At 32.5% G+C, this 144,179-nt stretch overlaps 4 protein-coding genes, 1 long non-coding RNA gene, 1 other non-coding gene and 1 pseudogene across 6 annotated transcripts; 5 read left to right on the forward strand and 2 right to left on the reverse strand.

The window, feature by feature from the left end:
• Positions 1 to 44,272: 44,272 nt before the first annotated feature.
• Positions 44,273 to 44,390, reverse strand: LOC140050565 (5S ribosomal RNA; annotated as a pseudogene).
• Positions 44,391 to 58,572: 14,182 nt separating this feature from the next.
• Positions 58,573 to 66,894, reverse strand: LOC140049616 (uncharacterized). Its single transcript, XR_011845320.1, has 3 exons — positions 66,784 to 66,894; positions 63,520 to 63,611; positions 58,573 to 58,769 (listed from the first exon to the last, which is right to left on the reverse strand). It is a non-coding gene; the product is annotated as an uncharacterized lncRNA (long non-coding RNA).
• Positions 66,895 to 67,213: 319 nt separating this feature from the next.
• On the forward strand, positions 67,214 to 70,448 carry LOC140049345 (transcription factor Sox-14-like). Its single transcript, XM_072094217.1, has one exon. It carries the CDS (start codon positions 67,327 to 67,329, stop codon positions 68,065 to 68,067), a length of 741 nt encoding a protein of 246 aa, XP_071950318.1. The 5' UTR covers positions 67,214 to 67,326; the 3' UTR covers positions 68,068 to 70,448.
• Positions 70,449 to 81,568: 11,120 nt separating this feature from the next.
• LOC140050551 (U1 spliceosomal RNA) lies at positions 81,569 to 81,734 on the forward strand. Its single transcript, XR_011845405.1, has one exon. It is a non-coding gene; the product is annotated as a U1 spliceosomal RNA (small nuclear RNA).
• Positions 81,735 to 112,603: 30,869 nt separating this feature from the next.
• On the forward strand, positions 112,604 to 116,703 carry LOC140048755 (toll-like receptor 2). The gene is made up of 3 exons (XM_072093532.1): positions 112,604 to 112,718; positions 113,916 to 115,005; positions 115,372 to 116,703. The coding sequence occupies exons 2-3, from the start codon at positions 113,939 to 113,941 to the stop codon at positions 115,913 to 115,915; spliced, it is 1,611 nt and encodes a 536-aa protein (XP_071949633.1). The 5' UTR covers positions 112,604 to 112,718; positions 113,916 to 113,938; the 3' UTR covers positions 115,916 to 116,703.
• A 3,314-nt stretch (positions 116,704 to 120,017) lies between these two features.
• LOC140049790 (toll-like receptor 2) lies at positions 120,018 to 125,227 on the forward strand. The gene is made up of 3 exons (XM_072094738.1): positions 120,018 to 120,026; positions 121,587 to 122,530; positions 122,865 to 125,227. The coding sequence occupies exons 1-3, from the start codon at positions 120,018 to 120,020 to the stop codon at positions 123,406 to 123,408; spliced, it is 1,497 nt and encodes a 498-aa protein (XP_071950839.1). The 3' UTR covers positions 123,409 to 125,227.
• Positions 125,228 to 128,712: 3,485 nt separating this feature from the next.
• LOC140048605 (mannose-P-dolichol utilization defect 1 protein-like) lies at positions 128,713 to 135,062 on the forward strand. Its single transcript, XM_072093356.1, has 5 exons — positions 128,713 to 128,943; positions 130,337 to 130,402; positions 131,331 to 131,463; positions 131,812 to 132,016; positions 132,984 to 135,062. The coding sequence occupies exons 1-5, from the start codon at positions 128,847 to 128,849 to the stop codon at positions 133,224 to 133,226; spliced, it is 744 nt and encodes a 247-aa protein (XP_071949457.1). The 5' UTR covers positions 128,713 to 128,846; the 3' UTR covers positions 133,227 to 135,062.
• The last annotated feature ends 9,117 nt before the right edge of the window (positions 135,063 to 144,179 follow it).

The raw sequence follows: 144,179 nt of genomic DNA on the forward strand, positions 1-144,179 counted from the left end.
TTCCTACTATTTTTTTATCTTTAAATTAAAATAAACAATATGATAGCAAAAATCTTACAACATTATCTTAAAAACATCCATGATAACATAACTGAAATAGAAAAGAATTGTTGTTCTAATGTTGTAATAATGTTAATGTATATAATAATTATGCCTACAGGCCTCAAAATAATTGCTGAACTGAAGGACAACATATTAAATCCTATTATGGTCTGTCTGCAATTATTCACTAATAAGAAATAATATAACAACAGTAAACAGTACTGAAATGTACAAGACAGATTGTCGCAATCAATTTGATCAAATTGTTAATAATTGATTGACATAAATTGCCACAATTTATGTACCACACAAAAGCAAGTTTTGCCATGAGGTAACCAAATGCACAATGAGGGACACAGCCTATGGATATTATTTCAAAGAAATCATCAATCATATCTGCCCACAAATAGCTATCAATGGGTAGATATTTGGAACTTTATTTATACACAAAAGTGTTGATAACCAAAAATTAATATTGTGATCAGATTCTAAAGAGAGAATATCATTTGACTAAGATAATATAGGCTAATGTGCTAGCAATACACTATGAACTGTTCAAAAGATGTGCTATTATACGAGAAGAAGAAAAGAATAGAATACTAACAGTGACCTAAAAATAATTTCTTTTGTACAACATGAAAGGAAATTAGACCAATGGTGTCTTCTATTAAACATATGTGACAGCATATAATAGATTGTTATTCACTTGATCCTAGGTAACGTTACAACAAAAACCGATAGATCAAAAGATTTCTTTTTAAAACGAGGGAATGAGTAGTGGACAGATGAAAAATACGGAAACACTTCTTTTCAAGTTCATTCAAACAAAGAATTTAACATATCCGATCACGGGCGGCAAAAATGGGTAGATTCGGATGTGGCAACGAAGCGAGATAATCCAATGAATAGGAAGTATAAAGTTACATGAAATTACCCAACATGGTGTGAAACCTATGGTACCTGATGAATGGGATGCCTCGGTTGTTCAACTATCAGATGGATGTTTGTTTTTTTAATCAGCTATGTAGAGCTATGGTTTGATGATCCAGATATGAAATTCAAATTCTTTGAATGTAAATTGAAAAAAGTGAAACTTATTGAGAACAGAATATATGAGGACCTATATCTGAACATTATAATCCAATATTGTGAATATTTACAGATCAGAGTTTGTTTATTGTCATGGTTTGTTGTATATTGTATGTTATTTCTTTCAATCAAACAACATTTTATAATTAATATAAATCAATAATAAAATTTCATTCAATCATTCAACAAATTTACAAAAAAAAGTTTCTTTTGGATTTACAGCCTTATTCAGTAGTTACAGTGGTTCATTTCTGATCATGATTTTGTTAAAAATTATTCAAATTTCTTAAGCTCTGTCAATCTATGTATTAAACTAATTTGACAAAACAAAGTGTGATGTGCCCAAATATGGTAGTGATATGACATCATTGTGTCCATATTGGGCACATCACATTTTTGTTGTCAATTAAAGTTTGACAGTGTAGACATTACCTTTATGCACAGTACAGTTTTGTAGTTTTATTTCTGACAAGAAAAATAAAAATCGCATGTATTGTGTATTTATTTTTTATATGGTCAATAAAGTTGTTTTGAAACAACTTATTTTAAATTTGTTTACAATATTAAATAACAGTCTTATCCAGTAGTTTATTTCATTTCTTTTATTCTTTGTCTAAAATGTATAATGGCCAGTATTGTTTTCAAATTTTTTTTCTGACAATAAACAATTTTATTGTGTGCATTTTAAATGATGAATAAAGAGTATTTGAGTTGTCCTTTTTTTTTACCCCGTCTCACAAACAAAATGAACACAGGTACCAACTTGAGGTTCAATTTGAATTTGAGGTTTACCAGATTGATATTCTAATATTATCACTTTTAATATAATTTTTAATCGCTAAATTTAAATACAATATTGATAACATAATGTAAAAAAATAATACAGAAGATTATTTAATTTACTCCTAGGCTTCAAACTCTTGTAAATGTAAATTGTAAAAAAATAAAAAAAGTAATTCAAAAATGAATTATTGGATTGAATTTAAATAAAAATTAATCCTTAATATTATAAAATAGGAAGTTTAGTTGATATATTGATAATCATTATATTGTGCTATTGAGTTTTGTTTAAAGGTATCGTAGAATACATCTTAGACAAGTAGCAATCCAGTAAATCTTGTCATTAGGCTAATAGAAACTTTTAATTGAAGTCGTTTAATGTCTTTTAAAACCACTACAAATGATATTATTACAACAACCCTCTTTAGCTCCATGTAAAGAACTGCTTTATTATTATAAAGAACATTAAATTGATTGCAGAATAGTAAACACAAGAAACTATAAGCTGTATAATCGGTTGCAATGATAGTAAAAAAATGCGAGAAAGCTATGCGAGAGTTTTCGTAAGCCTTGACCCTGCAGCGTAAGCGAATACTGGAGGAATGAAGAGTATATGGAGTAGCGTTAAGGCTTAAATATTCTCAATCATGAGTTTTTCATCCAAGGCTAAGCACCGTTCACGCCACTTGGTACCGACCACAAATCACTCTTACAAAATCCAATCCACTTCCTCGCATGAAATTTAAAAATCTTTTGAAAGCATTGACAAGTGAAAAGCAATCGGATTCGTAAATAATTTTCATTTACTTTAAAGATTACTGCTATGGTAAGCGTTATTGAATAGAAAGTTTTGTGGACAAGTTCTCTCTCGTCTTTATCTTCTTATCCACATAATCTAATACTTTTCTTCGTTATAAGGACATTGAATGATTTTATATGAATTTTTTATGTCCATTAAATCTCAATCTTTTTCAAAGTAGATCCCACTAATTTTGGTTGAAGTAAAGAATTGACATACTCTTAATGTTTTGTAGCAAACTGAATTAATAGACTGCTCAATAGATCATCTCTTGCGTTCAGTATGTCTCTTCAACTATTTTTTGTTTATCCTTTCAAATTGGAATGCTTTAGTTGAAGAAACCAATAAAGAGCCTGTGGATCATGTGACTAGCTTTATGACCAAGTCAAAATCCAGTCTGATGGTAATAAAATAATAAAGTATCATTACAATTTCAAAAAGCAAAATATCTAATCCAATATAAGCAATTAGTATTAAGGCATGTTTTTAAAAGATATATTGGGCCTCTACAAATGACAAATAATAATTCAATAAATTACTTTATTTTTCAATGTAATTATTATTTTGTTAATAACTAGGGGCCAGAGGCCTAAAGTAAATAAAGTCAGGCAATAAGCCTGAATGAATGAATGAATATAATTAACAAATAAATGTTCATTATGTTAACAACACTCATTAGGTATAATTTATCAGCAAATATTCAAGTATGATATTGATTTTATTTACCTTATGATTCATTTCTGTTTGGTTCCTAAAAAGTAAGCCTCATTAGTTGATTATACAAATATTTCATATTACATTTTTATATTTTTAAAATTTTATTTTTATATAACTTTATTTTTTGACTAAATGAATGTGTGTGTTGTAGAGTATTTTACTTTTTTTGGGATATCCTTTTAACTTGAGTCTTACAGTTGTTTTGTATGCTTATATTGTATGTATCTGTGTGACTCTTGTTAATAAAGTAAATCAATCAATCAATAGAAAGTGTGAAGAAAACCCTTTTCATATGATTCCTTTGATCACCTAGAGTATGGGGCTAATATATTCAACATACTGTACTGTGAGGCCTAGAGCTAGATCTGATTCAAACTGCATTTTATTTCTTGTTAATATAGTTAACAATTGGATTACTGATTTATTAACGTATTGATAACATCAAACTCAATGAGAACAGGCCTAGAGGTATTGTAGTGGACAGTTAGTCTGTAATACCTAATAATCAAAGTAAACAACTTCTTATTACTTTAGTGTGAGCAGATATTGTCTCAAAAACAACACAGAATTCAAACTTTATCTGTATTCATTTTTTAAAATCAAATTAACTAAAATGAAATCAACTAAAATTAAATCATGTAGGTCATATATGTATGTCAGCTATATGATGAACAGTGAATGCTACTGTAAAGCTGTGGGTATACACACACTAGAAACAACTCTGTCATGTGTGCTTACGAAATCATATCTGATGTAGTGCTTGTGTGATTACCTATCTTATACTGTGTCGGTTTCCCCCCGATATAACTTTGATGTACCTCTGATAACATTAGGTTTCATATGTACAACCAGTATTTTTGTTGGTATTTGAACGTCAGTTTGCAAAAGATCTCTTAGGTCGACCACTAATCATTCTGCACTTTTTGTTCCACCCAGCCGCTTTAAGACCTATGGTGTTGCAGCTCAAAAACTGTGGAACAATCTTCCTGATTCTATTAAAAATGCACGCTCTATCATAGTTTTCAAAACATTCTTAAAAACCCATCTTTTTTCTTTGAAATTTCTTTCTGTTTTTTTCTCTTAGCGCTTTGGGACAATCTTTTGATTGTATAAGCACTTTATAAATCAAACAACATTACATTACAAAACAATTAAGCATACAAAATGGTGTTAGCTTATTAGCTTGAATTATTGTAAGTAACTCAGAGGATAGAAATCTATTTTCTTAAATCACTAGACATAAAGGCTCATATTATTTTTTTATATCATATCTTTATTCCCTAACATTTTGTTAAGACATAGCCAATACATAGATAAAACAGAGGTGCTATCTGTAACCAAATCAAACATGCATAGAAGATAAAAAAGATATAAAAACATGCAGACTGAAAAAATAAACTAAAATAAAAGAATTTTCTATCAAGTCGTGTGTATGGTTTTGAGTGTTTTAGTCATTAAACAATTCTATATAAAAAAAAATAAAAAAATGTATAGATTACTATCAGCCTTACATTAGCAACATAAAAGTGTTTAATAAGTTTTAAAAGAAATTGAAAACCCTCTATCATAAATTTTCAGGAGGTAGATTACATCCATTATCCCTCATCCTAATTAAAATAACAGAGCCCATAATAATACAATGATAGCATACAATAGATGTGTGTACCACTAAAGGGAAAGGCGGGAAAGGTGTGTGAACAATCACATTTTGTTTTCAAAGAAAAAACAACTAAAAGGCATGTTTGTTTCCTTTTCAAATTAGATTGCAATAACATAAAGGAAAACAGATATAATAAAACAATGCCATGATTCATGACGCTAAAAGATAAACTTTTAATTTCAAAATTAATTCAAAACATGTACAGATATTACAACTCTTTTGACTAGAAATACCAAAGTTAATTTGATGCCCATGGGTAAATCAAGTATCTTGAACAATTTTAAATAAAAATTGACAACATTTTCAAAGTTCATCTGGTTTGAATCACAAATGAATATATACATTTCAAAATATGAAAGGTAATAATAAGTTTAAGATAAAGATGAATTGAAACAAAAGGTAATAATATTTAAAATATATATATCTTAAACAAATTTTTGGATATTTACATAACATATATTTAATTTATTAATATTATTATAATTTCAAATATACAAAATACTGTATTACAATTTTGCTACTCGGAGACTGTGGCAATTAACAAACTCATAGAATAATAAATAAAGACGCATACAACACAAGTTCTGGCGTCAATAGTTTAATTAGTAAATGAACATTCACCCATGTAAAACTGCAAATAAAAGTCATAAGCAAATATAAGTTATCTATATATAAATTTACGTAAGGGCAAAATTCGGTAAAACGCGCCTTACTTTTAGAATTTTTACTCGATGGTATATAAAGTTGGTTCGTACTTTCGGTACTGATTTTAACCACCTGATGTAACCCTGTTTACTAATTAAATTAAGTTAGATAATTAGTTATTGACGATTAAAACGAATTTAGGTTCAACGATTTGCCCCAGATAGGGGTGTTTTCCGATCGTGGTATACACTGTCTAATGGATGTCCATCTTGAAAAATACCCGCCACAAAAATGCGAGGAGGCTTCGCATTTTCCTATCTCCTCCTATGATAATTGTTTTTAATAGCTGAAAACCGGTTGAACAGCTCGAGTACAGTATCATAATGTTGAAGACAGGCCGATTTTCTTAAAAAAATACTATTTTGATAGATTTAATATACGTTTATACAAATGTATTGATTTGCGATGAATGGAACATTCCAATCTCTGTGTCGTTCCACAAGTGTCTATTCCCTCAGGCGTCGTAAAGGAAAGTACTGTATACTCATAACAGAAATTCGATCCATTTTTTTTTTCAATCTGTGCTGCAGAGGTTGGATATAATTTTTTTTAAACGGATAATGAGCTAGCGTTTTCAGTCGCCGTAATTTAATATTTATTACCGATTAAATCGAATTTATGATTTGCCCCGAATAGAGGTGGTTTTCACAAATTGTTTAACATTATATATAAACATACGTCGTAGTGTATCGTTACATGTACTGTACTATTTCAATCGACTACGACGGTGATAGTTTCAACAAAGTATTACATCGCAATGTTTTACTGTGTTTAGTGGTATATTATTTGTAAAACATGTTAATTAATATTTCGTTACAAAATAAAGAATATATTTAAAAATTGTTCCTCTTTGCACCCATCCTCTTCCCCATCTCTCAACCATAATGTTACATACAAAACACAAATTAAGTTTGTTTAAATTTGACTTAAACAATTGGTCTCATTTTGTGACAACTTTCTCTTTCGGAAGTAATTCCCAGTGTGCTAATTTTAGTTGAGTACATAAATCACAGTGTCTATTTAATCGTTCCTGTAAACGACATATATTATTGTCCTGCATTATTGTACATTTGAAATCGCCAGTTTTTTAACGCTGAAATTACTGTGTATTCGAGAACCATCTAGTAGCAATAATTTTTCTATTCTAAGTAAGCACAACAGGGATGCTCAGAGAAAAATAGCCCTATTGCTATAAGTGTCTAATTATTGGGTGGGAGGGAGGGAAAATTGTCTTCAACTTAATGTGATCGTGTTAACAGAGAGGGTGCTTGATTAAAGAGGTCGAAAACCCGCCCTCTCCATTCTTAAAATAGAATTGTGTTCCCAATTTTTAGGAGACTTTATTGACTGCAGATGGAATGTAAGTTTACAAAAATCTATATATAAATTTACCTAAGGGCAAAACTTTGGTAAATCGCACGTTAATTCTAGAATATTTACCCGATGGTATATAAAGTTAGTTCATATTTTCGGTACTGATTTTTACCATCTGATGTAACCCTGTTTACTAATTAAATTAAGTTAGATAATTAGTTATTGACAATCAAAACGAATTTAGGTTCAACGATTTGCCCCAAATAATGGTGGTATACACTGTCTAATGGATGTCCATCTTGAAAAATACCCGCACACGATAATATGATTTGTATTTACCTATATCCTTGTACGATAATTTTTTTTAATAGCTGAAAACCGGTAGAACAGCTCGAGTACAGTATCATAATGTTAAAGACAGGCCTAAAAAAAAATACTATTTTGATAGATTTAATATCGTTTAAACAAATGTATTGATTTGGGATGAATGGAACATTCCAACATCTCAGGGTATGTTCAGATCTATGGAGTTATGCTTTTGTATCGCCTAACTAACACTTTTGTTTCAAACTGAAGTGTCATCTATTTGGGCGAACATCTGTATGCAGGAGTAAATTTGATTGGTTAGAGGTCAAAATCGTTGATGCATGACTTTCGTATCTAAGCGACGTTCGCTAATTTTGTATCTTAAGCTATCGTAACGAACGAAAGAGTAGTGTGGTATGAAGTGGCTTCCACTAATCTTTTCAGACCTATTGAGTTGTACGCCGCATACAATACGAGAGCATAACTCCGAACAACTCTGAACAGTCTCCCTATAATTATTTGGTTTAACATAAGTAGGTAAATTTATGGGTCCCTGGAGGATAAACTTAAAACCTTTAGATATAGTATTGCAACACGTTGACACTGTAAATACGTATTAACCACAAATACTAAATTTGGTGCTAATTATAGTTGAATACATAAATCATTGTCTGTTTATTCTTTTCTGTAAACGACAATGTATTATAGTCCTGCGTTACGTATATTTGAAATCGCCAGTTTTAGTAAATAATTATAATGATAAACATCCCAGGGCTTTTATTTGAATAAATACAATATATTTTAATGTTTAGAAAGCCGTGAAAGGTATACCTGTTAATAATATCAAAGGGCCTGTTTCTGCTGCAACTGCTCAAAATACGGTATAAAATACGGTATTTTTTATACCGTATTTTTTATTACCCCGTTTCTGCTAACAATACTTCTTGGGTGGTTGTGTTAAATTTCATCTTTTTTACCCAAATTTCCATTCATTTATTTGATCGATAATTAAAAGTTGCAATAAAGGAAGTTTTACGTCTCACTTTCAACAGCCTAGCCCTTGTGATAGAGATGTTGTGAGAGTACAGAAAACATCGTAATAGGGACAATTAATTCGTTCCCTCCCCGAGTTATTGTATTTTGCAATGTTGTACTGCTTTCGCAGGCTCTTCAGCTTTGAGTTTACTTGCTTTGGAGACAAGTCTATTCCATACACCTGCTTTATTTTTTTAGAAATGTCTTTATAAATGTTGTTGTCCCTTTTATTACCTTTTAGTTGGCCAGACATTTTAGCTTCCCCCCCACACACATTTATTTAGTAAAACTGTGACGTCTTCGCTCCACATTTTCGCCGAATATATCTATACACGTGTGTAAAGCAGCTGACAGCGACAGAAAATAAAAACACGAATGTTGACCTTTTGTCATGTAAAAAAAAATACGGTATTTTTTATTTGCAGCAGAAACGGGTACAAAAAATACGGTATAAATTTGTAAATACCGTATTTTATCCACAAATTTTGTGGGGAAAATACGGTATACAAAATACGGTATATTTTTTATGAGCGCAGTTTCTGCTGCCAAAAATATACCGTATACTGTATATACGGTATTAAGAAAATACCGTATAATAAACGGTATTTAGTTGGCAGCAGAAACAGGGCCAAAGAAAAATTAATCATCTTATCTCCAAGATGCAATACAATTTCCAATTAATAGATTTCTTTTGAAATTGATAATTCAGAGAAATTTGCGCGCGAGTGGTAACAATTACTAAGACAATTTGTTTATCAATAATCATAGAGGTACACTTCATCTCTGCCTAATTTCATTATTGATTTCAAAAGCTGCGATAATATTATTCTTCAACGCCTTCCAAATAGGATCTTGTTCTCGATTGAATGCATGACCCTGACCTTACGAGAACTGTATTGTGTTTGATGAAGTGAATATGAAGATGATACCAAAAGAAGCAAGTGTCATCTTGCAAAGTTTTGATAAAAATTAGTTATTATAGATGTCTATATTGCTTCAAAATAATTACGATTATTAATAGTTAGTTTTGCCTTTGTTTGATGTCAAAGTTAAAGACCCCTTCCCTGCAATTTTGGACGTTTTTTGGAAAATAATACATATATATAACTTTAAAAACATTAAACCATGTCATTCCTTGTCTTAAATGTACGTTTTATGGTAAATTATGATAAAAAGTGAGAAACAATGCACTACCTAAGTAGCTCGCGGCGATCGACCTCTCGTGGACGGTCTTAGGCCTAGCCTAGCTAGGCTTAGTTTTGTAGGCCTAGCTGGTAAACATCGGTAACGTACGAACATCGTACGCTACCTATATACCTAGCCTGACGTTGTATAGTTGCTGCATTAATTGTCTTTCTATTTTTGCCAGACTCCGTTGATACAAATTGGGGAGATCGATCGAAAAGTGGGCGAATTACAGGTGAAAAACAAAAATATAAATCCGCGCGCAATGCATTTTGGGATTTATAGCGGGCCGCTATAATTATTAGAATCGACTTATTTTTCACATTTTTAACCGTTTAAAGACGAAAAAAGTTATCGCAATAGGATCATATAGTATTATTTTTACATTAAATATAGTTTGTGATCTTAAATTAGATCTAAAAAACGTAGGGAAGGGGGCTTTAATAAAAGGTTATGAAATTTGTCATAGAAAGACTGGTTACAATTTTTATTTTAAATGACTATTTGTATTGTCTATAAAATTTAGACTAATTTTAAGTACGACTGACTGACCATGTACTGTAGTTTTAATAAGAGAAGGTACCGCATAAATTGCTAAATTTTTTCTTATTTTAAATAACTGAATAAGTAAACAGAGAGAAGAATAAAGACAGATAATAGATGATACCAATTTTATACGAAAATAATTAGATTTGAATTTACTGTATAATTGAGAAAAAAAATGACTTGTGGGACAGGGGTGATGCAAATAAACTGTAGCATTGTCAATTTCTCAAAATGTCAATTTTATGAAGGCATTCATGATGTAATTATGTCCATCACATACAGCAATATTAACTGTATAATTTTGAGGAAATGTGTTTTACAATATTTATTATTTCTTCAATGACTTTATTCGTTTGAACTGAATAAAGGTATTTAGTAATTTTTCAAATCAGAAACTTTAATGACAAATCAATTAAATTATACCTGCCTTCGGAATTAGATGTCAATTATATTCAAGCTGGGTCTTAATATTTCTTTTCTGCTTCGGTGATCTTATAAACGCACTGTGATTTTCGCCACATAGATTCATTTGTCTTTTGTTTGGCGTACCGCATGGCAAAGTGTTACCAAGATGCTTAAGTTAATAATCTTGTTTTCTGTAGAAAAATCAATGCCTTTGTCAAAGGTGGTAATTGTAAAGATGAGTACAATGGTAGATTACTTAATGCCTTATTAAGTAAATAGAAATTGAATGCACTAGTATAAAGTAATACAATAGAGAGTGCTGTATAAGTTGAATTGTGTGTGCTCAATTAAGCAATTTCTTTTGATATATTAAGAAAGGGATTAATTATTCATTATCCAACTATTTATCATATACTGTATTTCTTGACAAAGGTTAATTTTAATTCTCTCTTCTATTCATCTATATATAAATTATGGTTAATTCTGACATAGGCGAGCACAATGCAAAAACTTCTCTACAAATCTCCGCCTTGGATACCTACCTTATCTATCCGAGATGTACCGCGAAACGTAGATTTGATAACATTAGTGTGCACGCCGACGCTATTGTTCCATATTTATATCTTAGGAAGATATTATAAAGAGTTTTTTAACAACATTTATGATTTCAACATTGGATTTTCCTCTCAATTTCAATTCTTCCCGGTCAAAGTAATTTCCGGGTTTACAAGGGAGCAGTTAAAATAATAGATTTGACCCTAAAGGTGACTGGAAACAGGCACTTTGCATCAATCAATACAGTGTCCCTTTGGAAGACGAAAAAAAAATTGGCCATTAATCATAGCCATTTCAGTTTTTTGTTTATTTTAAAACATACCACACGTGTGTGAAGGTACAGTAGTTAAATAATAGGAATTATACTGCAAATTAATAAAGATCAAATTAAATATACGCCATAAAGAATCAGAATATATTGTGGGGAATAGTATTATAAAATTACATAGGGAGATTTGATAAGACATTTTTCGAGTGAAATCCCGATAGCTGAGTTTTATTGAGTAAGCTTGCAGGAATAACTGTAGGCTATCTTCCTGTGTCCCGTTAGGACCGAGATGTCTGCCCATGTTGCAAGCCGTAATGTCTTCTTTCTTGGGCCCACTCTGTCACGGCAGTTAGTTTCAAAAGATGATTAAATTAAATAATGTATTAATAATTATTAGGATGGCATTCATTTGAATAAACGCCTCTCCAATAAAACATCACTTTGAATAATAACCCCCCCCCCCCCCCACAACCCAACTATCTAATAAACGTCCATCCACATATTTATAATAACACAATTAAATACTATTTGTAGTAGAATTCACCGCACTGTTATCTGCAATTTACCAAGCATTTGTTATTCTTTTTTACCACTTTTCATATCTATGAGAGGATTTCATTTGATTATAAATGTTACCATATTATTAGAACTAAAAAATTTAACATATATCCCTAGAATAAGCACCTCCCTCAAATGACCTCCGCCTCCCCAAAGGGCCCTACCAAACAATAAAAACTATACTTTAAAATGTTATTAATCATCTAAAACACTGTGAAACAAAGTAGTTAAGTTTTACGAATGTCAAGCATTTTCAATAATGGTAACCGACAGAAAATGTGTATAAGGAGAACATTATCATTCCGAGAACCATCGTCTACACTTCCTAGAGGGGGAGCGAGCGAAGCGAGCTCACCCTCTAGTATTATCAATTTATTTCTTTTTCATTATAAACTTTTTTTGTTCTCATTTTTAATTTATTTACAATCAATAATATTACATAGATACATTGCCTTCTTAATATAATTCAAACTAAACAAAATTTGTTATTTACATTTTCTAATCAATTTTATATTTTTATTGTTTATTTATAAATATAATAACTTAATATTTTGCATTCATATATATTCACAATCCTTTGTAATAGTTTGTTTACATGATGGGATGTGTTTATTTCAATAGGTTTCAGGGGCGCAGCCAGCAAAGAATTAATGGGGGGGTCAACCAATATGCGAGTATTTTGCGAGCGAAGCGAGCAACCATGGGCTGGGGGCCAGGGGGCCGCCAAGGGCCCCCGGTTGGGGTCCAGGGACCCCAACCGGGGTCTAGCGCAATCTAGATCATTTGAATCGGTTTACGCACACACAAATATGACAATGTTAACACTAATAAACTGAAACAAAGAAAACAAAAACAACTCTCATTTTCATTACAGAACATTCCAGGCTGCCACAGACAAACACTTTTTTTCTTGCTTGTTTGTTGATTTGTGTAGAGAGGCTGTAAACTCAGAGGAGGAATTATTTGAATTCCTCCTTTTTCACAAATACAAAAGTTGCATGAAATGAACGCAGAGTTGCAAAAGTTTGAAAAAAGAAATTAGAATGATAGCATGGAGTGATATTATTAAATGAGAACCTTAAGGTTAGAGTTCATACACTGTGCAAGTCCAAGAAGCTATCTTGGCTCCGTGTGTATGTGAGACGCTTATCATACCCAGTACATACAATATTTTGTTTAAAAATATACCTATTTTGTTCGAATGTATAGTATAGGTGATAGCTTATACATAATTGTAATAACTAACTTCTAAATTATTATCATACATTTTACGTTAGTTACTATAACGGCGCTCTAGACATCGCGTGATGCATCTTTAAACATAAGTTTGGAACATTCTTCTCGGCTTGGAGACAGAATTCGCGAATGACATTCTCTGTATTAATGTTCATGTTAAAGTGTATGTTCATGAGGCACAATCCCGAAAGCTGCTCATAAGACATGTGATTTCGCAAACAGGTTTTCGTTCTCCACAAAGTCGAAAAACTCCGCTCAGTAGACGTTACGGGAATTGGCCTACGCGATTAGAAGAAGTGAACGCACATTCGGAAACACATCTGGATCCGCTAATTTTACACAGTCGCTTCTTCCATCACTGAAGCTCGGAATGAAGATGTTCGTGTCTTGGCAGATCATCGCACCAAATTCAAGTTCCTTGAAGACTTCTTCAACATTACACTTCACGATAGACTCGGGTGCTACGCCAAATATTTTAAAGCATGACCTGTTATCGGAAGAAAAACGGGTTTTTAACTCGGTTTGTAAATGATCAAGAAGTTGATTTGGTAATAGTGCTCGGTAGTAATCTTCCACAGTATCTCCAGGATGATTTGATCTGTATTGTTGTCTCATGTTTTTATTTATTTTTTCAAAAAAAAAGGGGGGGTCAGGACCCCCGTGACCCCCCCACTGGCTGCGCCCCTGAGGTTTGTTTAGTGTCAATTAGCAAATATCATAATAATATTGCATGTAGAAATCATATAATTCAGTGTTAACCTGGTTAATGTAAGTTTACATTCTGTATTAATTACAGTTGAACTCCTTTTAAGTTGATACACTTTGGCCTGTGGTCCCTAATAGGGCTGTTTGTTGAAACATATCTTATTTACTTCACAAGAAAGTGTTCACTTAAAAGGGATGTCCCAAAGAACGGTTCTATTGTATAATATGTATTGTTTTTTTTATTCATGTATTGATCATCAAATGAGAATTTATAAAAGTCATTTTTGTATAAAATTTCTAATTTATATTAATTAGAAATACTTTGATTTGATTATTTATGTACTTTTCATTTTCATTACAAGCGCTGAAATCACAATATGGATATATATGTCACAGACGAACACCTGTATTTTAGTTATTATGAAAAATAGCCATAACACATAGGCTAAAGGAAAAAAAGAAAGGTTTAATTGATGGTTAAAACTATCAATATACTGTTAACAATATTTACAACATATAATTGTTTAAATGTCAAATAAAATGTGTTACCAAAGGAAAGGTATTATTACAATTTTTTTTAATATGATCATTTAAAACACCTTTAATTAATTTATGACACTAATTAGACCAATATTCTATTACATCAACTGTTTATTCTCAAAATAAACAGTCATATTTTTATGCCCCGAAGTTCTGACGCAAATCTACAATTGATTTTGATTACTCAATGTCATTGAAAAGAACGTTTATGTTAGTAATTCACAATTGTTTCCTTTTTAATACCACACACTTAGCACCTTTCATCGGAGAAGGGATGAAATTATATCGGTTAAAATGCAATCATTTGTTTAGCAGTTGTCATCAAGCCAGTACTGACAAGGGCAATACCATAAATAACCTACAGCAAATTTTAAACCTTATAAAGAATAAAGATACGGAAATTATTAATTCTTTTTATGATTGATCTTCGTTGATCTACAAGGAAGCTGTAAAGTATCGAGGAAGCTGCGAAAATAACTTGTGTATTCATTAGTTTCCTGAATTGATTATGAAGTTCGTAATTAAGTGAGCTAACCTCTTCAACTTTTCTCGTTTTATTTTCTAAATGTCTTAAATAGGTGAAAGCATTTATTAAACAATGATGCGTAATTTTGTTAAAATTGCATGTTTTGTATGCCTTGGGCATTTTATGCGATTCGCAATCGAACTAAAACATCTGTACGTGCCGCTGGACTGGTTCACTCATAATAGGAGCAATGCAGAATAAAAACATTTTAAAATGAAATAAATCTTGGGGCAAGAAAATTATTGTAATTATAGAGAACTAAAGGAATCACACTCTACTTGTCATAGACTTGTCAATCTCACAAAATCTATTTCTAGCTCATGTAAATGAAAAAAAATAAATCAAGGTAAGGATTCTTCTAAGTCCAAATGATTACAGATTTACAGATACTCTTATTTTGGTATTTAATATGATAATTAATAAATCATAATTCTTTGTTTCTATGTCTTTGTGGAGAGTCTCTCAACTGTTATTTTTGTTATAACATTTATATTACGAATCCTGCCTCATTGATTTACATTTGTTCTGTCTGTTTGTTTGTGTTTTATATATGGTGAAATAAATGATTGCAATGCAAACTAGATTTGAACTCGTCACTACGGACGAGTTAGGTTATCCGCAGCGCAAAAGCCACGTGCACGTCATACGTTAGAATATTGCGCGCAGAAAAACGATTACGCAATTGAAAAAATGTTAGTGCGATCTCTATTTTGCGTCACCTCTAAGTATATACGGTATAACACTATGTACTGTATACATACTACATACAGTGCACAATAGGTGCAAATAAGTGACCAAAGTTATTGACGCTTTTGAACCTGATGACGTCATAACAATTTTAAAAATGGTAAATCATGCGAAAGATAATTGATTGATCTAGACAATATAAAAAAATTGAGTGAAATGGAATACGGATAAGTAGAGATGCGCTCTATTAAATTTGACGAGCTATGACGAAAGAGAAAAAAATCCTATATTTTATATTTGGGTGGCCATACGATGACGTCACAATGTCAAGTTAGCCATATCAATGCATGATTCAAAAAATACAACTCATCTACTTCCAGAATATGTAATTTGAAAAAAGTTCACCACGTAGTTTAGAATTTATGACTGTTTAAAAAAAGGTATAATTTTGACGATTTTTTGAAGTTTTTCATCAAAAACACGCGCAAATTATCCAATTCTACGTGCTCGTGTGACGTGATTTTAAGTCGAAATTGATTGAAAATTTATAAATTTACTAGAAAAGGCTTAAAAAACAAAAATCAAGCAAAAAAAAGATGTTTTTGCGCTACGTGCGCACGCGCGCGTAAAAAATTTGCGCACGCGTGGGAATTTTTGAAATGCTCAAAATGACATGAAACGCGTAGAAAGTTGATTAGAAATTGATTTTTCGCATTTTGAAATTTTAAACGCACGTGCGCGCGTAACTTTCTGTAAAAAATGCCATTTTCTCTCCATAGAAAGTTAGCGCATGATATGACTTAAATTTTTACCAAGTTTCAATACAAAATTACTTTTAGTTTTTATTCTATGATCAATCATTGAAATTCATAAAATCGCACGTAACTTACGCTGCACGACTCTAAAGTCAAAAAACGAAACGTCCTGCACATCTACCGCTACAGGTCAATATTATGACAAAGTTACACAATCTTATGTTGGCCAGAATTACAGATATGCGTGCAACAAAATTCGTGGAAAGAAAGAAGAAAATAGAAAAAACTAGATTTGAACTCGTCACTTTGACGAGTTTGGGTTATCCGCGCAAATGCCCACATGCACATACTTAACCATATGAACCTCGACAATTATTATGCCATCCTATGACATGAAATAAATATGTTTACAGTGCTGAATTGTACCTATTATGTAGCATATATCATATTACAGTATTTTACAGAATAAACTGTATATGTTATATACAGTGTAGCATAGACAAAATTACGAGACCCATCTTTTAAATCCAATTATTAATACGATGACGTCATCAAATTGACATATAAAGATAACATTTTTAGAAGATAATTATCTAAATAATTACATTAAAACAAATTAGAAGAATTTTGGGCACGTAAAAGTGAGATGCGCTCTATTTAATGTGATGAGCAATAACGAAAGAGTAAAAAACCCTATATTTTACATTCGTGTGGCCATACGATGACGTCATAACATCCGAGGGGTAAAGATTCTGCATGAATTCATATCTACAACATATCTACTTACATATAAAATTTAAAAAATTGGGGGTCGTGGATGGTCCTGATGAGCTATAATAGATTCAAAATTGTCATTATTTTGACAATATTTATAACTTTTTCAATTAAAACGCGCGCAAATGGTATAAATCAACGTGTTCGTGTGACGTCATTTTAATTTCAAATTATGTCAATCTTTTTTTAAATGACTAGGAAAGGTTGGAAAATCATAATTCAAGAGAAAAAAACATGATTTTCATGCTCCGTGCGCACCATACGCGTAAATTTTTTTTTGCGCGCGGGAATTTTTGACATGCTCAGCGTAGAAAGTTGATTAGAAATTAATTTTGCGCATTTTGAAACTTAAAATGCGCGTGCGCGCGTAACTTCTTGTGAAACATGCCATTTTTAATCCATAGAAAGTTTGCCCTTGATATGACTTAAATTTTCACCAAGTGTCAATACAAAATGACTTTTGGTTTATAATCTATGACCAATCATTGAAATTCATAAAATCGCGCGTAACTTACGCTACGCGACTCTAACGTCATATAACAAAGTTTCCTGCACATCTACAGCTACAGGTTAATCTTATGACAAAGTTATAAAAAGTTATGTCTACAAATATTTGAGATATAGCTGCAACAAAATTCAGGGAAAGAAAGAAGAACTAGACATGAAACTCGTCACTTTGACGAGTTAGTTATCCGCTCGACAAACGCCACGTGCACGTCATACGTTACAATATTGCGCACAGAAAAATATTAAGGCATTATGACCTGAACTGAAGAATATGATATGTTGTTATTTCTGAATTCTGTTATTTTGTGTCATATAGTATACACAGTACAATCTGTATACATATCACAAACAGTGTAAAATAGGTGAAATTACGGGACCCGTATTTTATTGTAATTTTTAACATCTTGACGGTTTCAAAATGAAATGCAAAAGTAGAAATTTCAGAATGAAATTATCTCAGCAACAACATATTAACGTGTAGAAGAAATTTGAATACGTGAAATATTGATGCGCGCTCTTTTAAATGTAATGAAATATAATGCAACAGATGAAAATACGACTTTTTTTATTTAACTGGCCATATGATGACGTCACGACATTCAATTGGCACAATTTACACATGATTTTGTATCTACAATACAATAGCTTCCTGAAAACGTTTTAATCGTGATTATCACATTTTATTCTTACGAGGTATAACAGATTAAAATTTACTGTAAAGATGAAATTAATGACCAACGTAATTTAAATTTTTAGGCATGATGACGTTAAAAAAATTAAAAAAATTTTAATTCATGCAAAAGATAGTTGATTGACCTAGAATATATTAAAATCGGGGTGAAAATAGACAACGAATAAGTGGAGATGCGCTCTATTAAATGTGATGAGCTATGACGAAAGAGACAAAAATCCTATATTTTATATTCGCGTGGCCATACGATGACGTCACAATGTCCGGTTACCCATATTAATGCATGATCCGATATCTACAACTCATCAACTTCCAGAATATGTAATTAAAAAAAAGTTCTCCATGTAGTTTAGAATCTATGACTGTTTAAAAATAGGCATAATTTTGACAAATTTTTGAACTTTTTCACCAAAAACGCGTGCAAATTATGTAATTCGACGTGCTCGTATGACGTAATTTTAAGTCAAAATTGTTTAAAAGTTGGTAACATTACTAGAAAAGGCTGAAAAAACATAAATCACGCGAAAAAAATATGTTTTTAACGCTACGTGTGCACCGCGTGCGTAAAAATTTTCGCGCGCGTGGGAATTTTTGACATGCTCAAAATGACATGAAACGCATAGAAAGTTGATTAGAAGTTGATTTTTCGCATCCTAAAATTTTAAACGCACGTACGCGCGTAACTTTTTGTGAAACATGCTATTTTTAATCCATAGAAAGTTTGCGCTTGATATGACTTAAATTTTCACAAAGTGTCAAAACAAAATTATGTTTGGTTTTTAGTCTATGATCAATCATTGAAATTCATAAAATCGCGCGTACGTCACGTTGCGCAACTCTGACGTCATTCAAAAATAGGAGGTGCACAAGTTCACGTAAATGTCGATGTGTTGACAAAGTTACGATATGTTCTGTTTACACGTTTTAGAGAAACGCGACGCACAAAAATGACAGAAAGAAAGAAGTATAATACAGAAAAAAAAAAAAAATTTGATGAAACAGGACGATTACAAGGAGTTATCCGCTACTAAGCGGATAACTAATAAAGATGAAAAAAAAAAAAGATATTTACAATAACAAGGGTTATCCGCAACTTACTAGTTGCGGATAACCAAAAAGAGAAAAAAAAGAAAAAAAAAAAAGATCCTGACAATAACAAGGGGTTATCCGCCAAGTGCGGATAACCAATAAAATAAATAGTATAACTAACACTGTTGCTTTTCATAATCTGTGGCTGCAGACACAATAACCTATCATCAAGTTATAAAAGTTCTTATATTTTACTCTTCATAACAGTGTCCTGTTTCAGTTGTATCGGCTGCTTCTCACAAGCTTTGCTTTTTTTAAATTTTGCCCCTCTAAAACCAAATTATTGTAACTTATTATTAATTAAAATATTGAAGAAAAATATAATTGTTATTTTTTATTTGATTGAGAGGTTAAATTTTATTTTAATAGTGTCTTCTATAGTTTGATTTTGTTTAGCATCCTCTCTTTTTCGGCTATGCTTTCATAAATTCCGATATTTAAATTTTTCAATGGGACTCATTTTGCAATTTTTTTCCTCCTGTAGAAATTTTATGTTTGTAATAAATTACCATTCCCTAACATATACAGTAACATCTAAGTATCTACATGAACATTCTAGAATAAGATGTTTTGACTAAGAAACCATGTAAAATTAATATAAAAACAATCAGGAACATTCCAGAAGTGCTATTAATAGAAACTGATCCAATAGAATAAGAAGTATAAGGAATGATGACAATTGTAAGATGGGAGAAAGTTTTTTGATTGAAGCATTTATTTTGAAGAAGGCTGGTTGGATATTAGATTGTAAAAGTTATTGTGAAGCTGTTGTTTAAAGTGCTTACTGGACTGTTGAAAGTTGAAATTAAAGCTTTGTTTTGAGTTTACAACTTTGTGGATTTTGTGTGTATACTTTCACAAGGGAATTCCTGAAGTATTTTTAACCGCTCGGAAACATACGTAAAGAGAGTTCGTGACAATGTTGAAAAATGAACATAGCACATTTTTGCATTGCTCTGAATGAAAGAGTATGGAATACAGAACTTTCAAATACTGTATTACAAAGGAAGCAATGAAAATAAGTACCTGTTACTTTTGTTAGTAAAAAGAAAATATTTCCAATTTTTCAAAACATTCAATGTTCTAAGTAGAACTAACAAGAGATAATTTACAGTAATGATGACAATAATACACACTTAACTAAACAATATACATTCATTGAATCTGATAAGACTTGTAACAAAAGAAACATCTTTACTGGATTAAAGGCATTGTATCTTTGTCACAATTCGGTCAAATTAACAGTTTATCTTCGCAATCAATAAATGCTTCTATTCTGCTTTTGTATTATCTATGATTGTTCTCAAGGCCTACAGGCAGTTTGCATTCTTCTTCTGTTAAATGTCCCCGATACTGCACCTTACATATTACATTGGCTTTCTTTGTTGTACAAACTAACACTTTACAAAATAATGAATTTATTATGTAGTAATTGTGAGCATCTTAATTGATCAATAAAATTGATAACTTCATTTTATTAAATAATATTGGTAGTTTAAATTCAACAAATTCTCTTTTTAAAAAAGGAATGATAATATAAACCATTACATTTCACAACTTACTTTAACTGTTAAATAAATATTATATTATATTGTTTTATTAGTTCTATCAAATACAAAATATATAATTTACCTAAAGATGTATAAGAAAATTGTAAAAAGTACAGTATATATGCAATACTGTATATAGCCCTGTTGAAACTTGTACAAATTTTTATCCCTGCATTGAATGTGGCAATATGGGAATCATGTATATCAACTTCCAGAAAGTTGAGAGATGTGCCGGAAAATGTGCATGAAAAAAATTGTTTTTTAATAATTTGTGAACTGCATTAATAATGGAACAGTACAGACCTACATTTGTGCAAATGTCAAGCAGAGTATGTGTTTACACCCACTATTGAGTTATTAATAATAAAATAAAATATGATAAACATTTCCAAATATCATTATTTTAATGATCATTCAGTCAATTTCATCTAATCATTTGGTAGTAAAAAACCTTATGCAAAATGTCTAATAAAATCATTTGAAAGCAGATTCATTATTATTATTACAATGAAAATATCATTTTGATAATAAAGAATAAATTTTGACATTAGCATTGAGCAGTTCATCTTTCCTATCCATTGTTGAGTCAAGATGAACTAAAAGCATTGTCATAAAGAATACAGATAAAACAAATTACTACACTAATTCCAGAATTCTATATAATACCTCACTTCAAAATATTAACACCACTCCATCGTATTACGACACATCATCGAAAAAATAAAGCATACTCCTAAGTGCTTAGACATCAAATTCTACCTCTTGGAAATTGTTACTAAGCGCCGGCAAAGATTTAAACTGTGACAAATATGCTTTGATTTAAATTAATTGACAATCTTAACTCTCTTGCAATCTTGAAAGTGGTTAAATCTCAGTATAAATGAAAGTAACGTCTTAGCTTTTTATACAGATGAGGAACTTCCTTTTTAGATGATTCAATTGATATACGGTAAGGAAGAAGCTTGACTTTAATATGACTACAATAAGAAGTACTTTAAACAGTTATAGCCACACCAGAATTTCACCAAAAGTTTCAATACAAGCATAAAAACGTATATAGATGTACAGTAAGTAAACTTCTTAGCTTTATAACAGTTATAACGACACCAAAGTTTCACCACAAGTTTCACTGAAAATATACACAAATACATAATGGATGTACATAACTTCTTAACAAAAGATACACCAAATTTTAAAAAGAAAAATATAAAAGACAGTAACTTCCTAGCTTAATTAACATTCGAGTTACGTACTTTCAATTCAAAAAGAGTTTTTAACGTTAATGTAACCACACACCAAAAAAAATAAATAAAACAACTTAAATCTATTATATTTTACATTCTAATATTGAAAACAAAAGAAAACAATAGACGTCCTTCACAATATAAATGTATTAGAATTAAATTGATTCTTAGAAATTAATCAAAGATATCGACTATATTATCTCCTTTGACTGTCCGAGATTTAGATAAAATCTGCTGTGTTATTTAAAGAGTGAATTTCATTCATTATATCAGATTGTTGGTAGGCTTAAAGGATTTATGGGTAGTTATTAGCTGCTTTTTTCTCAAATATATGTTAAGCCAAGTGATTTAAAACATTTTCTTAAATTAATTTGCACAAAGAATATTGAATATGGCAGAGCTGATGTAATCTAGCATTACATTATTAAAAGATGTAGAATCATTTTAGTTTTAATATATAAATTGCAATATCAATTCAAAATGTAATATACTCATTTGTTACATCCCAGATGTGACAGATAATATCAAAAGCTGATCATATGAATTTATACATAAAACATTACATTTAAACATTAGTTACCTAAATATTACACTTAAAAATTTGTTACAAGTTACATGATTCATTCATTGGTCTAATTGGTTGAATTTCATTTTCATCAACAACCCTTAACTTTTATTAAAATGTATTACACAAGAACAAATTTGACTATCTAAATCATTACACATTTATCTTTAAAATAACTTCAAATAAAAATACCCTGAGTTCAATGCAACAGCAAGAAAGACATCAAGTTAAAAAACAAATATTAATATTATCATATTAATATAGAGTAAAGAAAAATTACAATGGACATAATTAATTGTAAACACAGTGACAAAACTTAGGAGAAAAACTAAAATGAATCTCCAAAAAAATATTTGTATTTGGGAAGAAGTGGAAGTCAGTGGTCTCTTCATTAGAATTGAATTTAGTCTTCAAAAATGCAAATTCATGCACAAATTTTTCATCCATCACAAATTGATCTAAAATATGAGGGATCTCTAATCTGAGGGATCTCTAATTTAATGGGATCTATAATTTGAGCCAGGGATCTCTAATTTAAAGGGATCTCTCTAATATGAGGTATCTTTAATTTGAGGGATTTCTAATTCAAAGGGATCTCTAATTTGAAAGAGATCTCTAACATGAGGGTTCTCTAATTTGAGGAATCTCTAATTTGAAGGATCTCTAATTTGAGGGATCTAGTCTAATTTGAGGGATCTCTAATTTGAGGGATCTCTAATTTGAGGGATCTCTAATTTAAAGGGACCTCTAATTTGAGAGATCTCTAATATTAGGGATCTCTAATTTAAAAGGATCTCTAATTTAATGGGATCTATAATTTGAGTGATCTCTAATTTAAAGGGATCTCTCTAATATGAGGGATTTCTAATTTGAGAGATCTCTAATTTAAAGGATCTCTCTAATATGAGGGATCTCTAATTTAAGGAATCTATAATTTGTAGGATCTCAAATTGGAGGGGAGACCTGTATCAATTATATTACTGCTTGTTGATTTTGCTATATTTATAACAAATTATAATCAAATAAAACATTATTTTATTATATTGCTATTATAGAAAATTAAATTCTTTACCATAAGACACATTCCTTGAATAAATTCAAGCATGAAGTCTGTCAATACCAATTGCTTAGCGTATTATTTCACATGTCACAAAAACACTTTATTACCGAATCGATAACGAAAAATGAATTCATATAGATCTAAATACTTATACACATTGTCTTAATCTTTATCTTCACAAAGTAAGCCAAATGCTCTATCTATTGACGGCTAACACGCAATAATGTAGCCAGTGTGTCTCAGGAGAGACCACGCTTTATCAGCCGTGAAAGTAGAGTTGAATTAAACATGTTTGAATCCATAAATTTTCAGATTTGGATAATAAGCGATCAATTGTGAACACCGTAGATACTGATCAGATATCCGGCGGTCTACAATTATATGCTTCTTAAGGTGTTTGATAAATTGTTTAAGGTAATTGATTGATCCCAGTGTCTTTTTATGATAAATGTGAGTTGAAAGAAATTGAAATTGGATACAAAAATATGACAAGCTGTCAATTCAAGAAATATCGATATTTGAAACCTGTTTACAAGGGTTTTTAAAAAAAACCAAAGAAACCATCTTAAAAGCACAGTGCTTTGGATTCATTAACCCAAATTCTACAGTAGAAATTGGAATCTATTAACTGAAAATCACACCTAATTAAATCACTATAGAGAAAACATTTACAGTAGGAATATTGTATGATATTAATTGACATTAACATGGGGATTACAAAGTATCATGGTATTATTATTGTTTATTAAATGTAAGTTGCATTTATTACAAATAAAATATCTGCCAATGTGCAGTATTTTACATATGGTCTCAACATATTAATTAAAGAATTGTAGGTTCAAAAACTCTAATTCATATTTTTCAATAAGGGGATATGAATACACATATATTAAAGAACTAGAGTATAAACTAAGCACCATGGTGAGGCTATTATGCCTACTGTATCTGTTAAGATAAATATATAAAAATTGAAAACATTATAGATAACCATATAAATCAGATAATCACGGTCAGATTTTATAAAAATAAACTCTATTTTAAATGGAATGTTTAGAGTAAATACTACCAATAATACTCAATAATACTACAAATTGATTTTAATTCTTTTAAACGTAGTATTAAGAAATATTATATATATACACAACAGGCACAGAACATTAATTCTAAACTGCCTGGTGATATACTAAAATTTAATTAATTAATGTTGTAGGCATTATTTAACTAAAACAATCCAACAATTTCTTTGTACATGTATTCATATTCTTTAAAGATGTATTTTCTCCCAAAAATCCATAAAAAATGAAGATGAATAAAGAGACTTTGGATATGGTTTTGACTTGCCTAGAAAGAAAAAACAATCAAAAATAGTGATTTCACTTAAAAAAAAAAAATAAAAAAATTTAACTTTAAATTTAACCTAAAACTCCCCATTTGACTATGTTTAGCTTAAATTACAGTTTTTTAGGTAAATAACTTTTTTTTTAAATCATTTTTTTGGTCAAAGTGAATAACTATTATGTGACGACATTAAAATGGCATATTTAACAAACAAATGTTCAAAAATTGTTTTTACAGAGAGACAATATATCTTTTGAGAGATTATTTATTTGCATATCTTAATTTTTTGTTGTATAGCAGCAAACAAAAATGAAAAACATTTCTATGTCGGACTAAAATTTATTTTTATGATCAATATTTATAATACTTTATTAATTAAATTATATTTATTTAGTAATAAAAAGGTAAGATAGATGTTTACTTTCGTGATAATTATAAAATGTGGGCGAAAGAAATTGTCATTGTAACGATTTTTAATTGAATCAAACAGTTGGTACTTTATGATAACACAAGTGCACTGTATCAACAGATGGCTATGTCTAGAATAATAGCAATTATTATTAAAAGCAATCATCAATTTTATCGTAGAATATATTCACTAACAAATACCATAACATTCATTAATCTACCATTTGAAGAAATATCATTTTTAAAATAGTTTAGTTTATAGATTAATCAAACCAAAATATATACAGTGTATACAGCATAATAATATAACACCCAGGCATACTCCTTCCCCTCTTTAACATAATGGCATTATTTGATTGCCACTCACAGCTAAAATTTGTACAGACTAAAGAGATGTTGTGTCCATTAAAACAATAATACTAACTTGTATTTACTATTTCTAATTAATATGTAATTATCCTTACAGGATTGTATATAATATAAAAAAAACATAAATTCACAATTATTATATAAACAGTTCAGAATTTTAAGGGAATTTCAACACAGAAACTGTCTCTAGAGTATGATAAAATAAACCTTGACTCTGTTGATTATCATATCTAATTCCTATTTCTTCATGAGTACCAATGAGAGAACCCCGTCAGGATGTCAAAAACCCTTGCATGGATTTAGAGGCTATCCATGGTACCATACAAATGATTTTGTTTATTCTAATTTGTGTTAGATTTTCATGTATTGTATTGAAATAAATCAAATGAAATCAAAAAGGTTTTTTTTACTTTAATTTAAGCTATTTTTCTTAATTTTTTTAAATTGAAAGAATCATTCAATTTTCAATCAAAATAGCCTGATCCATGTGTAGTATTTTTAGTATTTTTATTGGTACTCACTTTAGAATAAGTGGAACACACCTTTCGGTAGTGCGTCCATACAAATATAAACAATTGTTTATATAAACATAAACATATAAAAGGAAAATGATGACTAACTTATATAATTTACTTACATGGAAAAAAACAAAACCTAATACAATGTACAGTAGTAATTGTACACTTGAATAAATACCGTACTTAAAAAAAATAATTGTATTTCGATGTGTGTGTGTGTAAACAGCAAAGGAATGTTTACATTATCATTTGCATTAAATCATTTTTTATTTGGCCTAAATTTGTTTTAATTTAAACTTTTTTATAAAAGAAAGGAGCATTCACTATAAATCAATCGGATTGGTAGAACAAGAAAAGGACTGTAACCTTCCATACGGCAGATTGTATCTGTAAAACTAAAATAAAAAAGAAAAAGTTTATTCTAAAATCAATAATCACTGCATTGTATAAAAGCGAGTTCAATACATTTATAGCGGATTTTAATATAAAAGAAACAGATGGTAAATAATAAAACAGATACATGTTTGATTTTTAGATAATAACAATTTTCAATAGGGGTGATTGTGATGGTAATATTTTAGCGAACAAGGAATCATAACAGGTTTAGACATTGTGAATTTTTGTATTAAAAAAACTATCGATCTATTCACATGAATGGAGTTTTTGGTTTACACAACCTGGTGTATATATTATGGCCTTTTTTACTTCAAAACCAATATGCACTTGAAAATCTGGCATCATAGGCCAAGTGATAATTAACAGTTATCATCAAACTTTGTTATGAGAAATCAATAAGGGAGGTACTTGGTTTTATTTGATTTTTTTCCACAAAAGTATCATGCGGTTAAAGAGTTTAAATAATGAAAAATGTTGTTATTATCATGGAAATGAAACAAAAGATCATTACAAACAAAATTCATTCATTCAACAACAACAATGTTGGTTTTGAGTGGGAAGTGCAGGAGTCAAGTTTGTTTTTAGCTGTTTTAAATCTGCTTTAATTTATAGACTTTTGATATTTCAGTTATGTAAAAACAAAAATCCTGCATGTTTAATCAACTCCAATAAAACTCTTATATTTCCAGTAGCCTAATCAACTCCAGTACGGCTAAAATAAATTTAGTGAAAATCATTTTTAGATCAGTGGCACAAACTTAATGTGGAGTCAAACACAACAATTAAAACATTACAAACAAAACAAATCATTTTACACTTAGTGGCAACACACGGGTGCAGTAATAATGAAAACTTAAACTACACAAAAATAAAATAAGATGAAACATAGAATATACCATAATATAATGCAGATGGACTCAATAATTATTGGTTAGCTTCAATAAGACATGAAAAATAATGAAAATATTATAAACAGAATGCAAATTACCTATTTTTAAATCGGGTTTATTTTTTTTCCAGATTACTTTTAAAAGTCTTAAATGCAATGCAAAACATTTATACTAAGATCCATGTGAATATCATCCTAAAATCATTGACATTAGCATTCATAATCATTTCCCATGTTGCACACTTCTAAAAAGATCATATTTTAGTTTTACTAAATTCTGTCCCAGTGTTAAGCGTTTGACAATAATACAAAAAAATACAAAAATGTAGTACCGTATTATTTTTTTATCTCACTACTTTGATATAATATTATTTTTTTTTATAGATTTGTTGGAGTGTGAAGTACAGAAATACTTGTTTGTACTGTTGGATTTTAGTATTTTACTTGTTACTTGTACTTTTGGAAGTTGGCTATGCAGGACAAATATTACAAAACTATTAAAAATTCATCAATGATATTTCTGCTCACCAAAACCAAAATAAACTGGTTTTACTAAATTTATAAATAATACCTTAGCGTTAATAATCACAATTAAATGTATTTCTTTTCAGAAAGAGAAATATGTATACTGCCCTCTGTAAGAAATTACTTTTTAAAATGTTGGCGTACAGTTATTGGCATTTTATGGACAATCATAGAGAAATTATGTCTCTATGGAACAATGAATTTATTACTATTACAGGCCTAATAAATAATACATGACCTGTGAATATAAAAGCATAGAGATATTATAGTGATATCAACAATAATTACACAAGAAAATATTAATCTTTAATAGTAGTAGGCTATTATTTATTACTATCTATCCAAACCATTCCTTATCAAATAAATATTGTTGTCTAAGCATATATTTTTAAAGATTTCTTCAATTTAAATTTTTGTTTAGCCTTATCTTTATCATTAAGGTTTTAATGGAGATGGAACCAGATAGGCCCATAAATGTTTGTTAATTTAGTTATAACATTCCAATAGGCTGAGACTGTTTTTTACAATTAGTAGTGAAGATACTGCATGTTCTCTTACACTTGTTTCTCTTCTTACAATCATATGCTAACTTTTTAAAGCAATTGCTTGTAACAGTGTAACATGTGACATCATTATAATTTTCCTAAAAAAATGAACAAATTATGATATTGTACAGAGTATTAGTAGATAAAACTTATTCTGACACCAAATTTTAAAAGGCTTTTTAAACTAGAAGTCTACATATATACAGAGTGGGTCTATATTATAGATGTGTTTAGTCACTACACTACACTTTAAACTAGAAGTCTACATATATACAGAGTGGGTCTATATTATAGCTGTGTTGAGTCACTACACTACACTGAAAAAGAAAGATACTATATCTAAGTTTTCATTGATAGAATTAAATAACAAAATACAAAAAAAATATTGGTTGAACAATTCTGAGTGAAGTATTGTGATAAAATTGTTTTGATGGATAGCATATCTATATATCCAAGACAATCAACTATTGATACCTCCAACAAATTCCTTTATAAAGTATTCTTTTGTCGACTTACTAGTTAAATCTTAACAATCCCATCACTTATTGACGAAAACCGGCAAGATTTATAATATAATAACAAAATATTACAGTCAAATAAAAATACATTATCTCCAAAAGTGAACAATACATTCACACACAAATAGTAATATAAGAGAGTGAATTGGCAGGTTGAGATACAAAGGGTTGAACAAAAGTTGCGTGTTACATGCTTGAATGATGATAAAGGCACTAAGTGAAATGTCTGTTGAACAAAATGTCCTAAAAGGGACTTAATTCAGGGTACACTGGTTTTCAATAGAGTTGTTTACAAGTTTAGTTAAAAACCTAGTCACAATTAGCTGGGAAGGAACAGTTATAAAGGCATGGTGTGTGTAAATCTGTATTTAAACAAAGGTGGTACTATCATATCCAATTCTTCTATTACTGTAAGACATTAGCAGAAGAATGAATAGAAGAGTTTCGATTCAAAATAATTTAAAACATGCTCTGATTGTTATCTTTATACTTGTTTGACACGCTATTAATATAGTACTTTGAACTTTTCAACATTTATTTGATTTTATTATTTAAAAAAAAACTATTAAAATATAATTCAATATTAAAAATAAAAGGAAAAGAAAAGATGCAGTTAGGGTGGTAATGTTACTTATTGCAGACAAATCATAAAAACAGAACCGGTTTCAAGTAGTAGGCAAAGCTGGCTGGCATAGACCTGAATAGGTTAGCATCCCAGTATGAAGCTATTAGCTAGCCTAAGGTACTAACTATTGATTATACAAAACATTTATAGAATAAGCCTCATGCCACTGTGGTCAGACATTTTAATGGAAGTCAAGTTTATATAATTCTACAGTAGGCTACTCTAACGGCCCATTCAAGATAATTATTTACCCGGGTAAGTTGGTTTCATGGGATGGCCACCAACTTAACAGGGTATTTGAATCTACCCTTTTAAAAAACAGCCTTCTGATCTTTCACCAACTATTAGAACCATTTGCACAAACTTAAACTTGCAATTGTTCTCTACATTTATAAAACAGCTGATTATTGTTAATACACGATTATGTTTTTACAAATTATGTGTTTATTCAATTTTATGGTGTCTGCACTAATATACTAAAAAGAACAACAAAACACCATCGTCCAATGCCTATTTTACATACATTTCTTAAATTTTCAATTCGATATACTGTACTAATACGTTTTGAAAGTGGTCTTGGTTACAGGTGCTGTTAAAATTTCATATTCATGGTTATTATAGATTGAACAATTATTTTTGATTTATTACATAATAATAATAATGTTTAGATAAACTAATACATCTTTTGGGCCCAGTTCTTTGTTTCTTCTGTGTGTTGTAACTGGCGGGTCAGAATGCAGGATAATAAAATTACTATTTTTCATCTTTTAAATGAGCTGTCGGTTCCATGCCCAATATTGTAAAAAAATACAGCAAGAACAACAATGATCCAGTAGCCATGTGTAAGGGAGAATTTGATGTGACATATTGCTACTTTTTGATGATGTAAATATCAATGTATAGGTAATGTAAATAAATGAACATCAAACATGGAAATGGATCAATTGGGTTGGGATCATCTGCCATTAACTGATCAATTGGACAACACGAAAAGCAAATCATTCTACTAAACTTTTGTGAGTTATGCTTGGTCAGGCCTGTAACCAATGGTGGGGGGGGGGGGGGGAAATAGCACGATCCTCCCGCTGAACAGAGAGTTCCTCCCACATTTTTTTGCTGGTCATACTAACACTACGATTTTTACTACAGGCCTAGTCAAGCCTTAATAAAAAGAGATTATTCAATTTAAATCGACATTCACAATAGCAAAAGACATATGAATATAATTACAACCAAAATCATTTGTTAATATTAATTATCTTATTAGTTTTACACTTAAAAATACAAATTGGAACTACCAAACACCAAGACATCTAGATCTTTTAAAAAGAAGTTATGGTACACGCAGAAAGGATGGATCCTCTCACACGCGTGTACGGCCGCGCATTCAGTCAGTCTAAAGTGGATGGATTAGATACGCAAGTTTATGACAGGCTCTTTTTAACGATAACAGCAGGGAGTTGCCGTCTCAACTGTGGTTGGTATGTGTGAGTGTGTCGATGTAGGCCTAATTAATATTTTCAATACTTTCATACGGATGTCTGGCGGTGTCACATTCTTCAAAAATGGCATATGACGCTCTATAAAAAAAGTGAAGAGATACACCAGAAGAAGAAGAGCCGGAAATGCGATTTACGGCCATCTAGAGAAAAAAAAATACCCCCGTTCTAGGGTGTGGTTCCACTAAACAATTTAAACAATCCAGCCTGCCATCAAACCTGTACTGGTTATGTCCCTGTTGGTGTGCAACAAAAAATACATAATATCAATCGAAATCACACTAAATCACTATTGGTTTTGATACTACTATTCTGCAATATTTTCTAAAAGTGAATTTTCTTCATCTTTTCAAGCTTCATTTGTATGACGAAAAATTATTTTTATTTGATTTGTTCTGTATTTCTTCTTGTGTTTGCCTTATTTTTCCCTGAATTTAGTCCATTGATTGCCTGGGGCAAGCAACTTGGTTAATTGGCCCTGTAATGATACTCTAGAAATTATGATAAAGACAATCAATAAACAACTTATTTCATGTGATAACTGTAATTACACTTCCATTAATTAAGACTCATCTTTTCAAATAAATCATATGTATTCAGCTGTCAAATAAATTGATGAACCTTAATTGAAATATAGCAATGTCAATGCCATTCTATTAGTTTATGCTTGGCAGGTTATGCAATTGACAAACTCTGCTATGTGAAGTTTATAACTTGATAGATACTTCATAAAAAAGACAATTATGTAAGTTTCATAATAACCCATATGAAGCGACCAATCAGGATTAACTTTGATTTATAACTTTAAAAATGCAAGAAAAAAGGCTCTAAAAGACAAACACGTAAGTCATACTGATGGATTAATTGGTCAATGTATCAATCACTAGTTTTCAATGGATTATGAATCAAAAACAATTATTAAGTTAAAAAAGTAAAGTACTATGATTTCAGCGTTTAGTATTTGGAAATCATTTCTACTGAGTTCAATGGTATTTGATGGGGTATTGGAGTCGGAATTTATTTAAAGGATGTGTTTATTCAAAGGTTGTTTTTTTATGGTGGAAAAGGGATTTGTACACAAATTAAGTTTGGTTAACATTTAGACAACTGTTATTGTAGGATCATGCAGAAAGAGATTGACGTTCTAACACTGATACTAAAGTTTAAAATGTTACATTCATGACTTCAAATAACTTTTGTTAAATAAGTTAAATATTGTACAGATTTGTATTTTGGAAAATATGATTGCAAAAACCATGTACTAAAGTCAGGTTTTTGGTAGATTATGTGTTCCAAAAAGGAAAAACAATTAATTAAGAATGTTTTAACATTTTGGTTGTTAGGCTAGGCGGATAACCTAACTCGACCATAGTAACGAGTTTAAATCTAGTGTTTATTTTGTCTTTTTTGAAGTGAAATTTTTAATTTTGTTAATAAGTTTATAAATGGCCAATTTAACGTTTCATTTTATCCATCTTTATCCTGTTTGGGGGATTTAAGTAAAGTAGTTTCTACATTAATATCGGAATTATGCATGTGCTATGTTAACTAATAATTTTACACAAATTGTCAGAAAATAAATGATGTTTTTATTCAAGTAGTTTTATATATATTTTTAACTAAAGTATTTCTAGAATGAAACAAAAAATCAATTTAAAAATAAAAGAAGAAAAGAGAAACACATTTAAGTATAAAGAAAGTGAATGAGTTTAAGGACCAATTATGCCACTTACAACATAAAATTAGTTGAATTAATCACATTGCGATTACATCTAACAAACTTCAAGCATAATTGTTTCCTTTCTATGACCTCATTATAAAAACAAAATAGGAATTGTTGATGTGGTTTGTCCATTAAAGCATTTGTTTTCTCAATGTAAATGGTATTCACATTGAATAATAATCATGTAAGTACATTGAAAATAGCAATGACGGACATTCAAACTGTGAAACTGCAGAGGTGGCCAAATCCAACGACAGGAAGTCATATCAAAGTATATTCACATCTCTTTATCAAAGGTAGTCTCAGACAAAAGGTGGACAATTGCCGTTGCTTTTGTTAGTTCTACAACGATTTCTTCTCTTAATTATATTGTAGAAGCAGCTTGAGGCACACAAGGCTTTAAGATTTCTCACTTAAGGCGTGTAGTCTCGAGCGTTCTAGCTGTAATCTTCTGCTGTGATTTCACTGATAGTTGTCATAATTATAAAGCACTAATTTAGCTTTTGGAAAGAGACAGATTACATAACAAATTCAAGAAAACATACAAGATATTTGTATTGATATCAAACATATGACGTACATTGATTCATATACAATATTGCAGGCATACACATACAGAGAAAAACATTCACTCTTTTATTTTGTTCAGATATATATTTGTGAGTGAGTGTGGCCGAGCGGTTAAGACAGTGGAACCGAAATCCATAGCCATAACATGGTTCTGGTGGTAGAACAAGTTTTCTCGGATAAGGACTATAAACCGTAGGCCCAGTGTACATTTGGCTCATGTGCCCTTTAAGGAACCTAGTACATCTTTCGAGACGAGTAGGGGGTTACCCCGGTGTACTAGTTCATTCATACACACACACTGTCGTAAACAGACGTATTGGCGCCGTAGTTGGCTGCCGATGTCACAATAGGACACTTAGTGGAGCAGTAGCCTTCAACTATGAAGTTTGCTCCTTAAAATAGAAGAAGACGATATTCAGGTGCCATCTTCCTTGCATCAATAACCAAAATGGCTTCTAAGATCAAAAACTCACAGCTACGGTGGTGGTCGTCTCAGCACAAAACACACAAATTTGGCTTAAATTTTTTCCAAATTGCGGGACACTAATTTACCTCCGCCAAGGAGGTATATGTAATCGATCGCATGTGTTTGTTGGTCTGTCTGTTTATATATTTGTTTGTTAGCAGGATAACTCAAAGTTTATTGCAAAATCTTTACCAAAATGAAAATACAGATAGATATGTGGTCAAGGACCACTCCATTAAATTTTGGAGGCAATCTGGACCAGGGTCCCAATTCTGGAGCAGTTTTTAGTATTGTTTTCAGATCTGCTAGTGTTAACAAATAGGAGACAATTGTCTTATATCTTATATCAATCCCGCATTGTATATCATTTGTTATGTTTATTTAATTGTGAAAATGATAAATTACATAACTTATTTGAAATAGCATAACAATTTTTTCTGAAATAAAATGATTGAATGAAAATATTTTATTTACTTAAATTCCCCTTAAATATCTATTTACAACTGAATTACGTATAGTATTTCTGACATTATTCTCTAATAATAGAGTAATCTTTTAAAATGAGTAATAAAAGAATAAGTAAAGTACATGAACAAAATCAATTTAGCAGTGTTTTCTCACGTTGATTTATGGTTTTATTGGTTCTCTATTGATTGGATCACGTTATTCTTCAACTTCTATTCAAATCAATCTTATGAATGTCATAACACCCTAACTCTATTAATATCGGCATTCTTCGTATTCTTCTCTTAAACTAAAGTTTCTTTTTAAAAGGTTCAACGAAACACCAAAGCTGAAAAACATGTTGTGGACGAATGCCCAGAAACAATGTAGGAAGAGTCAACCAAGTCGGACATGTATTGTTCACCATTTATCCTCGAGGCATTCTCTTTAAATCCCTGTATACCCACAGGTGTGTTAATACGTTTCTCGCACGCAACATGTACTCATCTATTGTCTATCGATTGCTTGAATAACTACCAACGGTTTAAACACCCTTATCATCTTTGTTTTCGCCGTCTACTCTATTGTGTAATTTTGATTTGAAAAACTTCCTCCTCGAAAGCTATCCAAACTTCTATTGTATTCAAACAGTACACCACTATAGACTGTTCAAATATTACACAAAACCCCTCTATATTTTAGAAGTTTACTGAATGGAGTGAAAAGTTTATAAATCACCGCCAACTATACGATCATTGTGAAGTCAACACTGGATTAATACAATCGTTCACAATGCTGCTGTACTATGATGACCACCTGGTTGCTAAGCAACCATACATAAATAGAAGTGAAACAATACAGTATATATTCTTTTAAAGAAATAAAGTTGTTATCCTGTCATTTAAAAATAACAAACATGTAATATTTTGGATCAAAATTACTTTTTCTCTTCTCGATATTTTAAAACATATTATAAGGTAATACAATTTACACTATAATATATATCAAAAGATATACGATAATTTAATTTACTTAATTTTATAATTATGCTTTTAAATTATCTCTTAATCTCAACTTTTAAACTAGAGATGATAGTAAAAATCAATTATACTGTGGTGTAATAGGTGCAAACCACATTATCACTTTAGTGTAAGGATGCAACCGATGTGATGTAGTATAATTGGTGCAACCAATGTGATTTATGTAGTATAATTGGTGCAACCAATGTGATTGATGTAGTATAATTGGTGCAACCAATGTGATTGATGTAGTATAATTGGTGCAACCAATGTGATTGATGTAGTATAATTGGTGCAACCATCGCTTTAGTCTAATTGGTGCAACCGATGTGATTGATGTAGTATAATTGGTGCAACCAATGAGATTGATGTAGTATAATTGGTGCAACCAATGTAATCGATTTAGTGTAATGGATGCAACCGATGTGATTGATGTAGTATAATTGGTGCAACCAACGTAATCGCTTTAGTGTAATGGACATGCAACCGATGTGATTGATGTAGTATAATTGGTGCAACCAATGTAATCGCTTTAGTCTAATTGGTGCAACCGATGTGATTGCTGTAGTGTAATGAGTGCAACTGCTATGGTCGCTGTAGTGTAATGGGTGCAACCGATATGTGATTGCTGTAGTGTAATGGGTGCAACTGCTATGGTCGCTGTAGTGTAATGGGTGCAACCAATGTGATTGCTGTAGTGTAATGGGTGCAACTGCTATGGTCACTGTAGTGTAATGGGTGCAACCAATGTGATTGCTGTAGTGTAATGGGTGCAACCGATGTGATTGCTGTAGTGTAATGGGTGCAACCGATGTGATTGCTGTAGTGTAATGGGTGCCACTGCTGTGGTCACTGTAGTGTAATGGGTGTAACCGATGTGATTGCTGTAGTGTAATGAGTGCAACTGCTATGGTCGCTTTAGTCTAATTGGTGCAACCGATGTGATTGCTGTAGTGTAATGAGTGCAACTGCTATCGTCGCTGTAGTCTAATTGGTGCAACCAATGTGATTGCTGTAGTGTAATGGGTGCAACTGCTATGGTCGCTGTAGTGTAATGGGTGCAACCAATGTGATTGCTGTAGTGTAATGGGTGCAACTGCTATGGTCACTGTAGTGTAATGGGTGCAACCAATGTGATTGCCGTAGTGTAATGGGTGCAACTGCTATGGTCACTGTAGTGTAATGGGTGCAACCGATGTGATTGCTGTAGTGTAATGGGTGCAACCGATGTGATTGCTGTAGTGTAATTGGTGCAACTGCTGTGGTCACTGTAGTGTAATGGGTGTAACCGATGTGATTGCTGTAGTGTAATGGGTGCAACCGATGTGATTGCTGTAGTGTAATGGGTGCAACTGCTATGGTCGCTGTAGTGTAATGGGTGCAACCGATGTGATTGCTGTAGTGTAATGGGTGCAACCGATGTGATTGCTGTAGTGTAATGGGTGCAACTGCTATGGTCACTGTAGTGTAATGGGTGCAACCAATGTGATTGCCGTAGTGTAATGGGTGCAACTGCTATGGTCGCTGTAGTGTAATGGGTGCAACCAATGTGATTGCTGTAGTGTAATGGGTGCAACTGCTATGGTCACTGTAGTGTAATGGGTGCAACCAATGTGATTGCTGTAGTGTAATGGGTGCAACTGTTATGGTCACTGTAGTGTAATGGGTGCAACCAATGTGATTGCCGTAGTGTAATGGGTGCAACTGCTATGGTCACTGTAGTGTAATGGGTGCAACCGATGTGATTGCTGTAGTGTAATGGGTGCAACCGATGTGATTGCTGTAGTGTAATGGGTGCAACTGCTGTGGTCACTGTAGTGTAATGGGGTGCAACCGATATGATTGCTGTAGTGTAATGAGTGCAACCGGTGTGGTCTCTGTTACAGTGTTCCTACCCAAGGGGATGGCCTCATTGATTGTGTAAAAAGGGTATAAGAAAGTACAACCCTTAAAAATGAAATGAATAGTCACTTTCTTTATCAAACAGGATTTCCAGTGAAGTATGAAAAAAAAACGAGACTTTGAATTATTTTAAACAGGAAATGAAAAACAAAACATTCATCTGTTATTAAGTTTGAGAAAAATAGCAAAACAAATAGCAGGAAAGCCAGCCCTTCTGGGAATATAATTAAACAGCAATGATCTAACGCCAATGGGTGTACTTTGAAAATGAACACATTGTACTATATAATCCAACACACAGCAGTAGATAATACACAAAAGTGAAGTCAAATACCTAAAACTTCTGGAAAAGCTTCAGAAAGATGATGTTAAATTAATTAACAAATCATTACTTTACAGGGAGTAATAACTACCAGTCCAAGTGAACTTTGTGCCACATGAAATTGATATTCTGCAGCCTGTTGAATACACAAGTGCATGATCTTAAACTGAAAAAAAAACAACAAATGTTTTGAAAGAATAGTTTGGGTTTAATGGTTAATGAATTAAAGCCTGAAAGCACTGTGAAAACAAGCAGCAAATGAAAAAGAGAGAAAGTCCAAAACAATGTATGGAGATACACCCTCGTCGCTAACCAGGGTTCAAACTGATGAACTTTGGTTAGCACCAATTGATTCTCAGCCTCCTGAGGGTTCAGTGTCTCATATTCTAGTAAACAGGCAATTTATAACTAAAAATTATGACTAATAATTATTCACCAAATGTGTTTCTTTTATAGTCAACTAGATTCCTTACAATTTATTTCTGCCAATCGCTAATAATCCTATGTTGTTTGTTGACTATGGAAAGGGAGTGTCCTGTAGGCTACAGTACATGGCGTTCCTTGGACACTAACTTGAAAATTCTAACATTATAACCATTCAATCAATTTTAGAAACATTTCTCTAATCTAAAAGTGTTAAATTTCACCTTTTTACAGCTAGAAAATGGATTAGTCTTAGCTTGCAAGTGAAGGTAAATTATTAATTAATAATAGTAATTTATATTTATTATTAATTATTATACATACTTACTTCATCCGTGTGCTAAACTGATATCACCATAGGCTGCATTGCTAGTATATTTAATAATCTACAGGTTAAAATAATCTCATAAATGTTGATATGTTTTATGGGTAATATTTAAATCCTTCAACATAAGAAAAGAAAAAAAAAACAAAACAGTGAAATCCTATTTCTGTCAACTAACTATCAAATGCAAATAAGGTATAGGCCTACAGTAAGTCAATAACTGTTGACCACGATGCGATTGCAACTCCCCTTTCCACCATTTCCTAAAAAGTGTATTTTCAAGAAGTCATAAATTTTCTAAAATTTGGGGCTACTACATTCTTTTAGACTTTATCAATAATTCAAAAGGAGAATTATTATACTGTGAATTACTGTAGTTTATCATTATCAACGAAAAAAATAATACTTGCAGGAGTTGACTTAAGGAGAGTAGAAAATAATCATGTGTCCTGTAAACGAAAATATACTTTAATTTTCTTGAGTATAATTAAAAATGGCTATTGTGGCTATTAAGAAAATGTTGGCAACAATAATACAATTGTATACTACAATACAATAAAGTTGTGATATATTAACCATTTATCCTTTTGTATTTAGTGAGTGAGACCCTGTAGGTATATACCACTCATATTCACTTGTTCAGATGTTGAAAGTAAAGTGTCACACACTCAATGTCACAATAACTTGTTGTTTAACTGAATGCAATCTCTCAAAGCAATTGAACAAGAGAAAGAATGAGCCTGAAGTGCAATGACAAATGTAACCTGTAGGCTACTGAAGACAGAAGATATAAAAAAAATAAAAGACCCACCAGAATGTCATAATTGGCATGAAATAGGTCATGTATTTAGAACATTAGTATTTTGAGATTAGGTGAAACTTTATTAATAATTAATTATTTTATAGAATGCTTATTTATGCTTCAGAAGAGGATCTCTTAATGCCTTGCTCCCAATAGTTTAATCATGACCAGTGGCTGCCTTGCTCCAAATGGTTCAATCACGACCAATGGCTGCCTTGTTCCCAATGGTTCAATCATTACCAGTGACTGCCTTGCTCCCAATGGTTCAATCATGACCAGTGGCTGCCTTGCTCCAAATGGTTTAATTATGTCCAGTGACTGCCTTGCTCTCAATGGTTCAATCATGACCAGTGGCTGTCTTGCTCTCAATCCATCATGATCAGTGGCTGCCTTGCTCTCAATGGTTCAATCATGACAAGTGGTTGCCTTGCTCCCAATGGTTCAATCCTGACCAGTGGCTGCATTGCTCCCAAATGGTTCAATCCTAACCAGTGGCTGCCTTGCTCCCAATGGTTCAATCATGACCAGTGGCTGTCTTGCTCCCAATGGTTCAATCATGACCAGTGGCTACCTTGCTCCCAATGGTTCAATCATGACCAGTGACTGCCTTGTTCCAAATGGTTCAATCATGATCAGTGTCTGCCTTACTCTCAATAGTATAATCATGACCAGTGGCTGGGTTATAACTCATAGCATTAAGACTTCTTATAAGCACATGGAGTATCAGTGATAATAGTTATTATTGAGTAGTCCCGGTGAGTAGTACATAGAATTACCATAACGTAATCAATTGCTTAGAAATCTGTCAGGGGCGCAGCCAGTGGGGGGGGGGGGGGGGGGGGGGTACGGGGGTCCTGGGTCACGGGGGTCCTGACCCCCCTTTTTTTTAGAAAAAATTAATAAAAACATGAGACAACAATACAGATCAAATCATCCTAGAGATACTGTGGAAGATTACTACCGAGCAGTATTACCAAATCAACAAACCGAGTTAAAAACCCGTTTTTCTGCCGATAACAGGCCATGCTCTAACATATTTGGCGTAGCACCCAAGTCTATCGAAGTGTAATGTTGAAGAAGTCTTCAAGGAACTTGAATTTGGTACGATGATCTGCCAAGACACGAACATCTTCATTCCGACGGAGCTTCAGTGATGGAAGCGACTGTGTAAAATTAGCGGATCCAGATGTGTTCCCGAATGTGCGTGCACTTCTTCCAATCGCGTAGGCCTATGCCCGTAACGTCTGCTGAAGCTGAGCGGAGTTTTTCGACTTTATGGAGAACGAAAACCTGTTTGCGAAATCACATGTCTTATGAGCAGCTTTCGGGATTGTGCCTCATGAACATACACTTTAACATGAACATTAATACAGAGAATGTCATTCGCGAATTCTGTCTCCAAGCAAGAATGTTCCAAACTTATGTTTAAAGATGCATCACGCGATGTCTAGAGCGCCGTTATAGTAACTAACGTAAAATGTATAATAATAGAAGTTAGTTATTACAATTATGTATAAGCTATCACCTATACTATACATTCGAACAAAATAGGTATATTTTTAAACAAAATATTGTATGTACTGGGTATGATAAGCGTCTCACATACACACGGAGCCAAGATAGCTTCTTGGACTTGCACAGTGTATAAACTCTATAACCTTACGGTTCTCAATAATATCACTCCATGCTATCATTCTAATATCTTTTTTCAAACTTTTGCATCTCTACGTTCATTTCATGCAACTTTTGTATTGGTGAAAAGGGAGGAATTCAAATAATTCCTCCTGAGTTTACAGCCTCTCTACACAAATCAACAAACAAGCAAGAAAAAAAGTGTTTTCTGTGGCAGCCTGGAATATAAAAATGTTGTTTTTTGTTTTCTTTGTTTCAGTTTATTAGTGTTAACATTGTCATATTTGTTTGTGCGTAAACCGATTCAAATGATCTAGATTGCCCTAGACCGCCAAAGCTTCCAGGGAGCCCCCTGGACCCCAACCGGGGGCCCTTGGCGGCCCCCTGGCCCCCAGCCCATGGTTGCTCGCTTCGCTCGCAAAATACTCACATATTCGTTGACCCCCCCTTTAATTCTTTGCTGGCTGCGCCCCTGTCTGTGTATTAAAATGATTATTAAAACCATATTTTTTAATTTCCTGGCAAATTTGTTATATATTTGCTTCCTATTGAAAAGGCAGATTCAATTTCATTAAACCATTTATTTGTTTTCTGAAACCAAAAGATAAAATTCACTTCATACAATTTAACTACTTCCTCTGAGCATAAACAAGCTTCATTAATTTTGTATTATTTATTAGTTTAACTGCATTCTGAAGTATGATTTGTTAAGTATTAATAGATAAATATCTAAAGCTGGGATCAAGTGAGATAAATAAAACACAATAGCTAGAAGATATATATTAAATTTCAAAAGTTGGAAGAGTCATTAAATAGTTTTTGATCATTTGTTATCTATGCTTGCTCCAGCCTGATTGAGTCATCTTCACCACCTGTCATGAAAATAATAGTAACCACAACAATAGGAAGACAATACAGTTTAAAAGAAACCACTGGAAAAAAGAACAACTAAAGATTAAATTCTATTATTCTAGATACCTCTGCATGGGAAATCTGGGATTTAGAATTCAATGGTAATAATCTTTCTATAGAAATTTGATAAAACCTTGAAGATAAAGAAGACCTAATAGATTCTTTGCCATTAGCAGGCAAAACGATTATAATTTTAAAGGGATTATAAGGTTGCTAAATAATACAAATTTGACCATTGGTTGGCTAAATGATATTAGTGGTGTCAAAATGAACATTGTGTTGAGAGATAAAGAAAAAAAAAAGTTTTTATAATTTGAATTTTTAAAGTTTCATCTCACAGACTATAGTACAGTTTCACCACTCCTTTATCAAGGGGACACTCTGGGTGAATGGAAGTTCCTCCCAAACAACATATTTTGGACTTCTGCTATAGTGCTATTCTGTATTCTCGAATGATAATACCATCAAAGCAGCTTTGCATCAGGGAGCTAACATTAAGTTGTGATAAAAATTGTAATTAAAATGGTTTTTTTCCTGCACAGAAAATATAAAAAAATTAATATAAGCAAAAATCCACTGACAGTAGTAATATACTTACTTTATTACTGTTTATCTGATCATTTACATACAGGAAAACAAGTTTACTACAAGTAGTGAAAAAAGTGTGTTAAAACAAGTAAAAACAAAACTGATCAAGAATGAAGAGTTAAAAGGATACAATGTTAAAATGAAAAGTATCGGTAAATAAATGTTGCATTGTAATCAAATTGATTCAATAAAACGCCATAATAGCATTTAGTATCTTGTTTCATCTTGCAATAAAACATGTAAAACACATTGATTTTTCCCATTTTCTCATTTTAATCATCGACCACCGTCTGTATTACGTATGAGAAGCAATGCGAGTGAGAATTTATAATCCACGAAACAGAGAAACTCGACGGGGCAGGCATTCAAACACGAACTTCAAATCCCGCATGAATCTAAAGGTGTCAGAAGTGAGTAGTATATAATCCGATTCAATTCATAAAACGTGAGGTATTTACAAGTGACAATGTAAAAACAAATGGCAATGTAATCTGATTAGTGGATGTAATGACTCCCACCAGGTTTAACTGAAGGGGGTGCAGTAAATAACAGCTAATTATAATAACAAATATTCAAAAACTTGTTGATATTATTAAATTAACAACTTTTATGTGTTTCAACCCTTTTGAGGGATCAAATCAAATTGTCACCAAACATGAAAAATAAAGATGAATATGAAAATTTCGAATTTGCAATTTCAAATTAGTTTTATTAAACAATTTATAATTAGGTTTATACAAAATTTGGCTTTAAAACCTGAATACCTCAATGCTTTAAATTTTGCTTTTATCAAATAATTAATTTTTCACCCCAATTTTATTTTTGTCAAAAAGAACAACTATTATGTTTTTATTTGTTCAAGGGACAATATCTTAAAAGACAAGAAATGTTATTTAGTGTCAGTGTCATAAAGGTCCCATAACTATTTAATACTAAACTAGCTACAATATGTACTATATACTAGTGTACAATTTATATTGTACTGTTCTGTTTATAACTGCAAATTAATAAATTAATTATTATTTTAAGCATATACAATTTTACAAAACATTTATCTACAAATACATAAAGTACTGGTAATAAATTAAATATATAATAATTTTAATAATAAATACACCATGTTTCTTTCCCAGCTTGGCACTTCATATTTAAATAAACAGAATTTACATTTTATGTCACACTAGCAAAGACATGTTGAAAGTGACAATTTCCATTTATGTCAATGATTGATTAAACTTGAAGGAAGAAAAGATTTATATATTAATAATTAAATTTAGGATAAATACAATTGTATTTGTAAATTTATTGAATTGAATTTTATTAATTTTGAATATAAATTAAAATATTTAGTAAGGAAGTTTAATTGAAATACAATATTTTATTTTTATTTTTTTTATATTTTATTCAATCGAAACCAACAGCGATAATTACCGCCACTAACAGGTTTGATACAAACAAAGGCAGGACTGTTTAAAGAATCTTGATTGGTCCTAACATTGATCAAGGGCTTCTCTCGTCCAGTGCCCACCTTCACCAGAGTAAAGACAGATACTAGATGCAGGGGCTGCCATAAGAGTCAGAAATGCTGATTTCAAATGCCTAACGGGACCCCAACTCGGGCCATATACAGCACCCGATATTCCCAGATGGTCTCCCATCCAAGCTCTAACCTGGCCCAACGTCGCTTAACTTTGGTGATCTGACGAGAACCGGTGTTTCAACGTGGTAAAGCCATATTATATATCTGCATGTAAAGAATTGTTATGTCAAATATATTATAAAAATAAATTTAATTTGAACATTCAGAAATTTGATTTAAGCAACATATTATTTGAAAAGCACCGCTGATTTTTATTATCAATTTCTGAAATGTGCAGTATATAAATGAAGTTGATTTTTTATTCACCTTCATAAAGGAAAAAAATACAATATATTATATTGTCACTTTTGGTACAATACAACATACAAAAATGGATAAATAGATACAAATATGTTTAAAATACAGAAATATAAATTCACAATTTTACCAAAATTTCACTAAAATAACAACCACAATTCATAATAAAGTTCTTGGAAAATGTTCCCTTTACTTTCAATTCTTAGAATTTGCATTATTTTCGAGTTCCTTAAATCTTACTTCATTTCTTAATAAAAAAAAAATTAATTTTATTTTAACCTTGAATGGTGTTGTTCACCTTTTGTTTCCATGCCAATAAAATTACAATTCATTTTCAAGAAACCCCAAAGGGGCACTTAAAAACTTATTATACAATTATCTTAAATTGAATTTACATCTTTGTTAATAAATTGCTTAAAACAATTGGTAGAAATAGTTAGATTTGGCAAATATACTTATTAATTTGTTAATCATTATTTAGTACGGAGGGAATGATTATTTTGATTACATGATTGGCTAGTTCTCTAATTAATTAATTTGTCTGTGCATATATATATGATGAAGGCATTAAAGGCCCAGATGGAGGGCTGACAGTGACCTTAAGCTAGCCTAGTAATTCTTCAAGTCTTGCGCCTAGGGTGAAGATGAAATCATGTTGTTGCCGTGGCGCTGTCATGCTGGGAGTCAAGCCCACGAGTCAAGGGAAAACAGATATCATACCATGCAAGTTAAACGCCACCACAACAACGTGCTTTGTCATCAATTTTTCACGCCAAATCTACCCCTACCAGCATTCTGGCTTTCATTTGTATTATTTGAGCCAAATTCCATTTCCTCTCTCGCCACAATAATGATGGTTAAATCATTTTGTATTAATCAGTGGTAATATCCAACTGTGCATTTCTCTTTCAGTATGATATTAACATATTGTATGTTTACCGGTAATTGTGTTTACATGCAGTTTAGTAATAGAAATTAATACCAGTATTGCGCTTATATTGTATTCTGTCGACGATCCGGACAGTAATCCAAGAGGACGGTAATTAACAGTATGATGGTTATTTCGAGACACAAGCAATGGTCAGCCCACTTCTGAAAAAATACAGTCATGATAAGGCGAAAGTTAGCTATTATTGGTAATATAACTTTTGAGTGTGCTATTTATTTAGCACTTTCACCAGCTGTTACAGTTCCATTACATAAACTACCAAAAAAGATGAAAAACGTTACTCACTTCTGTAGAAAAAAAACAAAAACCATTATTATTTCACTTATAAAAACACAAATAAACGGTTTACCAAAAACCCCATGTCTGACAGACAATTTGACTCTTTTTGAAATTAATTAATACTTTATCGTTTTGATTTAGCTTTTCGGTTTTTTTTTGTATCTCCATTGAGATCCAGCCACTGATACCCACCGCTTTGTCATTTTTTTAGTAATTTGCCTTTGGATTTATATATAGGACATCTGCATATCAAGCAGGCGGTCCGAGTTCGAGTCTCTGTTGGGGCGACTTTTTCTTTAATTCTAAACCGCCCGGTGATATACTGAAATTTAATTAATTAATTTGAAATGATAAAGATAACTCGAACCGAGACTCGAACTCGAACCGAGACTCGAACTCGGACCATCTGCTTGATATGCAGTTGCCCTAACCATTAGACCACTGGGGCTTTTATGGTATTGTTCAAACTCGATTGAATAGCGACTCTTTTCATTCTCGGCGTGGTACGGCGGAACAGCACTAGTCCTCAGTTGTACTCACGCGCAACAGAGATCAAATTGATATATATATATAGAGTCGCTATCCAATCGAGTTCGAACAATACCATGAAAGCCCCAGTGGTCTAATGGTTAGGACATCTGCATATCAAGCAGGCGGTTCGAGTTCGAGTCTCGGTTGGTGCGACTTTTTCTCATTATCCCAGATTTCCTCATCTTTATCGTTTCAAATTAATTAATTAAATTTCAGTATATCACCGGGCAGTTTAAATTAATGTTCTTTGCCTGATTTGTTTATATATAAAAGTATCTCTTCGGAGATCCCGCCTCGTGAATAAAAATACTGTAAGATAAGGGCGTATCAATTTGATCTCTGGTGCGCGTGCGTACAACTGAGGACTAGTGCTGTTCCGCCGTACCACGCCGAGAATGTTAAAGAGTCGCTATCCAATCGAGTTCGAACAATACCATGAAAGTGGTCTAATGGTTAGGACATTTGCATATCAAGCAGGCGGTCCGAGTTCGAGTTTCGGTTGGGGGAACTTTTTCTCATTCTCCCAGATTTCCTCATCTTTATCGTTTCAAATTAATTAATTAAATTTCAGTATATCACCGGGCGGTTTAGAATTAATGTTCTTTGCCTGATTTGTTTATATATATATATATATATATGGAATACACTAGCACTAATGAAGAGTGATAAATGTTGTCCAAAAGCTCTGCACATTTTTTGGCTGTTTTACTTTATTGTTTGATTTTAACTTTTTGATCATTTTATTTGTATTTCCAGCAGATCCAGCGACTGATACCTACAGCATTGTCATTTTTTCAGTAATTTGCCTTTTGATATATATTATATATATATAAAAATATCAGGCAGAGAACATTCTAAACTGTCCGGTAATATACTAACATTTAATTAATTATTTGAAACGATAGAGATGAGGAAATCTGTAAGAATGAGATTCAATTGGTATTTTTCAAATGTGACTGGATAGCAACCCTCGACGTGGTATGGCGAGTCCATCAATTGTAAGCACCAGAAAATTGATATATATTACATTTTTCATCCTTGTCGTAAGAGTAGTTGATCAGTCCACATCAATTTTTTACTTTGTTGACTAGTCGATAAGTGATATTTTAAATATTCTAAACAGGATAGATGTATGTTCTTTTGCTGGTTTCTTCCCAAATATTTTTTAGACATTCTTTGTATACGTTAATACTATGTCAATAGGCCTAGATACTGTATTTTCACATGAGTAGGTGTGTACACTGGTTTGTGATGTGTCTATAAATAACAGGTATGTTAGAGTTAATTCAATAGAATACTGAAGAACTTGTTTGAACATGACTATATTGAATCGCTTTGTCCAACAATTGAAAAGAATAAACAAGCAGTAATATGACAACAAAATGAGTATATAGATCAAACAAAAAGCTTTTCTAATGGCTATTTACCTGATTATAAATAATCTTCAACTCTTTGATCAACAAAGCAGTTGACGATAACAATATCTCATGTCTCCAATAAAAACCCACCACTCAAGGGACTTGTAAATGATTCTGATGTAATTTCATTATAGACCTTGTTGAGGTTAATATTATAAGCATCTTCAAATAAGGATAATTTTTAAGAATCTCCATAAAAGCGAAAACAAATTTGTTTAGATTTCTGTGTGAATATGCAAGCTCCATAGACAATATTTAGACATCATCTCCCTTCCCCTTGGAAGTCTGGTAATGTCAAAAAATCTTTATGTGTAGGCCTAATGTGTGTTTTTCATTGTTTGGGTTGCCTATGTATTTATTACTTATTAGTATTATTTCAAAAAACAACAATTTTGTCTAAAATTTTTAAATTAACGGTCTGTGTAGACGTGGGTATTGCCTCACATCACATCTTTCAATCTTTATCTATACAAAATTACAAATAGTTACACAATTCAGTTTTATCTCAGATGAGCAGTATAATCCATTCCGGACAATAAGAAGAATACTAGCAGGGGTCAACGATAACAATACCTTGGTCAATAATTGTATACGATATCTTGTAAAATAAATACCGTGATATCTATTAGCAAGTGTAAGCAGACTGCAGCATGTCACCATCATTCTCCTTGTGGTGTTTCACAAACTTTACGCCGTAACGTTATGGTACGATCATTTTATTATCAAGTATTGGCCAATAACACAATTTCATAATGCAAAAGTAGGGGCCTGCGCATTTATGGACAATTTAGGACTTAGCCTATAAGGCAGATGTCTCTTGTCAATTCTCCACTTGGTACCCACTTTATGGAGCCTATAAGACCCATAGAAATAAGTGAAATTTGTGAAAACTATCGTTTCATTTTGCCTGAACTGTTAAACAAAACCCAATTCAACAGTTATTTTTTTTTTTTTTAAATAGGTAACTTTCGTCACTAGAATTTTAAATTCTCAATATTTATAATTGAAAATGGTAATCTTGTATTCTCGCCATTTGATTGGTTAATTACGCATCACGTGTCATTTATTAGTGCAAAATAATGAATGAAGTGGTGTGTAATTAACCAATCAAATTGGATGATAATTCAAGATGGATTAATTGAATAAAAGTATGTCATAAAACAAATATTAAATGTTCTATGTTCGTTGAATAAAAAAAAAGCATCCTACATCAATTGGATGTAACCACAAGGATTAAAATAATCTGTAAAAAGATATTGACATTGAGATACAATAACAGTGATTTACAAATGTGTAATAACCAATATGATCTGTAATCAAATAAATAATTAAAGAGGAATATTTTAGATTATTATTCTATTCAAATATTAGTTTACTGTTGGTTTTGTTGAATTCAATTATAACTATTGTTCTGGAATGAATCAAATCAAAGAGAAATTCTAATTTAAAATTCTGTGTATTAAAGTGAAATCACTTTATACTGGTATTTATATATTGATGGTGATATTTATGCAATCAATTGATACAAATTTAGTCATGAATATTAGTTTGTATTCATAATGAAGGTCATTCGCTGACGGTATAAATCTGGGGCGCACCTGAGTGAAAAAACTAAGCATAATGCAGGCTTTGTGGCTATCAAACATTTTTAATACAATTATTCTCGAGAAATTAATATTCATGTTGGCCGCAGTTTATTTGCTAAATTTTGTTTATTAATAAGACCAGAGGTTTCTTGAAACAGTGAAACCCATATCAACAAAAGTACACAAGTATTTTTATGCTTTGAGCATAAAGGACTATTATATTATACTTTTTAAGTACAAAATAGGCCTACTGATGAGTAAAACCTTTGTTAAGAAGTTCTAAACAGCGCTAAACATTTAATAATTGATTTAAACATTTTACTGATTTTAGTTTAAAAGTTTAAACAGAAAGAAATTGCCCCAGCTACATCCAGTAACAATTTTTAAAGATAGATATAATATATTCATCAATTGGATATGAGTATTTTTTGTCATCACAGGACTTGCTTAAATCAATCTTTATTAATGAAACTTAAACTTAATCAAACCAAAAGAAATTAATTAAAATAATAGTAAACAAAAACTTGAGGAATATTTTGTTTACATTTTCAGGGTATAATATCACCTGATTCTTCTATCTAACTCTTTTTTACATTACAGATAACTTGATTTATCAATCCTACATTGTGTGGGTGCTTGAAATGTCAATTGCCATTTATTTGGTGCAATCTACATTATTTATCATCTAATTGTGCTGCTCATTGTTCGTAATTTGGTCAGGTAATAGAACATAGGTACGATATCTGTTGACATTATATGATAAGATACATGGATGGAAGCGGAGCAACAAAAGGCTATTTGACATTACATATTGTTCCAGACTGCGTTATCTTCACATTTTGATACTGGTGTTAGGTCCTGAAAGAAAAGCTTTTTAAAGGGTCAAGGGGTTGTTGATTGTAGGTTCAATGTTGCTGATAACGGGTAATACAGATTGCGTTTTTCTAATACATAATTGACCCTATATACATATGGATTAGTAGGGCAATATGTCTATAAGGGCAGCATTTCATTTCCTCCAGAGATTGTGATACAAACATTTTTATAATTGATTGAATTTTATTTATTTTTAAATGTAAAAATACAAATTAATAGTCTATATCGTGCCTGCTTTACCTGGATAAACCGGCAATAGCCCTCTTACTCTGCAGAGAGGATACAATTATGAAAAGAAGAAAATCTGTTGACCACCCTATTGTTTAATGGTATTGTCATCGCCGTCCTCCAAATAGCATAATCATTTCTAATTTTTTAGTATGAATCTTATTTATTTGTCTACAATATATATTAGTGTGTATATTTTGGCGCACAAATAACTAGTTTAAATGTAGTTGAATTGTTTTATAAAAGGCATGTTTCCCCCTTTTTAACAGCAAACAGAAACGACAAAGTGTACTAAAACTACTACAAGTCTCATTTTAGGAAGTGGAGTAAATCATGTGATTGAACCCCGGACCTTGGGATTGGAATGCAAGCATGTTAATCAGCACGTCCACTGCATTTCATTTATTCTAGAACTGTTATGTTTATTTGAGTGTTACATGTTACCGGTTATTTCAAATTTGTCTTGTTTCTGCCTCTAGTAAACAGAGCAATGATAGAAATTACTTCCCGTATAAATTGTAATACATGTTTGAAGTTTTCTTTATCCACATCTGATGTACTGTGTTATCCTTTGGTGCTAAAAAGTGTAAAGGCAAGTGTTAATTGTGTTTTTTTTTATTATCTATGAACAAAGAAAAATGGATAACATTATTTTGTTCAAATAGATATTTCACATGATAAATATTCCTTTTGGGTTTTGTGATATTTTTCTCACGGTTTAGACAATTTTTAGACAAAGTAAAGAGATTTACAAAAGAGTATATACAATAAGAAGTTAGGTTACATAAAAGCAATAATATTGATAGGCATTGTTGCTTAATATCAATATGCCTAATAGTCATAAACTATAATTTAGACATTTACAACCAGATTAAAAAAAAAACAAAATGTATGTGAATTTATATATATTATATTATACAAAAATCAGCAAAGGCTAAATGAATTGCATTCATAGACAAAATTATGTACAACATAGAAAAAGTAACAATGATGTGCCATGGAAAACCAACCTGTAATCTATACATCAATAATATAATATTCAGACTGTTCAATAAAAACTATTGCTAAAAATTTTGACTTGATGTAAATGAATAAAGCTTAAAATAATAGTAAAAGCATCAATACAACTAGATGAATGCTTTGCATTTAAGCATTATTAATTTTAATTTTTCTGGACAACTATTATTACATTCACACTGAAAATAAACAACAAATTAAGTTTAGCGCAATCACATTCATCTAATGTAATTCAATGTCAAATGTCAGACAGATATTTAAGCAGTTTTCTTCTCATCACTGTTGGAAATCAGGTTAGGTAGAGTTCAGGTGTTCTAACCTTATTTGCCTTCCAGACATATTTTCCATCACGATAAAATAATTTACATCATATTGTTAACTGCTTAGATTAAGCTTTTTCATTTTCAGAAGTAATTTTATCCGAGTTTTAACAGTAGCCCAATAACCTAGATATTAATGGGTAAATTCTTGTATAAAATAGTACATGGTCACATGATCTGATCACATGACTAACAATGCATTTATTACTAAATCATTCGCATATAGATTTCCGGCCGTCAATGGGATGGAACGTCCAGCTGAGTTAGATGGCCATCTGGTTATATACAGAATTGGGTTAAATAAATAACCTAGATTCTCAAACACTTGGATAGCTTTTCAACAGTAAGACAAAAACGTGAAAGATAAAAGGAAGAAAAAACAAGGGTGCATCAAAGTAGATAATTTATAAAGGTGGAAGTTCAATAGAAGAATGTGTCCAGAGCAGAGGGGGGTAACTGGCAGGGTTAATTCATCAATAGCTTGTGAATAGCGCAGAAACTAGGGCAGGGAGCGAACAGCATGGAAAATCTTTGCAATACGAAGTAAACAGCTGTGATCTGTGATCTCATTCGTCGAGTGTTTCTTCATTTCTAATTGACTGGCTGTTTCAAAAAACTTTAGATCATTCAGCACATAGCGTGTGTTTAGATATCTTTGTAACTAAATGAAGCTAAACAAAATAAAACTATTGGTACAAACATGAACAAATTTTCAAAAAGATTATTGGATAGGTGGCCTACTTAAAAAGTGACATGCAACATAGGTGAGGTGGCTAGTGTAATTACTCACAATACAGCTACATTTATCTATTGAATCAGATGTGTATTCATATTTAAATCAAGTAACAAAAATAAATGCTTTGATTTTATCTGAAAGCTCGAACTTTAATTTACTTAATTAATTAATAAAGCTCATCATTGATCCTTCATCTCATGGACAACTATCCACTAGGACAATTACATTGCAATTATCCCAGGTATAACTATCTGCTTGGACATTACCCAAGGAAAACTATCCTCTAGGACATAAATTAAGGATAAATGTCCCCTAGGACATTATCCCATGATAACTATCACCTGGACTTTACCCAGGATAACTATCTCATATAGGATAATATCCAAGGATTGCAATGCCCTTAGGGAATTACCCAAGGATACCTGTCCCCTAGAACATTATCCCCTGTCCCAGGATAACTATCGCTAGGACCATGCAATTACCCCAGGTATACCTATCCCCTTAGGACATTACCTAAGGTTAACTATCCCTTAAGACATTACCCAAGTTAACTATCCCCTAGGACATCAATCTGGGATAACTATACTTTAGGACATTACCCAGGATAACCATCCCTTAAGGAAATTAACATAAGATAACTTTCTCCTAGGACATTACCACAGGATAACTATCTCCTTATGACTTTACTCAGGATAACTATCTCCTTAGGACATTATCCCAGGATTACTACCCACTTAGGAAAATACACAAGGATAACTATCCCCTAGAACATTACCCCAGGATTACCAGGCATATCGCCTTAGGACATTACCCAGGGATAACTATCCCCTACGACATTACTCCAGGATTACCAGGCATATCCCTTTGGGACATTTAATTACCCAAGGATAACTATCCCCTACAACACTATCCCTTATCCCAGGATAACTATTGCTAGGTTATTTACCTTGCAATTACCCCAGGTATACCTATCCCCTTACCCAAGGTTAACTATCCCCTAGGACATTACCCAAGGTTAACTATCCCCTAGGACATTACCCAAGGTTAACTATCCCCTAGGACATTACGGAAGGATAACTATCCCCTAGGACATTACGGAAGGATAACTATCCTCTAGGACATTACCCAAGGTTAACTATCCCCTAGGACATTACCCAAGGTTAACTATCCCCTAGGACATTACGGAAGGATAACTATTCCCTACGACTTAACCCAAGGTTAACTATCCCCTAGGACATTACCCAAGGTTAACTATCCTCTAGGACATTACCCAAGGTTAACTATCCCCTAGGACATTACCCAAGGTTAACTATCCCCTAGGACATTACGGAAGGATAACTATTCCCTACGACTTAACCCAAGGTTAACTATCCCCTACGACATTACCCAAGGTTAACTATCCCCTAGGACATTACCCAAGGTTAACTATCCCCTAGGACATTACGGAAGGATAACTATTCCCTACGACTTAACCCAAGGTTAACTATCCCCTAGGACATTACCCAAGGTTAACTATCCCCTAGGACATTACGGAAGGATAACTATTCCCTACGACTTAACCCAAGGTTAACTATCCCCTAGGACATTACCCAAGGTTAACTATCCCCTAGGACATTACACAAGGTTAACTATCCCCTAGGACATTACGCAAGGTTAACTATCCCCTAGGAAATTACCCCAGGTATAACTATCCTCTTAGGACATTACACAAGGTTAACTATCCCCTAGGACATTACACAAGGTTAACTATCCCCTAGGACATTACACAAGGTTAACTATCCCCTAGGACATTACGCAAGGTTAACTATCCCCTAGGACATTACCCCAGGTATAACTATCCTCTTAAGACATTACACAAGGTTAACTATCCCCTAGGACATTACACAAGGTTAACTATCCCCTAGGACATTACGCAAGGTTAACTATCCCCTAGGACATTACGCAAGGTTAACTATCCCCTAGGAAATTACCCCAGGTATAACTATCCTCTTAGGACATTACACAAGGTTAACTATCCCCTAGGACATTACGCAAGGTTAACTATCCCCTAGGACATTACGCAAGGTTAACTATCCCCTAGGACATTAATTACCCCAGGTATAACTATCCTCTTAGGACATTACACAAGGTTAACTATCCCCTAGGACATTACGCAAGGTTAACTATCCCCTAGGACATTACCCCAGGTATAACTATCCCCTAGGACATTCCGCAAGATATAACTATCCCCTTAGGATATTACGCGGGCCCAGGTATAACTATCCACTTAGGACATTAAGCAAGGTTAACTATCCACTTATGACATTACGCAAGGTTAACTATCCCCTAGGACATTACGCAAGGTATAACTATCCCCTTAGGATATTACACAAGGTTGACTATCCTCTAGGACATTACGCATGGTTAACTATTCCGTAGGACATTACGCAAGGTTAACTATCCCCTAGGACATTACGCAAGGTTAACTATCTCCTAGGACATTATGCAAGGTTAACTATCTCATAGGACATTATCCCAGGTATAACTACCCCTTAGGACATTACCCCAGGTATAACTATCCCCTAGGACATTACGGAAGGATAACTATCCCCTAGGACATTACCCAAGGCTAACTATCCTCCTATCCCACCATTCCAGGATAATTATACCATGGCATTTTCCCCAGGATAAACTATCTCTTAGGACTTTTACTCCAGGATAACTATCCTTTAGGACATTTTCCCCAGGATAACCATTCCTTAGGACAATTACCACTGGATAACTATCTTCTAGGACATTTACCCAAAGATTACTATCCCTTGGGACAATTACCCAAGTATTACTATCCCAAAGACAATTAACCAGGATAACTGTACCTGGACAACTGCTTCAGAACAATTACTCCCACCAACAAAAACTGCCAAACTAACTGTTCAAGGATAGTTGTTCTGTATCGTAGCCAGCATGAGGAAGACGAGTTTCAACACCCACCCCAATTCCCCAGCACAGATCGTCATATTTTATATTAATAATTATATTTACTTTGCTTCGTCTGTTTTTTTAACCTCTTGCTACAGCCTTGTTGTTATTGTCTGGTTTTGTTCTTGGGAGTTAAGAGTTAACTGTTCATAGGAAACTGTACAGCTGGTTGTCTTGACAGTAAATCTACATGACATAGGCCTACTATGTAAATGTTTGAAAACCTGGATAGAAAATATTGGGATAGGAGATAGTTAAGAACGAACATTAGAAAAAAAAAATATCTTTCCACAATAAAACGTTTAAATGAAATGATAAGGTAAACTGATAATATAATACTATCAAATCAATATTTTCCTGTACCATGTATTTGTGATATCATTTATTAAACTTACTATGTAAACCTCTTTCTTATTAATATCATAACTCTAACATAAATAAGATAAGTAATAGGAGATAAAACATTTTTACAGTACTCTTTTATAGCCAATTGTCCAACTACTATATGATTGAAATATGTAAGATAAAATCAATTTAACTTGAGTTGCATGGATTAAACCATATTAGATATAAAATAAATAAAACAATAAATTAAAGTAACATCTACTGTATCTAACTTATTATTTAAGTTGGCCTAAAAAACTATAAATCTGTACTTTTGTAATTCCAGTATTTTGTTAATGCTAAACTTTCTATTATAGTGCATCTTATCTTTTTCTCATAGGGACAATTGTTAACAATATTTGATCATTTATGCCTAATTAATATAAATGTACTTGTCAATATTTTTATCTTTAGTAATACAACAATCATTTCACAAATTAGAAATGCTTATCTTGCTATTATGGTCATAGTAATCTTGCAACACTGGCTTATTTATCTATGGCAATGGCTATAATATTATCTCAAAATACTGGTTATTTTTATCTTTGTCAATTCCGGCCGTTAGTTCAGTCTGACCACTTCAAACTTACACTGAACAAAGGTTGTTTAATAAAATCATCACGAGGTATCAAAACAGATTTGTTTTGCATATATCTTAACACACCTGAGTGTATCCTTGGCATTTGATTGGTTAATTTTGTACAAAGAGAGTGCAATGTCGTTATTTGCTAGTACTACAATTTCGTTCGTACGTTTATTTTTGCTACATAGTGAGCAACCATATGAGATGACACTAGACTGTTGTTGATTGATCATGTTCAATGAACCTGTATTGTGCGCCGTCTATAATTGTTCCGTGTCCAAAATTGACCACTAACTGCCTTTTTAAATTGTTTAAATCTCGTTAAAAGTAGTGTTTTATAAAACAAATGTTTCATATTCGTGCAATGGAACAAATAATTTCATTCAGTGAAAGATGATAATTGGTTATCCGCACTTGGCGGATAACCCCTTGTTATTGTCAGGATCTTTTTTTTTTTTTTTTTCGATATTCTTCTTTCTTTCCCCGAATTTTGTTCGCAGCATATCTCTAATTCTGGCCAACATAAGATTGTATAACTTTGTCATAAGATTGACCTATAGCTGTAGATGTGCAGCCAAGCTTTTCGACGATTTTGGAGTTGCGCAGCGTAAGTTACGCGCGATTTAATGAATTTCAATGATTGATCATATATTGAAAACCAAAAGTCATTTTTTATTGAAACTTCGTGAAAGTTTAAGTTATAGCAAGGGCAAACTTTCTATGGATTAAAAATGGCATGGTTCACAGAAAGTTACGCGCGCATGCGCGTTTAAAATTTCGAAATATGAAAATTTAATTTCTAATCAACTTTCTACGCGTTTCAGGTCATTTTAAGCATTTCAAAAATTCCCACGCGTGCGCAATTTTCTTACGCGCGCGTGCGCATGTAGCGCAATAATATAATTTTTTCGTGTAATTTATGTTTTTCCAGTCTTTTCTAGTAATTTTACCAACTTTTAAACAATTTCGACTTAAAATTACGTCATACGAGCACGTGGAATTGGATAATTTGCGTGCGTTTTTGATGAAAAAGTTTGAAAATTTGTCAAAATTATGCCTTTTTTAAACAGTCATAAATTCTAAACTACATGGTAAAATTTATTTTTTATTACATATTTTGGAAGTTGATGAGTTGTAGATATAGAATCATGCATCGATATGGCTAACTGGACATTGACGTCATCGTATGGCCACTCGAATATAAAATAGCAAATTTTTGTCTCTTTCGTTATAGCTCATCACATTTAATAGAGCGCATCTCTACTTATCCTTATTCCATTTTCCCCCATTTTTTATATTGTCTAGGCCAATCAATTATCTTTCGCATGATATATCGTTTATTAAATTGTGATGACGTCATAATGTCAAAAAGCGTCAATAACTTTGGTCACTTATTTTCACCTATTCTGCATTGTATGTAGTACGTATACAGTGTATAGTGTATACCGTATATACTTAGACGTGACGCAAAATAGAGAGCGCACTAACATTTTTTCAATGGCATAATCGTTATACTGTGCGCAATTTTCTAACGTATTACGTGCGCGTGGCCTTTGCGCTGCGGATAACCTAACTCGTCCGTAGTGACGAGTTCAAGTCTAGTTTGTTCTATTTTTACCCAGCTTTACCTCATGAAAATCTGGATAAAATTATTTCTACTATTGCACTCATAACATTAATTAATTGTATATTCTGTTTAGCTCTCTAGATGTATAAATGTTATATGGTGTTGTAAAAAGATGCGAGCATCAATCAAATAACCGTTACTTCGTACACACAGTGATAACCGCTTAAGATGACATTTAATTAATACATGATCAATTCGGTGTTTTTCATTTTTATTAGCTTATTTAATTAATAGTTCCATCTTTCCTGAAAAAGGAGATAATTCAGAAACAATATTTAATCGATTATTTGTTTCTTGGCATTTTAATACATGATCAATTCGGTGTTTTTATTTTTTATTAGCTTATTTAATTACTAGTTCCATCTTTCCTGAAAATGGAGATAATTCAGAAACAATATTTAATCGATTATTTGTTTCGCAGCAGAAACTGGACCTGGCCTTTTATTATTGAGGCCAGGTGAAGTACATTATGATTCTCGTCAACAATTGATGTTGATAAACTTTCATCACAAGAATTTAATTGTATGCAGCTTTGGTTGTGCGGCAACTTAACCAGGTCTAGACAAAGTTAGGCCTACACTTTTAGATTAGTTAGCATTACGAAAGAATATTAAGAAAAAGAAAAATTGTTTATTTTACCATGGCCTATGGTAGACCATCTTTTTTTTCATAGCAGCAATCGGTCAATTGACTTTTATGGTTCCTTGAAAGTCACCAGATGATTTTGCCCTATAAACAACAGAAACAAATAAATAGGAAAGATATGATTTAATTATACTATTATCAATCTAAATTGGGTGTTTGTATTTGAATCATTCTTATCATGTGTATTGTGTAGGCGTTGAATAGAACGCATCTGTCAAATTTGTTTACATTCGGTGTATAATAATAATTATATGAATTTAAAAAGCTCTATACAAATTTTGTGTTTTGTTGTGTTCTATAATAATTGATTACCTGGTGGAATTCACCAGGTAAAAACAGTACGGCTCTATAAGCCATCTCTGTAAAAGTTTAATAAAAAGTAATATTATTGTCGACACTAAATTTCATTGCTCTACATTAAGCAGGTTGTAACTCCCTGCATTAAGTAAAGTCAGCCAACAGAATGTTTCCTTAAACAGCTTCAGAAAAAAAGTTAATATATGCAAGTTTGGGTAAAACCCTTGTCCAGCACTACTTCATCACCCCTGTTTAAATTACAGGACAATTATTTTAATAATAAAGGTATAAAGTCAAGAAACTATAAAAAGTAAAACTAAATTAATCAATTAAAATTATTTGTAATCAGAGGCATTCCAACATCCAGGTCCATAGCCACCATGGTTGGAGAGATTTTACCCTGACAACTTTTTTCAGAAGCCTTTGACAACCCTATAGTCCACACAGACATTTTTCCCTTTTCTAGCGATCACCGCGATTTGGCGATATGCAGTAGAAAAGGAGCTTTTATTAATTATTTGATTTTCATAAACATGCAGTTAACATACAAATATGAGCTGGATAGTAAAGAAATTAACATATAAGAAAATTGTTAGGAGAACAATTTAAAAAGGCCTATTTGTATTTCTTACGGAAAATTTTAGGCATGTCAATTGACTTCCTCCTGATCATTACATAAACCTTGCCATAGAATATAAGTATTGAAAGTAACAGATTAATTGTTAATTTGTAAACAAATGTTCTCCATCTATCTGATGACTTTAAACTTGTTAACTTTGAAAGTGAATGACCTTGAGGTGACCTTCAAGCTTAAGTGTCCAGTAGATGGTCAACTTTACTGTGTATGATTATTAGATATGAGTTAATTTCAAGGCAATCCCTCTAGGTTCTTTATAGAGCTTAAAGCTCAGGTACAGGCATGAATTTTAAATATAATATCTGGTTAATTGTACATAAATCAAATATTTGTAACAGAAATCGAGACGAAAAAACATGAATTTCCCTTAATATGGTCAAATACAAAATTTGGCAAAATTCCTCCATAAAAACCAGGAAGACTTTTTTTCAGTAGTTAGGTAGTTAACCTAATGTAATAACATGTCTGGTGACTCCCTAGATGGTGAAAAAAGATGGTGGATATACGGTGGATAATTTTTGCTATAGCATGAAAATAAAAATCTGAAGTTGAATAAAAATATCAGAAATGTAATATTCAAGTTATATTACCTATATTTAGTCATCTGATAACATTTTTTACCACACTGTTTATTTTCCATAGCTTTTTAAAATGCCTCTCTATTTACAAAATTTGTGTACAAAAGAATAGAGATTTTACTGTGTAATTTGAACTATCCCCCCACTGATAAGAAAGTGCTTATTTTCAAAAAGCTCGTGTAACACAAATAAAATCCCAAAAATTATGAAACATAGGGGAAACTATAGATCGATAATTATTGGAATGTAAGATCAATAGAAATTTTTTGCCCGCACCTGGCCTTAAAAACATAATCTTTATCCTCATAGACATATAATTGACCATTTATAACATACTTCTGGACAGGAGCTATAAATGTGTCAAGAACCTTGTTTTTCACATCTAGTTTTAATTTTTTGTTGAGCCAAAAAACATAGAAAAACTGATGGAATCTGATTTATAACAGTTTATAACAGGATTTGAACATAAAATGATAATTATTCTTCGCAAAAATAATATGAAAAAAACTGCAAAATTAATAACTTCTACTTTGACAGGACATTGGCACCTTTAAATTATTATAATTAAAGTCCCCTTCCCTACGTTTTTGAGATCTAATAAAAGGTCACAAACTACATTTAATGTAAAACTAAATACTATATGGTCCTATTGCGATAACTTTTTAAATTTAAAAATATGAAAAATATAGTTGATTCTAATAATTTTAGCGGCCCGCTATAAATTCCAACATGCATTGCGCGCGGATTGATAAGGAATGACCTGGTTTAATGTTTTTAAAGTAATATATCTGCATTATTTTTACAAATCGTCAACAATGTTAGGGAATGGGTCTTTAACATTATTAATAAGTGACATTAATTCTTTTTTTTGCTGGATTTAAGGGGACTTTTGTGCAATGGTCTTTTGTTCAAACAAATAAATATTAATAATTAACTAGAAATAACATAGAGGTAATTCATAATATAACAATTAAAGAAAATTTTTTAATTAAAAATGAATAGATAAAGTAAAGCTAATTAACTTAAAGAATGTTGATGATAAGGGTTGATTTAGTTTCAAATACAACATGTGTAATTACCATTTCAAGTACACAGCAACTTATGAAAGCGGATTCATAAATTTGATATAAATACAAGCTGTTTTGTTGAAATAATATGACTAAGTACACAAAGACCTATAGAACAATAGCTGGTGTAATTCATAATATAGAATCGAGTACTATTGATTCTGTTATTAATATAAAAATAATTCAATATCAGGGATATTAAAAATTCTTGTGTAACAGGGATACGAAGGAATGATAGTAGCAGTTAGAAGCACAACAACGTTCAGCCACTAACGTTTCACCTGGTTTAATTTGAATCCTCAACAAAAGTGCAACGGAGGAAGATTTTCTAAACAATAGAAATGAGTTTCAAACAATCTTTAACTTTAATGCGTTTTTATTTGAAAGAATAATTTCATTTCAACCTTGTGAGATTGTGTTGTGTGGTCATAAAGTAAGTTAATAGAAGAGTTTGTTTGTTCTGTCTTTATGCTATGAGCGAACGATACAATGCGACAGACAATAATTATCAGTAGGCCGGCAGGTGTCATGCTATTGTGAATACCTATCAATTGCTTTTCATCTTCAACAATAAAGAAAAGATGATTAAATGATAATAAGCTGGTAAATTTCTAAAGAAACTAGATTCAAAAACAGACAAGAGACAATTGCAAAATAAATACACACAGTCATGATTTTTTGATTAATGCGAAGCAAGCTTTACCAGTTGCCAGCATCTGCCTGTGCACCCACGCTCACACTCCTTATTGTTGATAAACCAAGTTCATCACTAGTCCACAATACTCAAAAGATAAAATCTGCATCTGACCGAGTGATTCCGGTCTCATCCTCGAAAAAAAGAACAAAATACAGACGAATAGATCTTGAAGCTCCTACGTCGTATCTGGAGATCAACTCGTAAGCGCGATAACAAAACATGAATGCGCAATACAGGTGATGAGCCAAGACGGATGAAGAAAAGATTATCTACCCCATAATTATCCTACATAAATCTCAACTTGGATTTAATGGGTTTTTATACAAAATGCAAGCATATACTAAAAAGAGCATTCAATATTCTATTGTGTTATATACTTCCATTCAATATTAAATAGATATCATGAAAATGTTACTTGCCTGATGGGGTGTACTAGTTAATAATGTGTAATAAATTGCCATAAATCAAACAAAAAAAACTAAATATTGACAGTACCTAATATTCACAATGATAAATCACTTAAAATCTATAATCCCATGCTTCACTTTAGATAAATATTTTCTAATATCCAGAGTCTTTAATAGCAATGAAAAAGTTTAAATCAATATACAAAGTTAATCATACTACGGTTAGCACGATTTTACTACGTTTGTTTAAATTAGAATTGTGTATTAATACATTTTGTTATATAACTTTTAACTTCAAATTCTGCTGCTAAAAAATGAGCAAATACAGTAATTTATCCTCAAATTCATCATGTAGTATATTTTTTAAATGTTCAATTTAACAGAACTATGGGTTATTTTAGACATACTGAATATCACTGACTATAATAATATCACACTCACTCACTAAAATACCATATTTTTTAAAGCCTCTAGACTATTTTGCCAAACTAATTTGTAAACACAAAACACCATGTTATGATAAACATAGGCCTATTGCAAGAACTGTATATTTACATGAATTATACTTATTACTTTCTAACAAAATTTATTTAAAAATAAATGTTAACCTTATTCTATAATTTTAAAATCATAAACATAACATATATTTAAAACGTAGGTTTGAGTTCAACCAAGACAAATGAAAAAAACCTTGTAAACACAATCAAAGAATATAAATAGGTAAAGAATCAACAGTACGCGCTGTTATATATAGAAGGATAGGAAACGCGGACGTGCTTTCATGGACGCGTAAGAATCCAGCAGCCGAACGACGGCGGGCTCTAGATATGGTTCCCGTCTAATTCCACGTTTGGATGGATCGTGATGATCTGATGTGTTCTCGCGTCTGTGCTCTACTAATTTTGATATTATTAATATTTTGATAATCATTTTGATAAATAATCATCCTTTGCATTTTTATAGATAGTTTTACCTTACCCACGCCTGAAGGTGGCGCATTTCTTCTAGCCAAAAAGAAGTGCGCCACCTTCAGGCGTAGGCAAATAGTAACCCGGATGTGGTTTACGCCGCCAACGGAACTGTTGTATCTTCTCCTTTTATTATCTTTGACACAATGGCCAAAAAGTTGTCATTCTTGTGTTTCACTATACCTTTATTACTGTTGACTTTATACTGCATACACAAAGTACTTCAACTGTGTTGTGATTGGCTGGAACATCCATAGTTACTGAATCTGAACATGCTGAAAAAAAAGGGAAAACAATTATGAAAAACATTAAATTTAATACTATACGTAATAAGGAAATGTAGGTTTTGGCTCCTACAGTACCGCCTTCAATGGTAGCTCCCTTACACAACATAATTAGGGCTTTAAAATCATACAATAAAAAAGAGAGTACATATTTTGCATAGATGACTCCAAATGTAAAAATATTACTTATTAGAGGTAAAAATGGTATATAAAAATAAATTATAAATAAATTATAGTGGAAAAATGTTTAAATTCTCTTTAATTTGCCGCATTAAATGAAGCATTTTAAAAAGTTCTAATGTAACTTGAATTGATAATGAATAAGGTTTTCATGGGTATTTTAAACAGAAAACTTTTTAGTTTTTTACTTAAAATTACATAAATCAGAATCTACATTTGTTTTGATTGTGTATCTTCTGTATTGCTTGGTGTGTATTACTTGATATACTAACAATAAAGTAAAAAGTATCAATACAGATATCTCTATGTCCAGATTTAATTAAAAAGTCATTCCACAATACTCAAGGATTTAAATACAAGATTCAAAATAGGGCAGACCTTATTTAAATTTTAATTTCCTATCATATATCTACTGTTATTGATGCAATCCATTCAATAAACACAGTAAGCAATTACAAGGTATTGTTCCTATACATAGTCTAAAAACTCATTTGTGCTGCCATTGTCTGCAATGAATAGGCCCTATTATTTCTGCCAGCAGATGTGTAAGTAAAGTGTTCTTGATAACAATGGAAGTCTATAGAAAGCTAAGTGGCACTGAAAAGACTTGTAGGCCATGTTGACAGAGCTCTTTTTGTAGTGTATTGATTGAATTTAGCCAAGGTTTATGTTGACTTCTTCTTGTGGCCTACATAGTTTATGTTCACTAGGCATACTAGCATACAAGCCAATAAATTATCCATCTCTCCCTATTGAATCAACTTTATTATATTACAATTTTCTCTAGCCTGCATGGTCTCATGTTTAAAAACTGTGTATTTAATTTTTAAAATAAAATAATAAGTCGATTAAACATGGCTTTCTTTCATTGACATTCTTTGTGAAAAACTAAAAATTATTCAAACCTAGACTTGTAACAAGTCTCTAGTTCTTTTATGCCATACCACAAGTATAAGTTTTGATTTGTTTTCCCAACCAGGTGATTCCAGCTCCACTGTAGTTATGACATGTCATTTGTGCCAAAAAGTTTCAATCAATCACAGTCTAGAATCTAGATTAGCTAGGGAACAATTTACTGGCTAGCTAAATGATTAAATAAGGTAATTTATAGAGTGCATAAATAGTATGAAATTTGTTTGGTTATCCAATCTAATCTAAATTATGATTCTTATCCATTAATGTCACATGAATGTCAATATATTCTAAATATGTTATTGTTGAATTTTGTGTATTGTATCTGTTCTGAGATCCCAAAATTACTGCATTTGCTGGATGGATCACCTTCATTAAATATGGTTAAAAAAAAAAAATTGTTTATTGATGGGGGAAGGGTTAGACTCAATTTTCATAATTTCATTTCATTTCATAATAACATTTATTTCCTTCATAATATACAAAATAAATAATATAATACACAAAATTCATGACGAGAAGAAAGATGCAGGGTCTATGGAGGGCTAGGTTCTGGTGATTCTAGTTTACTTGCATATTTTATGAAAGAATTTGTTGTGAAAAGTTGGCCTTTTTCTCCCATACACATGTATTCTGCACTCAGCAATCACACTTAAATGAGATATTTTCCTTAAGTACAAAATACATAAAGTATATTCATTTAGGTAGAAGATTTTTATTTATTTTAAGGGCAAGTGTTTCCCTTAGCCTAAGTGTGAATGGTGAATACGGCCACTGGATGAGCCAGCCCGAGTCTGGGATATCAATTTGATCTATTGGCCCATCCACAATCTATAAAAATAATTGTAATTGTTTGTAACTACTGTGGAGTAACTTTGCGTCAGGGTGTTGAGTATTGGTCAGATGTTTTGCCCTACTGTGACATAATTTGTACTTATACAGCTTGGTGATCAAGAAGTATGAAACCCAATACTAGTGTCTGGAGGTTGTGGGTTGAGTTCCACTCAGGAATTAAGAATAGTATTCTCAATATACTTAGTATAAAGTACAAATTACGTCAGAGTAGGGCAAGCATCTGACCAATTATAAAAATAATTCAAATATAATGAGCAACTTGCTATATTTTTTAAATTTATCAATAATATTTTAATACAGAATTATGAATAATGACAATATGTGTGCATTTGATTAATTAGATAATTTTTTTTCAAATACTTTTCGCATGTTATTGTAATTCAATGTATATAAAAGTGTTTTGAAATATGGTTTGCATGAATAGAATACTAAACACCGCAACAAAGGAATTTTACTCCAAAAATGTATTGTAATGCAACCAACCATATTGAATGAATAAATCATATTTCAGTGATTTAAGTGATTTTAAGACAATAACAGTGGAAAAAAAATATATATAATTATTTTATTGCTTAATTATATACAGTATACATATTGGATATTTTCATATTTTGAAATGACAGAAGAAACCATATGTTAGTAAGCTTCATTCATATGTGCATACACTTTTTTTAATAAAGTATCTAGTAAATTTAGTTTGGGGACTCTAATTAAATTTCCTTTTTGTATTCTTGTTTTGTTTGTACAAATTAAAATTGTCAAGTCAAGAGAGTACTGTAAGCCCCTCATATGGAAGGGTTAATGAGCTCAAGTACTGTAATCAAGCCTACAACATGAATGGAGATACGAGTGGTAACGGTAAGCAGAAAACCGCACAGCGTCCTACGTAGAATCATGGACTCCATGGTAGAATCTGTATCTATCCTCAGCCGAAACCACCCGTTCGCTCCATGCTTTGTGTAAATGGTCATAAGGAATAACACAGATTCTACCGCTCGTCTGTGTAAACTGGCTTTCATTATTATTTTTTTCCCAGGCAGGCTGTCAAAAATGGCAATGTGAAGGTAGATTAAGTGTGCACTTTCAGACCATCATGAGGTTTATCATGCTTCAGACCTAGCCTAAACCAACAATCAGTTGCTGCAGGGCTACCATACTAATAACATGTAAGTGAACTAGAATGATTGGACAATATGGGCGATTTGTCAATACTTACATGTGATACCAAAACTTTACCACGTGTTTTTACTAAGTTCAACTTGACGAAAACCTTAAAATATACATTTTCAAATTGTGAAACATTCGCGGATTTTGGTCTGACTATCTACCATCTTTGTTTGTTTTAATTAGCCTAGATGTATCGACCAATCAATCGAGCTTATTTTCAACAGGTTGAGCTAATGGGAAATTTTACAAAGGTGTCAGTCAATTAAGCCTATACAATACATAGTCATTACTTAGGTCACTTTAACCAATTAACTATACGTTTACTGCTGGTAGGCGGAGTTTATTTTCTGTTGTTGGTAACGCGATCATTGATTGGTTAAACACGACCTTGAATACTTGAACATTGGCGGGCCACCCCCTGATTTCCATAATATATACATTCCTATCTCAGTTGTACTCTTTGAACTTTACCGATTTCAGTCAGTAAACCAAGGGACAAGGCTGTAAGAGGGTGTACAGTGCAGGGCTCGTAAAGTAACAGAGAATAAAATAAACATTTATTTGGACAAATTGCTTGTTTAACTGTATTAATATGGATATGACAACTAAACCAATGGATCATGTTAAACGACCGATGAACGCGTTCATGGTTTGGTCCAGAGGACAACGACGTAAAATGGCACAGGAAAACCCTAAAATGCATAATTCTGAAATTAGTAAACGACTTGGAGCCGATTGGAAATTACTTACCGAGGAACAAAAGCGACCATTTATTGACGAAGCTAAACGACTTAGAGCCCTGCACATGAAAGAGCATCCTGATTATAAATACAGACCAAGACGGAAGCCTAAATCTTTATTGAAAAAAGACAGGTATGCGTTTCCGATTCCGTGTTTACCAACTTCTAATGCATTAGCCGTTAGCACTAGTGCAGCCGATATATTTACGTCCTCCGAGAAAGCCAGAGCATTTCTGCCGAGTTCTCCCCATGCTTACTCTATGTTAGAAGCAAGTGCCAAATTGGAGGCTGCCCACCATGCATACCGGGCGACGGAACTAAGCAGTTTAGGATACCCGCCATCAGCTATGTACCCATCATTACATAGTGCGTTCGGAAAGTTACCACCCTCACCCGTTGGTCATCCAGCCGCAATTTCCCCATCACATCAACAGTACTTGTTTCCATACCCAGGAAGTTGGCCTTCTCACCACCACCATCAAGATGTACAACGTCCTGTAGCGTACGTATTAGTCAAGCCAGATATTGAACCATATCCAACACATGCATCTATAAGGCCAGCCCTACCTTTGTCCAGAGCAACGGCAATATAACATTGTTTTATTTCTCGCAAAGTGCAAAATAGACTTTATGACGATTCAACATGTTCAACTGGACACTTTACAGAAGGTGCATTGAATGTTGAAGACTTTATTACTATTCTTGTAAATAACGGTGATCTTGTCAAGATTGTACAGAGTAATTAACTATATATATAATGTTCAAAGAAATCTCTGAAATTAACAAAAGTTGTAGTTCGAAATACAACTTTTATTAGTTTTTCATAGTTTATTATTAAGAAGGTTTTGTAAATTAGTACTGTATTGTTGTATAAGAGTTAAACTTTCTTCTTGCTGTTTACATGTTTGTTATTACCCCACCTGCTTTCCTCTCAGGTTAGTTCGTGAAGAATACTATACTTCGCATAGAGTCTATAGCTTTTCTGAAACGGTAGAAAGTAATTTTGTTAAGGGTGCTAAATTAACTGAATATCCAACTGTCTATTATAGGTGATTTTGAAACAAAAACATTCCTTATGTTGTCTAAATAATTAGTAATTCAATATGCCTACATAACGGCTCTGCTGTTTTAATTATTAGTGACAGTACGGTATACAAAAAGCTACTTTTGAATTGTACTACTATAGTTATAACTTTTGTAGGCCCACAATGCTAATGTATTTACTTGGATAATAATTACGCCACTCCTTTTCATCGAAACCACATTTTTGTTCCGGCGGTCCGACGGTTCCTAGCATGACTCCAAACAAACATATAACCACCATATTTGAGGCGAATGAACTTCAGTCTGCCTAGCTAAAATAGCCAAAAGCTAAAACTATAAATGTAAGTGCTTTTTGCAAGGTCGAGAAACATGTTTTTGTTGAAATTCTCACTTGATTTGTCTAAAGTCGCACGCACAAACAGTTTGATATTCAGAACGCTTTAAATTGTTACTTTAGATTTGACATGTTGATAACTCAATTTTCATAAATATTTGTTTATTACATAATATTTTGTTACTACAATATTAAGTTGATGGTCTCCTTTCACATATCTTAGACAACATTCCATATTAATTATTATTGCTAATTAATAAGTTATGTATGATTTTCTATTTTCGTTGACAATCTTTTGAATTATGTTTATAATTTTTTCAAAAGAGCGTTTTGTATCAACAATTATTATATTATTGTTGTATCAAAGCTTAGAATTATTTACAGTATTTTATGTTTGTTTTGTTACTGTTGAAACAATGGATCTTTATCAAGCATTTGTTTGTATCATATAGATTAATTTATATCGACAATCTCGGAAGATAATTATTTTCTTTGAGCCTCAAATTATCCCTTGATTGAATTAGAAATTTAGCATATTTTAAATTTATTTTATAAGCGTTTGAAAGATGGGTTTTAATTGACGCAATTTGACGATTCACATTTAAGTTTTTTTTTTTGTGGATGATGCATATATTTTTGTGAAACATCACATTCCGAAGACTCATTAAAAGTCAAGAAAAAGTTTCTTATGGTAGAATTATGACGATTTGTGACTCATTTGAATAATAGATAGTATTGTAATTGTAGCCACAAATAACGAATGAGTTGTACATACCACTCAAAATCATTTAGATTTATTGAAATACGGATGCTGCAATGAAATTAAACAAAAGCAATATTCTAATTGATCCGTTACCATAGCTTTGACCGGCTTCAAATTGAAGCTTAACGTATTCTATAGATTACACTTTACAGTTGAATATGCTTTAAGTGACAGGTATTGTCGTGATTGTCTGTTTTAAAGACTCTCACAAACAACAAACTTATCTTCAAGTTGTTTCGTTAAGGTTGTTTTTACACGATTTGTGTCAAATCCGACACGCGATTAAGATGGGATATTATTTACGAACACTACTGAAAATTTAGAAATCAATTTGATCTATACGAATGTGAATGACAGTAACATTTTTTATCTAAAATAAATAAATGAATAATAGTATTCAGTGATGTATTGTATTAGTGTATGATTATAAGAGATTTTGATAAATCATAAAACTATACTTCATTTATTGTAGGCAATGTATAATCATTATTTCGTTCAATTATCCATCCATTTCATTTTTAGAAATATTGTTAATGTTTATATAGTTCCTACAACTTAGCACGAAATCTATATTCATAGAAAATAAAATTGTTCCTTTAAACAACTGTGCTTATGTCCCATGAATAATATTACTATTATATTGAATGTTTATATACAGTACACAGTTTTCTACAACTTATGTATCTGGAATATAATTAGACCTATTGGTTTACGCCAACATACAATGTTCTGTTATTATTTGAGAGGTGATGTTTATATAGGCCTACTACGGTGTATTTTTGCAAGTGAAGAATAAAAAGTAATGTAAACGAATTGCAATTAATAGTTGTGTGTCTTTATTGACTTTATAACGTATCGAATCGAATGCAATACTGTATCTTGAATTTCTCAAAACAACCAGGGATTCAGAAGAGTAAACAAACTTATAGTGTCGTTTTATAACTTTTCATAAAAATCACATTTTATTTAATTTTCTATTAAAGTACATCCAATATCTACATCACATAGGCCTAACATGTACCCCAGTTCAAGTGTCAGAAAATAACATACCTGTAAAAAAACTACAGTTTACAAGAAAATTTGTATTTGTATACAACCACGTGACATCGCCGTTAAAATAAATCTATATCGTTATGGGAAAATTATTTTCTGATAATAGAAAATTACAATTGCGCTAATTTTTGTATGGGATTACTGTGTCAACGTCGTTTTTATTTTTAAGGTTGAACAGCTGAATACATCGTGAAACTGCGAGTGCAAACTGTTAGCCTATAAGAAACAAGAACTTGAATAAGTGTAGATCCCAAGTTCGTTCTCCATGGTTTATAAGACTGATTCCTTATTAGGGAATTTTAAACAGATTCGACATTGTATGAAGCAATGAATGATTGGTTTGTGTTCCGTAAACTTGAAAGCATTGTTACTATTGTTATAAGCTCAATAAATACAATACACACTTAACTGAAGTATAAAACGTAAGAACGACAACATAATAACATGTATGGTATTACGTGGCAAAAGAGAAATTGTTCAACTAAAAAACAAACCCTTATTAATTAATGCCATACAATAGTTCTATTCATGCAGATTCCGTGGTAAACCGCAAACATTTTTTATTCAATTGTTGTACTTGGCAGGCAAATCGTCAAACAATACAATTAATACAAATCTAGTATATGTTCGTTCCATACAAATTACAAACTGTTGATTTAGGGTTGAAATGAGAGAGCTAACAATTCAATCTCATCTAAATCACAAAGAAGAATAAAACAGTCAAAAAGCCTTGCCTTGAATCAAGGTAAACATTGTCAGACAATGCCTATTAAAGGACGTGTTGTCAGAGTATACCATCTCTATTATTTTCTATTGTTATTTCGTTTAATATGAACACAGCCGGAGAAGGTCTAATATTGTTATTTAGTGATTGAGATGGTATTATGGACAATGAACCTGTATGCAATTCGATAGTTTTGTGAGCAATAGTAATAATAATTGACAACTCTACACTTTACATTTGTCCAATAATATTCATATTGAAATGAAAACGACTTATTAGTTATAAATAACTAAGACAAGTAGGAATATTATATTATAATAAGAAATTAATAATGTAGGCCTAAAGATTATAAAAAATGTTCTATCTTTATTAATTATATAATAACGTACTTTTCGTAATTTTTATAATTTTAATATGACCAATGAATGCAACCATTCAATAGAGTGATGATTGAGGAATAATGTTAGATAAACCGGGCTATATTTGTGCCAACATTCTTATTGTACTGATATAGACAACCAATGTAATGACGGTGGTGATGCTTTTACATCTCCATCTGGATGGCGAACATGGAAGAGGCGTATCCTCGGACTGCCAGCCCCTCCCCTCCTAAATACAATAACAAAAAACAACCCTTCCGACCTCTCCGAATAATCTTACACTCATATATATTGAATAATAAATATATATTGAATACTAAAAGATTTATGAATTAATTATTAATATTATAATATAATTATTTATTTTATTTCTGTCTTTGATAAAAAACGTAATTGAATTTGATAAACTTGAGTGAAGATCCGACGGTAAAGCAGGATGACGAAAGCCTCCATGATAAACCAACGGACCTATAATGTATAGACCCATGATTAAATATAAATAAACTATACAGAAAACAACCAAATAAACAAACAGATGTTATATTAACAATGATAACAATAAATAATAAATGTTTATCACAATAACAATGGTTAAAAGGCGAACAACCGGGAAATATCTTTAATTAATGATAAGATAACAAGTACAAGAACAATCAATAATGGACCCATGGACCGACAAAGTTGTTAATTTAGTTTCAGGATAATTTTTTATTGAAATACACCCTGTTGTAAAACTTCCCACTGTCCATACTCTCTAATACCGATTTTTCCGATCGTTTCAGCTATATATCACAATACACATTGTTTTAAGGTTCTGTCCTTACTAACGTCGTCATTAATGTATTATAACATCCACACCAATTGCATGAGATCGAAAGGTTGAATAATGACGAACCGCGATCTCGTTATTGTTTTTATTGTGATTTTTTACTATACTATAGGAGGATTGTAGAAAGTTATACAAAACTGTGATTATAATATTACTAATATATTATAAAGCTACACTGGTTTATAGATACACATAATGCAAAATGCGGAACATGTACCGTTATGTTGTGTACTAGGCCTAATATGTAATACTCTTGCTTATTTTTATATAAATTGGGTTTGACACTGTTTACTTGGGCTCAATGAATGTGCGATCATTGTACTTCACAAATCGTGTTTGAAAATCGCACATTTCGTGACCAGACTTTAGGCGTGTGTTGCTCAGGCCATGTACAATTTCATTATATTGCAGTAAATGTGAAATGTGAACATAAACGAGTGAAAAACACGGTAATTATAACTAACGAATGCATTGCTATCACACTCCAGTAACACGATCTACAAATTAGTAAAGTCTCTGTATCTATGTTTATGTCACTCTAGTTCTCAAAATGTTTTGTTGTATGTTTATATACGATGTATTTCTAGAGTGATCTACATCAAATATTTTGTGTTTTTTTATTACAAAGTCTGTCCAACAAGGGGTGTGGGTTTAGTAACTCCGTGAAGCTCGTCAACAACATTATAATAATCAAAGAATGGACATACAATATAAGAACATTAAACAACTATTAGTTGTGGGCCAACCATTGCTGAAGAGAAATTAAGCCAGACTTAGATTAGCCCATATGCCCATTATTAATTTTGAACATTCTCCGTTCTTAGGCCTACATCTAATTCTTAGGGTAGCTGAGAGGAAAAGAGGGTGGGATCGGGTGGAGTAGAAGAAGGATAATGTTTACAGGCCCCGGTATAGGTGCATATTTGTACTACTTCAAAACAAGAAGGAATGCGTAAAAGGAGTAATTTCGAGGGGATAAATTACAGTTAAAACGAAAAGAACAAGAAGAAGAAAACAAAAAAACAAAACACAAACTCACACTGTATAACAAACAAACAATAAGTTTAGGTGTGTGTTATAAGAAAAGTAACTCGGAAATAATGAAATAACTTTTAAAAACCTCGAAATATTTATGTAATTATTATATGTTCTTCCAATAGAATGGTTAGAGTTAGAAAAATAGATAGATTGATCATCAGGAAACTGAATGTTCTACGTTTTTTTAGTAGTTTTTTAATTAGGATAAAAAAGCATTTATAACCATCTATTTAAAACAAACATGTTAAAATCAAGAAAAATGTAAGATTAGATGAAAGTTATTACTATAACAAATATAAGGTGAGTTAGGGTAATTCGAAACCAGGAAATACATAGGCCTACATCTATTAATAGGCCTACATCTATATTAATAGGCCTAAAACAAAAACCCAAAACAAACAAACCGAAAGTTAGGCATAACAGAAGTTTATATATTTTAGAGACGTTTATGGACTCGACCATATTAGAATTACCTAACGGTGAATGACCCTAACACCATATTTTCTGGCGATATGATATATAAATAATATTGATATATAATAAATCTCGCTTTTAGTATATTTTCCTTACTTTAGTCACTGTCTCGCTCTTACGTTTATTTTCATCTAAATTGACTCAAAAGGATTATCGTAAACCCTTGGTAAGAACGAGTGATATATTGAGAGTTCTGTAAAATCCAAAACAATAAGAAAATTAAAACAAAACATTTGTTTATTAAGACCACTGTATTTGCTTAAGATTTGAAAAAAATACACACACCTTCATTCTTCTAATCTTAAGAATCGATGCGTCGAGTTCACTGAAGTTCAATTGATTTTGAAGAATAGTTTATTACAGAAAAAAGTTAATTGTTAACGATCTGCAGTACCTCATGTAGAAAGACTTAACATTCCAAAAAGCTATTCATAACTAAATATTATATTATGGAATATATCCATGAATGAAGCCAAACAAGCGATATTGCCGGTTTGAAAGTTGCAACTCTTGTTTCAAGTTTTATTTTCCTTTTTATTCAGAATCAAGCGAACGGAAAATAATGACCGTTACATTGTTCTACACAAAACACAACTATTTTCACACGTTAAATTGCACGGTTGATAATGTACTTTTCTATTTAGTTAATTACTGGCTGTTAAGCTCTTTTTCTATCGGGGCTTTGCAGCGGAAACAGCTCGAAGAAAAGCAAAAGAAAAGCATTATTAGGTTGTTGTTAAAACGAACAAATATATCGCCCATTCATAAACAAGTAGTTCGGATAGTGTATTGAAAAGGCTTGTTAGAAGCCATTGAAGCAAGTGAAGGGGTTTTGTCAACTTGTATGCGAAGAATAATTCGCAATTTTTAAGCTAACAATATTGATCCTTTATTTAGATGAAAGAGCCTGATTTCATTAGGGATTCGGACAATACCTCTTTATCCAAACACCAAGGGGCTTTAACAAACAATCATTGCTTCCCACTATAGTTTTCGAAAAAGGATGTGAAAATCATACATACATCACTAATCGATCCACATTATACATGGGTTTCTTTCGTGTCTGTCATTAAAATTGAATAAATATATTTTATAAACCGAATTTAAAAACAGAACCACCATTAACATTGAAATCAGACCAACTATGAAATAGTAGCCATAGTCAGATCATGGATGATTAAAATACTTCAATATGCTCTTAAAGAGCGGACTTGAGCCTAACTACATTTGCACTCGTCAGCATGTTGTCGAAACCAAGATATGCACTGTATCAAGTAATTATGACACAACATGCTGAGCCATTTCTTTTTACTCCAAGATATCCCTATCGTTAATTATTATTCATTATTATGAGGGTATTGAAAGAGCATCTTATTAGAAAGTATAATAACCAAGGTTATTATACTTAACCAACATTAAAACTAAGAATTTATATATATATATAATATAATAATAACTCCTACAATTATACCCATTGTTGTACAGGAGAGTATTTTTTATAATTATTACTCAACATTTCGGTGTTAGCGAAGCGAAAAAAAGCCAAAAAGTCTATATAAATATTTCTAGAGTACGGAAGTTAATAATAAAGTAAGAATTTGTAACTGCTCAACCAACGTAAAATTAACTTAATTATTGTGTAAGTCTAGGGATTCCGATAGGTCTTATTATTAATTTTTTAGTTTAAATAATAGTCAATAAAATCAATACAATATTTATATATTTACTGACAACATTCATAGTTTGATGTTTTACTCAGTTTTGGGGGACAATACAACTTTAATAAATACTAACATCTGAAACATAAGTAGAGGGCGACATACATGCATTTGTCAATGTCAAGCTTGCTTTTTAGGTTCTGCTTTAACATTGTTGCACTATGATATTACAGATCCGATAACAATACAAACATTGGGAGGATATACATGACATGTACCAAGCAGGACGATATAGTATACCTAATGAGGCCAACATTATTAAAGGTGAATACAGGTGAAATTAGGACGACATGCATGACATGTACCAAGCAGGACGGTATGGTATACCTATGACTATGAGCCGCGGACAAGACAGGTGAATACAGGTGACGTGGAATTGGAAGGACATGCATGGCATGTACCAAGCAGGACGGTAAAGCATATCTATGACTTGAGCCGCGGACAAGACAGGTGAATACAGGTGACGTGGAATTGGGAGGACATTCATGGCATGTACCAAGCAGGACGGTAAAGTATATCTATGACTTGAGCCGGCCGCGGACAAGACAGGTGAATACAGGTGACGTTGAATTGGGAGGACATTCATGGCATGTACCAAGCAGGACGGTAAAGTATATCTATGACTTGAGCCGGCCGCGGACAAGACAGGTGAATACAGGTGACGTTGAATTGGGAGGACATTCATGGCATGTACCAAGGAGGACGGTATAGTATATCTATGACTTGAGACGCGGACAAGACAGGTGAATGCAGGTGACGTGGAATTGGGAGGACATGCATGACATGTACCAAGGAGGACGGTATTGCGTACCTATGAACCACAGACAAGACAGGTGAATACAGGTGACGTGGAATTGGGAGGACATGCATGGCATGTACCAAACAGGACGGTATTGTGTACCTATGAACCACAGACAAGACAGGTGAATACAGGTGACGTGGAATTGGGAGGACATGCATGACATGTACCAAACAGGACGGTATTGTGTACCTATGAACCACAGACAAGACAGGTGAATACAGGTGACGTAGAATTGGGAGGACATGCATGACATGTATCAAACAGGACGGTATTGTGTACCTATGAGTCCAACAAGATTACAGGTGAAATCTGGAGAACATACATGACACCACTACGCCGGATTCCCAGAAACACCCATCCCCTTTTTTGATAATTAGTTATCTCCGCACCTTGGCGGATAACTCCTTGTAACTGTACGATCTCTTTTTAAATTTGTTTTATTATTCCTTTCTGTAATTTTATTGTCTCGCGTATCTCTAAAACGTGTTGACACAGAACATTTATTAACTTTCTCAACATATCGACATTTTTTACGTGCTACCTTTAAGTTCTTACCTGAAGTTGTGCATCTCATTTTTAATTACGTCAGAGTTGCGCAACGTGATTTACGCGCGATTTTACGTATTTCAATGATTGATTTATTATAGATTTAAAACCAAAAGTCATTTTTTATTGATTTTTTTTTATTGATCAGTAAAATTCATTGGGTTTGTCACGAAACCTAAGATCACGAAAGCTAAGACCCCCTAAGACCTAATATCACGAAACCTAAGACCCAAGATTACCAATAGTTCTCATTCGCACATGAAACCAACACAATGGAGTAAATATATATCAACAAACAAACCGTCCAGTTTGTTGTGAAACAAAGGTATATATTTACTCAACGGGCGAAAATATTTTTAGTTTATTTCTGTTTGTGATAAGTATTTAATAACATTTATGGTAAAAAGCATTAATAAATGAAACTTATACTATGTTTAAAATTGTGTATAGATAAACAATTATTGTTTTTAAGCTGTCGTATATCTTAGAATTTGTAATCTTAGGTCTTGGGTCTTAGGTTTCGTGATCTTAGGTCTTAGGGGGTCTTAGCTTTCGTGATCTTAGGTTTCGTGAAACCCAATTCATTGTAACAAAAATAAAATACAGAACATTTTCTAACACTATATTTTAATTACATTTGCAAGTTTTAGGTAGCGTCCGTAATCTGAAGTTAAAAGAGCAAGTCCACTGTTATTTACGAATTTGAAAGTATTGCTAAAACATAGGCCTATTGAAAAGAATTTTGAAAATGATGGTATATTCTCTTTATTATATTTAATAATGTTAGAGAACTTGGGTAAATTTAAATAGTGAAGGAGAGCTGTGTTTCTGCAAAATGTGGGTAAACCCAATGCTGCTTTAATAGTTTACTTTGTGTTTTTTATAAGTCAAGAATATCCTTCTTTCTCAGATTTTCAAATTGTAGGCCATACGTTACAATTGGTATCAGAACTGTTAACGAACCGTATTTCTACCTATGAGCCGGACTGATTACATGTGAATTTGGGAGGACATAGATCCCTCCTACTGTATATATTGTAATATTGAAGAAAAATATTTAAAAATATAGTTTAAAACATTCCCAGTAATTTCATGTTATTTTGATATCTCATTACTCACAATTCTTCTGTGATTGTTTTCAAATGTAGTTTAAAACATTACCAGTTAAATCCTGGTCATTATAGTACAGTCACATAATGTAAGGAAAACTAGCTCCAGCTCGATATTTGTGCCAAAATAGATTTTATTGGCTAACTTTGTTATTCTTGAGTTGCTGAATTAAAAAAAGTTAGGTGCCATTTTTTTTCGACCACTCATTCAGCCGCCATTCCACACTGAACTTTGTCATCTATGGTATCACCGGAAAGAGAATGTGATACTGATCATTTTATCCCATTACATTCATATCAAAAAATGCATAGTTACATAGTTATTTAACAATAAAACAAGTCACGTGACCAGTAAAGGTCAAAAGGTCAACATTTTAATTTTCTCAAATACTTTACTGCTTGGTATCGTAGGATAGCTTTTCACGCTGCTGCTCTAGCCCGCTACGTCACAAGAGATAAATCATTTATTAGATGAAAGCAAGCAGCAGTCTTAGTACTAGACACTGACATTTTTGCGAAAAAGGATTCTCGACTATAATTTATAGGTACAAGCTGCTAGACCCAAAAAACGTGTGGGAAAAGAGTCTAACGATTGAAAGACAAATCCCAAAGCATTTCTGGTATTTATGAGTCCCATGATATTATATAATACTGTAATTGAATCATTGAATTATTATCAAAACAGTCCATGAAAGTTTTTGTTTGTAATAGGATACTTAACACTTGAAGTATCTAGGCGTGATGAAGTGACCCCCAGACTTGACCTTAGCAATAAAATAAACTAAATTGAGTCAGTGTTTCATATCAAAGTTATTCACTTCTGTAACAAAATTTACATATAACAAGGCCAACAGCCATTAAGTCACGTGCTACAATGCATAGTGATACCGGACCGACAGACAGACCGACAGACCGACAGACAGACCGACCGACCGACATAGTGAACTATACTGACCGAAATTACTGAACATGTTTAAAAATGTTGAAATGTTTAAAAACATTTATATTTTTTTAATTTACACGTGCGTAGCCTGTCACCTTTGACGTGCTCGTATAACGTAATTTCGAGTTGAAAAGTAAGTCAAGAAAACAGAAATCGGGCAAAAAGAGTGCGCAATAACATTTAACGCGCAGTGCGCGCGCAAAAATATGCGCACTCATGGCAATTTTGTAAACGCTTAAAATTGCCTGAAACCTACTCTTATTTCATCGAAAATAAATTTTGAAAATGTTAAGCGCGCGTACGCATGCGTTACATGCGCTACGCACGTAATTGTATTGCCATATGATGATTTATGCCCTGAAGTTTATGAGTACCAAATTTTATTTAATTGTGATTGTGATGGTTGTGAAGATATGATTACAAACGTGATTTCGTTAAATCGTGCGTAGACCGCGTAATTTTTTATTGCGCACCGTGAAAACATAACCACATTGATTCCTGGCCATAAGGAATATACTGTGAAAAATTGACCTAGCTAGATTAAACTGATATCAAGATAAGGTCAGAAAGCGATAAAACGCATAGTGATACCGGACCGACAGACAGACCGACAGACAGACAGACCGACCAACCGACCGACATAGTGAACTATAGAGTCGCTTCCACGCGACTAAAAAGAGAAAAGAAACGTTTAATTATAACTCAAAAATCATTGTCTGACAGAGACAATTCAAGTATTTATGGCTTTAAATTACATTTTTTCAGGTAAAATAACTATTATGTGACAATAAAAATGACACATTAAAAAACAAATTTGAAATAAAAAATATACAATATATCTTTAAAACTGTTACGTCAATAAGCGAGCAGCGTTTTTTGTAAGAAATATTTCTTGTTTATTTTACTAATATCTATTCGATTTTCCTTTGTTTATTGTCATTTCCAATTATGTAAATAAATTGTTTTTAAATGTACAATGAGAAAGGTCTTCTTCGTATTAAGATAAATACGGACTCTACAGCTCACTATGTAGGTCGGTTTGTCGGTTGGTCGGTCGGTAAACACTAACTTGTATATGACCTTATCTTGATATCAGTATAATCTAGCTAAGTCAATTTTTCACAGTATATTCCTTATGGCCAGGAATCGATGTGGTTATGTTTTCACGGTGCGCAATAAAAAATTACGCGGGCTACGCACGATTTAACGAAATCACGTGTGTAATCATATATCTTCACAAGCATGAATCACAATTAAATAAAATTTGGTACTAATAAATTTCAGGGCATAAATCATCAATTACGTGCGTAGCGCATGTAACGCATGCGTACACGCGCTTAAAATTTTCCAAATTGTCAAAATTTATTTTCGATGAAATAAGAGTACGTTTCAGGCAATCTCAGGAATAACAAAATTAGCTAAAAAAATCTATTTTGGCACAAATATCGAGCTGGAAGACATAATAACCCGTACTATGATAGTTCATTACTCCCCTGATATCCCATATGTATGAATGCGTGAAATAACAGAAATCTGTAGGCCTATATAAACAAACGTCCTAAGTGGGGAAAAAGTTGGAAAAACATTTAGACCTCATTTTGGTCGCTATATTGGATCCAATCCAAAACAATGTTTATTTTTTTTTTAAATTTAAATTATTTAATTTTGATACACCCTAATTTATGGATTCGTGCAATAATACCAATTTGTAAAACGTACTTGCAAACTCTCTTATAAGTATAGATAGGCCTAAGTTTTGTGCGGATTTCCTGTTCTCGATCGAAAACAAAGAGACCCAATATAGACCTATATAACCTAATAATATACAGTTTTGTTGGGTTCTCTTCTTTTAATAATTAGATCCCCTATGCTATATAATAGTGAATTTTAGTGTACGAGATTTCTCGATACAGAAAGAACTGAAACTCTCAAGAATTATAAAGTGTACAAGCGTCGCTTGAATAATTAATTTCCGCCGGCAGAGAGCGAAGGCCATAATCCTAGCCAAGCTCGTCTTAGGCACATGTTTTGTTACAAACAATGACCTTTCGGATGTGACAAGCAATGCGTGAAGGGAGGTCAAATTACCTCATGAATATTCATAAAGTTTGTTGATTGTTTTTAAATAATATTTTGTAAATTTTAATAATACAGTAACAATACAAATGAATTTGATTTTGTTTACTATTATAAAGTCATTTTCAGTTATATTTCGTATACATTTTTAAATATCCAAAATAAAATGGTAAGTAAACTTCAAAATCTAAGACTATTTTCACACTTACTTGTGTAGATTGAAATTGTTAGTTACACAGCCATCGCTGAGAAACAAATGACATACTTACCTGGCACAGGAGTGACTTTGATCAAGAAGGAAGTCCTCCCAAGAAGAGGCCTCAGCATAGCACCCACGTCTGAGGTTGAAACTTGCGATTCCCCCAAATGTGGGGAACTCGGGTGTAAAATTTATGGTAGCGGGGGACTGCGTTCGCGCTAACCCCCAATAATAAAAATAAAGTTAGATTGTTTAGTATATAATATATAGCATGGACCTCTAAGTTATCGAGCGGGGTTGGTGAAATCTGTCGAGGGCGCTGTTGTTTGTCCATTATAGGTGACTTTCATAATTGGCTGTCCAAAATAGGTGACTTTGTGTCCACAATAGGCGAGTTTATGAGTAGTGCGTGTTACAACCGTTAATGTAGAAAACGCCAGCTAATGTCGAAACAACCGTTAATGTAGAACAACCAACCGCTTATGTAGTAAAACCTCCAGCTTATGTAGAAACACCAACAGCTTATGTAGTAAATAAAAATCAACACCAGCTAATGTAGAAACAGTCAACAGCTTATGTAGTAACGAAAATTGCCTCCCAGCTTATGTAGTTACTATCGCCAGCTAATGTAGAAAATGTTATATATTTTACAAAAATGTCTCATTCATGTGCAAATGCATCGATCTTTACTTAGCTATCAGTCTTTCCACCTCTCGTAAGCAACCAACTTTCTAAAACGACCACACATCGTAAGCAACCATCTCTGTTAAGGGACAGCTTCTCATAATCGACCACGTCTCGTAAGGGATCACCTCCTCTCATAAGGGACCACTTCTCATAATCGACCACCTTTCGTAAACGACCACCTTTCTTAAGGACCACACCTCGCTTCTCATAATCGTCAGTGACGACTCTTTTAAAGGACCACCTCTCTTAACGACCCCACCTCTCGTAAGTGACGACCTATTTTAAAGAACCACCACCTCTATTAAGGGACTGCTTCTCATAATCGACCATCTCCCATCACAATGACCTCTCGAAAGTGACCACCTCTATTGAACGACCACTGTCTCTGTTAAGGGACCGCTTCTCATCATTGAAGATTTAATAGAGATAAAGAGGTCGTGGTCCCTTAAAAGAAGTGGTCACTTACGAGAGGTGTGGTCGTTAAAAGAGGTGGTCGCTTACGAGAGGTGGTCGATTATGAAAAGCGGTTCCTTATGAGAGGCGGTGATCACTTACGAGAGGTGGTCGATTATAAGAAGCGGTCCCTTAATAGAAACGGTGGACGTCCAATAGAGGTGGTCACTTACCAGAGGTCGTTGTGACGGGAGATAGTCGATTATGAGAAGCGGTCCGTTAATAGGGAGAAAGGTCGTGGTCCCTTAACAGAGGTGGTCATTTACGAGAGGTGTGGTCGCTTACGAAAGGTGGTCGATTATGAGAAGCGGTCCCTTATGAGAGGAGGTGATCCCTTACGAGACGTGGTCGATTATGAGAAGCGGTCCCTTAACAGAGATGGTAGCTTATTACGATGTGTGGTCATTTTAGAAAGTTGGTTGCTTACGAGAGGTGGAAAGACTGATAGCTAAGTAAAGATCGATGCATTTGCACATGAATTAGACCAGGCCCGTAGCCAGAATGCATCAGAGGGGGGTTTTCTTGACACCAAGTATTTTGCGAGCGCAGCGAGCAACTGTAGGCTGGGGGCCAGGGGGCCGCCAAGGGCCCCCGGTCGCGATTTTTTTTTTCGTACATAAGTTGGGGACCCCATCATGAAACGTCACAAAATAAACATGAATAATTCATCAGTTAAATTTTCTTGTTCCGTGTGCACCCAAGCGTATAGCAACAAGAAGTGATTACACAAGTGCGGTACGATTCTAGGCCTATCTCCGCTGATTTCATAATAGAATAGCGGAGTTTTGTGTGGATTGTCGAAATAATCAGCCTTTAGTTTATGGTGTTTTTAATATAGTTTATTACTAAAGAATTACGTGTTAAAATTATAGTTTCTATTGATACTATTAGGCCTAATTACTAGTCTCTAAACCCCTGTATATTCTAGTAGTAGTAGCTGTGTGGGTGTGTGTGACTTGTGTCTTTGGGCTATGTCCAATTACTACTTAGTTTAATGTTTTGCCTAGCTGTCGATTAGCCTCGACACATTTTGCATAGTGGACGTGTGTGTGAAGAAGAGTGCGCGAAGGCAATCACGTGAATTGACCTAGAATCCTAGGCCTATTATTGTAGAAAGAATCGTATCGCAGTTGTTGTTCCGTGTGCACCCAAGCGTTCTTGGACATAGCCCAAAGAAAGCTTAGACCCACAAGAATAAAGAATGTGTATAATTTGTGTACTGTATTTTTTTAATTCTGCTATCAATTATCAAACAATATGCAATGTACTCAAAGGAACTTTAAAAATGCGCGTATATGAACACATGAGATGGGAAGATTAGACCCACGAGAATAAAAAATGTATTTTTGTGTAATGTTTATTGTTTAATTTTGCTGACTTATTACTCGGACTGTGTCATACCTAACTAACACACACGTCACACACACCAACACAGCTACTACTAGAATAGACATGGGTTTAGAGACTAGTAATTAGGCCTAATAGTATCATTAGAAACTATAATTTTAACACGTAATTCTTTAGTAATAAATTATATTAAAAACACCATAAACTAAAGGCTGATTATTTCGACAATCCACACAAAACGCCGCTATTCTATTATGAAATAATCGCACGCGGCAACCACAGCGGAGATAGGCCTAGATAGAATCGTACCGCACTTGTGTAAACTGTAATCACTTCGCTATACGCTTGGGTGCACACGGAACAAGAAAATTTAACTGATGAATTATTCATGTTTATTTTGTGACGTTTCATGAGGGGGTCCCCAACTTATGTACGAAAAAAAAAATCTCCCCCCGGTCGGGGTCCAGGGGGCGAAGGCCCCTGGAAGCTTTGGCTATCAGAGCAATTTCGGTTGTTTTAATAAGCTTACAGAGACATTTTTTACCTACTAAAATCTGAGTTATGCAGAGAAATTATATAGTACAGTATTATGGAAGTTAGTAGTACTGATCATGAAATACAGCTTTATTGTTGCAAAAAAGTATATTATATTAGGCCCTTAAATAATTTCTTATCCTATAAACATAAAAAACAAATAGTACCGTATATTTCGGTGTACAAGTCGCACCTGTGTATAAGACGCACCCATAACGGAGACTGAAATATTAGTATTTTGTATGTAGTCGATGCATAAGACGCACTTATTTCTAGGCCGAAATTTAAAAATTTTACAATCAAAACAATGGTATTTTAATAATAAAACAACGATATTTGAGACATATTTATTAGAATCAAATGATATAATTTTGTTTGATTGCCTTTATTACATCGTAATCAGTCTCTACTTCAACTGAACGTTCAATGAAAAGGGAAATCCCCATATTGTTTCAGTTACGATGCACTGTGTGGGTAGGGCTAGCCTATGTCTATTTAAGTAATTTTAATTTCATATTACTTAAATATATACCTTCTTATTGTGTGTATGACCATTATAAAATCAATCCAAATGATGTTCAGTTTTTTTGGGCTGATAATGAACCAGGAATATCATGCTGGGTAGGCCTATATGAAAATCTTTCCTATTTCCATGCATGCATTACAGCAATATGAGGAGAGGAGAGCACTAACCATGTGCTCCTTGCCTGGTGTCCCAGCACTGTTGGCCATATACACTATGAGATTAGGGGAAGCTACTTAACACAATAACAACACACTCTTTTAGATATCGCTTGACATACAAACTATTGCCTACATGATTATAAAATTATGTGATTGTTGACATAGAGATGTAATAAAAATAAACCACCGTGATCAAGGGAAATAGTTATTGTGTAATTAAAATGTGACACCACCGTAATTAATGGACTCTTCCATAAATGTGTTGCGCTGTGATGCTGCATGCTGCTAGAATACACACCCGCGAGTTCAGAGAGTATTACTAGGCCTGGGTAGAATATCTAATGCGTACTGTAATATTAATACAGTCGAGGATGACAATTTACCTTAGCCTAACTAAAAATTCAATAAACTTGTTACCACACTGTGGTTAGACAGAAGTGAGTAACTAGCTAGGCCTACATTGCAGAGTAGTACACTATTTTTAATTAATTTAAGTATTAGTAGGTAATTAAATTAATTCGGGTAACATTTAGAGGTCAAATTTGCGTGTCAAAAGTGCGTCTTATACACCGAAATATTCGGTAGGCCTACGTACACGTACCAATTTAACTCAGCACCATTTTTATTCAAGTTTACACAGTGAAATTCTTTGGTTTAATGAAAAATATTTCCAGGAAAAAAATAAAAATCCCCAAAAAGATTGAACTGAACTGAACGTGATCTTGTGCGTTCCGAAAAGCCCGGCCGAAGCACGTGATTGGTCAGTCCATTTTTCTGTCATATTTATAACCATCATCTCTCAACAATCTCTCGATCTGACGCTCAGCAGTGACTTTGACATCGGACAATCTGTATATTCGATCGATTTACATAGTCAATAGAAGTAAAATGACCAAAAAATCTGCTATAATTGATAATTAATTGCACGATTTTGGAAGTGGGGCCTTTGTTTTTCAAGGGGGGTTCGCTGGTAAAAGGGGGGTTCGCCCGAACCCCAAAAAACCCCCCTGGCTACGGGCCTGTAGACATTTTTGTAAAATATATAACATTTTCTACATTAGCTGGCGATAGTAACTACATAAGCTGGGAGGCAATTTTCGTTACTACATAAGCTGTTGACTGTTTCTACATTAGCTGGTGTTGATTTTTATTTACTACATAAGCTGTTGGTGTTTCTACATAAGCTGGAGGTTTTACTACATAAGCGGTGGATTGTTCTACATTAACGGTTGTTTCGACATTAGCTGGCGTTTTCTACATTAGCGGTTGTAACAGTGCGCCATCCATTGTGTTGTCCATAATAGGTGATTTTTTTGGCGTACTCGTACGTACGTAGTTTATTTCGCGAGTAGAAGTAATACTAATTTGCTTTCTGTTCAGACTTCGAGGCTACCTAGGAGGCATAATTAGTATATAAATATTTAAGTCTTTCTAGCCTAGGCCTAATTAGTATCAATATTTAAGTCTTTCTAGCCTAGGCTAGTCCTGTTAGTTAGGCTACCTCTATCGGCCTACTAGTACTACTAGCCTAGGCCTAGTCCATTTGTTATTGTCCACTAATAATAATGAAATGTGAAATTTATTCAGCAACAAATAATTTAATTTGAACTTCATTTTAGGTTTGATAGTATGGACAGACATTATGCAACTTACCATATAATACTATTGCAAGTTTAAATAAATCACCAAACCCACACGTTCTTTTACAAAAATAAAAAATAATACTCTAATAATAATATTGATACAGTTTTATTTTTTTAAGATAATGAAAATGTAAACTGTTCTTTTTAATGCATTGGTGTTTCAATGTAATTGGTTTATTTTTTTTTCTTTGGACTTTATTTTGTTTTGTTAATAATAAAAATCAACTTTATCAATTTAATATTGAAAAAGACATCACAGTTCAGCACTTCATTTCGTCATTTTAGGTCCTCCCCTATTTCAAAATTCTGGATCCACATAGCTCAATGACAAACCATCCCAGTCTAAAGTGGATCAACAGCAGCACATCTCATCCATTTATTATATTGTTTAATTAAATGAATCAATTTTAATGTTTAATAATAATTAGAAATACGACAATAAATCAAGTTTACATACACGCAGTGTACAATTAACACCTTTGTTCTGTATTCAGAACAGTTTATTCAAAATCTAAATCACATTTAAAAAATAATTATATTAATTTTAAAAGTGTAAAAACATGGTTAAACTACAATTTAAAAAATAGCAAGGATAAATAAAATACACCATAATTATTATGTTTATTACTATAATTATTGATCGATGATTATGATCAAAAATAATATGTTGAAGTGATGTACTTTTTCATTTCAGCAGCATACTGTATATGAGCAGAATATCAAAAATCTGTATGCCTATAATAAAAAAAGGAAGCATTTAAATACTATAATAATGTTTAAGTATTGTATAATGCAAGTAACTTCAATCTTAGTAATGCTGAGACAAATTTTCATGTTGTATGGTGGGACACAGTTATGTTTAAATATTTTATTGCATTTAAAAAAAGATATGTAGGATTGTTTTACTAAGTTTAAGTTTATACCAGTTGTCAATTATTACCATACTCACTATATGAAAACTGATATTAAATGTTTTAAAGACAAATGCTTTATTGAATGAATGCTTTAATAATATAACATTCAATTAAATTTTGAAATATTTTCTGCATGAATTTGTTAGTGGATTTATCTATTCTTTGTACTGTGATTGTAATGTTTATAATGAATGGAAAAAAAAATATCTACTTTTAATTTCTTAGCAATTCAAATGAATAGAACATTTCAAATCAGAATGTTAAAAAATTAATTGTCATGTATTGTCAGTTTTTCTACTACGGTACTGATAAAATTCAGTTTGTCTCTCTGAAAATGTTTGACTAAATTGTATCCTTCTTTTCCGAAGATTACTTTTGCAAACAAATACTTTTTCTAAATAGGCTTTTTCTTGGGATTTTACAGTATCTTGGTCATATAGAAAAATGTCCTAAAAGATGTAGGCCTAGTGGGTTATATGTAAACTATTTTTCTTCAATTGTAGGTTGGGCCTATCTGTTACTTACCCTAGTTAATGTCCATGCTACTGTACTATAACATTGATCAGAAGATACACTGTACACAATCTTTAATACATGCAAAATGGGAAAAATTGAGATTTAAATAGATGACATAATTAATAACATACAGTAACAATAGCTCTGGCTCTACTATACTGCCAACCTACTAACTATCCGAACTGTCTGGATAAGACTCATTCATTCAAAAAATAATTAAAAAAAACTAAAATTTTAATAGGTCAATCTAGCAATCTAGATGTCTGTGATTTGAAGACAAACTACCAATAGGTCTAGTGGACTAGGCTAGTAGTAGCTGATTTCGGTCTTCAAAGTATAGTAGTGTGCGGTGGTGGCAGTGGTATTAGTAAAAGACTGTATAGTGACTAGTCCGCCAGACCTGATCTGCAGTTAGGCAGTATAGTTACGAGTAGTCTGTAAAATATTCATATTAAAATAATTAAAAAAACAGATAATGAGGATAGGCCTAGTTGTTTGTAGTAGGAAACCTATCTACCTAATATGAGCCCATGTCATTTGTATTCCTACTGTAGCAGGGAGGTACCCCCTGCTGTAAGCTAGGCCTAGAAAAAAAAAGCTCACATTTCATTAGTGGACAATAACAAATGGACTCCAGCTATAGCCTAGGCTAGTAGTAGTAGTAAGCCTGAGGTAGCCTAACTAAAACAGGACTAGCCTAGGCTAGGCCTAGAGGCTAGAGAGACTTAAATAATTATACTAATTAGGCCTCCTACTAGCTAGGCCTACTAGGTAGCCTCGAAGTCTGAAGAGAAAGCAAATTAGTATTAACTAATAAAATTAATACTATTACAAATAAACTACACGTACGTACGATATCGAGTACGCCAACAAAATCACCTATTAACAAAGAACTTATAAGTTCTTTGCTATTAATCAAAGATCTTTACCCGCGTTTACGCGTAACACTTTAGAAGCGTCAAATTATAGTGCGCCCCCCTCGCTTAAACAAGTAACGAACCAAAGATACTATAGCGCCACGAAGTGGCGCAAGATAGGAAAGTCCTATCTCTTATACACTGCGCATGAGTGAAATTCCATGGGCAGCCATTCCGGCAAGCAAGTTACGCGATCACATACCCCGGAAGTGTATAATAAACCATTGAACCACATCCACGTGTGACGTGTTATTGTTTGTTCGGGAAGTTTTCTCGTGTTGTATTGGGTAAATTGTAGTGGTAAGTTTTTAGAATATACAGTATATTTTTTTGTTAGTAAACATTAACAAAATTATTAAATTGTTGTTTAAATTTAGTTCAGGCAGGCGTTTCTGCGCAATCCGATCTAGGGCCTAGATAGTAGTAGGCCTAGGCATATTTAATGCCGAATACTAGGCCTAGTTTAGTTAGTATGATTAATAAAAAAAAGTCTGGGAGGATGAATGATATTATTGATTGGCGTCTTGATAGATTTCATTTCATTTCATTTCATTTCTTTATTCGACAACAAGCGGTCCAGGGATTGCGACAGCAACAGAGCGCCATAACACATTTGTGTCCGCAATCCCTGTAACATACAACTTAATACAAGTTAAAAATGAATATAAAATATACAGAATATATAAAAAATTTAATTAATTTGTATCAAACAAGGCTTGGATGGATGGAAGATTAAGAAAAAACTGAAGCTGTTCGGGAATTAGGAGTTTTTAATAAAAATGTACAAGACAATATAGCGTTTTATTAATAATAACATTAACAGAAATAATTAAATGTAATGAAATAAAAAATCGTGAGGATGTTATTGTTTGTTTTTTTTTATTTAATAAATTTAAATTATAAATTTGATCCTCATATTTATTTTGTTCTTCATCTTTATTTGAAAAATATTTAGTTAATTAATGTAAACATTTTTGAATACTTACAATATTAATAAATAGTAGGCTATTGACTTTTGTTTTGAATTTAAAAATGTATAGTATTTTAAAATACTATAATAAGTAATCAAATGATTATGTAACAGTTCGAAAAGTGACCAAATAATTTAATGATATATTTTTCCCTATTTCAGAAAGATGTCTGTCATCATACTGTAAAATTGAGAAGATAGATGATTGAATGCAAAGTGGTATTTTACACAAGAATTAAATACAAAGGCCAATAGTAATAATAGTAATAATAGTTTATATTTTTGATTCTTGAAAAGGAGCAGTATCCTATGGGATTACAAATAAAATCACTATTTTCACACACCTCATACTTTAAAGTGAAAGGAAATAACCAGAATTCAGTTATTATCAGTACTGTTGTTTAGGCCTATTGGCTTCTTTTGTAATACAAGAAATCAAAATAATAGAATTTTCCTTGTATTTAAGAAGGCTAAAACCATACATTCATAATTTATTTATTGAGTGTATTTAATTATTCCATCATTGTTTATTAATATTGTATAAAGTGAGATTTTTCAGTATTTTTATTGCATTTTAATCCTGTCTGTAATATTGAAAGTTGAGCTAATAAAAGTGGGTTGAAAAGAACAAATTATGATTATGAATTTTTAAAATTAATATTTAATACTTTTACTTTTTTGAAATTAAAAAAATGTAACAATTGTTTTTGTATCTAGTAATGTATGTACAGTATACTACAGTTGTGGCAGATCGTAGTAAAATTCCTCTTGCAATGAAATAACTTTGTAGGCCTGAAGCACACAAAATAGAAAGAGAGGGTCCGAACAGTGGAAAGAACATCCCCCTGCCCATTAATTTTTTTTTTAAATTAAAAAGACAGTTTTGGACAATATATTTGGCAATTATTACAATTCATCTCCAAAAAAATGCTTCTCTCGCACACAAACTAAGCCATCATCCCAGCCTAGGCCAAACGCGGCCGACCTTGGGCGTGAAGTGCGTAGCATCGCGCTGCGCCCCGCGACACTATTTATAACTATGCCTCAACCGACTGCCTACAAAATTCGTCCTCCATACAGTCAGTGTTTATTCTGTAGCCGTTTGAGGTTGGACAGTGATATACGCATATGTAAGTGTAATATCAAATAGAGTAATTTTATATAATCGAATTTTATATAGATGTTCTTTCATTTTGACGCGAAAGATAAAATAAAGTCGTACTGTTTATCGCGTAGATGTAAATCCTATTTGTTTACATTGATTTGGTGGCGTGCCGCATTGCCTACTGGGTAATCCGCTTGCCGGAATGGCTGCCCATGGAATTATCATTTTTCGAGCGTCAGTTCCATATCTTGCGCCACTACGTGGCGCTATACGATCTTTGTAACGAACTTTTGCGTGACGATGATCGCAGTATTCTTTAGAAAATGGGATTGAGGAGTCGCGCCAAAGTTGGTATGGTTAAGAAACAATGAATGAAAAGAGAAAAAGTGGAGGTATGTACTGTGCTGCAATTAATTGTAAAAGCAATTCAAAGGCCAACCCAGAACTTAAGCTTTACAATTTTCCCAAAGACAAGAACAGGTAAATTTATGTAATTAAATAAGTAGCCTACATCTTAACATATGCTATGTAGGCCTAGGGACTAATCTTACTTTACTGTATTCAATTTAAACATATACTAATAAACTAGGCTGGCTAGGTAGGCCTATTATTAATAATTATTATTTACACGTATGAAATGATTATTAGTATCATTATTAGGCTACTACTAGTACATTATAGTTGGTTATATTACTTATCCTTTAAAATTTAGTACCCTTAACAAACAATTTTTAAAACTTTCAATTCAAGAAACATTTATTGACCAAATATATATCATTACAATTGTTGGCATATAAGTAAAAATTAGGTCGAAAGACTACAAGAAGCCGGCCCAATTGGCATGTCGCTGTAGGCCTAGTCCCTCTTTTTCCATTATACAAATGATAATAATAATAATACTTAATATAAACAAATTGTGGTCTTGATTATTTCATGCTTTCCGTCTCATGGTTAATATTATTTGCTTTCTGTCTCATGGTTATTTTATTTCGTTTAATTTAACTAGCCGTTACATACATTACAGTATATTAACGCATGAAATGATTATTATTATCATTATTAGGCTAGGACATTAGTTATAATAACAGTGAAATTACACTATTTGTATTGTTCCCTGGTTATATTACTTATCCGTTGAGTAGCCCTAACAAACAATTTTTAATTGAATCTTATACTTAATATTTATGAAATTCAACCGTTAGTTGGTTAGTGGTTTTAGGTTAGGCTTAAGTATTTGATTTTAGGCCCTAACCAATTTGAAAATCAATTAGCATGCACGTAGACGTCCTATAATTACGTAAACGTTAATTATGATAAAGCAAAAACTCACTAGACAATTATTAATTTACAGGTGTGCAAAATGGGCCCAGAACACACACGACGCGCGGATTTGAGAACGAAACCAAGTTCCTATTTACACCGTAATTGCCACTTGTGCAATATTCATTTCGAAGAATCTCAAATACTGATGTTCACAACAAAAAGATTGTATGGAATGCATTCCCTACAATATTTGATCCACCACACCAAGTAGTTAATGTCCTATCTATCTGTGAAAAGATTTTTGTTTTTAACTTTAACAAATACTTACATACATCAAACATCAGCAGAAAAATAAAGTTAAAAATCGCTACCATGTTACATAGATTTGGTATGAAGTTGAATCTTTGTTCACCAGCAATTGAAACATTGCTAATTGAAACGTATGTAAACCTACGCATATTCTTCAACAGAGACATAATCAGTGATAAGAAGAAGAGTAATAAATTAATTAAAGTATCACATTTATGAGGTATGGTAAAGTTGTAGGAGGTCTGTACGCGCTCCGGTCTGTGCATTATCGGCTAGAAATGATGATCATTACGACGGTCTGGTATGATGATTGAATAATTGTAAATATGATGATTTTATTTCAATGTTACTACATTTTTTATATTTCCTCTCGGTGGCCCGTGCGCGATTTTTTTTTTCGTACATAAGTTGGGGACCCCCTCATGAAACGTCACAAAATAAACATGAATAATTCATCAGTTAAATTTTCTTGTTCCGTGTGCACCCATGCGTATAGCAACAAGAAGTGATTACACAAGTGCGGTACTTGTCTAGGCCCAGTCGGAGAGCCGCGTTGGGAAATATGACCGTTATCGCGAAATTTTTTACTTCGCATGACGTCATTAATTTTAGAAGCCCTCTCTCGGCACAGAGGCATCAACGTTTCGCGCGAAAACATTAGCATAAAGTATACGTCATTTTATAGCTGTTTAATAAACATTAATAAGCGAAAAATTAACCATATATGGTAAGATCAGTTCCTTATATGTTTAAGATGTCGCAGGTCACCTAATTTTCGGAATAATTTGTTGGAGTTGTTGTCAGTGACAGTTTCTTTCCAAAGTTCGTGTGCAGCCGTCAAAGCTGAAGTTTTCTAACTTGTGTTTGTTTACAAACTTTCCATTAGTGGGATTTGCATCCCATACAGTGAATTACCAAAAAATCGGCGTATATGGATAGAGTAAGTATCAATAGTCTGTTTTACGTTAAAAGTGGCTTGAAACCCTATTTAAGCTTCTTACAGCGAACATTTTAAAAAAGGTCCTCATTTCACATAAGGCCAAATAAAAAAATATACTTGTTAAGCGTCACACCTTCATAAATTTTCAGGGGCGGGGGGACGGTTTTTTTTTTTTTTTTTTTACTTTTTATAGAGGTATATTTTTGCGCGGTGGACGTTTTGCCCCACTTTTTTAGGACGAAACGTCAAACTTTTAAAATGCGAAACAGAACAAAATTGACTATGTATGAAATATTATTGCTTATGACAAAATTGAGTTTTGTATTGTTTATATCCAGACGTAATTAAAACATTAAATTTAATTGCCACCAAGCGAAATTGTAGGCCTTAGGCTAACTAATCCGTCCAAGGTGCTACCCCAACCTCACTCATCGGCCATCCGCCGTCTCTCGCTCGACTCATCTATCCAGGAAATTCCCTATCGCGAGAAGCATGATTTGGTCTCAATAATACTAAATAGTGGGCTGATTTATAGTTTGAAAACAGCTTACGGCATTTCTTAAGTGAATTTTTATTCAACGTATTCATTCTTCTTTGATGAATCCTTTGCCAATTGCTGTGTAAATCAGTATTTAAAGTTGTGATGCAAAAAGTGTATGGAAACCCATCGCCCAACAGGACCTCGTGGTGTGCCGATCTCGAGCGCGAGATCATCGTAAACAAAATTGGTAGAGTCCATTATGTATGGGGTGTTTCCTATTTACGAACCTATAAAAAAACGCGCTTCGACCACTGTGTAGGCAAAATATTTATTTCGTTAAATCCCTAAATTGATAATCGCGTATTCTGTAATCACGTGACTGATGATGTAATCCTCAGCGACGTACTAAATGCACATGATTTAATGTGTTGGGGAAAAAGCTTGCTGTTTACCACATTACATGATTCACGGTGCTATTCGCGTTTCCTTTACGTAAATCGGCGGCGTGTAAATGAAACAATTGTTTTCACCAATTTGCCGTTGTCGACATAGAGCGATCGGCGGCTAGCGTTGTCTAAGCTAAAAAGTATGTATTTTTTCAAAAATTACACTAGCCTAACAAACATTTGCTAGTTTTGAAATTTTCAAATAGCAATTATGAAGAATCTACTAGCAAAATGCTAGTTTGCTAGCATGAATTTCGAGCCCTACTCTGGAGCTGGGTCGGGCCGCTGAACTTTCCGTTGTATATCGGTAAAAAAAAAATAAAAATAAAAAGAGAGGCGGCTGGATAATGAGGAGCGGGCGGTGACGCTTAACAAGTATGTTTTTTTATTTGGCCTAATTGTTACGTCTCGCGGCACTATTTCCGTCGTGTGTGGTGCATGGTGTGTTGATTGGGGTTGTTGCAGGTGTGGGTGTGTGCACGACCTGGTGGATCGTTGTCGTAATATCGGCCTAGAGGCTTAGCCTTAGTAACATGTTGATAATTAAAATACTTTAGTTACAATTTAGTATTATTAAAGTTTCGTTACAATCCTACTCTATATTGAAGATGCGTTGGGAAGGTTTTAAAAAGATAATTAAGCCAATCGCAGCCTGACATAGTTAAATATCCTCATTATTGGCAACTGATGTACAATTTATTTACTGTATTAATAATTATACAATAAATATACAGACACAAGGAAGTTTTGTGTTTAGTGCTTTTTTTATGGTAGGCCTACAGTACAGTCATATTATCTGAATATGTTTTCAGGTTGTGGAATAATTATATAATTACAGTATTTAAGAAAATGTTTTCGTCATAGTGACAATTATTTAAATAGTTCTTTACATTTCAGCTATTCATTTTCATTTCAGGTTTTTTGTTGGTATCAAGATTCTCTATCTCGTTCTTCAATATGAGGTTGGACGGTGGAAGCTGTAAAGTGGTTTTCTCGATTTCAATATCATTGCTGATAGTTTTTCATTTTATTCGCTAATATAACATATAAATTTATATTCATTTAAGTTGTAGAAGTGTTTCAGATCAGTAAATTTTTATAAAGATATAAATTAAGTTGCAATTGATTGATTGATTTACTTTATTAACCAGAGTCGCACAGATGCATACAATATAAACATAAAACAATCATAAAATCAGTACAACAGTAAGACTCAAGTAAAAATGATATCTCAAAAAGTACATATGGTGGCATATTTTATATTTACAGTATTAGGCCTAGCTAGTTTGTTATGTCTGATGAACAAGGTGCTATTAGAAGCAAGTTTTTATATACAGTAGTTGTATTTACTATTTGTATCAGTATTGTTTGAAAGGTTGTATTTTTTCACATTCTGTATATGTATACATAAAAAGAAAAAATTAATTGCTTGTGTGAAATGTAAGTTGTATCTAATAAAGTAATAGAATATTTCTGTATAAATGTGTGAAATTTACTGCCAGATATTGATATACTGTACTTATAAGTACCAACCAATTAACAAAACTCAAGTAAATGATGGGCTAATAATTATCTTTTTTTAAAACATGACCATATAAAAATACATGGTTGAGTCTCTCAAACAAAAGATGCCTGATTTTATAAATAACATTTCCCACCATATTTATATATAAATTGAAAATGGGTTATTTTTTGGCACTTTGTTTTTCAATTTATTGTTTTTTAACAGTTTTTGTAATTTTTTCTGGGCCTAGGTTCTTCTTCAGGCTTCTTCTTGCTTGGTATATGAGCTGGGATAGACCTACCAGCCTAGATTATGGAATACCCAGATTATGTCTACTTCTACTCCAGCTACTATAGGCCCTATAACACAAACTACTATCAGTATCAGAATTTAACTGCCTAACTAGGCCTAGAAAATACTATTTTTAGGCCTAGCTAGGCTAGAAGTTAAGTAAGTAATTATAGTAGCTAGTCTAAGTAGGTCTTTCCTAGCTCAGAAACCAAATAGAACAATAATCGGGCAGCAGATTGAAACCTTAGGCCTGTGACGCAGTACGCCTGCATGAACAACCGGATTAAACAGGGACACGATTCGGTCCGGGTCGATTCGTACCAGCTTCGTAAAACGTAAACAAAGTTTCAAAATGGCGGTTTTTCGATCGTAACTGAACAGAAATGTAGCAGGTTTGGTTTGATTAGTGGGAGTTGCATCCCAAGAAAGCTAAAAATTAGATTTTTATTTTAATAGATAGCTTAATAGTTTATCTTGAAAGGATTTTAAATTCGCTTTGAAACCTTATCTAGAAAATATGAAATTTAATGATTTTTTACCATCATTTAAAAAAAAATATAAATAAAAAAGTTTATACACAAAATAATGATATTTCTCGAAACAAAAAAACTGTGGAATTTAGATCACAGTTTTTATCATTATTTACGCTTGTAGTTCAACTATTGAAATACGTTTATTGATTTCATCTAATATCAAAATTATACAATTTTCAAAGTGTACTAAAATAGCAAAAATTCCAACATTTTCCACGAAGCGCGCCCTCACAATGAATGAAATCAGTGATGCGTTACCAACGCGGCTTTCCGACTGAGGCCTATCTCCGCTGTTCATAGAAGAATAGCGGCGTTTTGTGTGGATTGTCGAAATAATCAGCCTTTGTTTTGGTGTTTTTAATATAATTTATTACTAAAGAATTACGTGTTAAAATTATAGTTTCTATTAATACTATAGGCCTAATTATTAGTCTCTAAACCCATGTCTATTCTAGTAGTAGCTGTGTGGGTACGGTGTGTGTGTGTGTGACGTGTGTGTGTTAGGTATGACACAATCCGAGTAATAAGTCAGCAAAATTAAAAATTAAACATTAATACACAAAAATACATTTTTTATTCTCGTGGGTCTAATCTAATCTTCCCATCTCATGTGTTCATATACGCGCATTTTTAAAGTTCCTTTGAGTTCATGCATATTGTTTGATAATAAAATAGCAGAATTAAAAAAATACAGTACACAAATTATACACATTCTTTATTCTTGTGGGTCTAAGCTTTCTTTGGGCTACGTCCAATGAATTACTACTTAGTTTAATGTCTTGCCTAGCTGTCGATTAGCCTCGACTCGACACATATTGTGTGAAGAATAGTGCGCGAAGGCAATCACGTGAATTGACCTAGAATCCTAGGCCTACTGTAGAAAGAATCGTATCGCAGTTGTTCGTGTAATCACTTCTTGTTGCTATACGCTTGGGTGCACACGGAACAACAAATTTAACTGATGAATTATTCATGTTTATTTTTGTGACGTTTCATGAGGGGTCCCCAACTTATGTACGAAAAAAAAAATCGCGGCCCGTGCATCATTTCGCAATAGTTATTGAGTTAATTTTAAACTGAGACTACTATAACATAACTTATTGTTATCTCAGGTTTTATATAAATTATAATAATAAATGAATGTCATGGCGAATGATGGGTACATAATACAGTAGGCCTAGTATGAATTGTCTCAGAATTGACTATCATAATTTCTGTTTCATATCATGCCTGTAGGCTTAAGCCTATGATTGTTTATAAATATATTCCGAAAAATTACTGCAATAAAATAGTCGAAGTAGTGATTTTAAAAAGTGACTTCTTGTTCTTTTTTAATTGTTTATAACACACTATTTGACTAATATATTTTCCTAATCTGCACTGTTTTGCTGCTGGATGAAAAAGAAGAAAACATCAAGAACAAAAACGGAATACGATGCGCTTAGTGTTAATACCAGAGCCGACTCGCATAAATAAGTAGTAGTGCGGATGATGTGAGTGATGATTACTCCTAGATGATGATTTTGAAGATGATGATAAACATTCAATAATAACAACAATATTCATTAACTAAAACAAATATATATACAAAGTACAGGAAATAAGTATATCATTATAATTTAATCGCACATTACCACAATTATTGTGATGAAAAAAATTGAGTTTTCAGTTACGGTACAATACAGTAGACCTATCTGATCCATAAATCTACTTGTTTGAGCGAGAGGGCGCCCTATAAAATGAGCTCCATGTGTGTTACATGAATTGCACGTAAAATTCCGAGTGTCCCATCTTTAGTATATAAGATCTTTGCTATTATGGACAACACAATGGATGGCGCACTACTCAAATAAACTCGCCTATTGTGGATAAAAAGTCGCCTATTTTGGACAGCCAATTATGAAAGTTACCTATTATGGACAAAAAACAGCGCCCTCTAGTCCCTATTATGGACAGAAAGTCCCCTATTATCAGTGGGACAGCCAGTCGACAAATCGTGTCAAATTTCGACTCGGAGAGGGCGCCCTACTTTTCTAATTTAGTTCAAAATTGCTAAATTTTAGGGTGTTGGAAAAACACAATATTTGTAAATTTAGCTGATTATCGGAAAAATATTGTTAGTGAAATAAATTCATAAATGGTTTTAATATATTGTCATGTAAAATTAAATGTATTTGAACAAAACGATAATCTGTAATTTAACGGCAAAATCAATCAATGTCTTTTTTCCGAAATTGTACCCTAGAAAATTGTTAAAGACCCCTTCCCTGCAATTTTGGACGTTTTTTGGAAAATAATACATATATATCACTTTAAAAACATTAAAACATGTCATTTCTTGTCTTAAATGTACGTTTTATGGTAAATTATGATAAAAAGTGAGAAACAATGCACTACCTAAGTAGCTCGCGGCGATCGACCTCTCGTGGACGGTCTTAGGCCTAGCCTAGCTAGGCTTATTTTGTAGGCCTAGCTGGTAAACATCGGTAACGTACGAACATCGTACGCGAGCTATATACCTAGCCTGACGTTGTATAGTTGCTGCATTAGTTGTCTTTCTTTTTTTGCCAGACTCCGTTGATACAAATTGGGGAAAACCCGGTATTTTCGCTGAAAAGTTAGGAGTCTTCCATTTGTTTTGGCCTCACGATCGATCGAAAAGTGGGCGAATTACAGGTGAAAAACAAAAATATCAATCCGCGCGCAATGCATTTTGGGATTTATAGCGGGCCGCTATAATTATTAGAATCGACTTATTTTTCACATTTTTAACCGTTTAAAGACGAAAAAAGTTATCGCAATAGGACCATATAGTATTATTTTTACATTAAATATAGTTTGTGATCTTAAATTAGATCTAAAAAACGTAGGGAATGGGGCTTTAAAATAAAATATTTAGAAAAATTGAACAGTCCTGAATTTAAAATCCCTGTTAGAAAAATTAATAATCTACAGAATACAATATTAAGATACAAAATTCGGTGGTTGGGATGCAGCTCCGACTATTCAAACTAAAGGTACCACTATTTGTTCCATCGAAAACTAGCGAAACCGCCATTTTGTAAACACATCGTCATCGTGTTTATGAATTTATTTATAGCGAACGATATACGCGATGTTTATAATTGTCCGCGTATAAGAATTCATATAAATAAATACATTCCAATACAGTATACATTTTAGTTGAGGAATATTTATCATAACTATTATAATAGCTTTTATACGAGTCCGAGGCCTAGCCCTATTAGCGAGCGATTGTTCCAGGGGCGGAAAGTCACTTAGTGACGTTGTGATCGAGCGCGTCGGGCCTAGCTAATATTAATAATATGACCTGAAATAAGCGGCTAACAAGAACTGTTATATACTTGCTTACAATTGTTTTGTTATTGATGAACAAACAAGCAATTAGATTGAATAACAAATTATTTATTCATTTTTTTGGGGTAAAAACATGTACAAACTAGTACTGTATAATATAAATTAATAGTAATATTAAAATACAGTATTAATAAAATATAAAATAGGCCTAACATACAATAAATATTCAATTTTTAAGGTCTACCACATGACAATAACATAATTTACAGAGTATAGTGTAGTAGGTTTGCATTCAACATAAATATTTGTATTGTAATTCATCTAAATCCTCTGCAACATACATATATTTGTAATTCAACATTTTGTTTTAAATAATTAAATTATAGTTTGGGTATGACAATGTCGGTAGGTACCGGTGTCATCTTTTTATCCACTTCACTCTCAGTTTGAAGTCACAAAGACAAAGAGCTCTGCATCATCAACGATTCCTGAAAATAAATATTATTTAAAAAAAAATGTTAATGTCAAATGGAAGCTGTATTTTATTAATTAATTATTACAGTATTTGCTATTATTATTTATATAATCTAGGCCTACTAGTAACCTAGCTAGGCATCTATTGAGCCTAATAAATCAAATAATAAATGAAAAATTAAATAATAATATTAATACTGATTGAAAAAAAGTATTTTTTTGGGGGGATCAGATCACCAGGCTAGGCCGGCCAGGACCAATGATACTCGTAATCAGTACAACTTAACGACTATCGGATCAGCATCAACACAGTACAACACACGTCTCGCTATCGCCTATACTGACACACGTGTCTCGCGTTGCCGAAACCACGCTCACAGCTAGAAAATGTACCTACCTTTCGAGGCCTGAGAATACACCAACAAATTTTGAACAGGATAGAAATATATCATACTCGATTAAACTAATATTATTCTTGATAAAACAATTGATTATAATCTTTTTAATTTGTTGGGATGCACCTCCGACTATTCAGAAAATGGACAACAAAACAGTAGTCAAATCGTACCACATTTATAAATTTCACGAGTCCCGACTTCAGTCGCCGAATGTATTGTATTAGCTTCGGTTTCTTTGAAGGAAACCGATTGGTTATTCAATTATACTTATTAGGAAATGATTTTACCATAATAGGTAATGTTGGGCGGTTCTTAAATATTCATGAGAGCTTAAAATAAAACAGCACTTATTTGCTAGGCGACGAAAAATCGTGGTTTCAGTTTTCAACGATAGGTGGCGCTTCAAAATCGTCAATGCGGAAGTAAGTCGATTTTACACGATTTAACGGTCAAAACGCGAAGTCGCTTTCCCACTGTTATGGACAGAAAAGTAACCTATTATGGACAGATTTCACCAACCCTATTGAAGTTATCGGTCTATGTTTAGAGGTTGTGCTGCTCCTTTAGTTTTGCTAAGTAGCGAGGAAAAGCCAACAACGACAGATGTCAAAATATATCAAGGAAAACTATATTCGGAGACACAGAGAGGGCTCTCTTTCTGTAGATTTGAATGTGCATATTATTTAAAATGTCACTAAAAATCGCACAATCGGACAATTGATTTAATTTATTAAAACAAATATTAAAAAAAAATGATAATAATATTTATTGAAGCTACAACTTTACAACGGTGTATAAAATGATGTATAAAAATCGAATTGAATAAAATGAATGAATAAAGGTGGTGGTTAACCATGAAAGATAAAAAAAGACTACTACTACCACAGCGATCGTGTCGGTGGGTTAATTATTGTTGTATTGATTTTGTATCTGTTCGTTATCTATATATTTATGTTAAGAACGCACCGTGTATGAACGTGTGCCACTGTTGTAAAGGTTTAGCTTGAATAAATATTATTATTATTATTACTTGATATTTTGGTTCATGTTAAAAGAATACAGAGGGCGTGCTATTTCGTATCTCGTATGAAAGATACAGGTAAGTCAGATTTTAATATAATAAGCTTGTGTGACTGAGCAAGAAGACTAATAGGCATGTTCTTTCAGTATATACAAATTAACAACGAACAATTATTGCTTTTCTTTTTTGCTTGCTTTGTTTTTTAGCGTATAGCGTTCACAATTTTTAGGTTATCGTCCTGAATTTGTTTTATTAAAAAGAAGTTACTCATTTGTTCTAGGATTATCCTCGCCATTATGGATAGCTTCTCTAGTATGCGTAAATCACTGGTTTGTAGTTTTACGTTGTATATTTCCGTCATATACTATTCTTCAGAAGCGTCTGAGAGTGAGATGTATTGAAATGCAATATAAACAACAAAACAACTCGTTAAGCTGTTTAATCTCATTTTTTAATATTGAACGACGCTCAGATTTAATGCTTTTAAAGCTCAAAATATTTATAGTGTTATCGTTATTGTATAATATTCCACAGCAAACAATTTAACGTTCAAATGACGTTATTTTGAATGTTACTGTAGTTACGTTTTTTAATATTAGACAGTAACGTCACACTGCGCGTTAACATGAGACCACAAGATCTTTCAAGTATTTAGATGGTAAAATTTACATCTATAAAAATCAATGATTATGCCTATTATAGAATATTGTGGAAAGAAATATTTAAATTTGTTTGTAAATTTGTAAAGTTCGCCTTCACAAACCCCACCGCCGACGGTCTCCATCGTGTCTACATTTGCATATCCACCAGAATTGTTAATTTGCATAACAACTTCTATGTGACACAGTGTATAGTATTGAAATATATTTACATATTAAGCAGACATGGCCACCTCTGTTTATTTAATACAGTCTCATAATAGCACAATATACTTTAGTTAAACATGAAACTAGCTTTCTTACTGTTTTTTATATAGCAATTAACCATTATTTCAAGAGAGACACACCTATTTGTTAATGGTTTGTAACTTTTAACGGTTCATTTAAATTGTTATTCCGAGTTATTTTATCCAACACAGTAACATTTCTGCTAACAGAGAAGGCCTGCAGTAAAATCTGTACTACCACTACAGTTTACATTGCCTCATAGAAATATAGGATTTAAATCTGAAAAATTACTGGAATAGGCTTCATTCAAAACTATTTATATTACTGTTTAGCATGATTTAATTATAAGAATTGTATTATTATTATTTAAAACTATGTAGGCCTACGTGTAAAATAAAAAAGGTATAACATGTGTAAAGTTTGCACAATCCTTTGGGTTTCCCTTTCTTCTTAAAAAATTAAAATTAATAAAATATAAACTTACTTACTTACTTGTTACTTGTTTGCATAGCTATCCCCATTATTGGGGACATTTCGTCGTCATTGACATTATGTTGACATAGCACAACAATGAGAGACATTAATTTTGATGAGAAGGTCATCAAATTTAGTATTACTAAATAGTATTAATTACGGTCCACGATTAGTATTACTGTACATTGCCTCTTATCAATTCTTTATTCTTTCTTTATTAAAAACAAACCAATTGGCAGCAAATCTGCTGAATTGCATGGTAAGGGACAATATACATTCAAAAGACAAGTAAAGTAATAGAATTTCTATGTTTTTCCTAAAACAAATGATAATAAATGATACTTGACTTGACTTGACTAATAGTCATTATTAAACAAAATTATCGCAATTACAAAATATATGTAAATGTAAACATAAAGTTAAAAAAAAATTAGTCTTATTGCAAGGATATAGTATATACATTATTACTTAATTACAGTATAAAAATATAATCTTAAATTTAAGTTGCAGTATTTACATTGGTTTCTTAATTAAAGTCGACTTCAGACAAATAGATAATTACAATTATACATTTACAAAAACATTAAATACAAAATTAAATGAGAATTAAAAATAAATTGAGTCAAATTCAAGAAATTTCTACTAGGCCTATATGTCAAATTAATTAATGTCTGGTTACATTATACATTTATTTTCTTTTTTTATTTAATCAATAATGTTGAGGCAGCGAGTGAGAAACGGGATTGCACTGTTTCCATATCTATTTGTCTTATTTTTGGGGACCTGGTATGTATTACTTTTCCGTAAGGCCATATTATGCGTACTCATATTTCTCGGAAACCACTCAGCATATCTATACGCATTAGCACATTTCTTTGCAAATTCAATGCAAAGTTGGTAACGTCTCTCAGTCATGGTATGGAGTCCCAACTGCTTCAGTGATTCCATGTATGATACGTAATCCGCACCCACGATAATGCGGCATGCTCTCTTTTGGATTCGCTCCAATTGGTAGGTCTGTTCCTTGGTTATACTGCTATGCCAAACCGGGACAGCGTACTCACTTATTGGGCGAACATAACACGTATACACGGAGATCAAATCTTCAGTCGGGACACCAAACCGTTTGAGACGTGATAGCATGTATAGTCGTCGACTACTTTTACTAATAATATCATTAAGGTGGGACTGCCAGCCAAGATTGGACTGGACAGTCAAGCCCAGAAGCCTGGTCTCAGACACCACCTCGAGCTCCACCCCAGCGATTTGAAGGTGAGGAGGGTTAGGCGGTTCCTTCATAAAACAAACCTGCATAGCCTTGCACTTACTGGGGTTGAGCTCGAGACGGTTGTCCGTTGCCCAAGCATCCAGATCCTGAACATCCACTCCAATCTGGCTGGGTTGATTTGCGGGACGAACTTCTACAAGGCTGAGGTCCTCAACATACTTAAAGCTTTCAGCCAGAGACTCCTCAGAGGCATTATTGATAACTACCATGAAGATTATGGGGCCTAGCTTGGTGCCTTGTGGGACACCACAGGAAAGCGTCTCCCACCGTGACAAGGCAGAGTGGTATTGCACTCGTTGGCGACGAGATGTAAGGAAGTTTGTTATCCATGGCAGTAACTCGCTTCTGACACCAAGCTCGAAGAGTCTCTGAATAGCTAAAGTATGATCGATACAGTCAAACTCCTTGGAGAAGTCCGTCACAATAAGGGTGCCAACATTCTTACCCTTGTCTGTACCTTTAAAAAACAAATCAAGTATTTCAACAAGACAATGGGCAGTGGATGATCCTTTTATGCCACCATATTGGTTACGATCAATTTCTTTACCTATATCTTCCATAACCCAGTTGGAAACAAATCCCTCGCATACCTTCGCAAGAATCGATGTCAAAGATATTGGTCTTAATTTAGAGATTGAGGCAGGGGTAGTCTTTGGGATAGGGGAAATTGTGGCATCCTTCCACATTTTAGGAACAATTCCCTCTTTTAGAGATGAGTTAAATAAGTCACAAACGGGAACGATAAACTCGCACGCGAACTCTTTAAGAAGTCTCCCAGGGAGGCCGTCGGGTACAGCCGCTTTCTTACTTTTCAAATTTTTCAAGTTATTGTACATTTCCCACACTTCAATCTTAGGTGGAGCATTTGCAGGTAGAAAGGTAGGTAATCGTTTTAAGTTGATTGGGGGTCTACCTTGGGTGACAGAAGCAAATTCATTACTTATAGCTTCTGCTATTGCTTTGTTATCATCCGGTTGGACTCCTGGGACAGTAATAATGGCTCGCAGTTGGCATTTGTTTGTTATTAGTTGAATACTTTTGTGCCAGCCAGACGGGTCACTTGACTTAAGATTTTGAATGCGATCTCTGTAATGGAATTTCTTTGCCTGATCTATGATTCGTATAACTTTGTTGCGCAAGAAACGCCAGAGAAACATCTTTTTCTCAGCAAAAGCAATCTGTCGTTTTCTAATTAAGTCTTTTATCTCAGTAGAGATCCATGGTTTGTCCTGAGAATGAGAATTAATTTAGTAGGGAAGTGATTGTCAATTGCATCCTGAACGGTAGTGTAAAATGCATCAGCCTTATCAGATGTAGAGGATGCATCAAGAACTTCATACCAAGGATGATTGGTTATCCATCTTCCAAACTCATAAATACAATGTTTACGTAATGGCCTAACTAATCGTTTAATTTGTTTACCCGTTTTACTACATCCGATTGGTGGCAGGTAGATGGTATTATGATCGCTTCTTCCAATCGGAGAGCATACAATAGGCTTCTTATAATAGTTCTTTAAATTAGTAATTACCAAATCTAATATGGCATCACCCCGGGTAGGCTCGTCTATAATCTGCTTCAACGAGTGAGCTCTACATAGCGGATTTATATTTAGTCTGTTAAAGTCGCCTAAAACCAGAACGCCTGCTTCTGGGTGGGCAGCTTTTAAAGTATCCAAAGATGTTATAATATGTTCAATCAACACCTCTTTAAATTCTGAGTTTGGAGGAATATATACTGCACAAATGAAAATTGCTGACACGACGCGTGGTAGACGATGAGGACGTACTCGAAGCCATATGCATTCCAATTCATCTGGGACAATGATGTTATTTAATGTACTTACAGGTAGGTTGTCCTTGACATAAACGGCAACTCCACCCCCACGCTTTCCACTTCTCGTCGTAGTAAAAACATTAAACCCGCTTACTGCTATATAGTTATTATCAACCTTATCTGATTGCCAGGTTTCGGTAATAACAGCGATATCGGTGGTACTGATATCAGTTTGTTTCAACAATATTTCAAGTTCTTCGGGTTTGTTCAATAAAGATCGGGCATTAGTAAGGAACACACCTGGAAGAAACTTAGCAGTGCATTTTGCTGTTAATTGTGCAGGTAAAACGTATGCGAGTACAGGGGGTGGGCGAATATGACGGATGGATGGAACTGCTGGTCTGTTTCTAACAATTACCTGTATCGGGCGTTTGATTTTCCGACCACCCCGTCTACCTCTACGAAATGCGGTTTTAAGTATACCAAGATCATCAAGCTTGTGCTTTATACTAGATGAAAGTTTAGCACCCTTAAGCGCAAGTGACTTCAACGTATTAGCATCGTATACATACCGCGTTCGAGTGTAGGGCAGCTTCACAAGTGTAGAAAACAATAGTCTCATACATTCAGCTATGTACCACCTGTTGATTCCGTTCGCTACGTACCACCACTGCTGTGGGGCGTTGGGCCTAGGCAATTCTGTATCACTCATGTTAATAAATTCGTTACAAAAATCGTGCAAATGTCTACAGGTCTTATCGGAAATCAGTAATAATAAGCTGCATTCATAATACATACGATCACGGAAAAATATCACTAGGAATGAACAAAAACTGAACAAAATAACAAGACAAGAAAAGTGTGACTGCTACCAAGCGCCACCAGCAAAACAATATAAGTTTTAAATCAGCGCTTCTAAAAAACAATAAAATACAGGCATATATTTAATTCATTGCATAGGTAACTATTAAACAGTACTTAAAAAACAGGATTTATAAAAACATTACTCAAAACGATTAACTTATAAATAATAAGAATAAGAGAGTTATCTCATGTGCACAGAAACATTTGGTTCACAATTATTATTAACTCTTTGTGCCCTCTAATGAATCTTTTTATTTACATTTCTAAAATATTTAGAATGTGTAATTATTAAAGTTCCACAATCTTGAATCCAGTACTATTTGCAAAATTATTTTAAATTACAATGAATGAAAAACATTTCTTTAGATTACACTATGCAGATTGAAAGTAGGCCTACTGAATAATCATAATCATTTAGGAAAGTAGTAAACAGAGCAATGAACGAAATACTGAAATTGCTGAAGATTTTATTTTAAAATGGCAAATTAAAGTGTCCAAGAAGATATAAGCTGGATTTATCAAATACAGTAAATGTATGTGCATACGTAGGCTATTAGGTAACTTATGATGAAAATGAAAAATTGCTTAAAAACATTAAACCATGTCATTCCTTGTCTTAAATGTACGTTTTATGATAAATTATGATAAAAAGTGAAAAACGATGCACTACCTAAGTAGCTCACGGCGACTGACCTCTTGTGGACGGTCTTTAGGCCTAGCCTAGCTAGACTTAGTTTTGTAGGCCTAGCTGGTAAACATCGGTAACGTACGAACATCGTACGCTAGCTATATACATAGCCTGACGTTGTATAGTTGCTGCATTAATTGTCTTTCTATTTTTGCCAGACTCCGTTGATACAAATTGGGGAAAACCCGGTATTTTCGCAGAAAAGTTAGGAGTCTTCCATTTGTTTTGGCCTCGCGATCGATCGAAAAGTGGGTTAATTACAGAAGAAAAGCAGAAATATCAATCCGCGCGCAATGCATTTTGGAATTTATAGTGGGCCGCTATAATTATTAGAATCGACTCATTTTTCACATTTTTAACCATTTAAAGACGAAAAAAGTTATCGCAATAGGACCATATAGTATTATTTTTACATTAAATATACTTTTTGATCTTAAAATAGATCTAAAAAACGTAGGGAAGGTGTCTTTAAGTTAGCCTAATTGTTTTATTAAGGCTCTTTATGTTGACTTTTTTTCTTTTTTTCACACCATATTTTTTTCCTTATATTTGTTATGTCAATTCATGGGTTTGAAACACTCGAACAATTGGGAACAATCGCACCCGTTTTTTCTTCTTGTGTACGTCGTTTTATGGTAAATTATGATAAAAAGTGAAAAACAATGCACTACCTAAGTAGCTCACGGCGACTGACCTCTCGTGGACGGTCTTTAGGCCTAGTCTAGCTAGACTTAGTTTTGTAGGCCTAGCTGGTAAACATCGGTAACGTACGAACATCGTACGCTAGCTATATACATAGCCTGACGTTGTATAGTTGCTGCATTAATTGTCTTTCTATTTTTGCCAGACTCCGTTGATACAAATTGGGGAAAACCCGGTATTTTCGCAGAAAAGTTAGGAGTCTTCCATTTGTTTTGGCCTCGCGATCGATCGAAAAGTGGGTTAATTACAGAAGAAAAGCAGAAATATCAATCCGCGCGCAATGCATTTTGGAATTTATAGTGGGCCGCTATAATTATTAGAATCGACTCATTTTTCACATTTTTAACCATTTAAAGACGAAAAAATTTATCGCAATAGGACCATATAGTATTATTTTTACATTAAATATACTTTTTGATCTTAAAATAGATCTAAAAAACGTAGGGAAGGTGTCTTTAAGTTAGCCTAATTGTTTTATTAAGGCTCTTTATGTTGACTTTTTTTCTTTTTTTCACACCATATTTTTTTCCTTATATTTGTTATGCCAATTCATGGGTTTGAAACACTCGAACAATTGGGAACAATCGCACCCGTTTTTTCTTCTTGTGTACGTCGTTTTATGGTAAATTATGATAAAAAGTGAAAAACAATGCACTACCTAAGTAGCTCACGGCGACTGACCTCTCGTGGACGGTCTTTAGGCCTAGTCTAGCTAGACTTAGTTTTGTAGGCCTAGCTGGTAAACATCGGTAACGTACGAACATCGTACGCTAGCTATATACATAGCCTGACGTTGTATAGTTGCTGCATTAATTGTCTTTCTATTTTTGCCAGACTCTGTTGATACAAATTGGGGAAAACCCGGTATTTTCGCAGAAAAGTTAGGAGTCTTCCATTTGTTTTGGCCTCGCGATCGATCGAAAAGTGGGTTAATTACAGAAGAAAAGCAGAAATATCAATCCGCGCGCAATGCATTTTGGAATTTATAGCGGGCCGCTATAATTATTAGAATCGACTCATTTTTCACATTTTTAACCATTTAAAGACGAAAAAATTTATCGCAATAGGACCATATAGTATTATTTTTACATTAAATATACTTTGTGATCTTAAAATAGATCTAAAAAACGTAGGGAAGGTGTCTTTAAGTTAGCCTAATTGTTTTATTAAGGCTCTTTATGTTGACTTTTTTTCTTTTTTTCACACCATATTTTTTTCCTTATATTTGTTATGTCAATTCATGGGTTTGAAACACTCGAACAATTGGGAACAATCGCACCCGTTTTTTCTTCTTGTGTACGTCTTTTAAACACGGTTGACCTTGCCCATGACGTTGTTAGTACTTGTTCCACTTATGTAGGCCTAACTTGTTGGTAACGTTACTGTCACTGGATCTGCATTTTGTTGTTTTGAAATTTCACCTTCCTTAGTTAGGTTTTGTGAAGATCTATTTCCTATACTGATTTGTAAAGCCTGTTTTGCCAATTCATCAATTTCGTCTAAAGGATTGCAAGTCTTGTGTCTGTTCCCACATCTCAAGGTATGTTTTGTCACTAAAGCCAAACTGGCCGTATATGCAGTAGTCTATATTCTTCTAGATGAAAACATTTCGGCATACTCATAAAGAATATCTTTGTTGAGCCAGCCATCCCGAATTTCTACTTTGCGTCTTTTCCTTTGAATTTTTGTCACTAAGACTAAAACATTCATAAATAATTAATATTAAAAATGTCAGTCAATATTCAAAAACAGAATCATACCAGAATTCATGCCAGGAAAGTAACCAACTAATTCAATAGCCTACTGTTTCACTCCATTTATAAACAGTATGTTAACTATTTGTTTTGTATGATTATTTGTACCACTTACTATTACTTATTATTACTTACAACATCATTCTCTAAAAGCCATTTGACCTCTTTGTTGCAATTCCCAAATGAAATGACCTGTTCTCCAAGGCATTGAATTCTGGATGGGTTAATAATAATATTTATCTTGATTGTTGTAGTAACAGTTTGAAACAACCAAAGTTTTCTTTGACTTTGCACATTCCATGCTTCACGTGTACAGGGCAGAGTACATTGCTATTGATTGGCCTAGATAATTTTTATTATGGACACGCAATTTTTAAATCATTTTCGTTTATTGAATTACCTTAGGGCTACAGTAGGCCTATTTAGAATTGAAAATTACTAAAATTTAGAATGATCCAAATTTATGGAAATCGAAAATGTGATATGCCATATGAAAAAAAATTAGTTTAAACAAAATATTTCTGGTAGGCCTACTGATAGTGTATTGCACAATTCTTACCTGAAACACATTAACTTGTAGCCAGCCTACTTTGATGGCTGAGATCTTTAATTGTATTGGATCGACATAGAATACTTGCAGGTTACTTATCTTTGATTGCCCGTATATACAGCTAAACTGCTTCATTACTTTTAAAAATACATTAAATTTCATAAAAGTTATATTAGACTTACTTGTGTATATCTCTATTATTAATTAGTAGACCTATAACAAAGTGGGCCTTTTCAATTAAAAAAAATGAATGGATTTTTTATTTTTTATTTTATTATTAGAAATAAATATGTTTTTTCTTATTGTATTGGCATAGAATAATTATACTATATTCATTGGATTGGATGGTGTTTGGTAGGTAGCTAGCCTAGCTAAACTGGCACAGGAGAACACAATTTGACTTTAAGTAATACGCATAACAGCCCTAACTTGTACTATTCTATCTAGTCGTGCAGGAATGTCCCTTTTGTTTGTTTTTTAAAAATTCTATTTCTTTCTATTTTCTAAATATTCGATAAACTTTACCAAATTGTACTATAAAAGCACGCCTTCTTGACAGGCAGTACACACGTGTGTTACCGATACTCAACAAAAACAATGTTTTGATGAAGATACCCCGCCTACTCATTACCATAAAAACGTAAACCAACGTAAACCAATCACACTTCATTTATTGTAGACTAATGGAGTTATTGTAGACAATATTGACCAACTATAGACTTTTGTCGACATTGTCCAATCAGAGGACAATTGCTGTAGACTCTAAACTGCACCTGCATGTGGGGTAAAAGTTATGGTAGAGCGGGGGACTGCGTTTGCGCAATAATGAAGATAAAATTAGAATTTAGTGTAAATATTGGAATAAAAGCAGAATAAACTTCACGCCCGCTCGAATAAACTACCCCATAGAATATCGTTTGGAAACTATATTTCTATTTTTAACTAGAATTCATTGACTTTATGATCTACAATTTACCAAGCGTTTAGAATGTAAAATATTTCTTCATGCGACAAAAGTATAGGTCGGTACTAGACGGCCTTACAATTATGTACTCCGGGTACAAACGAACATTTGAAGGTTATATAATTTATATACATATATTTATAGGTTATGTAATCACTTAACTGTGTTCGTATATATTTTTAATCCACACTGGAAATTTTAAGAATGAATTAAATGTGCTTCATCCTCAACAAGGAAGTAAGCAACAAAATTAATACCAGCCGATCAATGATCAATGAACTCAGTCGACGTCGAACCATCGTCGACGAATACGTAATTCATTTGTGAACTCGAACTGTATACAATTGAACTCCACAATGGGAATTTAAAGAATGAAAGTTTAATGTGATTCATCCTAGATCTCTCATCGACAAGGAAGTACGCAACATTATCTACCAGCCGATCAAGTGTTGGATCAGTATAGGATCACACACATCACGGGCGACGGATGCATATTAATTCATTTGTAAAATCAAACGTAGGTATTCTATACTCATCTTTTATCTATTATTCTATATTGATATTAAAAAGGATTCAATCATGTAAGTTAGGATACTAGTAAAATTCATATATATACAGGGGATCTATTCTAGTCTGATTGTTTCCAGAAGTTCTAGTTTTACAATTATTAGAGATACTACTTTTAGATAAAAATAACTAATCAACATAACCGATACAATATCTTTTGACTTAGTTGCCAGAAAGGGCAATAAGAAAGCAACGAGTTTTTACAGTCCCGGTATTTATCCTAGCTTCACATACAAAAATAAAATGTGACACACCGGAAACTCAAATAACTTCTTTAACAGGTTTAACGTTGTCATGTCACGTTTTATGAAATGATTCCTCATAAAGGTTCGGGTCTATAATAATAGAAAACAAAAAGAAAATAAAGCAAATAAACAAAAAGGAAGAAAGCAAATACCAATTTGCATACCATCTGAATGAGGTGTGATGCTCAAATGTTGATCTCCTCATCATATGTAAGCATTTAAAAAAGAAATCTCAGTTTGCAATTTATTTCACATTGGGATATTTTTCTAGCTAGATTGTCTAGCCTAAATTGTTTTTTTGCTATTAAATAATCAATATTGTTGTATCAATGTAACAGTTAAAGATGTATTGTCCCTTTGACTAATTCCAAAAAAATAAAAATAAAGAGATTTCAAAAAAGGTGGGTCATTTTGAAGTATCATAATAGTTATTAACTTTCACCAAAAAATTAGTCAAAAAAAAAATCATTTAGCTGAAATACAGACGTTTTTTTGTTCAAAAAATAACTTTGACTTCCAGTCAAAGTTTTTGATCAAAACATGTCCCATAATGCAACGCGCTTGTTTTGCTACTCTGTATGCATAATAATAAAAACTTCCTCGTGATCTGTGTGAAAACACTTTCTTAACAGTGACGAGTTGTAAACAATCATAATTAGCATCATGCTTAATGCATACTCGTGGTTTGAAATCTTTGTTTACTTTCGCTCGCGACGATTTTCCCGACGAAATGTAATCAAATTAATTTACCTGTTAATACGTAAACTTTTTGTTTTTGGGTCGAATTTTTTGTGTTTCAAGGGACAATACATCTTTAAGACGACAGCGACAAAAATAACGAAATGATTATAATTCTTATTTTTTTTTTATATAATAATACAAAATCAATTAATGGTACACAGATGTTCCATTCTTCACGTTAAAGATGTCAAGCTACTTGAGGTTGTTCTTGTTGGTTTTCAATTTGGTTGTAATTGTTAATGGCTACCGAAACTCGACTTTACAAGAATGTTATGAATATAATCCTTTTTATATTAATGGAACCCGAAATGAAAGTGAGCTACGATGTCCTGATCGATGTAACTGTAAATATTGTAAAGAATGGAATGGAAATGAACTGTATTATGGACACAAAGTTTACTGCAACAGTCTAGAACTAACAAACATTCCACTAAAGAATACAGTACCAACTGATGCTTTTTATTATAGCCTTAAAAATAACCTAATCACATCATTACAGGACAATTCTTTCTCTACAAGTTCTACTTTAGAATATCTTCGTTTGGATGCTAACCATTTAACATACACTAGTATTGGAAAGAATGCTTTTCGTGGTTTAAAGAAACTTAAAAATTTCTCATTGAGCGAAAACAAATATCTAAATCAACTTTTGGCTTTATGGTTTGTAGACTTAATTTCCCTAGAAAAACTGCAAGCAAGGAATTCTGGATTATCAACGATAGAAAGCAACATTTTCCAGAACTGTAAACAACTGAAAGAAGTACACATTACAACTAATAATATTGTATCGCTTCCAGCAAATACTTTTCAAAATCTTCCCTTGCTCAATTACATATATATGGGTAATAATAAACTTCCTTACATTCCAAATCAAGCATTTAAAGGTTCTGACAACATTTTGAAAATTGCTGTAAATGATAATCTTCTATCTTCTATTTCGGAAGATGTTGGTATACAAATGCTAAACAAGTTGCAGATACTTAATGTGATATACAACAAGTTCTCCTGTGATTGTGAGATGGTTTGGTTTAGAAACTGGATTCAAGTGACAAATGTCACAATTGCAAAGCTGAATAACACAAAATGCAAAGATGACACGAATCGCTACAAAAACTTATTAGATTTTGACCCAACAAGTATTGAGTGCCGAAAACTTGTCATGATTTTGAAGATTGTTATACCTTTCGCATCCATTGGTGTTATAATGGTCATCATTATAATTCTTCTATATAACTTCAGATATGATATAAGGTAATGTATTAATTTATTTTATCCATTATCAAACTAAATAAGCCTCCTTGGTGACATTTACTGTATTTTGTTTTGTGTATGAGTAATTATATGCATGGCATTTATAAGAATGCTACGAATATTCACAGTGATCGTTTGGAAACTAGATAGAATGGACTCGGGGCCACACACAATTTTGTATTTAGTTTCAAGAAGATCCGGATGAAGAGGAACATACATTTTTAAATGTTATTGAAAATTACGTGAATTCCTTTTTTTATTAAAAAAAACACTGTGACGCGAAACGCGCTATAAACCATTTTCTAATCCAAAGTAAATCAGAAGAGATTCACTTCACGGTGATTAACTATTTCAATTTCAATTCAGGTTCTGGATTCAACGAAGACGTCTTCGTAAGCAGTATGAAACGCTACAAAATCAAGGACCTCCTCCAATCAACGGAGACGACATACGATATGACGCCTTTGTATCTTATAACAGCAAAGACCAGGACTGGGTTCTTAAATGTTTGCAGCCATCGTTAGAGGACCGAAATTACAAACTCTGTATCGACTATCGAGATTTCTTGCCAGGAGAAGCAGTTGTTAACAACATATCAAATGCTGTAAAATATAGCCGGAAAGTAATAGTTGTGGTTTCTAGAAATTTTGCAAAGAGTGAGTGGTGCTACTTTGAGCTGGAGATGGCACGTATGCGCATGTTTGAAAACCACGAAGACATTCTAGTTGTGGTGTTACTGGAGAAGGTGCCATCTAAACACATGCCGATACTTTTGCATAAGATCCTGACCAAGAAAACGTATATAGAGTGGAATAATCACCCAGAAGGACAGGCGTTGTTTTGGAATAAGGTTGAAACAGCGTTACTATCACCTAATTGTCATAGAGAAAGAGTAGTGAATCTAAATTGAATACTATAGAAAAGTAGAATTGTTGCTTTAGCAACGCCTTATTTGATATAGGAAATGGTCAATACTGTAGGTATTATTATAGTTATAATTATGGAACTACTAGAAATGTCTAAAGTATAAATATAAATATAATTAAGATCTGAATACGGCAGAATTATTTGTTTTTTAACCTAATTAAGTGATTACACCAGATCATTTGAAGCTTAGATTTCAAAATGTGGTCCTTTTTAATAAGGTCGAAATGGCGTTACAGTCACGTCATTATAGAAAATTAGTAGTGAAAATCATCTAATGAAATCGTTGCTTTAAGATTCATCTAACTTTCAAACGTACATACGTCGTATCAGATTAAAAACATTACACTTTGAATTGTCATACAAAATACTCTGCACTTGTAGTAGTTTTAAGTAGTTTATACAAACAACAACAATAATAATAATAATAATAATCAAAATGTAATAATACTATAGAAAAGTTGAAATGTTACATAGTTTGTCAACGCCTTAGTTGATAGGAATGTTATCGTTATACTTATGAAACTATTAGTTGAATTATATTTGAATACGACATAATTACTTGGTTATTTAAAGCTAATTAAGCGATTACACCAGATAATTTGAAGCTTGGGTTTGGAAATTACTTATTCTTGAAAGAATATTATTTCACTTAAGCGACCAAGAGTACATTTTTGATGAATATATTTTTAACATTTTCCAAAAATAATTCAATATAATTCTGTACATAAAATTACATTTCAAAATAAAATTGAACTCAATGGTTTAAGAAAAGAGTGCCAAAATTACTGAATCATTTTAATGTTAGTATCGAAAAACACATTCTGACAAACTGCAACGGATGAACCGATTTGTAGAAACAAATATCGACGCAGCATACCAGACAAGATCTACAAGCCCCTGATCTAGTACTCTACAGCATACAATTTGTATTCTACGCTTGTGTGTTAAAAGGCGTAGCGGAAATTGGATTCCGAAAAGCAAATTCAAAGATCGAAAGTGTAATATTGAGATTTAGGTAATACCGATGTTACCAACAAGGAAGTACTCGGCAAAATTATAACTACCAGGGGTTCCACAGGGTTACAGTACACAACGCCGCACAATTCATATACTGTACAATCAAACGTAGGTATATTCTTTTTTGTCTTATTTATTTAAGAATATTATGGTAAGATACTAAAATTCATAGTTAATACATTCTAGGATGGTTACATAGGACTTGTTAAGGCCTGGAGGTAGGCTTGAAAAAATTCCGTATTTACAATATATGACTCATGGAGACACTGTTGGATGAAAAGCAATATGGTAAACAGTCATAAAAATAGCACGCTTACCATAACTCTAGTAGCTAGATCAACTTTCGTATGCACTTTGAGGTCCAGAGAATTTGACTTCAGAAATTGGTTTAGGATGGTCAAACAATCATTTTTGGCTTGGTTACACATTTTGAAAATGTGGCGAAAGGTCAAAAGGTCAGGTGAAAGGTTAAAATATCAAACACCAATAGGTCTCTAAATCTCGACAACCATTGGTAACAGCAAGGTGATTTTGGTCTCAGCAACCACTGGGACATTTTAGTGAAAAATGATAAAAAGTGCCATTTCTGACCTTTGAACCATTTGGTATCAAATTGTTGGAAATATACATATTTACATTCATTCTAACAGAACAAAAAACATACCTCTACACATCTTATTCTTATAAAAATGTTATGCAATAACTGATGCTTTAAATGTTTTCATCTATATATAAATTTACGTAAGGACAAAATTCAGTAAATCGCGCCTTACTTTTAGAATTTTTACTCGATGGTATATAAAGTTGGTTTGTACTTTTGGTACTGATTTTAAACACCTGATGTAACCCTGTTTACTAATTAAATTAAGCCAAACTGGCAGACTGAGAGATTGGAATGTTCCATTCATCGCAAATCAAAACATTTGTAAAAACGTAAATTAAATCTATCAAAATAGTATTTTTTTAAAGAAAATCGGCCTGTCTTCAACATTATGATGCTGTACTCGAGCAGTTCAACCGGTTTTCAGCTATTAAAAACAATTATCGTAGGAGGAGATAGGAAAATGCGAAGCGTCCTCGTATTATTGTGTGCGGGTATTTTTCAAGTTGGACATCCATTAGACAGTGTATACCACGATCGGAAAACACCCCTATTTGGGGCAAAACCTAAATTCGTTTTAATCATCAATAACTAATTATCTAACTCAGTTTAATTAGTAAACAGGGTTACATCAGGTGGTTAAAATCAGTACCGAAAGTACGAACCAACTTTATATACCATCGAGTAAAAATTCTAGAAGTAAGGCGCGATTTACCGAATTTTGCCTTATAGGCCTATAAAACATATATATAAAGAATATATTTAAAAATTGTTCCTCTTTGTACCTATCCGCTTTCCCATCCCTCAAACCTAATGTTACATACAAAACACAAATTGGGTTTCTTTAAATGAATCCAAATCAAAAATTTGGACTCATTTTGTGATAAGTTTCTCCTTCGGAAGTAATTCCCAGGGTGCTAATTTTAGTTGACTACATAAATCATCGTGTCTATTTATTCGTTTCTGTAAACGACAATGCATTATATAATAGTACATTTGAAATCGCCAGTTTTGTTACGCTGAAATTACTGTGTATTCGAGAACCATCTGTGGACACGACCTAGATGGTACGCGAGCCAAGCGAGCGTACCATCTAGTTATAGGAATTAAAACAAATCCTTTACTGTTCGTATTTGTACTTTTGGCTTATAATATTGCTAGAAAATATTGTTGACCTTGGACCCTATTTTTATTGATAGAAACGTCGAACTCAACAGTTCTTTTCAGAATGCTAGAAGTAACTTACCGTATTTATCCGAATAAACGCACCGGACATTTATTGTTCAGATGGGTGTTTAAGGGAGGGGTATTTATTCGGTGGAGGCATTAATTTTTTTTGTGTAATATGGTAACATGTATAATCAATTAACATCGTAATAAGAATAACTGGATTACACCTCCTTCATCCGGGTGCAAGTACAATCATGATATTGAAAAGGTATCGGAGACAACTATATATACCAATTCATTTTCATCATTCTGTATGACACAGTTGTATAATATTTTGAATGTCACCGACAAATTATACATATACTCGTCTGTTCCCAGTGTACATAATAAAACAATATATATTTCTGGAGATTTATTATCAATACCACTAGAAACTTAGATTTGTTAGTAAGTACTAAGTGCATTGACAATAAAAGCATCAGAAGTGTATTTTAAAATGTCATAGATCATGATAAAATCATACTACAACACTACAGTACACAATGGTGTTTTCAGGAAAGCTGGACATATTGTACAATAGTAATGAAACCATATGTATTGGCATATATATTCAAAAGACAGTATTGATTGTTGACAAATTGTAGTCAGAAACAAACAGATGATAGAATAAAGATTCATAACAATTGTGTAATCGTGTCTTATATAGTGTCTTAGGATAATGATGTGTCATTGTTTTATATCATTATACTGGCACCTGGAGAGGATTCGTTAAATGGAGCTTGTGACAGTGTCACTTTTATTTTAAAAGACAAAAGCATAAAAAGGAAAATGCATCATGTAAAGTACCTTTTATCAGTGAGAAACGAATTATATATCATTATTAAGATTAGAGTATTTTTGCAAATAAACACCCGCTTTGAATAGAAGCCTCCTACGCTTCCCCTCCCTTCGATTTAAACTCCCCGCCACATGCATATACACAACAAGACCATATGGCTGCAGTCGCGTGCTCAAATTTGAGTTAGTGTTTACAGACCAACCAACCGACATAGTGAGCTGTAGAGTTGCGTTGCATGCGACTAATAATTGTATCACAACACATTTCAATGAATATCATAATCTACAATTTACCAAGCATTTTATATCACTTTTTGATATTAATTGTGTTGTATTTTTTTTATATCTGCTGTAGGTAGTATTTATTTGATTATACATGTTACCATATTACACCAACAAAACAAAAATATATGTTCCTTAAAAACCTTCTGAACAACAAATACCTGGGGCGTTTATTAGGATGAATTCGGTAAGTTACTTCTAGCATTCGGAAAAGAATTCTGTTGGGTTCAACGTTTCTATCAAAAATCGTCGTCGTAAATTTTTATCGTCCTCGGGGGTCAACAATACTTTCTAGCATTATTATGAGCAAATGTACAATTACAAACAGTAAATGATTTGTTTTAAATCCATCCTATAATGAAACAATTTAAAGCATGTTATTGCATAACATTACTGTCCAGGGATAAGTTGTGTAGAGTTATGTTTTTTGTTTAAAACAATAACATTAGTAATTAATAGTATTTCTGGTCATCTTTTATCCAAATGCGCTATTAGAATGAATGTAAATATGTATATTTCGAACAATTTGATACCAAATTTCAGTTTCTACGACCACTACGACCAGTACTTGCAGAGATATGAAGATGCCCTGATATGTGGGTCAAAGGTCAGAAAGGGCATTTCTGATCATTTTTGACTAAAATGCCCCATTAGACACAAGCCCATTTAAAAATGGTCAATTTTGAACGTTAATGTGCTGTGTGTGTGTATGTGTGTCACCTGTAGACATGCAACTGAATACCCTCTAGAGACAACGTGACTTCATGGTGGTACAAATGAGAAATTCTTTCACAATCTGTTGATTCGCGTCAATCAATCAAGGGGCGAGAATCCAAAATCGTTCAACCGTGAGCCCTCATAGACTCTCTTTTTCCCAACGTTTTTTGGGTCCAGCAGCTGGGATCTATAAATTATAGTCGAGTTTACAAAGTCGCAAAACTGTCGGCCTTAGATACAATAACTGCTGCTTGCTTTAGCTTATGAATGAGTAGTCCTCATGGGACGTAGCTGGGTAGAGCAGCAGCGTGAAAAAATATACAGCCACAATGCATCCATGATTATTTTAAGCATGTATGTAGGCCTACATTGAAATTACTTGCATAGGCCTACAGTGTATCACACCAGGGTCAACAAGGAAGCAAAATTATATATTAACCACTTTCTGCAAATAGGCCTAGTAATTAATAATGTAAAATAAATACGCCTACCGCATTTACCTACAGCTTGATAGAATTAACATGTAAACACATGTAACAACAGAAGAAAAGTATCACACCTCCGTTATGGCATGGTGTTGTTAGGTGTAATAGAGGTGATTATATTAATATTTTATGAATTTTAACCACTATGGAAGGTTTAAGCCTATTGTAAACATGAAATTAAAAGAAATATTAAGGAAAAAATAGAATTTTTAATATTGATATAGAAAATATTAAAAAAAATAAATAAAAAAGTAAATAGTAATTTGCATTATAATTTATAAATATTTTCATCGTAAATGAAGGTGAAAATAAGTAAATAAAAATACAGTGCATTTATTGTTATAATAATTTTTTTTTTAGAATAGAAGAAAAGACAACATTTTTGGTATACCTACAGAATGATACATATTGTTCACGTTTCTTTAAAGATGTCCACTTATTTGAGGCTTTTCTTGTTGGTTTTCTATTTGTTTGTAATTGTTACTGGCTACCAAAATTCAACTTTATGTTATAAATTTAATCCATTTTATATTAATGGAACACAGAATGCAAGTGAGCTACGATGTCCTGATCGATGTTATTGTAAATATTGTCAAGAATGGAAAGGAAACGAACTGTATTATGGACACAAAGTTTACTGTTCAAATCAAGAATTAAAAACTATCCCGTTAATGAATGAAGTACCGACTGATGCTATATATTATAGTCTTAAAGATAACCAAATTGTATCTTTAAACAACAATTCCTTCAGTACAAGTCCTAATCTAGAATTTCTTCGTTTGGATGACAATCATTTTAAATACACGCATATTGAAAAGAAAGCTTTTCATGGTTTGAAGAAACTGAAATATTTCTCATTGAGTGAAAACAGATATTTAAATAAACTTTTAGCCTCGTGGTTTGTAGACCTTATTTCCTTAGAAACACTTCAAGCAAATAACTGTGGGTTATCGCTAATCGAAAGCAACAGTTTTAGGAATTCGAAGCAACTGAAGGAAATACACATTTCAGGTAATAACATTGTATCGCTTCCGACCAATATTTTTCAAAATCTTTCCTCGCTCAATTACATATATATGGATAATAATAAACTGCCTTACATTCCAAATGAAGCATTTAAAGGTTCTGACCACATTTTGATAATTGCTGTAAATGACAATCTTTTATCTACTATATCAGAACATGTAGGTATACAAAGTCTAAATAATTTACAGATACTTAATGTAGCATACAACAAGTTCTTGTGTGATTGTGAGCTTGTTTGGTTTAGAAACTGGATTCAAGCGACAAATGTCACGATTGAAAAGCTGAATAACACAGAATGCAACGATGACAAGAATCGCTACAAAGAATTAGTAGATTTTGACCCAACAAGTATTGAGTGCCGGAAACTTATCAAAATGTTGAAGATTGTTATACCTTCCGCATCTATCGGTGTTATAATTGTTATCCTTATGATTCTTCTGTATAACTTTAGATATGATATAAGGTAAAGTATTATTTTTGTTCATCAATTACTAACTAGAGCCTACAATTATCTATTAGTGCGTTTGTATTACCGTATTTGTTTTGTGTGTCGTATTCATAAAAATATTAAGAAGGTAACTTTTTTTTATGACGACTAATAGACTCGTGGCCATACCTATTTTTAGACTCGTGGCCATACCTATTTTGACTTTAATTTTAAAATTCTTTTTAACGTTAACGAAAATATAGTTGAAATTAAATTAATACAACAAATTGTAACCATCTAAAACCATGTTTCAAAAGCAAATTATTGGAAACTCACTTTCCGTTTACTAATTATTTTAATTTCAATTCAGGTTCTGGATCCAACGAAGACGTCTTCGTAAGCAATATGAAACGCTAAAAAACCAAGGACCTCCTCCATTAAACGGAGACGACATACGATATGACGCCTTTGTATCTTATAACAGCAAAGACCAGGACTGGGTTCTGAAAGTTTTGCAGCCATCGTTAGAGGACCGAAATTACAAACTCTGTATCGACTATCGAGATTTCATGCCAGGAGAAGCAGTTGTTAACAACATAGCAAATGCTGTAAAATATAGCAGAAAAGTACTACTTTTGGTTTCGAAACATTTTGCAAAAAGTGAGTGGTGTTACTTTGAGTTAGAGATGGCACGTATGCGCATGTTTGACAACCACGAAGACATCTTAGTTGTGGTGTTACTGGAGAAGGTGCCATCTAAACACATGCCGATACTTTTGCACAAGATCCTGACCAAGAAAACGTATATAGAGTGGGACGATCACCCAGAAGGACAGGCGTTGTTTTGGAATAAGGTTGAAACAGCGTTACTATCACCTAATTGTCATAGAGAAAGAGTAGTGAATCGTAAGTAAGATCAACGAAATTAGTATAGTATAGTAATATAATCCTGATTATTAATTATTAATAATTATATTATTAATTATTATTTTATTTTAATTTACTATTTAGTCAGTATTACTTACGGTAAAAGCATAATTTCGAAACAAAGCATTCTGAGGTGTGAATAAAAATATTCAATTTAGCAAATAATTGGTATGTGGCTATTGACTACATAACTACTATTAACCTTTTGTTTTGTTAGTGTACTGTAGATTTAGGCCTAAGCCTATCTATATATAGGTAGAATTATTTTTTTCTAAAATGTCATACCAAACATTTAAAGTTTGAGAATTGAAAATTACATAATGTTACTGTCGCTTGGCAAATCCTTAATTAAGTAATACGTTTGTTATTAGGTGCAGAAAAGTGTAATCTCACTCTTTCTTCTTTTGTTAAAACGAATGATTAAAAAGTAAAACAATAATGTCCTAATTATATTTCCTAATGTATTTTTTTTGGTATGTAGGCCTAAAGCCTATAAACCTTTGTTTTTGTATTGTAGTAGTGTAGATATTGAGATTTATGTCGACCTATGTATAGGTAGAATTAGTTTTTTCTAAAATTTAAAACATTTAAAGTTTGAGGATTGAAAATTACATATGTTGCTGTCGCTTGGTAAATCCTTAATTAAGTAATAGGTTTATTATTTTAAAAAGGTACAGAAAAATATAATCTCACTCTCTCCTGATAAAACGAATGAAAAAAGTAAAACAATGGTGTCATAAATATATTTCCTTAAATTTAGCCTGAATCGCAAATTGCACTCCAAATTGCTGATTGTGTGGCTGCATTTTGTAAGTCATTATTCAGGTTGTTGGCTCTAATATACAGGTTGTCATTTGAATCCTGGATATTACAGGAGTATTCAAGATTGCGTGATGCTCTGAATCGTGTACTTGAAGTTAAGCGGAGGTCCAATAGCGTGCTTTGAAAGTGCCCATTGTCACTTCTCTACACACTAAATCAACGAGTATTAAAATCGTAAATACAAGATTCCATAAATTATGTATGTTTTAAAAATAAAATCCTGTTTATAAGTTTTGAAATAGATAGAGGGCGGATGTCTCATACGTCGTATACGCAACAGCAAGTTATACAAGCTCTAAGGGCTATTGAAGAAGGACTGAAATAGGTATACAGTGCCTATAAACAATACAAGTTGTTGATTAATTGATTTTGTCCAAACAATACAAATTCGGTCCGAAGTGGAACACAAATTCAATTTGTATTTATCCTGGAATTTCAATGTTTTAAAGTTTAAAAGCAATACCTCTGTGATTCATTTCGTTAATTGTTCTCATTTCATTAGAGTAATTACTTTCTATCCGTAATTAAATGGCAACGTTTTGCCAAAAGCTTTTGTAGGCCTATTATGCCATTTTTAATCTCAAATTCTTTTCCCGGGATAATTGAATATTGAATCAAAAAAATCTCTCGTACTTTTGACAAGGTAACCAATAAAGGGGTTGGTTCTTCTAACTTACCAAACGTTCTTGTAAAGTTTTGTTGTACTGTTCTGTATGTGTACTTGGAACAACTAAACTGAAAGTGAGAAATTAAAATTGTATACTAATGTGTAATTACGAAACAATAACATCAGATTAACTCACTCAAAAACAGAAACGATAAACTGTAACGTTCTACCTAATGACCTCCCAACTTACAACACGATCTACTACTAGCTGTTTATTTGTGACCCGTGCAGTGCTGCTACCAATGGGGGCTTACTATCAATGGGGCCGAGTTTGTTTATCAGATCCAGCGATACGGTATGTGTTTTGATCGTCTTTATGTGTGTTGTTATTCAAAGTATTAATTAATTTTCAACAAATTTGTTAAAACAAACTAAAGTTATCACAAAGGCAAATTTAATAATTCCTGGTTGACTACTTTAAACTTTATAATTAATAATAAAAATGATTTCAGGTTTGTTGAAAATGAAAATTTCATATTTAAACCTGAAATAATATTTTAGTCTTTATAAACGTACCTTTATAATTAATAAACCAAAACTTCAGTGCTGACCTCCTCTAGTAAGTTCTGTATCAGCATTTTCTAATATTGTTTTCCCACTAGCAACTACTTGATATGTCATTTAACATAACGAACAAACGTAAAATTAATCTAGTTTTTAAATTCAAACTTTCCGTCTATTAGATCTTTACTAACTAAATAAATCATTATCTCTATGGTATATTTCAATTTTTTGTTTCAATTTACAATTTTCCTCATTTGCCTTAATGGATACAATATATGTGAGGACACGTATTTCTAGTTGCATCTGGATTTATTGAAAAATATTAATTCTATATGTAATTTGAAAAACCTTAAGTTTTTATTGACTTAAGTAAAATGGGTAATGTGCAAGACATCCAAACTCACTAGGATTTCTCTATATTAGACAGTTTCTTCTCTATTTTGGACACGATGCGCCATCTATCGTAATTGTCGTAATTCTGGACAAAAAAATCCCATTTTCAACAAAAAAATCTCTTTCATCCACTCCACAGCCGATAAAAAAAACAAAACAAAATGAACATGATTTAATTCGGTGTGCGCGAAATATTGAAACTTTAGCAGGGTTAATTAGATAAAAAAATAATTTACTAAAGCCTATGTTTCAAGATTAAGAAATAAGACATTGTATTTAACAAGGCCATATAGATGGCTGAAGTCGCGTGCTTAGTGTTTACCGACCGACCGACCAACCTACCAACTGACCGAAATTACTGAACATGTTTAAAAATGTTGAAATGTTTAAAAACAGTTATATTTTTTTAATTTACACGTGCGTAGCCTGTCACTTTTGACGTGCTCGTATAACGTAATTTCGAGTTGAAAAGTAAGTCAAGAAAACAGAAATCGGGCAAAAAGAGTGCGCAACAACATTTAACGCGCAGTGCGCGCGCAAAAATCTGCGCACTCATGGCAATTTTGTAAACGCTTAAAACGCCTGAAACGTACTCTTATTTCGTCGAAAATAAATTTTGAAAATTTTAAGCGCGCGTACGCATGCGTTACATGCGCTACGCACGTAATTGTATTGCCATATGATGATTTATGCCCTGAAATTTATGAGTACCAAATTTTATTTAATTGTGATTCATGGTTGTGAAGATATGATTACAAACGTGATTTAGTTAAATCGTGCGTAGACCGCGTAATTTTTTATTGTGTACCGTGAAAACATCAACATCGATTCCTGGCCATAAGGAATATACTGTGAAAAATTGACTTAGCTAGATTAAACTGATATCAAGATAAGGTCAGAAAGCGATAAAACGCATAGTGATACCGGACCGACAGTCCGACAGTCCGACAGACCGACAGACCGACAGACCGACAGACCGACCGACCGACCGACCGACCGACATAGTGAACTATAGAGTCGCTTCCACGCGACTAAAAATGAACACTTGATGTATTTTTTTTAGATGACCCTTTTGCTGCGTCGTAATGCGCCCCATATTTTTTCGGTGAGTTTATGGTAGACGGTTGTAATGGTAGTTGACGGTTGTTGATGGTGGTTGACGGTTGTTGACGGTAATAGAGATCGAAAACAGCACATGTGATTGTTGCATGCTTCGCCCGCACGCGATTTTTTTTCCGTACGAGAGTTCCTCCATCGGTTCGTTTCGGACTCAATCGACTCTCTTCGGTATTCGGTAAAGTCAGCTCACTGATGCGTGACAACATAATACAAACATTTACAAACCGCGAGCTAATCAAAGAATTCTTTGCTAATACTTTCACACAGGCTCTCATAATAGTAAAATGAATCTACACTAATACGAGTTTTGATGACATTAAGTAATAAATACTAGGCCTACTTAGTAATTACATTAAGAACCCAATAGCATATTGAAGATATTTAGGTCTACGACCCAATAGTAGGTCGTATCAGATATTATTTTTTGAAGTTGAACCATGGAGGTATAAAATACCTCCATGGTTGAACGACCTTTTGTCACGAACGAGAGGCTCTTTTCTTATCGTTTATGGTATTGTAGCTAGCCCATGGCTAGCCTAGCCAAGCTTGTGTAAGCCTATGCAAGGTATTACTTTTGAATTTAAAATGATTATGTACAGTAGGAATTCCTATGCACAGTGTATGTTTTTTATACCTTTTAAAATAACATTATTAAATTAATATTTATATTGTAAGGTAATGGAAATTTTACGTTAAAGGTGTACGTATTAATTATCCCCAATCTTGAAAAATAAAGATTTCAGACTTTTAATATAGGCAATTTTGGAGTTTTAATTAAGTTATAGGCCTACAACTAATATTATTGTTTATTATGTGTATATGTAATTTGGAAAATCATAAAAAATACATGCAAAGTAAAAAATATTCAATTACGGTACTGACACGACTGCAATAGTACAAATACATTTAATAAAACGCATTTTCCATGAAGCTTATAATTATATAAATAAATATAAATATTTGTAATCTTAGGTCTTGGGTCTTAGCTTTCGTGATCTTAGGTCTTAGGGGGTCTTAGCTTTCGTGACACCCTACTATCATCTTGTCATGAAGATCGGTTTTCTGTATTCCATATTCTTGATTTTATTTTTTTTATTATGGTTTCTGAAATAAATTTTTTTTTTAAATTGTTCATTTTAATTCGAAATTTCCACCGGCCAAGATATCAATAATTATTAAATTAACACAATATTAAACGCTTTATAAGCAAGCATGTGTTTCTACATTACAACTTACAAGAATACATGTTACTAATACTAGGCCTATAATGTATACAATTTTTCAAATGTTACACTTAAAAACCTGAAGAAAATTTTAATTTTCTTGATAAAAACATCTGTTAGTGTTACTTCTGTACATATAATTTCTAACCTACTACTGTACTTCATCTTATTAAAATAAAAAATAGTACTGTAGATGGAAATGTACTACATTGAATTTGAAGCACACGTAGCGTAGTGCTAGGCTAGCTAGGCCTTGCTTGTGACGACCAACAAAGTGCTGCTGCTGTATGTGTGTTACTGTTTGTGAATCTGATGGTACATACATTGGTTTGTGGCTGCCTATACAGTATTATATTATTAAAATTCTAGGCCTATTATTATTATTACAATGACGTTCAGTACTACTATTAATATTTATTATTATATTTACAGTGAGTATAGTATTAGCCTCTAGTAGTATGTACAGTATGTATAAATCTGTCACTCGTGAAAAAAAAAGCTGTACTGCTCACGTTTTGTCTTGTGGTTGCTGTCACGCATCAGTGAGCATCGGTGGCTTACCGAAGAGTCGATTGAGTCCGAAACGAACCGATGGAGGAACTCTCGTACGGAAAAAAAAATCGCCCGCCGCACGTCACACACACCTAGAATCGCTTGTGTCGTAACCGTCGGTATTTCGTTTAAAAACAGGCCTGCAATGGCATCTTTAGAAGAGCTATTTTCTTCCTTAGTTTTAGTATTTCTTCCGCAGCACTGTTATGATGAGTTTTTCATTAATTTCAACTTCTTTAATGGTAAGATTAATAAGATTATTAATTAGGAGGCCTAGCCTAGCATACAGTAAGTAGGCCTAGCCTGGCCTAGCTAGCTAGGGCTAGGCGAAATCCGCATAGCCTAGCCTAGGCTAGGCATATAGGTAGGCTTAGTATGCTAGGCTTAGCTAGATGGTAGGCCTACTCTAGTAGAAGCCTAGGTAGCTGGGAGGTATTAGTTATTACTGTTTTTAAAGAAAGTATGAATATACAGGCCATCAAGTTGGAATAGGCCTAGCAACTAGATACTTCTTCGATAAGGTCAGGATTGGCAATCGTACCGTCAGTAAGTAACTTATTTTAGACTAGGCCTAGGTGTAGTAATAATTATTGGGCTACTACTACTCTAGCTAGCTAGCCGCTAGACTACCCCTAATAAATCGTACTCCTAGGATACTACTAGAGGCCTCTAAGTCTACTAGAATTTTGCATTTGCAAAAGGTGTTTTGAAATGATACTACTACTACTAGGCCTACTATTATTTATTGTGCTGTCAAAAATATGTCGATATCAAAGGGGCCAAACCACCAGGAACTATAATCCCCTACTTTAATTTGGAATTAATCATATAAAAAATTGAAACTGAAGGAAATTGTATTTTCCCAAAAGGTGATTTGCAAAATGAATATGTCCAATCAAGCAATGAATTCTATTGCATACTGTACATACAGTGTATACTGTACCAGCATAATAAACTTCATACTTTGCTATTCTTTAATTAAACAATTTGTACCAGCAATTTTACTTTTTTTATTGTAGTGTTGATCAGAAATAACAAATTGTGATGTTTTATAAATATTTACATAAAAAGATTACTTAATTTCTATTGAAATTATTAAGCAATTGGCATTATTATAATAGCTAGTTACAAAAATTATGTTCAATTGAACTAAAATTTTGATTTTCATTTATTTCAAGTTCCTTGAACCTTTTCCATTTACTGTTTATAAATACTGTAATTTGTAATATTTTATCATTTTAAATATTGTTTAGATAACTTTTACTGAATTTAGTTAGTTAACTATGAATAGTTTATTTATTTTATATATGTTAGATAATGCAAATGAATTATTTACAAAATATTTTGTTTTCAAAATTTCTCCTCGTATTTTTTCTACTATCTGTTATTTCCTTCTTTTCATGAATTTACTGTCTGCCACTCTTTATTTAATTTGCATCAGAATGTTGATTGTTGATGTTCAGTATATATTACATGAAAAAGATAATAATTTAAATAGATCGTAAATAATACAAGTTTGCAAGTTTCTTCACTCTCAGCTCACAAACTTCCTCATCTCTTATTGGTTTGTGCATTTAATTTTTCAACAGAAGCAGCTAAAAATGTATCTAAATCTTACTATTTTTGTTGTTATAGAAACATGTCTGAAGATTGCATTAACAAAAGGTCTTGGGATTGGAATCATTGCAGGCTCTGCAATGGGTAAGAGTTAGTGTAGTATTTGTACTGAAGCTGTATATAAAGTTACTACTAGTAGTACTACTAGTAGTACTACTAATGTAATAAATAATAATTTGCAGATATCTTATACTGTAAAACCTCAAACTAAATCAATTCTTTTAATATGATATGATTATAAGACGATCATACATTTCTCGAAAAGAAGCACATACTACTGTATCCCGAAAAGAAAAGATTTCGAGTTAGCTTCTTTTCAAGATTACTTTTGCAAGCCACAGTGTACCAAATGCATGTTCAGACTAACATCCTTAACCCTTTCAATGCGTATACCCGCTACTACTGTGTATAAACAAATGTCATTGAACTGTGCATCCCAGCATGACCAGATATAGGAAAAACAGTTATTTAATCGTATTTGCCTATATAAACATACCTATAAACTTGAATATATTTGCAATTCATTAAAACTAGTTTCCAGCACAACATGTGCCCTCTATACCATCTTAAACTTTTCAATTCAATTTGCGCCCTCTATATACTTTTCTATCACAGTAAAATGTTGTTATTTCTCCAATTTTCCTTTTTATTATTGTTTCATTTTTTATACATACCCTCATCATTATGCAGGTTGGTAAAAATCATTCCATAAGAAACCTTTTCAGTAAAAAAACTGTTCTTCCAGAGGGAGCTTATATTTTGTTTGATCAAATCTTGAGTTATCTCCTTGTTACTGTTCTTGTAATTTGTCTTCTTCTGAAGACACATGGCCGTCATTGACAGATACTTAGTATCAGTTGACTTCACTGATGGTTTACTCGAGATCCATCTTTATATCCTGCTATACACTTTCATGTTAATTATTGATCTTATATAACATTGAGAATACGAGCTACAGTACGTTACATATATCTTGGAATTAATTATTTGTATAATTTCTTTAATTTATAAGTTAAGATTCCTCAGATGCTAAAGATAATGAAGGCAAGAAGTGGTGAAGGTATCAGTGTACCAGGCAACCTATTGGAGATGTTTGCAATCTCATCCTCATGGTCTTACGCCGTTGCCAGAAGCTTTCCATTCACGTATGTAGTAATTATATTCATGTAAAATTAACCACCACTGAATAAAATTTTATCAAATTCATTATTTTATGCTACTAAAGAAATATTTCCTCTGTCACAGAATGAAAATATAAATTTGTTTCCATTGCCTATTCTATATAATAACAATAACATTAATTATTTATTAAATAACAATAACAAACACTTTTCTACTTTAATTCAATTAATCCGCTACTATTAGATGGTAGGCTCGGCCTAAAACGTATGTGCATATGCGCAAAGAAAAAAAGGCAGCATTTATACAAAAAAGCAATACATAATAGATATTGTATACATTATTTATCATTAGTTTTAATCATTTGTTTTCAGTGCTTGGGGCGAGGCGTTGTTTCTAGCTATTCAAACCAGTATTATCATTGTCCTCTGTTTGGTGTATGCTAAGAAGTCATCCTATGCCGTAGTTTACTTGGTTATATACACAGGTGTCATGTATGTTCTATTATCTGGCCTCACCCCAGTCAATGTATTAGCAACGTTACAGGCTTGTAACATGCCGGTGATGATTGTCTCTAGAGTAAGTACTGCATGTTATTGAGCACAATATCAATAGCCGATTAAAATTCACAGTTAGTTTTCAGAGGCATAGCTGTCTGGGGTCTGACAGACCCTGGTGTTGACCTAAGAAAATTTGGAAAAATAGAGCTGCTACCTGTAGGTCCCTGGAAATGGATCTCATGAATTAAAGTACTTCAGCGCCAACATGCCTGGTTTAAAAAATGGAACTGTTAGGTCCCTGGAAATTGGATTTATACTTTGAAATATGAAATACAATTATAAGCCTCTAGCAGGATAAGCCCACCATGTTTGGGGTGGAGACAATTTTTAAAAAAATAGAGTTGCTAAGCACTTATACTTATATTTCACATTTGGTGTAGCCTCTGATAAAAAAACTAGCAATTTTTAACACAGGTCACAGTAAGATTGACATAGATTTTTTACATAGTATCTGTCAGACAGAAAGTCTCCATTATAAGTTGAAAACTTCTCCTGCATACAGAAAGCTTTTCTGTATATTGAAAACCTTTCCTGCATACTGGAAACATTTCCTGCATACCGAAAACTTTTCCTGTATACTGGAAACTTTTCCTGCATACTGGAAACTTTTCATGCATACTGGTAACTTTGCCTGCATACTGGAAACTTTTCATGCATACTGTGGAAATTTGTCTGCATACTGGAAACTAAACAGTTCCTGCATACTGGAAACGTTTCCTATATACTTAAAACTTTCTCTACATATTGGAATATTTTCCTGTATATTGGAAACTTTTCCTGTGTACTGGAAAAGTTATTGTATACTGTAGTTTCCAGAGTGTAGCGAAAGTTTCCAATATATACAAAAAAATGAAAATGTCCAGTAGGAAAAGTACATAGAGAAAGCAAATCATGTTTGTATCCCACCTCCTTCTACAGTATGTTGCATTTGACACAGGATTAAAAACCCAGGTGTGATACTGAAAATGTTACTTTTATTTTTTTAGATGATCCAAATTGTGACAAATATACGTAATGGACACACTGGCCAATTGTCAGCCATCACAATGGTACTGATCTTCCTGGGTAGCGTAGCACGGATATTTACATCCATTCAGGAAACAGGTGACATGGTCCTTGTATGTGTCTTTATTAGCTCATCTACATTTAGCGGATTAATAGTTCTTCAAATGTTCTGGTATTGGAACGTTACTAACGAATATTTGAAGCAAAAGGCTAAGGTTGAATAACCAAAACATATTAAATAATTTCTTCTAGTTTCATAAAATAATTTTTTTTAAATTATTCATTTGAATTTTAAACCAAACACTATGGTTCTTATCAGTGCACACTAAATTTAGCCTGCAGAAAAAAGTTTTATCAGTCTGTTTCGTTTTTTGATGGTGAAAATAAAAAATGTCATTATTTTTATTCTCTTCTGTTTATATATTTCACAATGTTTCAATATGTAATGTAAAAGTTTAGGCCTAACTAACAAGTTCTATGACTGGCTAGCCTACGACATAATTATGACCTGTTGACCTTGCATACATACAGCGCATGCCATTAAATTCTAGAGATAAAAGTTTCACGAAATCCTGCACCAAAACTGAAAGATGCCGACATAAACCATAAATGTATTTCTCATGGCCTAAAGAGCTGGTCAAATTTATCAACTTGTGAAAATATTGCCATTTCATATGATTAATGCATTGTTAAATTAATTTACTAGGTTATCTGGCAACATTTTAGAATTTAAAAAAATGGTATGGTCTATCATTTATGAGATTGTACATTTCTAACTGTAATGAGGCCGTATACTGCAGTCGTGTGCACAAATTTTAGTTTGCATTTGCACATGACTAAAAATGAATGCACATTTTCAGAAACATGCATTGATACTGAATGTAATCCCATTGAATCATATGTTAATTCAGAACTTTTTAGCTAACTAAGGAACAAAGTACGCTATAACAGTGGGCTTTTCATTTATTACAACATAATAAATATGTTTATTATAAGATTATTATTTTAACATAAATGAATAAATATTTATTGTTCAGCCCAATAAGAAGGCTGACTGCCTCTAAAACGTATAGGCTAAACAACAATGTATGCAATAACAGTGGGCTTTTCATTTTTCACAACATAATAAATATGTTTATTATAAGATTATTATTTTAACATAAATTTATAAATATTTATTGTTCAGCCCAATAAGGAGGTGACTGCCTCTAAAACGTATAGGCTAAACAACAATGTATGCAATAACAGTGGGCTTATTATTATTATTATTGTTATTATTAAATTATTATTTTAAATATTTAATTTTAATGTTTGAACACAAATAATATATAAACGATTTATCTTAATTAACATGACCAGTCTCTTAGTCATTATCTACATTAATTATGGAAAGAACTAGAAAATACAGCATGTCCTATCATGGATTTTAGAAACTTTAGACCTACATAATATTTTAATGCAAGTTTAAACTTTAAAAATATATTTCCCCCCAGAAAATTAATCTATGATGGTCAATAAGCTTCTGCAGACAGGTACAAAATAACAACCATCTGCTAAATTCATTCTTACTTTGTTTACAGCAAATCTGGCTTGTTACATAACCATAGAGTTATAAAATGTATAACTCCATGCAATAACCAGCTATGAACCCCAAGTACCAATCTTTCTACTTTTTATGCCGTTTATGCATTACGTCATTCTATTCTAATTAATCACACATAACGGGTTGTAACTAGCGCCATCCCATAACTTTAAAAGTAATTTCAATGTATTAACAATTGTATTGTAATTTTTTAAAATACTGGTTATATAGTGGGGTATAGCAGTTCCAATAATTTACAATGAAAAGGACCCACCTTGAAGGCTTATCTAAATATGCTGCACCCAACGTTTAGTAGAAATATAGTTACAGTGTCCGCTTTTAAGCTGATTTAAAATTCCATGTCTGTCGCCCTCTAATGAGTATAGTTTATATCATGGTTGTGGTGACTACCAATCAAAAAGTAAATAATTATTTTTCCCGGAATATAGTTTTGATGAATAAAAAATAAATGAATCAACTAGTGTACTTTGCTTTGTTTATTTGTATTAACTGTATGCATATGGTATTTTAAACCTTAACACAAGACGCGGAATACTCGCTGTTTATAATAATCTAGTGACTTTCTGCCTGAATGGTCCTCATCTCGTTGCCGTGTCGTACTTGGAATAATAGAAACGAACCGGGGGTTCATATTATACAGATATTGACTGCTTAGAGGTTAAATATAAGATTTGACATCCCCGAGGGAATGATATTAAGTTCGAGGGAATATATATTTCCCGAAGCGCCAGCTGAGGGAAATATATATTCCCCGAGAACTTAATATCATTCCCGAGGGGATGTCAAATCATATATTTAACCGATATAAAAGGCAATATCTGTTATATTATATAGCCAAGAACAAGTCTGCTGGGTTGGGTGAAGCTAGGCTAGCTAGTAGGCGGCAGGCCTCCTTTTGTATTGTATTTAAAACAAGCCTGCCTAGACACCTTACCTTGCGAAGAATAATATACAGATAATAATTAATGATTCCTTGGCAATAAAATATTCACTTAGGCCTAGGTCGTTTAAATTAACAGAAGAATTTCCATCAATAAGCCTATTAATAATAATATTATAATCAGGTAGGCCGAATAAACAATTCGTCGTCTTCTCGATCTTCGAGGAGCCGAATCACCGGATGTTCAGCGCGTACTAGTTACTAGGTTACTACCGTGAGTATTGACCAATCATAAACGGTGTTTCATCACATTTAGGGTGGACTTATAACAAATGAGGGCGCTATGTATGCATAGCTTAAATAGTTTAGAAGATTAATTTCTTCAAGCAAACTCCGTGGCCCAGCGGATGAAACGTTGTCTTGCGATGGAGTGACAATTCCACCCGAGTTCAAGATCGAGTAGATGACTTTCGTTTATTTATCGGCAACGCGAGTGTTGGCACACGAAAATTACACAGTCAATATCATCGTACTCGAGAATCTATATGTTTAATGACAGGGGACACGATAATTACGCGAAAATTACACAGTCAATATCATCGTTCTCGAGGATATATACGATTTACGATCCTCGCAGCGGTAGTCATGTGATGCAGTTTCAACCAATCACGTTAGTGTATTTACATAGGCTATGTAATATAGTGTCCTAACTATACCTCATAGTCATAGTATATTTTATTTGTCCATCATAATAAAATAATAGAGATGTGTTTTGAAAGCTGTCATATATTTTAAAGAAATATATATCTGAACTGATTGAAATAGACTCACCAAAGCCGTGTAGTATTTTTTTTAATGATTATCTTCGAGTGCAGATGTGATGAAGAAGAGAAACATTACACAAGCTTAGTAGTGATGGATGTTTTTTTAATCCGTATATTTTATGGATTTACTTACTGTATGTAGGCCATGTAGAAAAGTGCCTTGATATTAGTTACAATAAAATGCATCACTCCATAATATCAAGCACAAAAACTGAAAGGACCTGTCATGGTGTGGTCTGTAAAACTACTATTGATTACTATAGTAGATTTACAGTACCAAAAAAAAAAGACAATCAAACAAAACATAAAATGTTCTAAATCATGAGGAAATAAATGTCTAATATAAATCTTTTTTTTGTAACTAACCAAAGAGATACATTTAAACCGTTGTTAAAAACAGCTCTTGTTTCTCGAGAGTTTATTGTTTTTTTTAATAGACCGTAGACATAATACATTTACACATTATGTTTTCAATAATGATAATTATACCTTCCATGGATATACGATTTATAAATCATACATAGCCCCCTCAACCTGCTAAGGTAGCACAATTATCGAAAATATTTTGATTTCTCCCTTATCCATACCGTCTCTTCTACCCACTGATGCATATGTAAGCATGATTTAAGAAGCTGATCTTATTTTGTATTTAAAATAAAAAAAAGAAGAAAACCGAATCAAACAATGAAGCAAACTTTGTTTTAAGTCTTTACAACTTCATATCAATTTGTTTTTTCTTTTGGATTGTATTTTGTACATTAAAGCATTAAGGTAACCAACCGTGTATTTTTAAAATACGAACAAAAACATAAATTAATCCAATAATATTCCTAAAAAGTTCTAAATCATGTGGAAATAAATATTTATAATATAAATCTTTTTTTTTAAATTAAACCAAAGAGATACATTTTAAACCGTTGATAATTATAAATCGTATATCCATGAAAGGTATATGATTAATTATTTCTCAATTACTGCTCAATTATTTAGTATTTTTTGTTTAATGAGGAAGATGTAATAAAGACAATTATAAATTCTTTGAACTTCTTCAAGAGTGCATTCTTTCAACTGTTTTCTTAGTTTAGGCATTTCTTCTTTATACTCTCTAATCACTTGTTTTTATATTTAGTGTGTCGTGAATTATAGATTTTATATTATTTATATAATGTTTAATTATTTTGAATTTATTTATCGTATGTGGTAAATTACAAACTTATTTAATTTTTAATACTCTATTCTAGAAACATTGCAATACAGGTATAACATTCCAAGAAAACAAACAAGAAATATTTTATTATTTTATCTTTACAAACTAAATGCGTTAGTATTCTGTATTAATACAAAGAAAATAACTAAACAATGCAGGGGGAAATATGAGAATACAAACGCCACTAGTTCCTTGTATGGTTGTAGCAAATGAAAGTTTAGGATAAAATCAAATAAAGTAGGCCATGATACTAAATTTACCATAGACTTATTTTTATATACAACAATATTTTCTTGTTGCTTAGTCGCAACCCATTTACGGCGCCGACACTTCTTTTAAATGGTTTTTAACGAGAAAATACTTGAAAATCGGCAAGGAGGCCATGCGCCGGATCTTTAAAACGTACACGTAACAAAAGTGTACTGTAGACAGCCTGGCGCCAGACTTATCTGTTCTGAGTGGCTATAGCCGCGGTTAGTTTTAACATATCGAAGGTAATAGTAAAATTGGATGCTTCAGGGTGAATCCCTTTACTAAATGCTTAAGTTAATAAGTACTATTCAATAACCAAGGTCAATCTAAAAGTTATTTTGAAGCGGAATATTAGAGTGACAAGTATTATTTGTTATCGAGCGAAGAGGTTCTGGATGTTTAGAAGCACTAGGAGGTAATACACTAGCACACAATATGGACAAATAATAAATGCTATTGTTCTAATGAAACTTGATTAGGCTAATTTAATGTGTATAAATTAAAATGGCTAAAAATCATTTGATGTAATTTTATTGTTTATTATCCTGAATAGATATTTAATTGGTTACATTTTTTGGAGCCCAGTGAGGATGAAAATATATTTCAAAAAATCAACATTGTAAATACATATATAATTTACAAATGATAATCTGATTTATCTATTTTCCCCTATTTATTTTCGGTATTTTCTTGTTTTAAAATAAATGTTCATGCCTACTTTTCTGTAAATAGCCCTACTGTAAATATACACTACTGGATATGAGCAGAATTCCTCCCTTATTTAGAAACTTATTATGTCGTCATGATGTGTTGAACATTTTAAAACAAGTCATGATGAGAGGCCTAACTGAATACAAGTTGTTATGTTTTATGTTACAAATGTCCTCTTCTGCATATCGACGAACGAACCCGGAGACATTAATGATTGCAATATCAATCATCATCTGCGTAACCGTTGTTTCTTTAGATCACATTACATTTAAACATTTAACTTGTTTTTTTTGTTTGTTGTTTTGCTTTGTTTTATATTTACAAATCTCCTGATGTTTAAATTACAGTATACACATTGATTGTTCTATTTATTATATTTGTTAATTTATATTGTAATTTTTATTAATTACCTTTATTACTAAAACTAAAAATGAAAGCATGAAATCATCTGAAGTTCCATATTCCATACCTGCCTGATATTTTAGTGGTCTTAAAAATAACAGTTTTTAACTCCGCCCATGTTTAAACTCCACCTTTCTCTCCCACTTTACCACTTGGGATTAGCTCCTCCTTCGTCTTTGCTAAAGTACTTTCCCTGCTTCTGATCTAAGTTGTAAACAAACTAAAGTAGAAAAACTGTCGAATGAAACAAACAAAATAATAGTAGTATTTCTTACGGAACTACCACTTCCACTTTTTAATCGAATAGTTTCCTCTTTCGGTTTTGGACATAATAATCACGATGGTTATTTAATACCACCTCTATAGTTACTCCCTTGATGGTTCCTGTGTTATTATTCAACATTATCCAGTGGGTTTGCACAGCACATAAACATAATTCCACCTGAGCAAACGTGAGGTTGAGAAAATACACCTTCAAAGCACTCATTTTGCGGTTAATTTGAACACTTTTCGTAAACAAGCTAATAACTGATTATTTTAGCAGAAACATGCCCTCTTCAGAAATATACTTCTATTGTTTTCAAGAACACTGTAGATTGAGAGATACTGAATTAGCTTCAAAACATATTTTGTATCAAAATAAATTTACATTTTCTAGCCTTGATAAATAAATTATATTTATATCGTTAAAGCTATTAAAAAATAAATTTAGCATTAATACTGTATAGGCCTATTATAATTTTTATTATTATTTACCAGCAATTTGAAATTAGGTAACTAAGTACTGTAATTGTTTTTATAGATATTGTAATATTTATTTTCTAACTATCGTTTCTTATAGATGCATTGTCGCCCCAAAAAATGAAATATGAAGATAAATAAAATCAGATTTTTAAAATGTCATTGTGCAGTTTTAAAAAAGAAAACATAATCGGTTAAAATTGTCTGACCACAGAAAATTAGACTGTTTTTTCAGGTATATTATCATTATTTGTCAAATTGAATTATTTTCAACAAACATTTTTAACAATATATTTTTAAGGAACTGTTTTTTACAGTAGGTTTATAAAACCATTTAACCGGTCAATGTATTAAAAAAAAAATTAAAGAATACATTTTTCTAACAATGTGTGTGTATTTTATGTAGGCCAATTGTGCTACATAATGAATTTACACACGTTATATACACATAATCACGCATGACTCTTGATAAAACATCTATTAGTGAATTAAAAAGTTGTAGGCATTAATAATAATTATTATTTCACAAAACCTTTAAAACCCCCATAAGAGTTAATAACTATATACAACGAGCAAGATCATGAAGTATGGAAAAACTTTGTGTTTAATTCTGGTATCTATTCATTCCTGGATCTTTTTTACACGATTTATATGAGCCTCCCTAAATTGTAATTGTTGTTCTCTTTTTAAATGAGTGTACTTATGGCTTTATTTGTTGCTTTATTATGCCAACATAAACATCAATCAAATTCTATTTTGATAATAAACAATGTACTTAAATAGGAATTTATGGGGCTTATTGAAGATTCCACAAAAGTTGCTAAAGTCTATAAAATGAACTATAGAATTAAAACTATTGATACCGTTTCTATCGCGCGTTATTAGTTACCTGTTGTGTTGAGTTGAAAGGGTAACCACGTGCTGTGTGGTCAAAAAGTACCAACTTACAATATATAAAGGCAATTGAAACGACAACTTCCTAACCAGACCAATCTTTAATAACACATCTTTTTAATTACCTATTATGATATTTGACAGTTGATTCGACTCGCATAAACAAAATTAAATATAAGTTGTAGGAGGAGACATTGGAAGATTTTCTTACCAGGTAATAACAAAACCTTCTCCAGGAGTCATATTTTGTCATCTCATTACCGAACATGCTCCTCCTTTTTTTAATTACCGGATCCTCAAAATAGAATTATATATCTATAGTGAATTTTGATCAATTATTTTTTCTAAATAAAATTATGAACAGTAAGTGGCTTGGACAATAATGAGAAGTCTGACAAAAAAAACAAAAAAAAAACGAAAAAATATAAAATAATGAACAGTAAGATGTAAAATATATAATTTAAAAGTGATTATAGAGTTTGTTCTTTCATGTACTCAAACAAGCAAAACAATAGTAAAGAGTTGATGGTAATGTCTTACATAACATGGGTATTTGCGGCATAAATAACAATTTCGAGAACTCTCGACTTAGGCCTATCTCTGTGATATATATGTCTATCTCACATAATAATCCGACCCTTTACATACATTTAATAGAGTGAAAATATTACAGACGCAGCTTTTCAACCTAAATTAAAAACTTGTTTTAATAATGTTGTTATCATTCAACGTTATTATGTTGTCTTGACGCATCAGAAAGTATCATACATACTATAATTATTTTTTATATTATTTATTTTAAATTAAAAACACTATTTTGAAAAGGATCTTTTTAATTATCTCATACTGGTTATTTTGCACTATATACCACATCTGGTCAAGTCGTTACCTGTTACCAGACTAATAACAATACTATCCCGCCGAAGGGGATGACAGATATTCACGATCCATGGAAAACTTTTCATTACGCGTCTCAGGTATTACAGGTTTGATTTTAAAAGCTTCCCATGACTTTGCTATTGTTCAGTGCAGCCAAAAGTCTGAATTGTGTGGCAGAGAAAGACAAACTGTTCACGCAACAGCGATCATAAAGATCCGGGCCTGGCCAACCTTTTTATTATAGATGATTAAAGAATAAAGTGAACTTTTTTATTTGAAAAATAGAAAACCGCATAACCACAGCACAATGATGAACTGTAAAGTGTATCAACATATATTTGAAATATTGATCCCTTAAGCAAAAATTATGAAGGACCCGATTTAAATGTTAATCAGTCCGTGATTTGTAATATGTCGTTTGAACTATATAAATGAAAAGAAACTTTTTGGGATTACGTGTGCTATTCGTTTGGTTGTGATATCCAACAACCGTACTTAAACTCCTTACATTATTTATATACCTATTCGCCATTGTTTTGAGTTCCATGTTTTACCTAGTCAACTTATAAGTTGGTCAAGAGTGACGAATTGTCTTCGTGGCATCAAATATGGAGGAATTTTATAGTTTACTATTTTAGTGTTGTATGTCTACGCTCTATTCTGTAACCATCCAACCAACAATACCGATCATTATGCATCAGAAGTAATCCTCTATGCAGGAAATTTTATAGTAAATGCTTCATTTTGTGAGGATTGTGTTGTTTAAGTATATTGTCTTAGTATGTGTAGCATTGTGGTGTGACTTGTGAAAATTATATAGTTCCTTTAGGTTTGTTACAGCAATGTATTTGGAATGATTTTAAGACAAGCTATGAGTTGCTGTGTTATTGCAATGGTTGTAGAGAACCATGTTCCATTCTTTTATGAATTCATTCTTAAATCTATCATTAGTTTTAAAACTAAGATTGAAAATAGTTGCTTAAAATATTCCAAACTGTACAGGAAATGACCCAACTACTATGCATAATAACTTCTTTTTTTAGTACTTTTCAAACCTTATTTGTTGCAAACATGAACTCACCATTCTGTAGTCGAATCTCTTTAGGCCTATGCAACTATTTGTATTATTATTTGTATAGTGTTTGTTTCTCTTGATATGAACCTGAAATAAAATTAAATTGTTTTGTTAACCATCTTTTCACATTCGCATAGGCATAATGTCTGGTTACAATGTCACTGCTATTGTATCAGTCTATAAATACATTTTATGAAATGCGAAATGCAATTCGCTAGATATATAGTTAGTATATATACAGTATAGGCCTACAGTACATTGATGGTAACGTTTGCTTAATTTATCTACACCATATGATTAGTTTTACACCCGTATTAGTGGGGAACCCAATGTTCCAAATATCAATTCCGTGAGATTTTAATGCTCAAGTTGAATTCTTGGCAATTTTGTTGTAAGATTTGGCATACAAATTACGTTCGTACATGGTTTAACATAGGAGCTACTATCATTTTTGGGTAAAAAATAGGGGCCATTTTTAAATCCTAGTCACACCATCTAATCGTAATAAAAGCATCAGACAGAAACGTCTACCACTCGAGCGAGCGTTAGACCAATGCAACAGGTATGTTCGCATTAAATTCAGGTAAATTGTTTGCAAAGCTGTGATGACGTGGACGTCATCAAAGAGTACATACTGTTTTGTGAGGTTTAGCAACACTTACACATAACACAATTAAGATTTCCGTTAACATAGTTAAATCACACATAAGAGAGAAAGTAAATGATGTTTTTCAAAGTTTGTTTTATATCTCTAAATATAAATGAGTTGTATGTTATAGTGGCTCCGCCGACAGGATTCGAATATTCTTATCTTTTACCAACAAATTGTTGATTAATGTACCGTATCTCTACAGTGTAAAGTCTTCCATAAATTATATTGTAATCAAACAGATAGTAATGATGATTGCATTTCCTTACAGATTGGTTTATGTGATTAATATTATTATATGCCTACCAAATATGTTCTTCATTGTAGCGGTAATGTATAATTATTATTGGAATATCATTTGCGAAGCATTTCAAAAAAATCGGCTATCTGTTATCGAAGTATGATTTATTTACATCAGATAACATCAGCTTCATAATATAGATTGAATTACTTCATTTTTAATTAATTAGATGATTGATGGTGATGTATGTTTGCACTATCGTCATTAATGTGTTGTCTGAAGGTTACGCATCTTCATCGTGCTGACACGGCGTGCCCTATTGTACCACCACGAGCTGATAGGTAGGCCTAATTAAAGAAATGGAGTTAATTATTAATATACACTGTTTATTCAACGCATTGTTACAATGGAATATAGAAGTCTGGGGTAGCACTTATAAAACATATTTATAACATATTTTTATTATTAAAAAGATGTTTATGCAATTTTTTACTTTTTCTTAATTTATAAAATTTTTTTTATTTATTTATTTTTTATTATATATTTAGGCAAATTGCCAGGGATAACCATAGCTAAATAATTCACTATCCTTCTTAAAGATGGCAATCCTGTTCACAAGACAAACTAGATGCTCTACAAAAACAAAGTCTTATTACAGGGGGAGTTGTAATTTGTCATTAGAACCCAGGATCCTTGAATTGGTAGCCAAACATTATAACCACCAACGCGTCATCTCATCTCATATATTAATATTTTCTTTTTAAATATTAAAAAAAAAACATTCAGTCTCTAACAGGATCTCCACACTCTATAAATAAG

Source organism: Antedon mediterranea, chromosome 5, assembly GCF_964355755.1.
Source record: "Antedon mediterranea chromosome 5, ecAntMedi1.1, whole genome shotgun sequence".
In the NCBI taxonomy this organism is placed as follows: domain Eukaryota; kingdom Metazoa; phylum Echinodermata; class Crinoidea; order Comatulida; family Antedonidae; genus Antedon; species Antedon mediterranea.

What these genes read in the sequence shown, in the direction of transcription:
- LOC140049345 (XM_072094217.1), top strand. Translation starts at nt 67,327, where the DNA reads ATGGATATGACAACTAAACCAATGGATCATGTTAAACGACCGATGAAC.
- LOC140048755 (XM_072093532.1), top strand. Translation starts at nt 113,939, where the DNA reads ATGTCAAGCTACTTGAGGTTGTTCTTGTTGGTTTTCAATTTGGTTGTA. An exon ending in AACTTCAGATATGATATAAG is followed by an intron (nt 115,006 to 115,371) that starts GTAATGTATTAA and finishes ATTTCAATTCAG; the next exon opens with GTTCTGGATTCAACGAAGAC.
- LOC140049790 (XM_072094738.1), top strand. An exon ending in AACTTTAGATATGATATAAG is followed by an intron (nt 122,531 to 122,864) that starts GTAAAGTATTAT and finishes ATTTCAATTCAG; the next exon opens with GTTCTGGATCCAACGAAGAC.
- LOC140048605 (XM_072093356.1), top strand. Translation starts at nt 128,847, where the DNA reads ATGGCATCTTTAGAAGAGCTATTTTCTTCCTTAGTTTTAGTATTTCTT. An exon ending in GCCAGAAGCTTTCCATTCAC is followed by an intron (nt 131,464 to 131,811) that starts GTATGTAGTAAT and finishes ATTTGTTTTCAG; the next exon opens with TGCTTGGGGCGAGGCGTTGT. An exon ending in CGGTGATGATTGTCTCTAGA is followed by an intron (nt 132,017 to 132,983) that starts GTAAGTACTGCA and finishes TTATTTTTTTAG; the next exon opens with ATGATCCAAATTGTGACAAA.